Genomic DNA, 139997 nt, shown 5'->3' on the forward strand with positions numbered 1-139997 from the left:
ATTCATGCTCAGCTTCTCAGGATCTGGCACCCAAGTCAGGAAGCTATGGGCCTGTGGACAAAACCAACAGCTCCAAACCAGAAAGGAACCTCAGGAAATAAACTCAGAGAAAGCTGAGAGACACAGAGAGAGAGAAAGAGAGAGAGAGAGAGAGAAATGGAGCAGGGGCAGCTCCAGATTCTTGCTCACCCTGAAACGTTGTGGCAGCTTCTGGACATTGCCAAAAGGTAAACAAAACCCCAACAATCCCTTGTTCCCCACCCCCCAACAGTTTCTTCAACACTTAATGTCCAGCTTAAGTGAAATCAATAGATTTTAAAATCCACACAGGAGTCAAAAAGGAGAGCAACAGAAATTAGCTAGTTCCTGTTGTCACAAGGGAAAAAAAACCCCAGCTCCAGCCTCAGAGGCAGAGGGCTAAATGTCTCTTGCAGGGGCTGTGCTGCCCCTCTTCAGAGGTTCTAAGGGGCTCTTTGGGTCCCATTCCCAGCAGGGAACCCCCCCTCGGGGCCAAAGGTCTCTTGCTGTCTCTAGGCATCCTCTTGTCCCGACCCTGGCACCGGGGATGCTGCTGCCGGCAGCTGATGGAGGAGGAAGGCTCAGCCCTGGGCTCCCCAGCTCCTTCCTGCACAGCTCCAAAGCCAGGCAGGGGCTGAGCCCTGCACTGCCTTCCTCCTCCTCCTCCACTACATCCTACATGTGAAACAGGCAACCACAAACACCCCAGCCAGCTGTGTGAAAGAAGGTATATATTCAGCACGCACTCAGTACAGTATAGCAAAAAAAGCTATCATTTCCTTAGAAAAAACCAACCCAGCCTTCCAAAGAGCCAAAGCTTCCAGCACCACTCCCCCACCCTACAGCCTGGCCACCAGCAGCAAGTGACCCCAGCTCTGCGCCGTCCCCACCCAGCAAGGGACAGAGGGTGGCCCCAGCTCTCCAGAAGCGCTCGGTGCCACAGCACCCAGCTCCTCCCACGGAGCCCAGGGTGCTAAGGATGATGTCACCAGAGAGGAGCTTGGCCAGCAGTGCCACAGCACCCAGCTCCTCCCACGGAGCCCAGGATGAGCCCACTGGAGAAGCATTTGATGAGCAGATTGCTCTGGTGCCACCCCCTGCAGTTATTTTGGTGGGGCACACACCAGAGAAACCAGAAAGTAGGGCAGGCTCTGGCTGCCAGCCTGGGGGGAGCAGCCACTGCCTTGCCAGGGCTGGATGCAGCCCTAGGGATGCCAGGGAGGAGAGGGGATCCCATGGCTGATGCCGGGGTGTCCATGCTTGGGTCGCAGCCACGGCATCTCCACTGCTCTCTGCTGGAGGTCGGGGATGAAGCCGAGGAGGGGGGAGAGGAGTGGCATGGTGGTGGGGAGGGGGGGCTGGCAGGGCCCTTGCCGCTGCACACGGAGGGGAGGTAGATCAGCTTTAGAGACCTCTTGCCCAGGAGGATGTCTTCTCGCACACCAGCTTGGTTCCTGGAGGGGGGTGAGCCCACCGCAGGGCCTGAAGGCTCACCCTTGCCTTCTCCCAAGGGGAAGGTGTCTTGGAGCCTGCTCACAACACTGGAAAGCTCTTGAACTTGGCAGGGGAACAACTTTCCTCTAAACATGTTATAGCCCTGAAACTGCCTCCACAGCTGCTTGCAGGCAAACTCCTCGCAGCTGGGGACAAGCCTGGAGGTGATGGCAGCCACCCGCGGGGCAGGAGGGACCCCAGCTCCCTCTGCTCACCCACCTGGCCGGACCCCACCCCGAACCCCCAGCCCCTCTCCCTGCCCCACCGCAAGGGTCCCCTCGTCCCAGCCCCGTGGGGACAGCGCCGCGTGGTGCTCTCCATCCTCCCCCGTCCCCAGGTCCCCGTCCCCAGCGTCCCCCCTGCCGTTAGTCCTGCTGCTCGTTCATCTCCATGTCCGACACCAGGATGTTCTTCTCGGCGGACTCGCCGGGGCTGGAGGTGGTGCGGCTGTAGCGGGCGCTCTCGAAGGCTCCCCGCTCGGCGCCGCGCCGCCGCCGGTACAGGTAGATGGCGCCGGCCAGCATCGCGCACAGCGCCAGCGCCGCCAGCACCACCACCGCCACGGCCGTCGTGTTCTCCGGCAGCGCTGCGGGCGGGAGGAAACCCTGCTGAGAGGCAGCCCCCACCTCTGCCTCACCCTGCCACAGGGTAGGTTTCATACATTCAGAGACTGGTTACGGCTCACAGGACCCCAGGGGTTGGAAGGGACCTCCGGAGATCTTCCAGTCCAACCCCCCTGCCAGAGCAGGAGCACAGAATCCAGCACAGGTCGCACAGGAACACATCCAGATGGGGCTTGAACGTCTCCAGAGAAGGAGACTCCACAGCCTCTCTGGGCAGCCTGCTCCAGTGCTCTGTGACCCTCACAGTGAAGAAGTTCCTCCTCGTGTTGAGGTTGGAAGGGACCTTGAAGATCATCCAGTTCCAACCCCCCTGCCATAGGCAGGGACACCTCCCACTAGACCAGGTTGCTGCCCCCTCCCTGGAGGTAATTCAAGACCAGGTTATTTCCTCTTGCTTTCTTCCCTTTTGGGGGGGAAGACTCTGTATTTTGGGGTTTTAATTTTTAGAGGTCTTTAGGAGAATTTTGGCCAAGATCTGGAATAAATTAAAATGTCTGACTTGAAGTTTTAACTGAAAAACAAGAGACAAAGCTTGGATGGAAATAGAATTGCAGAATCACAGCATGGTAGGGACCTTAAAGATCACCCACTTCCAACTCCCTGACATGGGCAGGGACACCTCCCACCAGCCCAGGTTGCTTAAGACCTCATCCAGCCTAGCCTTCAACACCTCCACAGAGGAGGCATCCACAGCCTCCCTGGGCAGCTTGTTCCAGTGTCTCATCACCCTGACAGCAGGGGGTTGGCTGGACACACTCCACCATAAAGGGATGGCTCCTGCTGCTGGGGAGCTCTAACCCAGTGCCAAAGCCACCTGGCAATGGGATTTGGGATCCCCCAGCCCCCAGACACCATTTCTTTGGTTGCTAATTCAAGCTGGGCTGCATTAACACAAGTCCCCAGCACCAGTGCCTGGTCCCAGTGCTGTGCCCAGGCTGATGGTGGCACTCACCTGCCCTGGAAAAGCTGCTCTCCTCCACTGCAAGGGCAACACAGACAGGTGAGTGCATCGCCATGGCACCCTCCCCTCTCCCCAGTGCCAGCATCACCAACCCCGCACCCACCACTGCTCCCAGCACTGCACAGCTGCAGAGGTCCTCTGGTTCTGCTCCCCCACTGCTCCACCAGCCTCATCCTGCTCTGAGCTGCTGACCCAGCCACTGAGACGTGCACAGCCTACCACTGAGCCCAGCCCACCACCCGCAGATGCCAGCACCAGCCCCTACAACCCCCCTGGACTGGAAACACCCAGAAGATGTGGCAGGCATTGCCAGCAGGAGAGCCCTGCCCTGCAACACCCTGCCTGGACCCACAGCTCACCCCACATCAGCCCAGGGGCCTCAGGCAGCAGGAGGGGGGGGTCCTACCTCGGGGGATCTTGCAGATGACCCCCATGGTGACGTTGGTGCAGGAGCCCAGGCGCCAGACGCCGTTGCTGCTCTGGATCCAGTAGCAGCTGTTCTGGCTGAGCATGCTGGGCCCCGTGTCGTGCTGGCCCCAGTTGGAGTAGTTCACAGCAGTGTTGTCATGCCACACCAAGGTGCCACCTGGGAAGCAGAAGAATTCAGTCTCAGGAGGCTGAAAGGGACATCCCAGCTTTGCCCCAGTTCAAATACCAAGGGAGGTGTGATGGGGAGGGCTCCAGGGCACCTTCCTGAGCCTGCAGCCTCCAGTGCCTTGCAGGAAGCTCTGGGCTTTGAAGCTGCCCCTCCCCTCCCACCAAGGCAGAGATCATACATGGCACGTTCAAGGCATGGGCACTGATCACACCATACACTGAGCCCCCCCACACTAGTGCCACCACCAAGGGCTTCCTCTGCTCACTGCAGACCTGATGGGAATGTGCCTGTGGGAACATCCAACACCTCCCTCCTTCCTTTGTACCTTTGGGGTTGAAGGTCATGCCCAGCCAGGCACCCTTGGATGGCCCTTCATATGCCTGGAGATGCTCCCACACGAAGACATTCTCCATCTCATCCTGGATGGACAACACTGTGCCACCAACTGCAGAGGAAGGAGTGTCAGGGAAGAGCTCTGACCTCAGAGGGTGGAGCTCAGAGCAGCAGTGCCCAAGAAGACAAAGCTGAGGAACCATCATGAGCCACATGGCAGCTGGGGAACTCTTAACAAGTTACAGCAAGGAGGAGGAGGCAGATGATGGCTGGCAGTGGACACGAGTGCAGGGACAAGAGTCCCATTCAAGGGTGCTCTGCTACACCCACACACATCCTGGGGATACCACCCCCTCCGTTTTCAAGGGTGCATCACCCCCCTCCACCACCACAGCCCCCCCATACCTTTCTGACACCTCCTCATGGCATCCTTCTGCCCCAAGGTGACCTCCATGTGGAAGGTGTAGCAGTGGTCCCGGAAGGGGATCCAGGATGAGTCCTCCAGCGACTTGGGACAGCTGCCAGTGTAGCTCCACTTGTGCGCGCGGGGGGCATCTGGGGAGCACAGGCTGCGTTGGGGGTGGGTGCCAGGGTCCCACAGCACACTGGGGCACCAAACCCCACGAGGATGTGCATATACCTGCAGAAGGTCCCTAGCGAGATGCCACCTCCCACCCTTGGGTGCTCCCCCCCCGGTCCACCCCGCGTTAAGCCCCCACAGCAGCCCCCACGGCCAGCACCTGCTCGGAGCTGGCAGATGCCCCCCTGCAGCTTGGTGTCACAGGCAGCCGTGCGCCAGCTCCCATCCACGTCCACGTAGGAGCAGCCAGTGATCTGCTGGGGCTCTCCCTCCTGCCAGTTGGTGTAGAAGAGGCTCTCCTCTGTCAGCCACGAGTAGCTGCGGCTCCCCTGCAGAGCCAAAAGCAGGAGAAGCTGGGGGGCTGCCGTGATCCCCCCCCCGAGGACCTCCACCCCGGGTGCCCGCCCCTTCCCCTCACCTTGTCGTTGGCCAACCCAATCCAGAGCGGAGCCTGCAGGCTGCTGATGGCCTGGGTGAGGAAGGCCTGGCTGTAGGGGTCGGGGATGGTGGCCAGGGTGGCGTTGAGGGTCTCGCAGAGCAGCAGGGCCTCGTGCCACCGGAGGGGCTTCTGCAGGATGCGGTAAGTGCTGTTGTGGTAAAAGAGGATGCCGGTGGGCGGGGGCGGGTACGGCGTCCGCGCAGGGCTCAGGGACGGGTCTGGGGGAGCAAAGAGACACGGTCAGAGGGCATGGGGGACACGCCTGCATCCCATGGAGGACCACCCTCTTGTCCCTCCCCACTCCAAGCCAAGGTGTCCCTGGCAGGGGTATACATGGGGCACCTGGGCACATCCCGGGACAGCCATGGAGAGAACAGACACCACATGCCCAGGGGTGACAAGTACTGAGCCCCACCCTGGGGCCATCCCCACCCTGGGGCCATCCCCACCCTGGATGCACATCCCCACCCTGGATGCACATCCCCACCCTGGATGCACATCCCCATGGGACACACCAAGCCAGGCTGGCATGCACAGCTTTGGGGGTTGCCCCACAGACAGCTGGAACCAGGGGCAAGCCGTCTCCCTGAGTTCTACCAGCAACCCCCCCAAGCTAAGACCCTCACCGTGAGCTCCCCAGCCACAGCCCCCCCCCAGCACGGGGCTCTGGGGGGGCAGCAGCAGGTCCCCAGCAGGGGCTGTCCCCTCTGTCCCCGTCCTACCTGCACCCCTCTGGCAGATGTAGCCATGCTTCTCCTCCAGGCAGCCCCGGTCGTCCCAGCGCCCCGTGAAGTGTGGGGGAGAGCCGTGCCACACCACCACGCAGTTGGTCTGCACAGCCAAGCCACGAGGTCAGCGCTGCCCTCAGCGGTGCCATCCCACCCCACGGGCACCCCTATGCCAGGGACCTCCGCCCTGCAGGGCTGGATCCTGCTCTGCCCTTGGAGAGCCGGCCCAGCGCCCCAAAAACCTTCCATGCTCATGGTAGGATATGGGACTGGGGCCTTCCCAGGGGCTGGGGGCTGCTGCAGGGGGGTCCCACTCACCGGCTTGTCGCGGGGGCCGGAGGCACTGCAGCCGGAGGGCTCTCCAGGTGCCCAGCTGGCGTGCCGCAGCGGCTCACCCTCCACCCACTGGAACTCCCTCTGGGCATCATGGAGGCCAATCCAGAGGTCGAAGGAGATGTTGAGCAGCATGGACGTGATGAAAGCTGCAAGAGATGAGTGAGGTGCTGAGGACCACCCCTGGCAGGTCCCCAGCCAGGCGGGGAAGGTAAGGGCTGGGGGGGACCTACCCTGCTCCAGGGGACTGGCGATGGTGGCCAGCACAGCACCCTGGCTCTCGCAGGCCTGCTTCGCCTCTGGCCACTTCACCCTCTCGGCTTTGTCGTGCCCATTAAAGCTGAAACACTGCATGGGCAGGGGCATGGCATGGTCCAGGGGGGAAGCCACTGCCCCAGCTCTGAGCCCTGCACCCTCCTCAATCACCCACGCTCTTCAGCCCCATTCTGCCCCAAGTCCTTTTCCCTCCTGCACCCTCCTGCCTGCCAGCCCCTCCACCCTTCCTGTACCCTCACAATGCACACCCATCCCAGCACCCCTGGGCACACACCCTCACCACCCCCTCCTGCACCCACAGCCCACCTCTCCCAGCACCCCTGGGCACACACCCTCACCACCCCCTGCTGCACCTACAGCCCACCTCTCCTAGTACCCCTGGGCATGCATCCCTCAGTGTCCCTCAAAACACATGCACGTGTCCCTCTCCACCCTGCCACTTAGCCACCACCTCTCCACCCTGATGTGCTGGTGGAATGGGTGGCCCTCCCTTCTGTGTCCCACCTTGCTGAGGAAGGGAAGCCAGCCCTGGGGACAGCCCCCACTGACAGGAGCAGGCAGTGGTGGCAAGGAAGGCTTCACAGCTGTCCCATTGCTCCGCTTGCAGATGTAGGGCAGGTCTGTCATGCACTTCTGGTCCCCCCAGTCCTCTGTGGGGAGCGACAAGGCAGGCATGACCCCCCCCCACCACACTAGGGCAGGGGTGTCTCTGCTCATCCCCTCCAGAGCCCAGCAGGGCTGGATCCTGCCCCTCACCTCTGCTGGCTGTCATGTAGACACATTTCCTGTCCTTGGTGGTGGGCCGGGGCTTGCCTGGTGCCCAGGAGATGAAGTTGAGGACAGATCCATCAGACCACCTGGGAATGGCACCACTGGCAGCATGAGGCCAAGCAGTGACTTGACCCAGCTGCCTGCCCCCTCTCCCCCCATCTCCTGAGTGAGGAACCTTCATCCCAGCACCCCAGGATGAGACCCCTGAGATGCAGGAGCTGAGCCACGCTGCTCTGAGCGCTGAGGAGAGTGGCCTGGGGCTGTTTGGGCACAGGATGGGTCGGTCCCTGACTTACTTGAACCTCCCGTCGTGCTCATAGGTGTGCAGCCCGATCCACCAGTGCTGCTCCTGGCCCCTGGAGAACTGCACACCCAGAGGAGACATGTCAGTGCCTGGATGTCCTTGGGGACACCCACAGCCACCCTGGACACCAGGACCAGGCAGCCACCCTGCAGCATGGCAAAAAAGCATCACCCTGCTGAGCCCCAAGGACCTGCCAACCCCCACACAGGACCCCTTGTGACCCCAGCCCAGCTCTTGCCAGGTAACATTCCTCCAGCAAAGGACAAAAGAAGCCAGGGAGGGAGCAGACTGGGGAGGCAGCAGAGCCCACAAGCGCCTGAGGAGGTCCCCATCCCCCTGGTACCTTCTTGAGGTTCTGGCCGAGGAAGCGCAGCTCGGCCTCGCTGTGCACCGACGCCAGCTCTGCCTGGTTCCAGCTGCAGATGCGCTTAGCCTGCACCCACGTCGAGTGGTGCTCTGAGAACCTGTACTCAGCCTCCTGGTACCTCACCCACTCTTTGCTGCCTGCAGGCAAGGGCTGCTGTCATGCCATGGCTGTGCCACCCCCTGCCACCCTGTCCCTCAGTCCCCTGCAGGTTGGGCTGCTCTGCTTTTGTCCCCTCTCCCGCAGCTGAGGGATCTGCTGGGGTAGTTGCCCTCTACAAGCACCTCAGAGGAGGTTGGAGAGGTAGGGGTCAGTCTCTTCTCACATGCAACAAGTGACAGGATGAGAGGAAACAGCCTCAAGTTGTCCCAGGGGAGATTCAGGTTGGATAGTGGGAAACAAATTGTTCACAGAAAGCATTCTCAGGCACTGGAATGGGCTGCCCAGGGGGGTGGTGGAGTCACCACCCCTGGAGGTCTCTAGAAGAGGCATGGATGTGGTGCTCAGGGACTTGGCTTAGGAGCAGTGGGCTTGGCAGCAGTGGTGGCACTGTGAGCTCTGGGTGATGATCTCAAAAGTCACTTCCAGCCCCAACAGTTCTGTAGTTCTAAGATCCTGCCCAGGCCCTGGAGCAAGGGGCAGGAAGATCCTGGGGCTCCCCTATGACCCTACACAGGATCCACCTTTCCCAGGTAATGCTACAGGGATGCAGGGACTGTGCCTCGCTGGCAGATGCAGTGGGGTGGCAGACACCTCAGGAGGACAGTGTGCAGCAGACAGACACACAGCCATGGCCAACACACCTTGGGAGGTGAGCTCCGGCTCCTTCACATCAGCACCTGCAGAAAGGGCAAGGAGAGGCTGTCAGAAGGATCTGGGGCTGGACTGCTGATGCTGGGGCTTCCTGCAAACCACCTTCAGGCTCCAAGGGCTGTATGTTCTTCTGCATCCACCAGGAGGGACAACATCTCTCCCAGCCCCTGAATCAGGACTCACCCTCCCATCTCCCTCCCACCCTGCCTGTTTTCAGGCACTGGAACAGGCTGCCCAGGGAGGTGCTGGAGTCCCCATCCATGGAGGTGCTTAAAAGACAAGGGGATGGGGTGCTGAGGGACGTGGTTTAGTGGGATTGGGAGCTCTAGGGGAGTGATTGGACTTGATGGCCTCAAAAGTCTCTTCCAACCTCAACACTTCTATGCTTCTATGATAAAAGTGCAGCCTTCAGAAGGGAGGGGACAGAGTCCCCCTGCCTTCACTCCACCATCCCATCCCCTGCCAGGTTATTCAAAGCTGGAGGGTTTGGGGTGCTCTTTGGCAGGTACCTTTGGGCAGTTTGCAGATCCAGTCCAGCTGGGCTTCACACTGCATGGGCACCCACTGCAGGGAGGCCAGGTCCAGCACGGCGCAGGTCCGGATGTCATCGTCGTCGTAGTTACTGCGGTCAAAGTTGTGGTAGAAAAACTGGGGGTCGAGAGAGATGGGCAGTGTTGGGCACCTCCACCAGCACCAGACTGGCCTCCCTCTGCACCCTGAACACCAGCTGGAGTTATCTTGGTGAACCACACACCCCCCACAAGGACTCACCCCCAGCCCATCGCTCCACTTCCAGCTCCTGTCCCCGGCTGGGTCCCTCCGGTTCAAGCCGATCCAGAACCAGTGCTGCTCGTGGAGCTCCGGCTCTGACTCCCTGTGGGGACACAGAGGGAATGGTGAGAAGCAGAGAATTGTTTCAGCTAGATAAGACCTCCAAGATCACCGAGTCCAGCTGCTGACCCAGCACCATCATGGCCACTAAACCATGTGCCATGGCCACGTGTTTCTCAGACACCCCCAGGGATGGTGACTCTACCACCTCCCCGGGCAGCCTGCGCCAGTGCCTGACCTCTCCTGCAACACAGACATTCTTCCCAATATCCAACCTATACCTCCTCTGATGCAACTTGAGGCTGTTTCCTCTTGTTCTATCACCTGATACTAGGAAGAAGAAACCAAAGCTCACCTGGCTCCAGCCTCCTTTCAGGGAGTTGCAGAGAGCCAGGTCTGCCTTCAGCCTCCTCTTGTCCAGACTAAACACCCCCAATTCCCTCAGTTGCTCCTCACCATCCCTGCTCTCCAGACCCTTCACCAGCTTTGTTACCCTGCTCTGGACTTGCTCCAGGACCTCAATGACCTTCTTGGAGTGAGTGGCCCCAAACTGAACCCAGAATTCAAGGTTTGGCCTCACCAGTGCCAAGTACAGAGGCACAACCCCAGAACACCCCTGACCCAAACTGGACTCTTTTCTATTTATACACAGAGCTGTAATTCAAGCCTGGACTTTACTGTTTCTTCTCAAAGCCACTCTTTGGCAGGAGCTGGGATGAGACATCCCAGGGCTGAAGGTATTCTAAGTCCAAGCTCCATCCCCAGATGACACCCAATTCCCTGCACTTCTCCCACACCCCCTCTTTGGTGCAGCCACATCAACGATGCACCTTCTGCACGCAGGTTGATGCTCAGCCCCACCCCTGCCCTGTCCACCCGCCCAGAGGACAGGTGTGGGCTCTTGCCAAGCACACCTGGGCAGTGGGGCATGCACCAGCACAGCCTCTCACCCAAAAATCTTGTTGAGGGTGTTGGCAATGAAGTGCTCCTCCTCGTAGCTGGCCAGGCTGAGCAGCTGGGCCCCCAGCTCCCGGCAGAACTCCTGCGCCGCGATCCAGGTCTTCTTCTCTTGCAGCTTCTCAAAGCTGAACACCTGGGGAAGGAGGAACCAGCAGTGGTGGGAGCTCAGCACCAGAGATGAGCAGAGCACCATCCCCACCCTGCTGGCAACAGCATCCTGGGGCATGCTGCCACCACTCAGCCTGAGCTCAGGACCAGGGCAGTGATTGTCCCCCTGGGCACTGGTGAGGTCACAGCTTGAATCTCAGGCTCACTTCAGGGCCCCTCACTCCAAGAAGGACACTGAGGGGCTGGAGCGGGTCCTGAGAAGTGCAACAAAGCTGGGGAAGGGTCTGGAGTAGAGGGCTGGTGAGGAGAGGCTGAGAACTGGGGTTAATCAGTCTGGAGAAAGGGAGGCTGAGAGGAGACCTCATTGCTCTCTGGAACTCCCTGAAAGGAGTTTGGACCCAGGTGGGTGTTGGTCTCCCAAGGAACAAGCAACAGGACAAGAGGAACCAGGGGAAGTTTAGGTTGGGTATGAGGGAAAATTTCTTTCCTGACAAAGTTGTCAGGCACTGGAACAGGCTACCCAGGGAGGAGGTGGAGTCACCATCCCTGGAGGTGTTCAAAACATATGCGGCCATGGCACTTGGACATGGTTTAGAGGCCATGGTGGTGTTGGGCTGCCGGTTGGACTGGCTGATCTTAGCGAGCTTTTCCACCTTAGTGATTGCAATTCTATGAACCAGGTTGGTAGGCTCAGGGATGCCCTTTGCTCCTCCACCCCCCATGCACCAGTGGGGAGGCAAATGGCTTCCCAGCACCCCTCACCTTGTAGCAGTGACGGAGCTTGGAGTCGGAGCTCCATCCCAGCGGGCAGGCAGCGGTGAGGCTGGGCGTGGGGTAGGGACCAGGCAGCTCGGAGCTGCCCGGGGTGCCCAGGTTCTGCTGGCAGATGTACTTGGCCTTGAAGGTGCTGCAGTTCTTCACCTCCCACAGCCCCGTGGAGCTGCCAGTGGCCAGGGCCACGCAGCCACCCTTGTTGTAACCTGGAGTGCTCACGGGAGCCGGGGGGATGCAGCCTTAGGATCGGAGCGTGCCGGGCGGCAGAGCCAGCACCCATCCTGCACGGAGGGGACGTCCCCATCCCACCCACAGGCACCCCCTTACCGGGCTGGTTGCGGTTCCAGTGGGTGTACCTGGCCTCATCCCCGCCCAGCCAGCGGAAAGCCCCTGTCTGGTTGATGTCCTGCAGAGCTGTCCAGAAGAACTCTCCGTCCCAGCCGAAGATGAGGCTGCTGACGTACACCTGCTCGAACCTGGAAGGGCAGCAAGAGAGGCCATGCCACCAGCAAAGCCCAGCTGCCAGGTCACAGCCCACCTTGGGGTGCTTGCTTTGGGGCCAGCTCACTGTCATCAGCGTGGCACTGACCTGCTGGTGATGGTGACCAGCGTGGCGCCGTAGTCGGCGCAGGTCCTGCGGGCGTCGCTGTAGGGGACGCGGTCCTCACCCAGCCAGAAGCAGGAGGGGCTGTGCCACTTCCAGCCCTGGGGATGGAAATCACAGAATCATTAAGGCTGGAAAAGACCTTTGTGATCATCGAGTCCAACTGTAACCCAGCTCCCATGACCACTAAACTATATCCTGAAGCACCACATCTACAGCTCCTTGACCACCTCCAGGGGTGGTGACTCCACCACCTCTCTGGGCAGCCTGTTCCAATCCCTGACCACTCTTCTAGTAATATCCAACCTAAACCTCCCCTGGCACAACCTAAACCCATTTCCTCTCATGCTGTCACTGGTTACTTGGGAGAAGAGACCAACATTGGCCTCACTCCAACTTCCTTTCAGGGAGCTGCAGAGAGCAGTGAGGTCTCCCCCTCAGCCTTCTCTTCTCCAGACTAAACAACCCCAGTTCCCTCAGCTGCATCTTGCATGCCGTGCCCTCCAAACCCCTCACCAGCCTTGCTGCCCTTCTCACCCTCCAGCACCTCGATATCTTCCTCATACTGTGGCACCCAGAATTCAGCATCCACCAGGGCTCACCCCCAGCCCTCTCCAGAAGGACAGGGACACACGCGGGGGGTGAGAGAAGCATCCCGCGTCCCCTCCCACCACCTCTGCTTTCTCCTGGGAGGTCTCCTAGCCCCAGCTGCCCTGGCTTGACCCCGCTCAGCGCTGAGCTCTCCCAAGCCCCCAGCCCCAGAGGACAGGGCTGCAAGGCAAACAAACACCAGGCAGCTTCAAAGGCGGGAAGTGGCTCTGGCTGCCAGCGGCCAGCCCGGCCGGGCGCGGGGAGGGGAACACAATCCCCCTCTGTACGCCGCGGGGCCGAAGCCAGAGCCAGTCCCACCACCGCCAGCTTTCATCCCCAGCCTTGTTGATGTTGGAGCCTCTCCGGGGCCAGGGACACAATAGTGCCTGTTTTCTGCCAGAGCAGGCAGAGAGGTGGCCCTGGGGCCAGCAGTGGCGTGGGGAAGGACATGGGAGCTCATCTGTGAGAGGGGACACACACACACACGTGTACGTGTGTGTGATGAAGAGTCAGCCAGGGTGGGAAGAAAGGGTGAAGGGGCTCAGCTGGTGAGGCAGGAGCCCCCAGGCTCAGGGACCCTCTTGGTGTGGTCAGAAGTGTCACCAAGGCTTTGCTCCCTGTGTCTCCCAGGCATTGGAAGGATGGTGGAGGACATGCACCATCTGCAGCACCACCAGCATGGTGGGAAAGAAGTAGCTTTAGGAGACCAAGAGAAAAATTACCTCAAATCCCACTTTTCCCCCCAAGTTCCTGCTCCTGCAGCCTTTCCCCAGGTTAACAAACCCAGGTATGGTCTCAGCAGCTGCACACCACCAGGGCCAGCCCTCAGCAGCTGAGAAAGAGGCCCAGCATGGGACAGTGCAGGTGCCTGGTGGCCCCAGAGGGGTCCCCAGTCAGCCCTGGGATCACTAAAACCACACAGATGCTCTGCCACACACTGAGCACCACAGCAAGCCCCTGTGGTCCAAAAGCAGCCAGGATGAGAGCATCAATCCCAACTGCCTCCAGCTCCTGATCATGGAGTGCTCCCTCATCCCTCTCCAGCTCTGCCTTTCCCATTGCCCAAACCTCCATCTTCCACTGCTTCCTCAAAGGAAGTTCCAAAAGCAGAGAATTTGGAAAGCAGGAGAAGGAGCAGCAAAGTCACCAAGAGAAACCACCATGGTGGCCAGAGAAGACCAGGGCTGGTCCTCTGAGCAAGTTGCTGCCTCCTCTCCACCAGCCTCTGCTTCTGGGTGGCAAACAGCCTCGCTGAGGATGAGGAGAGGGAGGAAGGATGGGCAAAAGTCTTTCCTCAGTTCACTTACTGCTCCCAGTTTGTTCACCAGCAGGTGCATCCCTGCTGGGCACCCAGAACCGGGGTGAGACTGTGGCTGGAGAGTCAGGAGGGAGTTAAATCTGCATGGGGAGATCCTACGAGGGATAAGCAGCCAGGTGGTGGTGGCACATTGCCACCCATCGCCTCATCCCCGGCACTCACCGACACCAGGGCTCCTCCAGCTCTGGCTGGCAGCCTGCCAGTCTGCCAGGGTGCCAGAGCATCAGGGTAAAGACTGAAGACTGGTGGAGGAGCCCAGCAGCACCTCTGGGAGCTGTCCCCAAGGGCTGCTTGCTAGTCCGGGCGTGAGCCTGCGCTGGCTCCGAATCGCTGGGAGACGTTCAAGAGGCTGGCAGTGCCAGGCTCTGTGCTCCCAGACTTTGCAAAGAGGCACAAAAGCCACCTCCCAGCAAGCGTGGGAAAGGGGCAGCCTCAGCCCCACTTGACAGCTGGGGAAACTGAGGCAGAGCCTGCTCTGGGTGAGAAACCCCAGCCTGGCGGCCACGTCCCTCTGTTCTGCCTGGAGAAGGCAGCCTGCCACGGTGCCCTGGCACGGGGCTGGCAGCTGCCTCCATCCTGCCAGGCTCCCACGTGGAGCAGTTCTGCTGCTGGGTTTGGCATGGGGTGGAAAAAGAAAAAAGAACATCCCTGTTGGCAAAGAAGCCAGGCCAAGGGGGAACCTCGGCCCATGCAGGCACAGGTTCTGTCCCACTTTGCTCCCACGGCCTCATCAGGAAGTGAGAGGCTCCACAGCCCTGGGATGCTGCAGCTCCCAGGTACAGACCTGCAGCTCCAGGTGCTGCTCATTAGTGCTCCCTGAACTGGTTTTGGGGAGAGCTCCCCTGCAACCCCAAGCATCAGGCAGAGGTGGCTCTGGGTCCTGCTCACCTTTCTGCAGCCATGGTCATCCTCCTCCTTCTCCTGGCTCACCCGGCCAGGCTTCTTGCAGATGGAGGGCAGGGTCTGGTTGCATGGGCTGTCATTCCACCTCCCCTCCTGCACAGCGAGGAGAAGAGCAGCACTGAGCCCATCCAACAGCCTGAGGAGTTTCCCAGCCCATCCATCCCCACCTTAGGTCCACAAACTTTCCTTCCCTACATCGAATCCCCAAGGATGCTGTGCTGAGTCCCAACGAGCGGAATGAGCCAGGCTCAAACCCAGCTGGAGATGCTCCCTGAGGTATCCCTTCCCCCTCCATGAGGATGCTGCATGCCCTCTGTGGAGGTGCAGGATGCAGATGCCCCCTGCCCCAGGCTCTCACCGGTCCCCAGATGGTCACACAGTCTTCCAGGCTGTCACGGAAGTTGTTGGGCTCAAAGGGGTGCCAGTACGTGAACCTCACGGGTGTCCCATCCGACCACTCGAAGTTCATCTGCAGCTTGAGGTCATTTAGGCCAATCCAGAGCTCTTCCACATCTGCTGGGACAGAAGGGTGGAGGTGAAACTCCCTCTGCCTGGCTGAAACCTTGCAGAAACCCTTCCAGTGGCACAAGCCCCTGCGACGGGGCCACGTCTGCAGAGCACCTGCCCAAACCTCGGGACTCAGCCCCCAATCCCAGTGGTGCCAGCAGGCAGGAGAGAGCAGGGCAGGGCAAGGATGGACCCAGGAACACAGAGGCACATTTGCCAGCAAGTTTTAGTGGTGTTCTGGTACCAGCAGAACGGTGGAAGTCTGGACCTCTAGGCTCAAGTCCAGTAAGCCAATGCTTTTCAACCATTCCCTCCCATTCCATCCCATCTCTGCCTGGGAGTGCTGGCACATCCCCCTCCTTCCTCCCCTCTTTCAGCTCCTGAAGGGTATTAAGTCCCTTCAGCCCCCAGCTCCACTGCAGTCTGGGTCCCCAGATGTCCCCATGTGGGGTTTCACTGCCAGGTTCTGCCTCTGCAGAGCAGGATGGGCTGCAAGAGTGAATAATTTGGCTGCACTTGTATGGGAACAGTAAAACCCAAGCTGAGGTCACCCTAATGAGGGTGGCACAAGCAGGGTCTGGAAGATGGTGGCACAGATGGCCCCTGGACAGCCACAGGATTGTTCAGGCTGGGACTTTTCCCCAGTGCACCCCAGCTCCAACACATCCCAGCACAGGGGACTTCAACCCAGTGACACCCAGGACTGGAGAAAGGTTCCTGGGAGGCCACAGGCAGGTGTTGCCCCTTCACCTGACACTTGTGCCCAGGGCACATTCAGCAGTAGGAGCTGCAGCCTCCTCCAGCAAGGCCACCAGGACATTGTTTCCCATCTTTTCCTAGGTTAACCAACTGGGACCAGTGCCACTCCCAGCTGCTGCTGCCTGTTTTCTCCCTCAGCACTGCAGGCTGCCAGGAACAGCTTCTCCATGTGCTGGATGGAGGCTGCACCTGGGGCATGAGCTACTCCCAGCAGCACAGCACCTCCCAGCAGCACAGCACCCCCCAGCAGCACAGCACCCCCCAGCAGCACAGCACCTCCCAGCCTGGGGTCTCCTTTCCCTTCACAGCTCCAAACTCTGGAGATCATCTGACTTTGCAAACTCATCTGACTTTGCAGGCTCCATGCCACAGAAGTGACCCTCCTGTGGATGCTAACTTGGGACAGGAAGGGTGCAGGGGGCTCCCCCTTACCTTGCTTGATCTGCTTGGTGACAAACTCCAGCTCAGAGAGGGTGTGGATGCTGACCAGGTCCCCCCCACTCCGCAGGCAGGTCTTCTTTGCCTCCTGCCAGGTCTTCTTCTCTCCCACCAGCCGGTAGCAGTTGGACTGGAAGGGCTGCCAGCTGGGCTCACAGTCCACCTTCACCTCTGACCAGGAATCTGGCAAGGACATAAGGTAGCCTGAGGGCTCCTGTTCTGCTCTCCAACCCTCTATTTGTCAGGCAGTGGGCCATGGGAAGGTGACCACAGTCCCACAGGTTGCTTAGGATACCAAACCACAGCCACACAATGGCAAGGTGAGGGCAATGGGGGCTTTAGAGCTCCAGGGACAAACCCCAACCCCTTTTGCTTGCAGACGTGGCATGGAAGTGACACTGCCAGCCCCTGGGGATCATGGGGAACCTCCTGCTGCCTTGATTCCTCCCCTACTACCCAACCTGTAACTGCACCTTGCAAGAGCAGCCTGAGAGGAGATCTTATTGATGGTTACAAGTATCTGGTGGGTCAGTGTCCAGAATAAAGGACCAGTGGTGTTCTGTGACAGGATGGGGGCAATGGACATGGGCCAGAACTCAAGAAGCTCCACCTCAACATGAGGAGAAACTTCTTTGGTGTGAGGGTGCTGGAGCCCTGGAACAGGCTGCCCAGAGGGGTCGTGGAGTCTCCTTCTCCAGAGACTTCCAAGACCCATCTGGATGTGTTCCTGTGTGACGTGCCCTGGGTGATCCTGCATTGGCAGGGAGGTTGGACTGGATGATCTCCAGAGGTCCCTTCCATCCCCTACCATTCCATGATTCTCAGGTTATGCTCCTTGGAGAGGACTTTTCCCACATCCAAGCAGCTGTGGGGAACTCAACCACTGCTGCACCCCAGCAAGCTGGCGACACCATGGGCTGCCCCAGCACGCAGGCAGCATCTTCCAGCCACGCTGAGATGGGAGCACAGCCAGCTGGGACACGGGGGCTGCCCACTCCAGCTGCCATGCTGCCCTCACTCACCTGTCAGGAAGGGGTCTGCAGTGGCATTTGGCTTCTTCTTGCAGACGTAGGGCAGGGCGATGCCGCAGTCGCGGTTCTGCCACCTGCCCGACGACTCCGTGCGGATCACGCCGCAGTTCTCCTCGCTGGGGTTGTCAGGCTGGTCTGGAACGGGGGGAGGGAGGGTGGGACAGCTTCTGAGGAGCTGGGGACAGACCTACCAAGGCTGCCCACAAGGGCAAGCCACCAGCAAGGTGCACCTCTCCCAGCTCCAACAGCCGAGGGAGGCTATGAGGATGATGAAGGGACTGGAACGTGTCTGATGAGGAAAGGCTGAGAGCCCTGGGGCTGTTTAGCCTGGAGAGGAGCAGCTTGAGAGGGGACCTGGTCAGTGTTTATAAATATCTGAAGGGTGGGAGTCAAAGGGTCAAATTCTTTTCAGTGGTGCCCTGTGATGGGGTGAGGGGCAGTGGACATGGACCAGAACCCAGGAAGCTCCACCTCAACATGAGGAGAAACTTCTTTGGTGTGAGGCTGCTGGAGCCCTGTCCCAGGCTGCCCAGAGAGGTTGTGGAGTCTCCTCTGCAGTCATTCAAAACCTGTCTGGATGCATCCCTGTGTGACCTGCCCTCTGGCAGTGGGGCTGGACTGGATGAACTCCAGAGGTCCCTTCCATCCCCTACTACCATTCTGTGGTTCTACAAAAACCCTTCTGGTTTGCTGTTTTGCACAGGGATGTCACCCCACATGCCCAGGACTCTTTCTCTTGCCTGGATGCAGGACCTGGGGCATCACCATTTCACCTGCAAATGCTGGATGGCAGCCAGGGACACACGTGGCACCAGAGCTGAACTGCCCCTGGCTGTCCCCAAACCTCCTCCTAGGGGATCACTGTCCCTGTGACTGCCTCTGGCTGATGGCACTGGGCATGACCACAGAGGTGCTTGCAAGGGGTCCTTGTGCCTCTGAGCACCCCAGGGTTAGAGAAGGGTGACCACAGCTGGGGACCCCTCCTCAGCTGCACTCTGGCACCAAGCTGGGACACAACAACCTTCCAAACCAGGAACCCCCACCCACATTACCCACAGGGCTGCTGAGGCCTTGCAGAGGGACATTCCCTACTCCAGCTCCGTGGATGTCCCAGGCTGTTCCACAACCCCACAGGGTTCTCCATCCCTCAGCAGTGAGGGGACACCCCACAGCAGTCTAGGTCACTCCCCCTGCCACAGGGCCATCTCCAGTGGTCACAGGCTGTCCTCTGCCCCCCACCCCCATCACCACCAGTGCCCCCCTGTCTCACCACTCTCCCAGTTGAGGTACTTGAGGGGTGAGTTGTCTGACCACTGCCAGCCTCCGTTGATGTCCAGGTCGTTGAGCCCAATCCAGAGCGTGGAGCTGTACCCTGTCAGCAGCCCTGGGACCCACACAGCCAAAGGGGCAGGATCAGTCCCACCAGCCCCAGCTCAATCCCCAGTCCCTCACCGTTCCCAAAACTAACCACCCAGGGCGGGCAGAGAAACCTGGCAGCGTGGTGCCAGCAGCTCTGCCCCGGGGTGAGGAGGGCAGGGGCAGAGGCAGGCTGCCATCCCCTCACCATTGATGTAGGTCTGCTCATGGATCTCGGTGATGCTCAGCAGGTTTGCCCCTTGCTGCTCGCAGCTGTTCCAGGCCTCCCGCCACGACAGCGTCGACTGGAAGTTGAACTGGTAGCAGCTGTTGGTGAGGTGGTCCTTGTCCCAGAAGGTCTCACAGTCATTGCCTGTGGGCATGAGCAGGCTGAGCACCCAACACAGCCCCACCTGTGCCTCCAAGAGATCCCAGTAGCCCAGGAAAGCCACAGAGAAGCCAGTGGAGCTGATCTGGCAGAGAAGAGGCAGGAAAGCCCCCAGGAGGGATCACAGAATCATGGAATTGTTTTGGCTGTGAAAGACCTCAAAGGTCATTGAGCCCAACCATCCACCCAACCCCACCATGGCCACCAAACCATGTCCCCAGGTGCCATGGCCATGTGTCTCTTCAACACCTCCAGGCACAGTGACTCCATCAGCTCCCTGGGCAGCCTGTTCCAACCCCTGACCGCTCTTGCAGCAAGGAAATTCTTCCCAGTCTCCAACCTAACCCTGCCCTGGCACAATTCCAGGCCATTTCTTCTCATTCAATCACCAGATACTAAAGAGCCTGACCCCACCTCACTCCAACCTCCTTCCAGGGAGCTGTGGAGAGCAATGAGGTCTCCCCTCAGCCTCCTTTTCTCCAGACAAAACAACCCCCAGTTCCCTCAGCTGCTCCTCCCCAGCCCTGTTCTCCAGACCCTTCCCCAGCCCTGTTCTCCAGACCCTTCCCCAGCTTCACTGCCCTGCTCTGGTCCCTCTCCAGCCCTTCAATGTCCAAAACTGAACCCAGGATGGTCAGAGGGTTTCTCTTCTCCCGGTGGGAAGCATCCCCTCCACCTACTCTTTATGGGGCAGAAGCCCCAGCGCTCGTCCTTGCCGTAGTCCTGGGTGGTGGCACACCAGAGGTGGCCGTCCTCCCGCCCCGTGCTGGTGCACTCGTGGAACCATTGGTTGTCATACTTGAAGGGGATGGTGCAGGGCTTCCCGTGAGAGTTGCCCTGGATGGTGTAAATCTCTGCAGAGAAAGAGGAGTCCTCGTCTGAGGCTCTGCAAATAGGCAGCTGGAGGGAGGCTGGGGGTCAGTGGGGTGCCTGGGGGCTGCCCCGCTCCCCATCACCCCAGTCATGGAATCATACAATTGTCAGGGTTGGAAGGGACCTCAGGGATCATCCAGTTCCACACCCCCCCCGCCATGGGCAGGGATGCCTCACACTAGAGGAGGTTGCTCAGAGCCACAAACCAACCCTGCCTGGTTTGGCAGCCCCAGAGTGCTGGGACCGAGCTCCCCAGGCGGGCGGGCGGGCAGGACCCCGCAGCAGCCCGGCGTTGCGGGGATGGGTTTGGGGTGTCCCTAACGCCCAGGGAGGTGTTACCAGAGTAGGGCACGGAGCACAGATCCTCCTCGGTGCCGTAGGTCCTCCACTGGGAGCCTCGTGCCTGGTCCCCTCTGTCCAGGGAGGCGTTGGCGGGGCGGGCACCCAGGTGCTGTGCCAGCTGCTCGCCCAGGCCGCGGCAGCTCCAGCGCATGTTGACGGACTCGCGGTCGCACTCGTAGGTGGCCAAGGGGTGCAGCCCCGCCGTGGCGTTGGCCCCGTGCCACGACACCCCCAGGCACTGCATGGCCCCCACGTTGAAGAGGCGGTTCCGCGAGACCCATTTCCACTGCTGGGCCGGGGCGCTGGCGTTGCAGCCCTTGGTGAGCCTCACCAGGGAGTCCTTCGTCTCCAGGCAGCCCTGGGCGCCCGTGTTGTAGATGAGGAAGGCTTTGGAGTCTGGGTGGAACAAGAAAGGGGAAAGGGTTAAAGGGGTGCTGAGGATCCAGCAGGGTACCAAGCGTTGCCAGGGCGTCCTGGCTCCCTTTCTACACAGCTTAAGTTTTGGGGTGCATCCCTGTGCAGTAGATGAGGAAGGCTTTGGAGTCTGGGTGGAACAAGAAAAGGGAAAGGGTTAAAGGGGTGCTGAGGATCCAGCAGGGTACCAAGCGTTGCCAGGGCGTCCTGGCTCCCTTTCTACACAGCTTAAGTTTTGGGGTGCATCCCTGTGCAGTCAGGACCCAGGCTAAAGCTCCCCCTTCAAACTGTGACAAGTACCCAGCACACTGGGGACCACAGAGTCATAGGATCAACCAGGCTGGAAAAGACCTCAGAGATCAGCAAGTCCAACCTATTACCTACCAACTAACACCCCCTGACTAGCTAACCCATGGCTCCAAGTGCCACATCCAATCCCCTCTTGAACACCTCCAGCGACGGGGACTCCACCACCTGCCTGGGCAGCACATTCCAAAGGCTAACAACTCTCTCAGTGAAGAACTTTCTCCTCACCTCCAGCCTAAACTTCCCCTGGCACAGCTTGAGACTGTGTCCTCTTGTTCTGCCACTGGTTTCCCAGGAGAAGAGACCAACCCCTACGTGGATACAACCTCCTTTCAGGTAGTTGTAGAGAGCAATAACTGACCCCAGGGTTTGCCCCCTGCCTGTCCTTGGGCTGATGGGCTGCAGGCAGGGTGATGTGGATGTGTGTTTGCACCCAGAGCTGGCAGAAGCCTCATGGCATCCTCCCAAAGCATCAGCAAGTGGCCTTTGGGCATCACAGCTGGTGCAAAGAGCTCACCTGCTCTAACAGCACCATTTTTCATGCTGAAGGTGGTGAGACCCTGGACCAGGTTGCCCAGAGAGGTGGGAGATGCCCCAGGTCACAGAATCACAGTGGTTGGAAGGGACCTCTGGAGATCATCCAGTCCAACCCCCTGCCAAAGCAGGGTCACCTAGGGCAGGACACACAGGAATGCATCCAGATGGGGTTTGAAAGTCTCCAGAGAAAGACTCCACAACCTCTCTGGGCAGCCTGCTGCAGGGCTCTGTCACCACCCTCACCATAAAGAAGTGTCTCCTCCTGCTGAGGTAGAACCTGGAACCATTCCAGGTCAGGTTGTTTGGGGCTCAGAGCAACCTGCTCCAGTTGCAGATACCACTGCCAGCTGTGGAGGGCTTGGGCCAGATGAACCTTCCAAGCTCCCTTCCACTCCATGATTCCATGACCAGCAGAGCTGTTCAAAACTGAGCTCCCACAGGACACAGCGTTCTGAGGCATCCCAGCAAGCCCTGTGGCAGCACCAGAGGAGCCCATGCCAGTCTGCTCTGGATGGTGGAAAGCAGAGCAGAGGAACAGAGAGCGCCTCCCTCAGTCCTGGCAAACACCTGCAGGCAGCTGTGGCTCCTGCAGGCATGGCCCCAGCCCCAGCAAAGACAAAACCTCCTGTTGGGATCCTCCAAGACCCCAGCTGGAGCACCGGGAGGTGGGAGCAGAGCGAGGGAATCGCTGTCAGCAGAGCAGCTGTGGAGGGGAGAAGGGCTGACCTCAGCCCCAGCTTGATGCATGTCCCCTGGTCCTGACTGCTGCAATCAGAGAGCCAGGGAAGTGTTTCAGTTGGAAAAGACCTCCAAGACCATCCAGTTGAATCTTCAACCCAACACCTCCATGGCCATTGAACACTGTCCCCAGGTGCCATGGCCACACACTTCCTGAGCACCTCCAGGGCTGGGGACTCCACCACCTCCCTGGGCAGCCTGTGCCAAGCCCTGACCACCCTTGCAGCAAAGAAATTGTTCCTAATCTCCAACCTAAATCTCCCCTGGCACAATTTCAGGCCATAACCCATCTCTGCATCCCTACAGCAATTCCCTGACCCCCAGCATCACCAAGGACATGAATCATCTCTAAAGCTGCATAAACCACATCCTGGGCTGCACCAAAAGCAGTGTGACCAACAGGGTGAGTGATCCCCCCCCCCCGCCAAGTTCTGCCCTCACCAGGGTCCAGTTTTGGGGTCCCCAGCACAAGAAGGACACAGAACTGTTGGAGTGGGTCCAGAGGAGTCCACCAAGATGATCAGAGGGCTGAAGCACCTCCCCTGTGGGGAGAGACTGAAAGAGCTGGGGCTGTTCAGCCTGGAGAAGAGAAGGCTCCAGGCAGACCTTAGAGCAGCCTTCCAGTACCTGAAGGAGGCTGCAGGAGAGCTGGGGAAGGACTTTGGACAAGGTCTGGGAGTGCCAGGACAAGGGGCAATGGATTGAAGCTTGAGGAGGGGAGATTTAGATTGAAGATGAGGGAGAAATTCTTCAGAGTGAGGGTGGTGAGATGCTGGAACAGGTTGCCCAGAGTTTGCCACCTCCCTGGAGGTGTTCAGGGCCAGGCTGGATGAGGCCTTGAGCAACCTGGGCTGGTGGGAGGTGTCCCTGCCCATGGCAGGGGGGGTTGGAACTGGGTGAGCCTCCAACCCAAACCATTCTATCAGTGGATGAGTCCACCAGCAAACCCAAGCACATCACACTGGGCCAAGCTGCTCCAGCTGCCATGGCATTTTCAGGAGGTACTTTACTCCTCCTCCTCACCCCAACCCCCTATCCCCCCCCAGCCAACACACCACCACATCAACACCACAACTTTTGTGTTGCTTTGGGCTTTTTTTTCTCTTGTTTTTGTTTTAAAACCAACCCTTTTATTTTTCTCCTCCACCACAAGCATCCACCAGCAGTCAAAGGGAACTCAGGGGCCCTGCTATATTTGGCTTTGGTTTGCTTTGGCTTTTTGCCATTCCAGGCATTTTGGGGACTGAAAAGGTTTTCAGTTGCCATTGGCCCACACAACCTCACCCTGCCCCAGCCCTGTTGTTGCAGGCGGCTCCAGCACGTTCAAGCAGCAAACAGCTCAGCTCAGAGAGCTTCCTGACCTGTCCCTGGAAGGAAGAGACAAATGGCCATCCCCCATTCCACCTGAGAGCTGCAGCAACAAGCCAGCTCCACATGGGCACCATGGAAGGGACAAATGGACATCCCCCATTCCACCTGAGAGCTGCAGCAACAAGCCAGCTCCACATGGGCACCATGGAAGGGACAAATGGACATCCCCCATTCCACCTGAGAGCTGCAGCAGCAAGCCAGCTCCACATGGGCACCATGGAAGAGACAAATGGACATCCCCCATTCCACCTGAGAGCTGCAGCAGCAAGCCAGCTCCACATGGGCACCATGGAAGGGACAAATGGACATCCCCCATTCCACCTGAGAGCTGCAGCAGCAAGCCAGCTCCACATGGGCACCATGGAAGGGACAAATGGACATCCCCCATTCCACCTGAGAGCTGCAGCAACAAGCCAGCTCCACATGGGCACCATGGAAGAGACAAATGGACATCTCCCATTCCACCTGAGAGCTGCAGCAACAAGCCAGCTCCACATGGGCACCATGGAAGAGACAAATGGACATCCCCCATTCCACCTGAGAGCTGCAGCAGCAAGCCAGCTCCACATGGGCACCATGGAAGGGACAAATGGACATCCCCCATTCCACCTGAGAGCTGCAGCAGCAAGCCAGCTCCACATGGGCACCATGGAAGGGACAAATGGCCATCCCCCATTCCACCTGAGAGCTGCAGCAGCAAGCCAGCTCCACATGGGAACCATGGAAGGGACAAATGGACATCTCCCATTCCACCTGAGAGCTGTAGCAACAAGCCAGCTCCACATGGGCACCATGGAAGGGACAAATGGACATCCCCCATTCCACCTGAGAGCTGCAGCAGCAAGCCAGCTCCACATGGGCACCATGGAAGGGACAAATGGACATCCCCCATTCCACCCGAGAGCTGCAGCAGCAAGCCAGCTCCACATGGGAACCATGGAAGGGACAAATGGACATCCCCCATTCCACCTGAGAGCTGCAGCAGCAAGCCAGCTCCACATGGACACCATGGAAGAGACAAATGGACATCCCCCATTCCACCTGAGAGCTGCAGCAGCAAGCCAGCTCCACATGGGCACCATGGAAGGGACAAATGGACATCCCCCATTCCACCTGAGAGCTGCAGCAGCAAGCCAGCTCCACATGGGCACCATGGAAACACAGAAAGCATCAGGGTGGAAAGGACCCTCCAAGGTCATCTTGTCCAACACCCCTGCAGTCAGCAGGGACATCTCCAGCTACAGAAGGTTGCTCAGGGTCCCATCAAGCTTGACCTTGAATGTCTCCAGGGATGGGACCTCAACTACCTCCCTGAGCAGCCTGTCTCACCGCCCTCACTGTGCAGAACCTCCTCCTGATGTCCAACCTAACTCTGCCCTGCTCCAGTTTCAAACCACTGCCTCTCATCCTATCCCCACAGCCCCTTCTGAACAGTCCCTCCCCAGCCTGCCTGCAGCTCCCCTGCAGATATTGAAAGTTCTAAGGTCTCCCTGGAGCCTTCTTTTCCCCAGGCTGAACAGCCCCAAGTCTTGCAACCTGTCTCTGCAGGGGAGGTGCCCCAGCCCCTCTGGTTACCTTCATAGCCTCCTCTGGACTCCCCCCATCAGGTGCATGTCCTTCCTGTGGTGGGGGCTCCAGAGCTGGACACAGCACTGCAGGTGAGGTCTCCCCACAGCAGAGCAGAGGGGCAGGATCCCCTCTCTCCCTCTCTGGCCATGCTGCTTTGGATGCAGCCCAGCTTCTCCCCACCAGCTTCTCCCCACCAGCACCCCAAGACCTTTTGTGAAGGGCTGCTCTCAATCTCACCACCCCCAGCCTGGATTGGTACCAAGGACTGCCCTGACCCAGGTGCAGGACCTTGTGGCAGCTGGATGAGAAATGATGCAGGAGAGCCACTCCTCAGGCAAGGTGACATCAGCCATGGCCTCAGAAAGGCCAGAGCCAAGCCAGTCCCTCTGGATCCCTGGGGAGCAGACTCTGTGCAACACACAAAACCCAAGCAACAGCTGGGAGAAGACACTTTGAGTGTCTCAAGAGGTATTTTCCAGATCACAGCAAGAGGAAGAAAATCAACCACAATGCAGATGGGGCTGACTTTGGGTGGCTGAAGCTCACAGGTCCCTCAGGCTGAGGGCTGGGGGCATTGTCACAACTGGAACTGGCTTGATCCTGACCTGGACATCAAGAGAGCAGCTCATCCCCACCCAACACCCATCTCACTGTGCCAGCATCATTCCATGGCATCACTCTCCTCTTCCCATGCACAGCAAGGGCTGCTGCAACCCTGGCCTGCAGCAGGAAGAGTGTGGCCAGCAGGAGCAGGGAAGTCCTTGTGCCCTGTGCTCAGCACTGCTGAGGCCACACCTGGAGTCCTGTGTCCAGTTCTGGGCTCCTCAGGTTAGGAAAGATGTTGAGATGCTGGAAGGTGTCCAGAGAAGGGCAAGAAAGATGGGGAGGGGTCTGGAGCACAGCCCTGGGAGCAGAGGCTGAGGGAGCTGGGGTTGCTTAGCCTGCAGAAGAGGAGGCTCAGGGGAGACCTTCTTGCTCTCTGCAACTCCCTGCAGGGAGGTTGGAGCCAGGAGGGGGTTGGTCTCTTCTCCCAGGCAAGCAGCACCAGAACAAGAGGCCACAGTCTCAAGCTGTGCCAGGGGAGGTTTAGGCTGGAGGTGAGGAGAAAGTTCTTCACAGAAAGAGTAATTAGCCACTGGGATGTGCTGCCCAGGGAGGTGGTGGAGTCCCCATCCCTGGAGGTGTTCAAGAGGGGCTTGGATGTGGCACTTGGAGCCATGGTTTAGTTGTCAGGAGGTGTTGGGTGCCAGCTTGGACTTGCTGATCTCTGAGGTCTTTTCCAACCTCATTGATTGTATGATTCTATGACTGGGACATCCTTCACTCATCTGCTCACCTGGCATTGCCAGGAAAACTTCATGGATGCTGGAAAACCCCTGGAGCAGCCCCAGGAGAGGGATCAGGGTGCTCAGCACTGCCTCGGGGCTGTGCAGCACCGGGCAGGATTAATGCTTGATGGCAGCCAGGCAGCAGCTGGGTGCTCAGAGGAAGCTGGCCAGACTGGAGGGGGCAGCCCCGGGGCAGGAAGAGCACAAGTATCATTTGACTCTAAAAAGAGAAGAGCTGGAGGTAGGAAATTACAGGCTAAGGGTTTGGTCTGCCCCTCACACGCTGCAGGCAGCTCAGCCCACGGCCACTTTGCTTGAAGCAGGCAGCAGAGGCCACCCAATGTGTGTCCCCAGTCCCTGCTGAGAGCTGGAGGAACAGGAAAGCTTCAGCAGCAGCTCAGCCCTGTCACCTCCCCGGTGCTTCCATCTGCTCCCCTTTCAGAACTCCCCCTGCAGCGAGGGCAGGGAGCTGTGGCCCCAGTGGGGAGCATCAGCCTGAGCTCAGGGCAGGGCAGCACAGGCAGCTGCTGCTCTCCACCCCAAACACACTTTTCTGTCACTTATTGATCAGGAACTTGGGGCTGACTTGACCCCCACCAGTGCTCACGACACTGGCAGCAGCACTTGGTCCTTGGTGCACTGAAAGGAGGTTTCAGGCTCCTTGACCCCAGCACCCCCAGCATGGCTAAGCCTGACAGGCTTCAATGCCTACAAAGCAAACACCTCCCAAGACCACCAGCCCTGTTGTGCATGGTCCCAGCCCATCTCCCAGCCATTGCTTGCCTTCAAAACATGGCCACAGGCACTGTGCCACAGAGCCCTGGCCTGGATGGGGCTGGCTCCAGCTCCACTGTTGATGCTCAGCACCAGGACTGACCACCCAAGGGACCTCCCCCTGCTCCCACCCAGCATGATGAACAGGATGGATGCAGAGCTGGGCAGGACAGGACAAGGTTGTATCAATGAATCCCTTCTCCCAGGCTGGTATCCTGCAAAGCAAACCCAGCCCCTGCAGGATGCAGCTCCCAGAGGAGCATCCCAGGGGGGTTGGGAATGTCCCCATCTCTCCCAGGGCCCTCTCTCCTGCACTGCCCTCCACAGCCATGGCACAACGATGGGGGACCCCTTGCTGGGGTTTAGCCCCCACCTGCAGACCTGAAACCCCACTGGCAGAGCCCCCCAGCCACCCTCCAGCTATGGAAACCCCACAGTGGCAAACTCCAGCTGAGCTTTCCCACGAGGAGCTGCCTTGGAGCACTGACAGCTTTCCATGGAGGCAGCATCCAGGAGTCTGTGTGGCTGGGACAAGACAGCCTCCTTGCTGGGGTTTGGCTTTGCTGCTTTCACAGCTCCTCCACAGAGGAAGTGGAGCAGGAGCAGGGGCAGGACATGTTGGAGCAGAGCTGTACTGGGCTGACCCTGCTCAAAAGGTCTGGGCTTGCCCCATCCCTAGAGACATTCAAGACCAAACTTGATGGGACCCTGGGCAACCTGAGCTAGCTGGAGATGTCCCTGCTCCCTCAAAGGGGGTTGGACAAGATGACCTTTGAGGGTCTCTTCCAACATGGTGCATTCTATGACTCTGTGACCCTTTGGGGCAGCCCCCAAGAGAGTTTCCCCACCCTCAGCCCAGCTCTCTTTTTTCTCTTTCAATTGAAAAAGCACAACTTTTTAGACAGCAGAGAGTCTGAACTGAAGGGAACTCAGCTCAACCCTTCCCACAACAGCTTCACCACCCCACAGCAAATAAGGGAAAGCTTCAAACCCTGCAATTTTGGGGAGCGTGGGCAGCACTGGAGGAGAGAGGCAAAAGGGACAGGGAGGCTCCAGGGGACAGAGGTGGCAGATGGAGAAGCACTGCAGCATGGCACACAGAGGTGTCCTCAGCGTTGTTCTGTGCCCAGCAGGACCCCAGCCTGGCCATCCACACCAGGACACCCAGAGCAGCCCTGCTCCCTTGCCCTGGTCACCTTCCCAGGGTGCAAATCTAGGAGAGGACTGAAGCTGGGGTCTGGAGCAGAAGTCCTCTGAGGAGCAGCTGAAGGAACTGGGGTTGGGCAGCCTGGAGCAAAGGAGGCTGAGGGGAGACCTTCTGGCTCTACAACTCCCTGAAAAGAGGCTGGAGCCAGGTGGGGCTTGGTCCCCTCTCCCTAGTAACAAGTGATAGGACAAGAGGAAATGGGGAGGTTGCTCCAGGGGAGGTTTAGGTTGGACATGAGGAACAACTTCTTCCCAAAAGAGTTGTCAAGGCCTGGCCCAGGCTGCCCAGGGCAGTGGTGGAGTCCCCATGCCTGGAGCTGTGTAGCTATCGTGCTGAGGGCCATGGTTTAGTGGTGCCCTGGCAGTGCTGGGTCAGTGGCTGCACTCAATGATCTTAAAAGTCTCTTCCAACCAAAAGGAGTCTGTGATTCCATGGCTGCACCCCAGTGACCCCAGGCTGGAGCAGCTCCAGGGCTCTGGCTGGAATTTTTCCTGACTGCAGCCAAGAGCAAATGCTGGCCCCAGCATGGCAGTGCCCACATCCACCCCCTGCCACCCTCTGCCACCCCAGGGCTCCTCTCTCTGAGTCTCATTGTGACACCCACTCACTGGCAGAGCTCTTCATGCAGCCCTGGGGCTCAGCCCTCTCCTGCAGCCAGCCTGGTGAAGGTTCTTCTTGCCCAGCTGCCCTTTATTTGGGGTGTCCCACCAAATCCAGCTCGAGCCTGCTTGCACAGGAGGCTGAGCATGCACAGAACAATGGGACCCATCCTCTCCTCCAAGGTTTCTGCACCACAGACATGGCTGCAGATGTGGTTTGCTCCAAACCACCTGGCAAAGGCAGCAAATCCCCAAATCCCAGTGTGATGCCCCAGCCATGGCAGCAAACCGGGCTCCACTGGTGCTCCAAGACCCAGGGGCTGCAGACCCCCATGCAAGGAGAGCAGAACCTGCTGACAAAGACCTTTGTTTGCATTTGGGAGCCCAGGCTAAGGCTCCCCTCATAACACCCTTGACTGAACCCACCCTTCACTCACATGCTGCCCAAAGGAACCTCCTTCCAGCCTGAACCTCCTGGCTTCATGTGCTGCCACCCACCAGAAAGCAGAGCACAGCAGCCCCGAGCTACCTGATCCTTGCCAGCCCATTCCTGCTGCCCACAGGTGAGCAGCAGCTCCCAAACCACAAGGCTGGAGGAAAAGCTGTGGGAAGCAGCAGCCCTTTTCACTGTAAACAAGGTGAGGATGCACCAGGCTGGGGGGGGAGGGGGGGAAGAGCAGCAGCACAGAAGCAAAACCCCTGCAACAAAACTCAACAGAAAACAGACTCCTGAGAAGTGGTGGGTGGCAAACACAGGAAGGCTTCAGCAGGCAGAGAGAGCCTCCCATGGCTCAGCCTGCACAGCCCTGTGGGAGGGGAGGGAACCCCTGGGATGGGGACAAACTCAGCCCCCACATTCACCCTCCAGTGACATTTGGGAGTGCAGGGCCCCAGGGCTGTGCCCTCAGTGCTGTGCCTGGCCAGCTCCACTGGTGGATGCTGCAGGGGCTCAGTCAAGCCCCAGCTGCACCTCAGACTCCACATTAGCAGATCAAATACTCCTCTCTTCCTGGAAAGAAGTCCCCAGCAAAGGCCAGCGTTACCACCACTGGCATCCACACCCCCAGCAGTCAGTCCAGGGGTGGCTGATGCCATCCCCAAGGTCATGGCACGGAGAAGAGCAGAAGCATGGCCATGGCCACCAGGAGCAGCAACTTGTGGAGCCCTCCAAAGGCTGGGAAGGAGAAGTGGTGAAAGGAAAAGTGGCTGTGGTAGCCATGGGAGCTCTTAAGGGTCTTTTCCAACCAAAATGATTCTATGAGTCTGTGCCATGCCACCCACTATGGGGTAGGCACCAACTATGGCAGCAGCCTGGCCTGTGGGGAGGGCATTGCTGCTCCACCTCCCTCCTCAGCTGCTTTTGAGGATCAATGCCCTCTACACCACCCCTTAAAGAGGAACTTCAGGTCAAATAAAAGGGAAGGAAGCACAGAATTAGCAGCCCCAGGGCACGCTGTGAGCTTCTGCTCAGGAGGTGGCACAGCCACCACTCCTGTCTGCTTGAGAATCACAGAACCACTAAGGTAAGACAAGACCTCCAAGGTCATCAAGTCCAACCATCAACCCAAAACCACCCTGACCACTAAACCACGTCCCCAGGTGCCATGGCTCTTGACCATCTCCAGGGATGGTGACTCCAACACTTCCCTGGGCAGCCTGTCCCAATGCCTGCCAATAGGTCACTCCTGAACCCTCTGTTTGCTTGAGAGCCAATGGCAGACACCAATCCCCCACCTCCAATGCTCAGAGGTCTGCATCAAAACCATGCTGCTGCCTCACATCCCACAGGCTCACCCAGCACATCCCTGGGGCTCAGCTGGGACCACACTCGGCCAAAAGCAGCTCTGGGTGCTCCAAGCCAAGCTCCAGGATAAAAGAGGGGAGTTCTTGCTTTGGTTTGGGTTTTAAAACCTCAGGGACTAAGGACCAGATCTCTACAGGGGAGAGAGCAAAGCTCCTGGTGGCCTGGCTGGGGCTGTGAAGCACCAGGACCTGCACTTGGAGCAGAGAACTCTTCTTGGCTCGGCCAGCAGCACAGGGAGAAGCTGCTGTTTATATGGTGGGAGCCGTAGGAGACCAGCTCCTTACTTGGCTGTGACCACAACAGCTACCTACCAGCCCAAGAGCTCTGGGCTGCCTCCTAAAGACCTTGGACGAGGTCCACGCTCTGCCTTTCAGCCTCTCTGCAGACATTACACAGCCCTGAGACACAGACACCCCCTGGGCAGCTCAAGTGAACTCCCCACAGCTGTGGCAGCAACCCTAGGATCCACCCACCAGTAACCACCAAAGGGTGGAAGGAGATAAATTTCTCCCAGACCCTCTCCAGGCTCCAGCCCCAGAGTGGCTGCACACATCCAGCTGTCCCTGCTGACTGCAGGGTGCTGGACTAGATGACCTCTAAAGGTCCCTTCCAGCCTAAAGAATTCTGGGATTCAGAGCTGGAACTCCAGGTTTGCTTGCTCCCTGGGAAGGCAGGGAGAAGGCAGCAGCATCCATCCAATGGGCTCCAGCTGGGGTGGAGGAGTGTGATGGACCCACCAAGACCACAGTGGGGAGCACCAGAGGATCCCTCCCAGGGCTCCCCACACATGTCCTGCCCCACAAAGGTCTTCTCACCCAGCCACAACATCCTGGCAGTGGCAGCCTCAGCCACGTTCAGGGGGCACCAATCTGGCCCTGGCTCATCTGACCACCCCCAGTTTATTCACCCTGAAGCATCACTCTCCAGCACCACAGAGCCCCTCTTTGACCAGCAAGTTCATGCCCACAGCCAGGGGCGTGATGTGAGGTGTGGGACAGCCCTGACACATGCCCCCCCAGATGTGGCTCCAGCAGAGCTGGCCCCAAACTGCCAAGTTTTTCACCACCACTAAAGAGAACTCCCCCAAAAAGGACACCACAAAAAGATCCAGAGATTGGGTTTTCTTGCCCCCTCCCTTGTTTCCTCAGCACCATGCAGATACCAGCACCCCAGCTGGCACCAAGGGGTGGCTCAGGATCAGGGATCCTCCTTTTTCACCATCTGTGCAGCAAGGATCAGCCCCTGGTGACCCACAGCCCTCTTTGTCATTAATTAAAATGATGTTTACCAGGAAGCTTTCCTCCCTGGGTGCCCTTTGCTTGCCATGTTCAGCACTCAAGACTGGGGGCTCTGGAGGCTTTCACACCCCACCTGCAAGCACTCCTGTGTGGCCTGCCCTCCAGTCCCTTCATCATCCCTGTAGCCCTCCACTGGACTCTCTCGAGTAGATCCCTGTCCCTCCTGAACTGGGGAGCCTAGGATAGGATAGGATAGGATAGGATAGGATAGGATAGGATAGGATAGGATAGGATAGGATAGGATAGACCAGGTTGGAAAAGACCTTTGAGATCATCCAGTCCAACCTATCACCCAACACCATCTGATCAACTCAACCATGGCACCAAGGGCCTCATCCAGGCTCTTCCTACACACCTCCAGGGATGGGGACTCCACCACCTCCCTGGGCAGCACATCCAGTGGCCAATCTCTCTTGCTGGGAAGGACTTCTTCCTTACACCCAGCCTAAACCTCCCCTGGCACAGCTTGAGACTGTGTCCTCTTGTTCTGTTGGTGGTTGCCTGGGAGAAGAGACCAAGGTGATGCCCTGGGTGATGCTGCTTTGGTATCTCCAAAGGTCCCTTCCAACCCTTACCACTTGGTGATATCACAGTATCACCAAGGTTGGAAGAGACCTCGAGGATCATCAAGTCCAACCTGTCACCACAGACCTCATGACTAGACCATGGCTCCAAGTGCCACATCCAATCCCCTCTTGAACACCTCCAGGGATGGGGACTCCACCATCTCCCTGGGCAGCACATTCCAATGACGAACGACTCAGTGAAGAACTTTCTCCTCACCTCGAGTTTAAACTTCCCCTGGCACAGCTTGAGACTGTGTCCTCTTGTTCTGGTGCTGGTTGCCTGGGAGAAGAGACCAACCCCCTCCTGGCTACAACCACCTTTCAGGTAGTTGCAGAGGGCAATGAGGTCTCCCCTGAGCCTCCTCTTCTCCAGGCTAAGCAACCCCAGCTCCCTCAGCCTCTCCTCATGCTACGACTCTATGTAAAGGGGCTGCTCCCTGTAGCACCCCAGGTCATCATGTCTGCATTCAGGTGGAGGAAAGGGCTCAGCCTCCCCATTCCCAGGCTCAGCACCACTGTGTCACAGGGCACCCCCCATTTCTGCCCCTGCTGTGACAGCAGGGGGTGCAGCACAGGCCTGGGCTCTGGTGGGGACGGGGACAAAAGGTGCCTGAAAACCACCCTGTGCCCTCCGCGGGCAGCCACAGCTTCACTGCGGGGCTAAAGAGCAGCGCTCAGAATCCCCCGGGTCAAGCCCAGTCGTGGTTTTCTAATCCTTAATTAATTAAAGATGGGTCCTTTAAGAACCAGAGCATCTGTGTGGCTCTCTGCTGGGCTCGGAGCAATCTCAAGAATGAGAAAAATGTCGCTGCTGCGCCCCGGCCTCGGCGCAGCTCAAATTAATTAGAGCCCTGCTCCCTGGCCGCACGTGGGGAGCCACATCTGATCAACTGCTTTAAAACAAACAACCACCACCAAAAATCACCAAAAAGCCGGCTTGGAGGAAATGGCTGAGTCAGGGGGGAAGCTGGAGAGCGGCTGCTGCTCACGCTCCCGCTCCCACCCCGGGAACCGCTCACGCTGGATGGAGCTCAGCAGGGTGCGAGCAGCAGTGAGACCTCCGGAGCTGAGGGCAAGAGCTCTTTGCTGCCCTGCTCTGAGCACCCCCCCAGCTAGCAGAGCAGAGCCTCCCACCTGTGGATCGATCGGCTGGGAACAGGACTCAGCAGCCAGCAGCTCTACCCCCGCAGCAGCCATTTGCTTGGATCTTGGGGGGGAAAATGTTTCCCTGGAAAACGTTTCAGGAAGAGGGAAGCAGGAGCCTGCCTCAGCCCCGCAGGGGAAGGTGCAAAATCCAGCCTGAAGGGAGAAACCTGCAACGTGGCTTTCACCATCACCAGGACCTCACGCCTGGAAACACCTTCTCAGGTACCACGGAGGTGTCCTGGGCAGCACCTGCACACTGGAAACCTCCTGGGACCGCCACGGCGGTCTGGGTGGCTTTGGGGACAAGTTTAGCACCAAAAGGCTGCATCCCTTTTGCTTTTCGTTCTCGTCGCTCTTGTGCAAGCAGCCAGCCCAGTCCCACCGCCCCGGCCTGCCAGCCTGCCTGCCTGCCTGCCTGGCTGCTGGCGCTGGGAGCGTGCCGGGGGCGGAGAGGTCCCCGGCTGTGCCCTGCCACCGCCGGCCCCCTGCCACCGCCGGCCCCCTGCCGCCGCCGGCCAGCTCTCGGCAGCAAGCCAGCAGCACCTCTGCTCCCCTTCCCTGCTCCCAGATAATCTGAAGAAGATCGAGTTGGACCTTCTTGAAGCTGCATTTCCCGTGCAACAAACTCTTTCCATTGCAGAGGGCAATTGGGGCGGGGGGAGCTTCATGCAGAGGCTACTCTGTTCCTCCTACAGGCTCTAAATTCTTCTCTGGGGCTCTTTTGCCCCCTCCCCTCACCACAGCTCCTGCCCGCGGGTCCCACGCTGGGCACTGGGTGCGTGGAGAAGCTGAACCGGCAGTGCACTCCCGGCGGGGACCTCATCCTGCCTGCAGCTGTGGTGGGAAGGGAGCTGCTGCCTCAGTGCCACAGAATCATAGATCAGAGTCCAACTGTCAGCCTAAGACTACCATGGCCACTAAATCATGTCCCCAAGACAGGTGTGTGGGTGCTCAGGGGATGCTGCTGAGACGGGGCAGCCACTGCTGATATCCCACCAAGGAGCCACTGAAGCCCTGGCTCCGGCTTACCAACCGTGCCAGAGACAGGGATTTGGCAGGAGCCCCTCAAGGAAGCAAGAGCTCCCCAGGGACAGTGATGCTGGCTGCTGGGCCAGGCCCACCGAGAGCCTCCTTGCAAACTGGAACTCCTGGGACTCACCCACCCCCAGCCCAAAATCCCAAGAAGCTGAGCTGCAAACCCATCCTGGTGCTGGGGGCCTTGGATGTGGCACCTCCACTGCTGCCATCCCCTGCCCCCAGGGGTCCAAGCCGGCACTGCAGAGAGCAGTGGGAAGTTGGGGAGGGGGTGGGAGGGAGAACTGGGGGTCCTCACCCCACTCTCCAGTGGGATGCTCAGCGGCAGCAGCCTGGCACCGCAGCTGGAGGCAGCTGAAAGCTGCCTTGTTCCCGGCTCTGCGCGGGTGCAGGGTCGGCTGCCACCGCGCTCCCACCTCACCGGGACAGAGCTGCCTCTGTCCTCCCCAGACCTGCATCCCACCCGCATTTTCCAGGAGGAACCAGCCAGAATGGGGCCTTACAGGTAGCTAAGCCCTGCTGGAATCGAGCAGCCCCTCCAAACCCACAAGAGGAGGAATTCACAGCCCTCAAGGAAATCATGGGGAGGTTCAACAGGAATTCGGCTGCGGAATGTTGGGGCTCAGCTGAGATGTCTCTGACCAGCAGGAGACCTGGCACTGCTCTCCTGGACACCCCTGGGTGTCTCCTTCCCCATCATGGTTTTAATGGTCTTACATTGAAGGTTGGAGTTGATGACCTTGGAGATCTTTTCCAACTCAAACAGTTCTATGATTCTAGGATCACTTCTCCTCTCAGACAATTTCCTTCAGCCATGTGGCTCCAGCCCCAGGCTGAGCCCTCGGCCCCAGGCTGAGCCCTCGGCCCCAGGCTGAGCCCTCGGCCCCAGGCTGAGCCCTCGCCTGGCATGGGCTCATTGCTCAACAGCATCACACCATGAAGCAACAGCAGCCCCAGGTCTGCCCCTTGCAATCTGTCTGCTGGGAGAGTGGGGGGCAAGGGGGGAGGGGAGGGTCCAGCGCCCTCCCCTGTTCCTGCTTCTCCGGATTTGCCAAACCTACTCCTATAAAAGCGGCCAAGGGTTCAGAGTTGCTGCTGGTCAGGCAAAAGTTGCCAGTTTTGCTCATTTCTGTTGTCTGTTTGTTCCCTCCGCAAGCCCAAATCAACCCGAGGAGGCGACAGGAGCATCTCTGAGCCACTGCACTGGGGTAAAAAAAGTGTCTGAAATGGCAGTTCCTGGGGCTGTCCCAAGCAGCCTCTGGCACAGGGTGTCCCCAGAAGGCTTAAAAACTAAAGTGAAAATACAACCTGATGATTTTACTGCTTAAGCGAAATGAAGGCAACTTGCCAATACCCGCCCGGGCCCCCCATCCCACCGGGCACTTTCCTATGAGATTAACACACCGGGAGAGGGATGGAAACATCCAGCAAAACCCTTCGGTCCCTTCCCCACCTCCCCCTCCGCGAACTGCCCTCCCCGGCGAGACAAAAGGCCGGAGCGAGGTTGCGGGGTACCGCGACCCGGAGGCCGGCCCCGACTCTCCCCACCACCACCGGAGCAGCCCCGGTTCGTCCCCCGCCCGCCCGCGGAATGGTTTCCGCCGAGCTGGGCAGAAGCTGAGCGTCCGCAGGGCGCAGGGAGTTAAATTCGAGTCCCAAAAGCGAGCGAAAAGGCGGCGGGACGGGCGGAGAACAAGAGGCGGCGAAAACGGAGAAAACAAAACGCGGCGGAACGAACGGCGGCCGAGAGGAGATGAAGTAAAACACCCCGCGATAAGAGCAAACCAAACATTGCGGGAGGAAATCAACCTGAGCGCTGTGTCCCCCTCCCGCACCGCTCCGCACTCCCCGGGGTCCTGCTGCCGAACCCCTCCCCGGGCAGAGCCCCGCGAACCTCAGCCTGTTTGGGGAGGGGGAGCTCCTCCATGCCCCTCATTCTGCTCTCGTTCCTCGCTTCCTTCTCTCCCCCCGCCCCGAAAAAAATAATAACAATGAACTCGTACAAAGCGAGGGGTGTCGGGGGGAGGAGGAAGCGGGGTCCCGGCAGCAAGGGGGGGGCAGGAGAAAGAGGGAGTCGGAAGAGAAGAAGGAAGGTCGAAGAAAAGGGGTGTCCTGGTAATTGGGGGAGGGGGGTGTCAGAGAAAGGGAGGTCCTGATAATGAGAAGGGAGTCAGAGTAAGGGGGAGGGGGAAGTCGGAGAAAGAAGGGGTCGGAGGATGGGAGGGTCCCGGCAGCGGAGAGAGTCGGACGAAGGGGGGTCCTGGTACGGGGCGGAGGGGGGAACCAGAGGAGGGGCGGCTCAGTGGAAGGAGAGGGGATGGGGTGCCCGCAGTGCGAGGGGGTCGCGGCAGGGAGGGGGGAGGGGGTCGGAGGAAAAGGAGATCGGAGGGAAAAAGCGGGTTCCCGGCAGCGGATCCCACCTGGGTGCGCGGCGCCGAGCAGCAGCTGGAGGCCCAGGACGCAGCAGCCGAGGGGGGCGCGGAGAGGCCGCGGTGCCGCCGACCCCCTCCCCATGCCCGGCGCTGCCCCGCTCCGCTCCGCGCTGCTCCCTCGCCGGGGCCGGGGGACGGCGGAGGGGTGGGCGGGGAGGGACGGAGGGAGACGGCGACGCGGAGGAGGAGGAGGAGGAGGGACACCGAGAATAGGGAGGGCGGGGGGGGGGGGGGGTGGGTGGAAGTTAAAAAAATTCCTAAACTAAGGAAAAGCAGCAGCCCAAAGCGTGAGCGCCGGCCCCAGACACTGCGTCAGCCGCAGCCCGGCTGCCCTCCCGGTGGGCCCAGCCCAAAACAGCGGGCGGGGGGAGCGGGGAGGCTGCGGCTGGGGCTCCGCCGAGGGGGCGGCAGCAGCGACCCGGGCTCGGGAAGGACCCCGCGGTTTGCTGCATGGCTGGGGGTGGGGGAGGCGGGGTGAAGGGAGGTTTGGGGGTGAAAGGGGGGTTAGAATGATGGGAGGGGTGGGGAGCGAAGGGAGGGTTTAGGGGTGAAGGAGGGGCTTGGGAGAGAAGAGGAGGTTTGGGAGTGAAGGGGGGGTGGGAATGAAGAAGGGGTTTGGAGGTGATAAGGGGGGGTTGGGGTAAAGCTGGGGGTGGCAGCCTGCGTGCACAGCCTGGCCAGGGCGTGCCTGGAGCTCCCCGGGCATGGCTGGCTCTGCACACACATCCCGGGCAACCCCAGTGCCCCCAGAGCAAGGCCCACGGTGCTGCCAGCCCCAGGGTGGGTCTCACCATCTCCACTGGCCAGATGAGCCATGGGCTGCTGCCAGCTGCTGCAATGTGGCTTTGGTTGCACTTTTGAGTGCTTGGAGGAGTTAGAATCATAGAGTCATTAGGTTGGAAAAGGCCTCTTAGATCATCAAGTCCAACCATCAGCCCAACACCACCATGGGCTCTAAACCATGTCCCTAAGTGCCATGGCCACACGTTTCTTAGAACACCTCCAGGGATGGGGACTCCACCACCTCCCTGGGCAGCTTGTCCCAGTTCCTGACCACTCTTCCAGCAGAGAAAGGTTTCCTAATATCCAACCCAAACTTCCCCTGGTGCAACTTGAGACTGTTTCCCAAGGTCCTTTTGCTAGCCTCTTGGGAGAAGAGACCAAACCTCACCTGGCTCCAAGCTCCCTTCAGGGAGTTGTAAGAGTTCCAGGTCTCCCCTCAGCCTCCTCTTCTCCAGACTTCTTCCATCCCAGGCACAGCACTGCTGAGCCAGCCCTGCAGAATCCTCCATCCATCCCTGCAGCACAGAGCTGTGCAGCTCCTGCCTCACCTGTGGGTGTGGGATGCTGAGGTTGGGCACAACTCATTGCACCATCCTGCCTGGAGAGCAGCCTCATCCTTCCAGCCACGGGGTGCTGCTGCAGTGCTCCAGCTCCCTGGGGCTCTCTGAGGAGCACAGGGTGAAGAGTGTCCCATCTAGATGTATCCCATATCCGGGGGCTGGATGTAAAAGGCTCTACAACTTCAAAATAACATTGTCACATTGTTTTTTCATACCTCCCCTCCCAGCAGAGCTGCCCAGACTCCCAAGGACCCCCCAGAGAAGGCAGCTTGTGTGGGAAGTGCTGGAAACTGGCATTTTCCTGGCTTTGTGCAGCTCTCTGCATGGGGAGGAGCCACCTGGGCACCACAGATTGCTGCTCCTGGAGTTTGCCTTCGGTGCTAAAACCTGTTCACACCTTAGAAACCACCAGCACCAAGCCAGTGCAGCTGCTCACACCTCCCTGGAGGTCTGGCTGGAGCTAATGGGTCACCCCCAGGCACCTGGAGGCGATTCAACATCACCACTTGCTTGAACTAAAGAGAAAACCCCAAATTCCCAAAGCCTGGAGGAGAAAATCCCCATGGAACAAAAGGAATCATTCAGGCTTTGGCTCAGCTGGGCATTGCCCTGCCCAGGTGCTGCAGAGATGGTTTCCCTCCGTTTCTGGGGCCATCAGGAAAGCTTTGAAGGGGGAGTTGGGAACATCTGGAGGTGTGGTGGGTCCCAGGTTATGCACATGGAGTGGTTTGGCTCAAAACTTCCCTGGGAAGCCCCAGGTGCAGGCTGCTGTCCACTATGTGCCTCTGTACATGAGGGTTATGCCCAGACCCATCTGAAAGGATTCAACTAGGTGGTTGTGCTCTGACCCATCTGAAAAGCAGCAAACATCCTTCCCCTGATGGCTGAAAAGGCCTTGGCATTGCCCAGGGTGTGGCAACATGGCATGGTGCAAAGATCTGGTTGCCCTGGCACAGAGAGAGAGGGATGCCCATTGTGCCCATCCCATGGGAGCATCCCTGAGGATGCAGGAGGCTCACTTCATCCTCGAGTTCTCCAGGGATTTGGGCAGCACAGGAGGAAGCTCATCAGAGCAGGCTAACTGTAGGTGGGATGATGGCTTGGATGAGGCCAAGAGGGCATTGGAACAGGCTGCCCAGGGCGGTGGCAGAGTCACCATGCCTGGAGGTGCTCAAGGAATGAATCGATGTGGCACTTCGGGGTATGGCCATGGAAGTGTTGGGCAGAAGGTTGGGCTGGGTGATCTTAGGGGTCTTTTCCAACCTTAATGATTCCATGGTTCTGTAAGAGGACAGCAGAGGTGCCTCAGGGGGGGAGCAGGAGCTGGCCCCCAGGCAGCGTGAGGCAGGGGACTCGTGTGAGCCAGCCACGGGGTGTGTGGCTGCTCCTGTGAAGATAAACGAATCCCTTGTTTCCCAGCAAGGCAGGAAGGACCTGCAGAGCGGTGCCAGGATGGGCTTTGGGGATGCAAACGCTCTGGGGGGGCCCAATTAAGTACATCAGCATCTGGGCTGTTTGCTTTTTTAAGCCAGGGATTACTTTTTAATTAGGGCAGCGCTGGGGGAAGAGCCTCACTCGCCCTCCTCGCCTGGGCGTGCAGCAGGAGCTGCCCACAGGGGTTTAACAGCCTGGAGAAGAGGAGGGAAGTGCCCAGATCGTTGGCCTTCATCCTTAAAACATGGAGACCACTCCTGAGGGCTGCCACCTATCGAGGTGCCAGCAGCTGGCCACGATGGAGCCGTGAAGTGCCACGAGTGGGACCCTCCATCCCGCCCCGGGAGGCAAATCCCATGCAAAGGGAGGGACACAGCAGAGCTGAAGGGCTTTGGATCCCGCAGAGCATTGCTGCCTCCTGGCTTGGTTCATCCCATGCCTTGGAGGCCCCTGCACGCTGTGTGATTAGAAGATAATTAGCACTTCCTACTAATTAATTCTTCCGACGTGGGCCAACAGCTCCTCACCTCCCCTCCTCCTAATCCGGTTTAGTACCAGTTGAGTTGCTACTCATCGGGGTGGATCAGGAGGAAATGCATTTTTCCCTTCTCCTGGGACCTTTCTAAGCTGTCTGACCTCCCTGGCCCTAACGAGCTGCTGCCAGACGAGGAGAGGCAGCCGCATGCAGGGCTGGCCCGCGGCACCGCGGCCGCGCTCTGGGGACAGCCCCTTGCAGCAGGCAGTGGATGGGAGCAAAGGGCTTGTCCTGGGCTTACCCAGTGCTGGGGACAGTCCGTGTTTGCAGCTGAGCCCTGCAGCTGGAGCAGATCTGTCTGTCCCCTAGTTGGGAAAACCGTAGAATCACAGAACTATTTCAGCTGGAAAAGACCTAAAAGATCATCCAGTCCAACCAGCTGCTGGGGTTTGGCCAAAGCAATGTAGCACATGGGGAGTGGTCACCACGGTGGGGCTGGGAGGGGGTGAAACAGCTTTGGCTCAAGTTTAAGTCACCCCACAGAAGGACTTGGAGAACATTTCCAGAGATGGATCCACACCCCTTGTCCACCTTTGGCTGGAGCTGGTCCCTGTTCAGGAGCAGTGGCAGAAAATGGCTTAGCCAGGATGCTCAACTGGAAAATGTAACTAAAGGAGCTGTGGGCTCCAGCTGCCAGGGGTGGGAGGGAAAACTCCCAGTTGGAAGCTGGGGTGCTCAATGGCAGCAAGACTAGACTAGACTAGACTAGACTAGACTAGAATAGACCAGGTTGGAAGAGACCTTTGAGATCATCCAGTCCAACCTATCACCCAACACCATCTGATCAACTAAACCCTGGCACCAAGCACCCCATCCAGTCTCTTCCTAAACGCCTCCAGGGATGGGGACTCCACCACCTCCCTGGGCAGCACATCCCAGTGGCCAGTCTCTCTTTCTAGGAAGAACTTCTTCCTAACATCCAGCCTAAACCTCTCCTGGCACAGCTTGAGACTGTGTCCTCTTGTTCTGGTGCTGCTTGCCTGGCAGAAGAGACCAACCCCCACCTGGCTACAACCTCCCTTCAGGGAGTTGGAGAGAGCAAGAAGGTCTCCCCTGAGCCTCCTCTTCTGCAGGCTAAGCAACCCCAGCTCCCTCAGCCTCTCCTCCCAGGGCTGTGCTCCAGACCCCTCCCCAGCTTTCTTGCCCTTCTCTGGACACCTTCCAGCAGCTCAACCTCTTTCCTAACCTGAGGAGCCCAGAACTGGACACAGGACTCAATGTGTGGCCTAACCAGTGCACTGTACAGGGGGATAATGACTTCCCTGTTCCTGCTGGCCACACTCTTCCTGATGCAGGCCAGGATACCACTGGCCTTCTTGGCCCCCTGGGCACACTGCTGGCTCATGTTCAGCCTACTATCAACCAGTACCCCTGTGAGTTACTGAGCCTGGGACTGATACATGTTTGGTGTTTGCTTGTGTCAGAGACTTTAGAGGGCAGGAGCTGGGGACCACAAGAGCAGTGTCTGTAGCACCAGGCTTGAAGGCAGATGCTCTGAAGGAAGACTCTGCACCAAGCCATCAGCCACCTCTGAGTGCTGGCAGGCCCAAAGAGTTTGGGGGTTTTATTTTTAGGTTGGATATTAGGAAAGATGTCTTTACTGGAAGAGTGGTCAGGGATTGGCACAGGCTGCCCAGAGAGGTGGTGGAGTCCCCAGCCCTGGAGGTGTTCCAGAAGCACGTGGCCATGGCACTTTGGAACGTGGTTTAGTGGCTGTGGTAGCTGGGCTACCGTTGGGCTTGGTGATTTTAAAGGCCTTTTCCAATCCTAATGATTCCATGACTTTAGAGCCTGGTGGAGGTGTGTGCCATGAACAGGAAGGCTCCATGCCCTGCTCAGTCATGCTCTTCCAAGGGTGTCCCCCTCATCCTTTCCAGGAGAAGACTTGCTGGGGTGCTTGGTGCCATGGGTTAGTTGTTTAGGTGGTGCTGGATTGGTTGATGGGTTGGACGCGATGATCTTGAAGGTCTCTTCCAACCTGGTTTATTCTCTGTGTTCTGTGTATCCCATGGCTCTCCATGGGACTGGGGACTCCAGGAGAGCAGCAGTGGCCCCAGAGCCCTGCCTGCAGGCAGTGGCTGTGGAGGGGCTTTAACTCCCCGTGGCGGTCACAGCCGGGGACCAGCACCACCTGCCAGGTCCCGCCGCGAGCTCAGCCTCCATCCGCAGAGCCTCGGCCTCATCCTGGCCCCCAGCGAGTCCATCGGGGCCAAGATCAACACCCACCTGGCAGCAGCTGCCGCGCTGAGGTCACTGCTGAGGGAAGAGGCAGTCCTGGCGCCTGCTGGCTCCTCTCTCCCCCGCGCCGGCAGCAGGGGAAGGCCACGTCGCGCTCCCTCCATCACCAGAGACAGGCTGGGGACAGCCCCAGTCCAAAAGCCCAATCCAAAGCCCGCTGCTGGGCCCTGCGCCGCAGGCAGTGAGGGGTGGTCAGCAGCCGCCTTGCCGGGATGTGGGGCTTGAGACGTCCCCCCCAGCACAGCGGGGAAGCTGCACGGGGGTGCAGCAGGAGACCTGTCCCCAAAGCTCCAGTTTGCATTTGCACCTTTCCCTCCAGGGATGAGCCCAGGGGACACTGTGTGGGGGCTCAGCAGCTCCATGGCCCTGGCCCTGCTGCTGGCCACCAGGCACCCAGGCAAAGCCTCCCAAGAGTTTGGTTTTCCTGAGCACCGATGGGAGCAGGGGCTGGGTGCTCGTGGCCAGGGCTCTGCCAAGCTGGGGGTGTCAGGGAGCTCCCCTCTCCTGCTCTGCAGTTTGCTCCCCACGCTCCTTGGTGGGGTGCAGAGACAATGCTTGAGATCAGCCTGGGCTTTGCTCAACACTCAGCTGCAGGGAGAAGAATCCTGGCCAAAAAGAAGGGCCACTTCCCTGCCTCCAAACAGCCTATCCCCTTGGCTCTTGCAAGGAGCAGATGGGGTTTTGCCAGCTGCCAGGGGCTCTCCAGGAGCTGAGTCAGCCCTAGACCCCCTCCCCAACTCCCAGCACCGCTAAAGGGGTCCTGTTTTGAGAGCACTGTGCCTTTTGGGCTCTCTGCTGCTCTCTGCTCTGCAGCCCTTCAAAGTCAGGCAAGTTCAAGCTGCAAATAATTTATGAAAACCAGATGTGCTCGCTCAGAGCTGCCACGAGGAATTTCAAGGCGCTCCAGCCCTGGGAGGGCCGGCACCAAGATCCTGCCCTTCCGCCGCGGGGGCGAGAGGAGGCCAGGGGCTGCCCTCTGAGCCTTCCCAGCCTCCCCAGGGCTCCTGGAAGGGCACCGGGAGGAACTCCAGCCCCTTGCAAGAAATCTGCCTTTTAGCAAAACCCTTTCTCTGCATGACTCAAGAGCAAAGGAGCAGAGCAGGGCTGCGGAGCGGGGAGGGAAGGCGGCTGGAGAGCAGCGGGGGACAGCACATCCTGAACAGCATCTTCCTCCTCTGGAAGCGGGGACGGGACTGGGAAGCGGAGATCCCACCCTGTCCCGCGGCCCTTTCCAGCCGGAGCAGCATGGTCCAGCGGCCACGCTGTCAGTCCCAGATGCTTTGTTTCCACCTCTGCCGCTGCCGTACCTCATAGGCACGGCCGTGTCCCGTTGCACCTCCATCGCCCACCAGTCCCTTTAGCCTGCAGGGGCTTTGGCCCCGGCCCCAGCCGGTCCCCCGAGCCTGGGTGCGAGCGGGTGGAGCGAGCAGAAGCTGGGATGAGCCAATGCTGAACAAAGCAGGTTTTGAGCCCTGATCTCGTTGCAGGGCTGAGCCAGGCCAAAAGCGAGGAGGTTGCCGGCACAGCAGCCTATGTCCCGTGGCCCCCGGCCAGGGCGTGCTCGTGGCTCCCGCACAGCCGGCAGCTTCGGTCAGGAGAGGACAGGACTGAGCAGAGCTCTGGGTTTTTTCCTTCCCATCAACACAAACCAGAGCCAAGCACCTTCTAAACCCACTGCCTGTGCTCCCTGTGGCTGCTCAGCTGGGGATGGGAGAGCTGGCCTGCACGTGAAGCTGAGCCTCCCCTTCCTCCCCCTGCTGCTCCCCACTGCATCCCTGCACTTTTAGCTCCATCCAATGGGGGTTTAGCTCCAGCCGGACCACTGACCCCTCTCCTCTACCCTGCCCCTACAGCCCAGCTAATAGCAGATGGGAGAACGGCTCCAGGCCAGGGCTGCCTGCAGGCTGGTAAAGCTTGTCCCACGGTGGTGGGGCAGATAGTGGCTGATCATTTTCAGGCTTTACTGGATCAGCTTGAAGCACTGAGTCTCCCCTGCACCAACACAACAGCTGCCTGGCGTGTGGAGATAAAGAGCAACAGAAAGCCACATCCACACAAGGAAAATAGTCCTCACTTTGAGGGTGCTGGAACCCTGGAGCAGGCTGCCCAGAGGGGTTGTGGAGTCTCCATCCCTGGAGGCATTCAGAACCTTCCTGGACATGTTCCTGGGTGATTTACTCCTGCTCCATCGGGGGGTTGGAGTGGATGATCCTCAGAGGTCCTTCCAGCTCCTACCCTTCTGTGCAGTCCAGCAAAAGTCCACTGTGAGAACAAAGTTCTGCAGCTGCAGGATGGAGGGAAAAGAGGCTGCAGCAACCCAGCCCAGGGCAAGATGCAGGGCTGGGAGCAGAGGCGAGCAGGCAGCGCTGGTGTGCAGCTCCCTGGCGGGCAGCACGTGCCAGTGGCTGTCCCATCCTCCGTGCCTCCACGCAGGGAATGTGTGAAACCAGAGCCCCGGCGCCCGCTCCCGGCACGCACAATGGGGTCCTTGTGGCCAACACGCCTGCTCCTGGCTGTGAACGTGGCAAGGGGAGGCCAAACAGCTCCACGTTTGCTTGGCCTCTCACCCCCACCCAGGGCGATGGCTGTGGGGCACCGGGACTCCCCCAGGAGCTGTGCTGGGGCCAGGGGGAAGAGGAGACCACGGGCAGGGCAGTGTGGGGTGGTGGAAATTCAGAGGCTTGCTGCAAAAGCTCAGCAGTGCTTGGTAGAAAAGCCACTTTGGGGCTGGGTCTTGCAAGTCTCCTCTCCCTCTCTGTGCTGGGAGAGGAAACGTTTAAGCCTTGGCTGCTTGAGCACCCAGAAAACAACCTCCCCTAGCAGCAAGCCCCAGGGAGACACTGGCGGCAGTAGCAAAGCTTGTGTGGAGGGTTTGCCAGGTCACAAAATAAACTGGGACTGGCCCATTTGGCAGAGGGAAGCCCATTTCATAGCGTGACTGCTAACTGCTAATGCAGGAGGCGAAGCATCCAGCCAGCAGCCCCTCGCACCCTGCCGGCGTCAAGCCGAGCGCCTAACCCCGCGCCCATCCCTGCTCCCGAGCACTCCGGCCGGGTACCTGCCCCGGAGGCTCTTACCACAGGACGCTTCTGCCTTCGCTGCCAAAACGCTGCCGCCACCTCCCCCTGCCCAAATCTGCGTCCCATCATCGGAACTGGCACAGGGGGCTGAAAACTAATCAGTTGCAGCAGCGGGGAGGGAGCCGAGCGGCTCTCGGTGTTGGGTTTCACTCAGCCGAAGCTGACTCGCAGTCAAGGCGCAGGGAGGGTGACGTCAGGTTTGCAGCAGAATCCCCAGCCCCAGCCACGCTGCCCCCAGAGGAACCAGGATCTGGCAGACGGGGACCGTCCTGCTTCGCGGTGGGGATGCCCTGCGCAGAGGCCGGGAGATGCCTGCCGAGGAGCTGGGTGTGAACCGGCCCTCCCCAGCTTATTAGCCCAGAGGAAAGCAGACTCGACCTCTGCAGCTGCCAAGGGCCTTCTGCACTTTCTGCTGTGTGCTTTTTAAAGCTGACAGGACTCAGCCGTGAGAAAGTAAAGATGAGGCTCTGGTCACTGCTCGGTGTGGTTATTCTCGGTGATCCTGACCAGAGCCTTGGCCACCCACGGGCTGGGGAGCAGCCAGGAGGTTGTGGCCCACCCAGCCAGGGCAGAGAGTTCAACAGCAATTTGTATCAGCAGACACCAAACCAAAGGAGGTGAGCTTTGTGCTCTGAACACACGTGGCTTACCTAGGCAGCTGCTGCTCCACTGGGAAGGAGGCACAAACCCACCTCAGGCGTCTTGTCTCGATGCTCCACAAGACCAAGGCCAGTAATTGAATGAGACTTGGTAATCTGCAGCCATTCCAACGCACAAACCTCACCCCTCACAGCATCACAGTACAGCAGAGCTTGGAAGGGACCTCCAGAGCTCATCCAGTCCAACCCCCTGCCAAAGCAGGAGCACTTAGGGTAGGCCACAAAACAACGCACCCAGGTGGGTTTTGAAAGCCTCTAGAGAAGGAGACTTCACAATCTCCCTGGGCAGCCTGCTCCAGGGCTCCATCCCATTCACTGTGAAGAAGTTTCTCCTCCTGTTGAGCTGTTGAGTGCAGCCTTCCTCCAGCCTTCCTCCTCTCGTCCCGCGGCGGCTCGGCGCAGGCAGGCAGTGCGGGAGGGCCGGTGCCAGCGCCACGGAGAGCACAACAGCAAGAGCCAGGCAAATCAGTTTCTTAAAACTTAGTTTAATATCCATGTCTCATCTGTTGGGCAGAGCCAAAACAGTCTGGCCTGGTTTAAGTTACAAATTCTTCATACACTTCTCTTTAAGTAAATGAACAGTGTGGCAATAGGGGGCTGTTACTGGAAGTGAAACCCATATTACCAGGGGGAAGGTGTCGCAGCCAGGATTCTGCCAGGGTTCTTCCCTGCTGTCAGCCCCGGGAAGGCCAACGCTGCCCCCAGGCCCCTTGGATGGGTGTTGCACAGCAGGAATAAATGCATCTGACACAAAACTAATCACACCCACAGAGATAGCACACACTGGATGGCCGAGAAACAAGGGGGCCGGGACAGGAAAGACCCTTCTAGAATTCCCCTGACGTGGACAGACACCAAGTCAGCAAACGGGGTGAAGCATCAGCCCTGATTTCACCTGGCAGAGGCTGAAGAGATGTCCAAGTGCTGCTTGCTGAATAGTTAACTTCTAGAATAGAGCAGCAGGGTTGGGAAATGGTGGCTGAGGATTTAAAGATGCAGTATTTCTTGTCTTGGTCTAAACCACTCCAGTTCAGGGACCAGCTTAGCCCAGGTGCAAGTGACCACATCCAATGAAAAGCCCAAGAGTCACTACAAAGCCAGCAACAAAAAAGCAAAGCAGCAGAGTTCTCCACTTCCCAGCTCTGCTGCTTCATTTTCACAGCTTCCTCCCTTTTTCAGGTAACTCAAAGCTCCTGATCAGGTTTAAGTGTAGTATTTGCAGAGGGTGGCTGACATAAGGCAGACAAGTGGTGGTGCTCTCCAGGAGTGCATGGTGGAGAACACCACCTGCCATGAGACCACCCTTTGGGTACCAAGTGCCCCCAACAGCCCACACGCTGCTGGTGCTGTGGGTACAGTCCTGGAGGTGCCACAGAGGTCTGGCTCATGGGCTGGGAGGTGTGCACAGGGCAGTTTGGTTTTAACCCCCACCCCACATCACAGCAGTGCCCCCCTCAGCCCCTTTCTGAGGCAAACCCTGCTCTTGAACACTGCATCTTTAAATATTTCTGGCTATGAGCTCCTGCCACGTTAGGAGAGCTCCAACCTGGCTGCCACATGTTCAAGTGCTGTGCTTTTTGTGTTTTCAGTTTTCCTTCAGAGTGGGGAAAGCAGGGGGCAGAGTGGGGACGAGAGGGTTGTGTTTCACAGCAGGCAGGCTCCAGCTGAAGGTGCAAGACCCTTCCAGGCAGACTGCAGAAGGGAGGCAATAAGTAAGGTGGCTGCTCCCCTTCTGCCCATTATCTCACTCCCTCTCATCTGCAACTGGATGCAGAGATGGCAGCAAGTTAGGAAAGTCAGCAAGTTTTAGCAGTGTTAAGGGAGAGAGGAAGCTTTGCTGCCAAGTCCCCCAGCTGAGAGGAGCAGACCGACCTTCAGCTTTGGGTTTCTGTAACAGGAGCAAGAGCTGTGCAGGACAGGGTGAGCACAGAGCACACCTGTGAGCCCCTGAGCTGTGCTCCCATTCCTCCCCTTTGGCTGCCTGCTTTTCCCCAGCCACCAGGCTCAGGAGAGCAGAGAGCAGGGCACGCCAGGGAGGCGTTTCCAAAAAGAACAGCACTTCACAAAGCAATTCCAGAGGTGCAGCCGTTGGGAGGGCTGGGAAGCAGCAGCTGAAAGCCACCTGCTGGTGTGAGCTGTGAGCCACTGCCACCACAGGAGATCCACACAGGCCTCTCCTCCTGTGGGTTTCACCACCCTCCCGAGGCGAGCCCTTCCCTCAGAAGCCACCCCCCAAGGGAAGCAGAGAGCTGCACCACCCCCACAACAGCCACTGCCAGCAACCTGCTAATAAGGGTTTCACTTTTGAGAGCAGAAAACTGTTGTCTTCCAAAACAACAACAACAACCAAAAAAAAAACCCCCCACAAACCCCCAAACCAAAAGGTCATTTTTTTTTGGCTTTCCTTTGAAGAAAAAAAACCAAAAGAACCAAAACCCAAACCAAAACCAAACCCTGAACTTGAGGAGGGGGTAAAGCACTCAGCCTAGAGTGCCAGGAGCAGGCAGGAGCAACTTTGTTGTGTGTTTTGGTTTGGGTTTTTTTTTTTGCCTTCCCCCCCCCCCCCCCCCCCCCCCCCCCCCAACTCCTCCAAAGGGCAAAGAAGCCATAACACCATCCCCCACCCCCAGCTGAACCTCGGTGCTTCCAGCTGTTTGTGCAGGAGATGTTACCTAAACTTTTTATTCAAAGGAAAAGAAACCAACAACGAAAAAAAAGGGGGGGGGGGGGGGGGGGGGGGGGGGAAGAGGGTAAGGGGGGAGGGGGGCAGAAAATCAACAACAACCAACAAAAAAAAAAAAAAATGAGAGAGAGAGAACAATGTTTAAATATCAACACTGGACTAGCCCAGTCTTTTGTCTTTTGTTTGTTTGTTTTGTTATCCAAAGTCCACATTCTTCATCTGAAGCACACACACACGCACACACATGGCCTCCTGGAGTCCCCAAGGCTGCCCGTGGCCAGCAGTTCACAGTACATGGAACCATGTGTTTTGTCTTTAGGGGTGGCTTGGGTTTTTTTTTTTGTGTCTTTCTCTTTCCTCTTTGCTCGGGTTTGTCTTTTTTTTTTTTTTTTTTGTGTGGTTTTTTTCAACTGAGTTTTTTCCTCCTTCTTTTTTTGTTTGTTTGTTTTTTTTTTCCTCCTCTTTCTTTTTTTTTTCCTCCTGGTGGTTTTTTTTCTTTTGTTTGTTTGTTTTTTGTTTGTAGTTTTTTTTTTTTTAACCCCCTCCCCCTTTTCCTTTTTCCCACCCCTCCCTCCCTCCCCTCCCCCCCACCCCCCCCCCCCACCTCCACTTCTCTCCACCACAAGAGCAGCCACCCCGTGGGTTTGGTGGTTGGTTGGTTGGTTTCCTGCGTGGTCGCCGACTGGGATCAACCTCCCAAGCCCCCAATCTCTTCTCCACGTGGCTCGGCCCTAGAGGCTGAAGGGTTGGTGGTGGTGGGGGGAGGGGGGGGTTGGTGGGCTTGTTTTTTGTTTCTTGATGGGTTGATGTTGCCATGCTCTATGGATGGAAACAAAAGCAAGAGAAAACAACAACAAAAGAAAGAAACAAACAAAGCAGCACCTGGTGCAGGTTTCTTGAGACCCTCCGTTCCAAAGCTGGTTTTTCCCCCAAGTCTTTCTGCCGGGTTTCCTCGAGCAGTTTGGTTGGGTGGGTGGGGTGGGTGGGTTGTTTGTTTTGTTTGTGGGGGGTGGTTTTTTTTTTTGGCCTATTTTCTCTGTCTCAGTTTGAAGAGCTGTTATTGGATGATCCAGAGGTGGATGCGACGGCAGCTCCAGCTGGGCTGCTCGTGGAGACAGACTTGCGGATGTGAGGCAGCAGGTAGGGGTCACAGGCCAGCTGCTGGACGTCTATCCGATCCTCCTTCCGGTAGGCCAAGCAGCGTCTGATGAACGCCTGCAGGGACCCCAAAAGCAGCCATCAGCAGAGGGGCCACAAACAGGCAGCCTCCCTGCACAGAGAGCTCCCTGGGAGCGGGGCCAAAGTGACGAGCCCAGCGCCAGAACTGCTTCCCCAGTGGCCGCAGGGACACGGAGAATCATCGAACCAGCAAGGTTGGAAGAGACCTCAAGGATCACCAAGTCCAAGCTGTCACCCAACACCCCCTGACTGCTAAACCATGGCTCCAAGGGCCACATCCAAGCCCCTCTTGAACACCTCCAGGGATGGGGACTCCACCACCTCCCTGGGTAGCACATCCCAGTGGCCAACAACTCTCTCAGGGAAGAACTTTCTCCTCACCTCCAGCCTAAACTTCCCCTGGCACAGCTTGAGACTGTGTCCTCTTGTTCTGGTGCTGATTGTCTGGGAGAAGAGACCAACCCCCTCCTGGCTACAACCTCCCTTCAGGGAGTTGCAGAGAGCAAGAAGGTCACCCTTGAACCTCCTCCAGGCTAAGCAACCCCAGCTCCCTCAGCCTCTCCTCCCAGGGCTGTGCTCCAGACCCCTCCCCAGCTTTGTTGCCCTTCTCTGGACACCTTCAAATCTCTCAATGTCCTTCTTAAACTGAGGAGCCCAGGATTGGACACAGGACTCAAGGTGTGGCCTAAGCAGTGCTGAGCACAGGGCACAAGGACTTCCCTGCTCCTGCTGGCCACACTCTTCCTGATGCAGGCCAGGATGCCCTTGGCCTTCTTGGCCACCTGGGCACACTGCTGGCTCATGTTCAGCTGCTGTCCACCAGTACCCCCAAGTCCCTTTCTGCCTGGCTGCTCTCAGCCACTCTGCCCCCAGCCTGTAGCACTGCCTGGGGTTGCTGTGGCCAAAGTGCAGCACCCAACACTTGGACTTGTTGAGTGCCATCCTGTTGGACTCTGCCCATCAAGTCCAACCTGTCACCCAAGACCTCATGACTAAACCATGGCACCAAGTGCCACGTCCAATCCCCTCCTGAACACCTCCAGGCATGGGGACCCCTCCACCTCCCTGGGCAGTTCACAGCCCAGCTCCTGCACCTGAAGGTCATCTCTCCTCAGGAGGAAGCACAGGGGCAGAGGCACTCACAGCACTGCTACCATGGAATCAGGGTGTTGGAAGGGACCCAAAGAGATCATCGAGTCCAACCCCCCTGCCAGAGCAGGACCATACAATCTAGCTCAGGTCACACAGGAACACATCCAGATGGGCCTTGAAAGTCTCCAGAGAAGGAGACTCCACAACCTCTCTGGGGAGCCTGTGCCAGCGCATGTGAAGAAGTTCCCCCTGGTGTTGAGGTGGAACCTCCTGTGCTGCAGCTTCCATCCATTGCTCTGTGTCCTATCCCAGGGAGCAAGTGAGCAGAGCCTGTCCCCTCCCTCCTGACCCCCAGCCCTCAGATATTTATAGACATGTATTAAATCCCCTCTCAATCTTCTCTTTTCCAGGCTGGAAGAGACCTTTAAAGGTCTATCCCAACCCCCCTGCAGTCAGCAGGGATATCTCCCAAGTAACTAGTGACAGGAAGAGAGGAAATGGCCTTAAGTTGTGCAAGGGGAGGTTCAGGTTGGAGATTAGGAAAAATTTCTTCACTGCAAGAGTGGTCAGGGGTTGGAACAGGCTGCCCAGGGAGGGGGTGGTGCTGTCCCCATCCCTGGAGGGATTCAAGTGTGCAGATGTGGTGCTTCAGGTTCAGTGGTCATGGCAGCTGGGTTATGGTTGGACTCAGTCTTTTCTAGCCTTAATGATTCTGTGACCAGGTTGTTCAGCATGATGGAGCAGGAATTTCTTCAGGTTACTGCTTTTGCCTTCCTGCCATCCACACAACCAGCTGCCAGCACATTTCAAGGGCCAGCAGCAGGCAACAAATCCAGTGCAGCCCCCACCAGGCCACTCATCCTCAGCCTGACAACACCACACAGCCACTGCCTGCTCTCTGCAGCACAGCACGTTAGGGGTTGGAAGGGACCTCCAGAGATCATCCAGTCCAACCCCCCTGCCAGAGCAGGACCATGGAATCCAGCACAGGTCACACAGGAACACATCCAGATGGGGCTTGAAAGTCTCTAGTGAAGGAGACTCCACAACCTCCCTGGGCAGCCTGTTCCAGTGCTCTGTGACCCTCACAGTGCAGAAGTTCCTCCTCATGGTGAGGTGGAGCCTCCTGTGCTGGAGTTTATATCCACTGCCCCATGTCCTATCCCAGGTGTCCTCTCCCTTTTGAGGAGGACCACTGCTGCTGGTTTTGGGGAGAGCAAGAGGACAGAAGCACCAGTGCCTATCACTGACTGACAGCCACTCAGGGCAAGATGATTTGTTTACCTTTGCTTCTGGTGTGACTACTGGCTTTGGAGGGAACTGCACCTCGGTAGCTTTCAGAATGGTGTTCTCCTGCAGAATGTCTTGCTGGGACTGGTTGTGACCAAAGGGCTACCAGAAATAAAGCCAGGGAAGAGAGCTGTTAAAGGCTGTTGACAGGCCTTAAAAAAAAAATCCAACCCCACAACACTACTGTGTATCATCACTTGAGATCAGCAGTTCTCTGGGCAGGAAGCCCATGAATGTTGTGAAGGTGCTAGAGATCCCAGCCAGCTGAACAGGACACGCTGCTCCTGCACTTCAGCTGAGCAGAAGGGACCGAGCTGGAATGTGTCTGGGGTGCTTCCGGCCCAGACAGGAGGCATCTCCACTTGCTTCCAGACCCTTTGTAGGTCAGCTTCAGCACATGCAAGAGGGCCTTCATCTCAGCTGACAGGAGATTCACCCACTTCAATCTCTGCTGGGCTGGTTCCACCCTTTCTCTGACAGATCACACTAAGCACCAGCCTGCTTGTCAGCACAGCACTCTGTTACCAAGGAGTCGTGAGAACAAGAGGCGGTGGAATCCTCCTCCTGCTCCAACCTGCTGCTTCTCTTGGTTCCAAAAGAATTACCTTGCCTCAGGACAAATCAGCTTTTCCTGACTCTTTCCTCCCCCCCAAAGCCATCCCAAGAATTTCTAGAGTGGCTCTTTGCACTTGCAGCCATCAGGCAGTATCAGGCTCAGCAAGGACTTGGCACGCTGAAAGCATCACAAAACAAGACCAGACCAAGAGCCTCAGGTGTACCCCAGAAGGTTCACTTGTCCTGCCTGCCCATAATGGCCTCAGTGGGAACACTCCTAGAGGAAAGAGATGCTCTGCAGAACCCCGAGGGCAGCCATCTAGAGCAAACCAAACCAACCTAGTAAATTCTCTCCCCTTCATTAGTATGGACTCTGCTGTGGAGCTGAGGGCAGGGCGACAAGACAGAAGCACCTCCTAGGCCTAGGGAGGAGGAGGAGGAAGCAGAAACCCAGGGCTGCCTCTCAGAAGGTTTGGGAATCACCAGTGGGAAAGGAATGAAAAGCCTTCTTACCTTTCTGCCATAGAGACACTGATAGAAGATGACTCCCACTGACCAGACATCAACTTTATTTGAAATCTTTGGAGGTTCCTTCCCAACCACAAAACATTCTGGTGGCAAATACCTGAAGAGGAGGCAGGGACAAGAGGTTATGGGCAGCACCTCTACATGTTTTCAGTCATTTTCTTTGGAAAGGAAGGAAACAAGCTTCTGTGATCAGATAGTGGCTTGTGACTCTCCCTGCTGACTGCAGGGGGGTTGGACTAGATGACCTTTGGAGGTCCCTTCCAACCTATAGCACTCTATGATTCTGTGACTTGAGGGACCCTGTTTCATTCCTGTGCATCTCTGGGCCAAGATCACCAACACACATCCCCTCTGGGCACACATTCCTCCTGGGAACAGCCATCCCAAGGACTCTCCAGACACTTGTGGTCTGAGCTAGTCAGCACAGTCAGTCTCTTTTCACCAGAGCACACAAAATAACCCAGTCCTCCTGTATCTTCAGAGCTGGCATTAGCTGTTAAAAGGCCTTGGCCAACATTTCCTCCATGGAAACACACAGCCAAAAGCCACACTTGCAGAAACACAGCCCCCAGTCCACATCCTAGTGAGAGGCACTCAGCCTCACTCAAACTGCAGCTAGCTTCACTTTTAGGAGCAGAACAAAACCATACACTCCAGAGAGCCCTGACAAATGGTGCTGTTCAGCTGCTGCCCACTGTGGCACTCTGCATCTGGACAGTGGCTAAGGGGCACGTTCAGTGGTGTGCACCACAGGCCTTGCTCTCAGCCACAGAGTGACAACACTTGGCACAGAGGATAAAGCATTGTTGAGGTGGTCCTCCACACAACACAGAAAAGCAAAGCTCTGGCTCCAGACAGCACTCTGACATCTGTATCTCCTCTAAGAGCCAACTATGGAATTTCACCTCCTCATTTCAGTGGAACACCCTTCCCATCTCCTTGCTGTATCCCAATTTCCACGGCCTTCTCCTCCTTCCTTGCTTAAACTGTTAGGCAGTGCCATTATGGAGTGTGAAATAGCAGCCAAGCTCCACTCCAGAGCTCAGCAGCACACAGCATATGCAGGTTTTCACCAGGCCCTTCGGGGAAGAGACTGTTTGCAAACGTACCAACACTAACCCGCTGAAAAGCAAGAGGCTGCCAGCCTCCAAAGGAGCAGTGTGACAGCAAGAGCACTTCCCAGGGTCTCAAACCTCAGCCTCTCAAGCTGTCACAGACAATGGCAGCACACACAGAGCTGACACAGATCCAAGGCTGTTTATAAACTCCTCTTGCTCTGGAAGTTGCAAGTGCCCCAGGCGACTCTTACCAGTAAGTCCCAGCCCCCTGCGATGTCAGCTCCATGCCGTCCACAGAGTTGTAGCTGTCATCATCCATGATTTTGGAGAGGCCAAAATCTGTGATTTTGATCTCTCCACATGCAGTACCATTGACTAGAAGAATGTTACCTAGACAGAGGAAGGAAACAGCCCCTTAGGATGCACACAGCCAGCAGGAAAAAGAACCCCAACACGAGCAAGGAATAAAACTGAACTCCGGCACTCCGCACCAGAGCACAAAGAGCCTACAGTGAGCTGCTGCAGCCTGGGGTACAGCTTTTAACACTCTGAGCTCCTACCACGTGCTGCATCTCATCTGCCCATCCTTCCATGAGCCAGTGGCTCAACACTGCTTGGAGCCTCCAGATTCTGAGCCCTGTTGGCCACAGGAGCTGGATGCTGCTGTTTCGATCCCTCCCAAAGGTCCCGTTGGAAGGGCAGGTCAAAAAGGAGGATTAAGGAGAGCAGTACACACACACTCATGACTCATTCTGCCCAGAAGTCCTGACTTGCCCCAGCCTCTCAACAAACCAGAAACTCTCTCTCTCCTTCCTGGCAGTGCTCCCCAGTGCTTTCTAAGCTCCAAAAAAAAAAAAGAGGACAATTACTGCTTAGGCAAGAGACTTTTACAAATCCATCGAGGCAGCTCTCCCTGTTTGTCTCAAAGCCTACAGCAAAGCAGAACTGTGCATGATGGCAGTGGATGAATCACAGCTTTAGACAACTGTAGGCAGAGCTCTGCAGTGTGCTCAGACAGCATGAGGACAGCTGGGGGGAAGAAAACAGGGTCACTAGAACTAGAGCAACAGCACCACCTCCAGTACAGATTCCTCCTGCTGATGCAATGAACCACATCACACAGCAGTTACACAATGCTGATGAAGTGCCACCAGTACAGGAAGACAAGCCAGGGCTGACTGCCCAAAGAGGTGGAGGATTTTTACTGGGCTAGGGAAACAACAAAGTGTGCATCACCCCAAAAGAGAGCACTGCCATTTCCCACCTCACAACTCTGCCCAATGGTGAAGGGCAATCTGCAGCCACACTCGGAGAGGACCTTCTCCAGGGCAGATGTCACCCAGTTCAAAGGCAGCTGGACTGCACGCCCTCAGCTTTGTGAGCTGCCACACCACATGAACAAACAAACACTTCCCAGTCAGCTTCTGCCACCACATCTTCAGGCAGATGATTACAGAAAGAATAAGCCAGAAGAATGGGAGCATGAACCACAGTGGTAATTATGGGAACCCTGATGAAGCAATAACAGAAGCTCTCCACAGCAGAGTACAAGCAGGACGTTAAGAAACCGAAGACAGACACTGGGTGGTTGGAGGGCTAGCTCTGAACAAGGAGGCTGCTTTTTCTGGAATGCTGCTGCTTCCTTGGTTTATGTTGCAATTCTGGGAGACAAAACCCTTCTCACAGCATGTTCCATGCATTTGAGTTCTGATTCTTGTTGCAAGTTAACTTTTCCCACACAGCCCCCCCCACCCCCGCCGTCTCCTTTTCGCTGTCTGCCCAAAGTCAGCTCCCCCCGCAGTGTACTCAGCACCCATTGCCTGAAACCCAGCACCCATCCTTAAGCACCTCAGCTGGCAGCAGAGCATACCTGGTTTAAGGTCATAGTGTATGATGGGAGGTTTGATTTCATTTAGGTATTTTAAAGCATTCACAATCTGCATGATAATGGATCGTGCCTCTTTCTCCGACATTAACTTGTGCTGCTTCAGGTAGAAATCCAGATCATTCCCCTCACAGTATTCTAACACTGTACAAAACCTGGAAGCAAAAGAGGAATTCTTGTCAGTTCAGGCACCTGATGGAAACCAGAACACTTTCTTGTTGCTTGACTCCCCTACACATCCAAGTGCCAGGTTCCACCCGTTGGCCACAGCAACCCCAGGCAGTGCTACAGGCTGGGGGCAGAGTGGCTGAGAGCAGCCAGGCAGAGAGGGACCTGGGGGTACTGGTTGACAGTAGGCTGAACATGAGCCAGCAGTGTGCCCATGGGGCCAAGAAGGCCAAGGGCATCCTGGCCTGCATCAGGAAGAGTGTGGCCAGCAGGAGCAGGGAGGTCATTCTCCCCCTGTACACCATACTGGTTAGGCCACACCTTGAGTCCTGTGTCCAGTTCTGGGCTCCTCAGTTCAGGAAAGAGGTTGAGCTGCTGGAAGGTGTCCAGAGAAGGGCAAGAAAGCTGGGGAGGGGTCTGGAGCACAGCCCTGGGAGGAGAGGCTGAGGGAGCTGGGGTTGCTTAGCCTGCAGAAGAGGAGGCTCAGGGGAGACCTTCTTGCTCTCTCCAACTGCCTGAAGGGAGGTTGGAGCCAGGTGGGGGTTGGTCTCTTCTGCCAGGCAAGCAGCACCAGAACAAGAGGACACAGTCTCAAGCTGTGCCAAGGGAGGTTTAGGCTGGATGTTAGGAAGAAATTCTTCATAGAGCAAGTGATTGCCCATTGGAATGTGCTGCCTGGGGAGGTGGTGGAGTCATCATCCCTTGAGGTGTTTAGGAGACTTGATAGGGTGCTTGGTGCCATGGTTTAGTTGATTAGATGGTGTTGGGTGATAGGTTGGACTTCATGAGCTCAAAGTTCTCTTCCAACCTGGTCTATTCTATTCTAAATTCAGACTCCCCCAGCCTATTCACCCCACTCTAAAAGTAAGCTGCCAGAGTCCTCAATACTCAGCAGTGCAAAGGTCAGAGGTGCCTCACAGTTAAGTGTGGGGAGGCTGCCCAGGGGGTTGTGGAGTCTCCCCCTCTGGAGATATTCAAAACCCACCTAGATGTGTTCCTGTGTGTAGGTGATCCTGCTCTGGCATTGGGGTTGGACTGGATGAGCTTCTGAGGTCCCTTCCAACCCATTCTGTGATTCTGTGAACTGTGACACCCAGCACTGGCAATCTCTGTCAGCTGGGATATTTGCCCAGGCCAGCAAAGAGGAGGATTTAAGGAGAAACTTCTTTGGTGTGAGGGTGCTGGATCCCTGAAGCAGGTTGTGGAGTCTCATGCCCTGGAGAGTTTCCAAACCCACCTGGACAATGTGATCCTGAGCAACCTGCTGTGGGTGACCCTGTTTTAGCAGGGGGGATGGACTGGGTGATCTCTAGAGGTCCCTTCCAACCCCCACCATGCTGGGATTTACTACTGCAGCACCACATCCAACAGGAATGCAGCAGCCTGGTTTGTGAGCTGCCATCTCTAGAAAACCACTGATGTTCAAACTGCCTCAGACATCTCTGCAGCACAGCCTGCAACACTGCTGGGGAGGTTTAAGATGGAAAAGGGGAGATACAGACTAAAGATCAGGAAGAAATTCTTTAGAGGGAGGATGGTGAGACACTGGAACAGGCTGCCCAGGGAGGCTGTGGATGCTTCCTCCCTGGAGGTATTATAGTATCATAGAATCAGTCAGGGTTGGAAGGGACCACAAGGATCATCTAGTTCCAACCCCCTGCCATGGGCAGGGACACCTCACACTAGATCAGGCTGGCCAGAGCCTCATCCAGCCTGGCCTTAAACACCTCCAGGGCTGGGGCCTCAACCACCTCCCTGGACAACCCATTCCAGGGCTTCACCACTCTCATGGGGAAGAACTTCCTCCTCACATCCAGCCTGAATCTCCAGCTCCAGCTTCATTCCATTCCCCCTACTCCTATCACTACCTGAGAGCCTGAGAAGTCCCTCCCCAGCCTTCTTGGAGCCCCCTTCAGATCCTGGAAGGCCACAATGAGGTCACCTGGGAGCCTTCTCTTCTCCAGACTGAACAGCCCCAACTCCTTCAGTCTGTCCTCATAGGAGAGGTGCTCCAGCCCTCTGCTCCTCCTCGTGGCCCTTCTCTGGACACCTTCCAGCACATCCAATGAACATTCAAGGCCAGGCTGGATGAGGCCTTGAGCAACTTAGGGCTGGTTGGAGGTGTCCGTGCCCATGGCAGGGGGGTTGGAACTGGATTATCTTTGGAGTCCCTTCCAAGCAACTGGATTATCTTTGGAGTCCCTTCCAAACTAAACCATTCTAGGACTCTCTGGTCTCTCCTGGGAGGTTTCAAGAGACCAAATGCTTTGTCTGGAGTGAAGGGGCCAAGGCAAGTGAAAGGCCACAGCAGCACAACACTTACGAGTCAGTATCCAGCGAGAAGTAGTCGTAAAGCTTCACTATTCGAGGGTGATCCAGTTCTTTGTGAATTCTGTACTCTCTACATGCATGTCTGAAAAGAGGCAAGTCTGAGCATTAGCCATACAGGGGACTCAGCTCTAAGCTCTGCAGCAGGGACACCCAGCACACCACACAGCAGGCCGGCTCCACTCAAACCCAGGCGCGCCGCGCGGGCAGCTGAAGAAAAGGCAAAGCCAAAGGAGGAGCTGTGCAGGACAGCTCTGGAGAGCCACAGCCTCTGAGGGCATCTCAGACACTGGCAGTGCTACAAAATAACTGCTCTGGATTAATGGTGCTGCCTGCCAAAGCAGAGTAACCTCTTCATAAACCCTTAAGGGATCCAAGAGAGCTGAAGGCAGACACCAGCACGCTCCAGGAAACCACCGCAGCGCTCAGCAGCCCAAGGGCCAGGCTTCACACCCAGCTCCGCTGGTCCCAGGGACTTGGTGGGGAACTAAGATCACAGCCTCCCCTTTCAACCTCTGTTGAGAAGGTCTGGCTGCCATTCTGCACAGCTGATGGCACTAGGGAACAGGAGCTCCCAAACCTGTACCTCCCCTCAAAGCCATGACCTACCTACAGGCCTATTGTGAAGGGATTCTAGGGAGCAAGGGGAAGGGGATGGCTCTGGGGGGAGCACAGTGCAGGTGTGCACCTGGGAGCTGGCCATGAACAGCTGTTTCCTACAGGAGCATTTCAGAGGGGCAGAAGTCACTTCAATGCTTCTGGTACTGGTGTTTTAAAAGCTTGTGTCATGGTGTTTAATCAAATCTCTGTGTGTCATGCTTGGAAGCTTTCTGATCTGACCAGAACTTCTGCAAGGAGCTACTGGGGCAGAGAGTGGCTTTTAGCATGTGGCAAAAGGAGGGAGAGGGGCAGGAAAAAGGCAGCAGAGGGGAGGGGGGGGCAGGAAAAAAGGCAGCAGAGGGGAGGGGGTCCAGGAAAAAGGCAGCAGAGGGGAGGGGGGGCAGGGAAAAAGGCAGCAGAGGGGAGGGGGGGCAGGAAAAAAGGCAGCAGAGGGGAGGAAAAAATGTCAACAGAGGGGAAAATGTTGGCAAAGCAGGAGAAAAAGGCAGCCTGTTCACAGGCACTGGATACCCAAACACAGGCTGAATCTGGAAACATGGCTGGCTGCTGTTCCAGCCTTACTTACTTGTGATAGTTTTCTTTCTTCTCATCTCTCCAGTTTTTGTTTAACTGGTGGATTTTCACAGCTACATATCTCTGTTCTGTTAAATCAAATGCCTGCAGAGAGAAGAGCTGAAGATGAGTAGGAAGCACGACTGCAACACCACCAAAGCAGACAAGCTCCAACAGGGCACTGTCCCCACCCAGGAAATCAGCATCAGGACATCACTGAGTGAAGAGCAAACCCACATTTTGATGCAATTAGCTTCAGCCATCAAACCAAGCAGCTCTGAAAACAATTGACTGTGCTTTGATCTGGCCTCCCCCATGGGCTCTAACTGATGCTGCCTTTAGCCTGACATCTTAGCACCAGAGCAGAAAGACCAGAAAGGCCAAGTTCCCAGTTCATCACACTGCCATTATTCCCCCAAGCCACCTAACTCATTTTCTCCACTCAGTTAGAAGGGTACACAGGGGGTTTTCAATGTGTTGTTTCACACTGGCAGCTCAGCTCTCCATCTTGGAGCATAAAGTTTGAGCTCCTCTAGAAGCTGGAGAAGTCAATGGCAGAAGTGTGCCAATCTCGTGCTGTAGCTCTCCCTCCAGGTCCTTGCTGTTCAGGCAGTCTTTAAAAGACCAGAGCCCTGCAGCTGTGCTCTTGGAGGAACACAAATCTTTTCCCTTGTGTGAAAGCAGCAACAGCTGATGTACAGGACAGGGCAAAATCCCACTATAAGCAGACAAGGATAAGCTTTGTCCATCTAAAATGACTCCTAATGCTTTAGAGACTGGCCCAAACCCTGGAGAAGAAGGGCTAAGGGTGTCTTGTTTCACTGACAGAACTACAACTCTCAAGCCCAGTCAGGTAGGAAGCATTCACAGCCTTTTGCTTTCACCTGTGGAGCCAAAGCTTTCTACTTCATAGAATCACAGAATGGTTTAGGCTGGAGGGAAACTTGAAGACCATCCAGTTCCACCCTCCCTGCCAAAGGCAGGGACACCTCCCACTAGACCAAGTTGCTCTAGGCCTCATCCAACCTGGCCTTGAACACCTCCAGGAAACAGGGCATCCACAACCCCCCCTGGGCAACCTGTCCCAGTGCCTCCCCACCCTCACTGTGAGGAATTTCTCCCTAATTTCCAGCTGGAATCTGCCCTCTTTCAGCCCAAAGCCAACTGCTCCTCGCTCTATCACTACAAGCCCTTGTAGAAAGTCCCTCCCCAGCTTTCTTGCAGGCTCCCTTCCAACCCTGGAAGGCCACTAGAAGCTCTCCCCAGAGCCTTCCCTTCTCCAGGCTGAATATGGATTTCTGCTTTACACAAGTACTTGGTCAGCAGAGCTCCCAGGAGCAATTCAGAGTGCTCAGATGCACAGCCCCCTCTTTATTTTCACTACCTGAGCAGCCCAGCCCCCTTGGCTTAGATATCTACTGTTGTCCTGCATCAAAACAACAACTGACTGAAGTTTGCAGGATTTGCCTTGGCACAGTTACTGTCACTCTAGCCAAATTCACCATGAATGAGGAACTGCTGGGTGCAGACAAGGAATATTTACAAGTGGAAAGGTTTTAAGCATAAGTCAAAGAGCAAGCACCAAATTATCCCAGCTCTTGGCCCTGCAAGAATGCTGACACACAACTAATCCCCAGCTGCAGGGGAAGTCCCCAGACTGCACACACTCCCCCAAGCCTGCTACTTCACAGTGTAAAATGAGGACACAAGGGAAAAAAAACCAGCCTGCTACCCCCAGAAAATGAAGGCTCTTGTTATTTATAAGAGCTATTTGCCCTTAGTATTGCAGCTATTTTCTCTTCTTCACAGTGAGGTTAGACTAGACTAGAGTAGACTAGACTAGACTAGACTAGACTAGAGTAGAATAAACCAGGTTGGAAGAGACCTTTGAGATCATCCAGTCCAACCTATCACCCAACACCATCTAATCAACTAAACCATGGCACCAAGCACCCCATCCAGTCTCTTCCTAAACACCCCCAGGGATGGGGACTCTACCACCTCCCTGGGCAGCACATTGCAAGGGCCAATCTCTCTTTCTGTGAAGAACTTTCTCCTCACCTCCAGCCTACACCTCCCCTGGCACAGCTTGAGACTGTGTCCTCTTGTTCTGGTGCTGCTTGCCTGGGAGAAGAGACCAACCCCCACCTGGCTACAATCTCCCCTCAGGTAGTTGTAGAGAGCAGTAAGGTCTAAGATTCAGACTTGCTAAGCCATACCCAACACAACTTCACTACTGCAGGTGTGTGCAGCCCTTGAAGGAACAGGTGGTTTGCTTCCCTGTCCTGACAAAACTTGCAGATTTGCTGCAGCCTTGTCTTGAAGCAACATACCTGGCAAGAGATCTGACCTCTGAGGACAAGGGCAGAAGCTCACAATCTGAAGCCCCCGAACGCAGGCCAGATGCGCCACGTGCTTTGCCCTCCCCTCCTTCCCTCCACAACCACACACAGAGCCCAGGGAGCAAACCAGGCTGAAAAAACCCAATCCTGCTGCCTGCAGATCCCACCACAGACTGCCACTTCCACTTTACCTTATATACTTCACTGAAGCCACCTCTACCCAGGAGATGTAGCAACAAGTATCTATCGTTTAGCGTGGGATGGTCTTTGAATCTGGGGAGAAAGGCAGAGGTTGAGAACACCACCAGAAAGAATGCAGCAAGTGCACAGATGAATTACAGCCACCACACAGCTCAGCAACACCACAAAACACCAAAATGGTGCCACTGGCTAGCAGGTTTGATACTATTTGATCAGTTTGCACTGGTAAGAGACTATGGAGTGGTAGCTTGATGCACTGGGAAGGCTTTGCCGTACGTGAAGCCGTAACCCTGTGCCCACCCCCCAAGTGACAAATGAAGTTAGAACATCAGTTTAAAAGGGATTCTATGTGTTTGCTCTCATGATGGGGGACAAATAAAGTAACTGTTACACATTCCTGGCCCTGAATGCCATGTGCTTACTGTGAATTATCTTCATTGTGTATCCTTTTCAATTCCCTGATATGTAGATTTCTAACCCTCTCTAGCCGTTCCAACTCCGCCTGGATCTCTGCTTCTTCCTGCACAAGGGAAAGACAGAAACAAAGCACAGCACTGAAGTGAAGCACTTGCCATTGCCACCTGGGTTACAGAAACTCATGGAGTCACAGAAGAGTTTGAGTTGGGTTGCAAGGGACCTTAAAGCTCATCCAGTTCCAACCCCTGCTGCCACGGGCAGGGACACCTCCCACCAGCCCAGCTTGCTCAAGGCCTCATCCAGCCTGGCCTTGAACACCTTCAGGAACAGGGCATTCACTACCTCCCTGGGCAACCTGTTCCAGTGTCTCCCCACCCTCACTGCAAAGAATTTCTTCCTCATCTCCAGTCTTAATCTTCCCTCTTCCAGCTTCACTGCCCCTCGTGCCTGTCCCTACAGGAGAGGTTCTCCAGCTCCTCGCCTCCTCTGGGCCCTCTCCAACAGCTGCAGGTCCTTCTTGTGCTGAGGGATGCAGTGCTGCAGGTGGGGTCTCAGCAGAGCAGAGGGGCAGAATCCCATCCCTGTCCTGCTGCTCTCACTGCTTTTGATGCAGCCCAGCACACAGCTGCCTTCTGGGGGACAAGTGCAGGTGGAGTTCCACTTGTGAAGAAGTGACTGGTAAATAACTTGTGTGGGAGATGAGAGAGAAGGTCACAGCCAGCCAAGAGCCAGGTGGAAGGTGAGAGGAATGAAAACTGACTGGGCAATTTTGTTTACATCCCCACACAGACAGGAGCAGGCAGATCTTGACACTTCCCTTGTTTTTAACATATGGACTTGATCTTAGAGATCCTTCATGATTCTATGATCTTCAGTAACTAGGAAGCATTGTTACTCTGGCCCTGCTCCAGCCCTGCTCCAGCCCCAAGTGCTGTGGGGCTGGTTTTGTAGGATCTCTCTGCCTCTGCTGGGACAAGAGAAAGAAGACAGCTCTTGGAAGTAAGGATCAGGGATGTCAAGATGATAAATGGGAATGGGGCAGCATCTAGAGGGGATGGACACTGATGACCTCACTGCTCTCTACAACTCCCTGCAAGGAGGTTGGAGTGAAGTGGGAGTTGGGTCTCTTCTCCCTAGCATCAGGTGATAGAAGGAGAGGAGATGGCCTGAAATTGTGCCAGGAGAGGGTTAGGTTGGAGATTAGGAAAAATTTCTCTCCTGCAAGAGTGGTCAGGGATTGGAACAGGCTGCCCAGGGAGGTGGTGGAGTCCCCAGCCCTGGAAGCGTTCCAGAAGTGTGTGGCCATGACAGTGTTAGGTTATGGTTGGACTCAAAAGATCTTAGAGGTCTCATCCAACCAAAACAGTTCTATGATTTGGTGACAACCTTGAAGGACAACATTGGGTCCTATCAGCAGTAAGTGGTCAGAGTGTAACTTAGTGCCCTGTGGAAGTTTTGGCAGACTGGAGGGCTGGAAGTCCTAGTTCTCAAACACAACACTGTGCACAGGGTTACAACCCATGGAAGCATGTGCCTTGAGCAGCATTATTTGGTAGCTGTGACCCAAGGGACACAGCTACCCACTTGTCCTGTGACTCTGTTCCTTCCCTTCCCAACTTGTTCTATTTTTAAGCCTAAAGAATGAACCAGTTTCCCAAAGTGGAGAAGGGTAAGGACAGCTTCAGACAATGCCCCAAACCCTGAACATGACTTCACTCTCCAGTAAGGTCCACTTCCAAATGGATTCCTCTGTTCCAGGCTGGCACACGAGATGCCGGCATGGATGGACCTGCAGTGAACCCATTCCAGCCATGTGGAAGCTGCACAGCAAGCATGCCTCTGGCATACCCCTGCCTGTATCCCTCTCTCTGCTCACAGGGCAGTAAAACAGGCAGGGTGCCAGCAGATTCCACGTGGGCATTAACATTCCCTTGCCACTGAAAATAACAAGGAGCTCAGCAGCATTAATGAGGCCTTGCATTCAACTTGGGTGTCAAGGTTACAGGAGGAAAACCTAAGTGTGGAGCTCAGGCACCACCTGGGAAAAGAAGGTCTCCAGCAATGCATTTCCAGGTGCCCTCTTTGCTTCATGCAGGAGAGAAAACTCCTTGGCCTGAGCAGAGATCCCAGCTAAGCAGTACATGGCAGAAGAGATCTATTCCTTTGCAGTACTTCATCCCAGAGCATTTATTGGTAGCTTACTGCAACTGAAAGGTAACCAACAGCCTCTCTGAATACAGCCTCCCTGAGAGGTGCAGTTGCTGCTGAAGCCAATGTATGTGGAAACAGAAAGGCAAGGCAACCACCCCAGCAGGGCTACCTTCCAAAAGCCCCAGAGATCTGATGGGGCTGCAGCAAAGAAAGAAATTCTTTACAGTGAGGGTGTCCAGGGAGGCTGGGGCTGTCTCCTCCCTGCAGGTGTTCAAGGCCAGCTTGGGTGAGGCCTTGAGCAACCTGTCCTAGTGGGAGGTGTCCCTGCCCATGGCAGGGGGGTGGGAACTGGATGATCTTGAAGGTCCCTTCCAATCCAAACCATTCTATGAGAAGCCAATGATGGCTGCAGTCTTTGGTGTGTTCTTATTTTAGTCCCTTGGTCCATTCCTTCCTGTTCCCCCATATCAGACACGAGCAGAGCCCAGGACTAGGCAGATCACAGTGGCAGAGTAAGATGCTCCAAAACAGTGGAACTCCCTGCAGGAAGTCCTAACTGCAAGGACACAGATATCTATTTACTGAAGCTAAAAACATCCTTCCTCAATGCCACTGCCTTGGGGGGAAAAAAAAAATCAATTACAAACTCCTGGGCATGGCTTTCAAGGCCCAAGGATCTCTCAGTTACCAAACAAACAGTAGTGACCTCGACAGAGAGATTTTGTAGACTGCTTTGTCTTGGAAGGGACCTTAAAGATCATCCAGTTCTAACCCCCTGCTATGGGCAGAGACACTTCCTACCAGACCAAGTCACTCAAGGCCTCATCCAATGTGGCCTTGAACACCTCTAGGGTTGGAGTCTCCTCAGCTTCTCTGGACAACCTGTTCCAGTGCCTCACCATCCTCCTGGGGAAGAATTGCTTCCTAATGTCTAATCTAAATCCAGCTTCTTCCAGTTTGAAGCCATTACCCTTCATCACTCCATACCTTTGAAAAAAGGCTCCCTTCTGCAGCCCCCTTCAAACCCTGGAAGGTTGCTCTAAGGTCTTCCCAGGGCCTTCTCTTCTGAACAGCCTCAACTGGAACGTGTCCAGAGAAGGGCCAGGAGGATGAGCAGAGGGCTGGAGCACCTCTCCTGTGAGGACAGACTGAGGGAGTTGGGGCTGTTCAGTCTGGAGAAGAGAAGGCTCCCAGGTGACCTCATTGTGGCCTTCCAGTATCTGAAGGGGGCTCCAGGAAGGCTGGGGAGGGACTGCTCAGGATCTCAGGTAGTGCTAGGACTGGGGGGAATGGAATGAAGCTGGAGGTGGAGAGATTCAGGCTGGAGGTGAGGAGGAAGTTCTTCCCCATGAGAGTGGTGAAGCCCTGGAATGGGTTGTCCAGGGAGGTGGTTGGGGCCCCATCCCTGGAGGTGTTTAAGCTCAGGCTGGACGAGGCTCTGGCCAGCCTGATCTAGTGTGGGGTGTCCCTGCCCATGGCAGGGGGGTTGGAACTAGATGATCCTTGTGGTCCCTTCCAACCCTGACTGATACTATGAACTCTCAGTCTGTTTGCAGCAGAGGTGCTACAGCCCTTGAGACATCTCCACGGCCTTCTTTGGACCCACCACTCCTTGCCCTTCTTGTGTTGGGGGGCTCCAGAACTGCACACAGCATTCCAGGTGGGTTCTCACCAGGGCATTCATAGAACACTCCATCAATCAGCTTCCCACAGGCCTTTGGTGCAGGGGCTTCTCACCTTTTTAAGATGACCTAGCCGGAGTTTGAAGATTTCTTCCTGTTCGTGGTACTCCGCTAACGTTAACCTGCACAGGAGACACAGAGCCCGAGGCATCAGGCATCAGCATGGCACAAAGGCAACAAGCTGTTAGGTAAACTCTGCAGCTGCTTGTACTTTCCCCCCCCAACAAGCAATATAAATGAGAATGAAAAGCCTAAACCCTGATCATACAATCAATAAGGTTGGAAAAGACCTCAGAGATCATCAAGTCCAAGCTGTCACCCAACACCTCCTGACCACTAAACCATGGCTCCAAGTGCCACATCCAATCCCCTCTTGAACACCTCCAGGGATGGGGACTCCACCACCTCCCTGGGCAGCACATTCCAATGGCTAACAACTCTCTCTGGGAAGAACTTTATCCTCACCTCCAGCCTAAACTTTCCCTGCTGCAGTCTGAGACTGTGTCCTCTTGTTCTGGTGCCGATTGCCTGGGAGAAGAGACCAACTTCTTTAATCTTCCTGAATGAAAACCTCTCTCATTCAGGGGCTAGGACCTAGTTTCAGGGGAGCATGTTTCAAGTTGCATTGTGGGACCTTCCTCTCCTTGTTAAGACACAGTAACTACCATGGAGCAAAGAAGAGAACTCAAAAGGAGTTTGGCTGCTTGCTTCTCATTCAGCTTTCAGAAACTAGGGAAGCAATCATGCCCCTGTACATGGCACTGGTGAGAGGCTGAATCCCGAGTTCAGTTTTGGGCCCCTCACTACAAGAGGGACATTGAGATGGTGGAGCAGGACCAGAGAAGGACAATGAAGCTGGGGAAGGGTCTGGAAAACAGGGCTGGTGAGGAGCAGCTGAGGGAACTGGGGGTGTTTAGTCTGGAGAAGAGGAGGCTGAGGGGAGACCTCACTGCTCTCTACAACTGCCTTGAAAGGAGGTTGGAGCCAGGCTGGGGGTCAGTCCCTTCTCTCAAGAACAATTGATAGCTGTTAGCCATTGGAATGTGCTGCCCAGGGAGGTGGTGGAGTCCCCATCCCTGGAGGTGTTCGAGAGGGGATTGGATGTGGCACTTGGTGCCATGGTGTAGTAGTCATGAGGTCTGGAGTGACAGGCTGCACTTGATGACCTTTGAGGTCTTTTCCAACCTTACTGATTCTATGATAGGATGAAATGAAGTGATTTAAATGGAATATTAAGAGCAGTTTCTTCACTGCAAAGAGTGCTCAGACATTAGAACAGACTGCTCAGGGCAGTGCTGCAACCACTGTCTCCAGGAGTGTTTAGAAACCATGCAGATGTGGCACTCAGGGAGATGGTGGACTTGGCAGTGCTGGGTAAATGGTCTTTTCCAACCTCCCAGGATTTATTTTCAACCTGCCTCAAAGGCAGCCTCTGTAAGGGATTTCAGAAGAAATAAATCTTCCTCCATTTTGTACCTGATCCACATCAGTCCAACAAAAGCATTTACAGCCCAACTAATGATTAAGCAAACAGTCAGCACAGTTGCTTCAGCTTACTTCCAAACCCACTGTTTTCACAAGCTAAATCACTCCACACAAACCACATCCATCCACTGGCAAACAGTCTGCATCAAGGACACCACCAGAAGCTCTTCTAAACCACAAGGATAATGCCCTGAAATCTATCAGGGGAGAATGATAAAACCAGCAAGAAGCAGAGAGGAAGAGAGCTGGAAGCACAAAAAGACTTAGCAGCAAACCCAGGTGAAGCTGGATTACACCAAGGCAGGCTCACACCAGAGGCAGAAGCTCTCTGGGTAGCAGACACCACCATGATTTCCAGGCACATCAAGAGCTGTGCTGCCACCTCTACAGAACAAGCCACACCACAGCTGCATTAGGTAGGGCTGCTGGGGAAAAATATCCCTGTGGAAATGGGGAAAGTCTTCTCCTGTCCCTTAGAACTGAAAGGTCACCATAATGAAGAGTCAAGACATCCATGCCCAGACATTCCATTTACTTCTTTGACAGCTATGAAACTTGCTTTAGTGCTTCCTAAGCTGCTGTGGCCACAAGAAGGGGTAAATGTCCTCTAGTCAAGCTAGTGATGGGCAGAAAGCACACAGTGACCTCCAAGCCAACAGTGCAGGCATCAGCATCCTGTGTGGGGCACCCCTGAGGTTGCAGAGCACCCTGGATATCCTGATTCACCCAGTCATGTGCCAGCCCTGCTGTGACTGCAAAAGGCAGTGGCAGCCTTTGCTTCACAGGCACTTTCAAAGGTCAAGACCAAGAGTTCAAAGGGCTGCAGGAGCTCTGACGTCAGGTCATGCCCAGGAGATTTAAGAGTGCAAAAAGCAAAGTGCCACTGAGAGGTTATGCTATTGGTCCATGGCAAGAAAAAGAAGACTGTGGGACCAAGAGGGCAAAAATGGTGTCCTGGAGTGTTAAGTGTGTCCAGCAAGTTCTCCTCCCACTCTGCTCTGCCCTGCTGAGACCACACCTGGAATACTGCATCCAGTTTGGGGCTTCCCAGTTGAAGAGAGACAGGGATCTGCTGGAGAGAGTCCAACAGAGGCTATGAGGATGATGAAAGACTGAGAGACCTGGGGGTGTTAAGCCTGAAGAGGAGACTTATCAATGCCTATAATATATCTAAGGGGTGGGTGTCAGGATGAAGAGGCCAGGCTCTTTGTGGTGGTGCTCAGTAATAGGCCAAGGAACAACAGGTACAAGCTGAAACAGAGGAAGTTCCACTTCAACACGAAGGGAAACATCTTCACTGTGAGGGTGCTGGAGCCCTGGAGCAGGCTGCCCAGAGAGGTTGTGGAGTCTCCTTCTCTGGAGACTTTGAAGATCCATCTGGATGTGTTCCTCTGTGACCTGCACTAGGTGACCCTGCTTTGGCTGTGGGGTTGGACTGGATGCTCTCTAGAGGCCCCTTCCAACCCCTAGCAGTTTGTGATTGTACGAGAGTCTCCGAGCTAACATCTTTTCCACTCACAAAAATCTCACTGCAAGTAATGTCCCAAACCTCTTGTGAGACACAACTTTCCTGGCTAAGGAACTCTCAGAGCACCAGTGACTTCAAAAGAGGTAAGAAACAAAAAGGAAGATCTTCTGTAAGAAGAAAGAGCAGCACTTCAACTCCTTCCCATTTCCCTGACTCAGAGACCTGTGAAGGGCTGCTTTGGAGATACAGGTCAGTGCTTAAGGCACTGTCTTTAGAGAGAGAGAGCATCTTCCTTTCTGCAGCACACCAAATGAATGTTTGAAAAGCCTCACCAGAAGGTTCAGGGGAACCAAGGCTCCTAAATGCCTGCCATTTGGGGTACTTTTTTCCCTTTAAGAAAGCACCACAGATCACAGTGATGCTGAAATCACCCCTGAGGTTGCAACACTTCAGCCAGACAGGGCTTTGCAAACTTGATGCAGCAGGAACACTGAAAGTTACTGTATTCAAAACCCAAGAAGTTAAGCTCAGGCAAAGTCTGGACTCAGCAAAGATTCTTGTTTTACTCCAAAGAAAACTATTTAGAACTGCAGCCAGATGTTGCTGAATGCCAGGCTAATTCCACAAGATTCATTTGTGCATGGAGTGAAGCCTAGAGGCAAGATTCCATTTGAACATCTCTCCTATGAAGAGCCCTGGGGCTGTTTAGTCTGGAGAAGAGAAGGCTGAGAGGGGATCTTATCATTACCTATAAGTATCTGAGGGGTGGGTGTCAGGATGAAGATGCCAGGCTCCTTTTGGGGGTGCCCAGTGACAGGACAAGGAACAGTGGGTACCAGCTGGAACCCAGGAAGTTCCACCTGGGCATGAGGAGAAAATTCTATACTGTGATGGTAATGGAGCTCTGGAACAGGCTTCCCACAGTGGGTGTGGAGTCTCCTTCCTGTGTGACCTACTCTAGGTGATCCTGCTCTGGCAGGAGGGGTGCACTGGATGACCTTTTGAGGTCACTTCCAACCCCTAACATTCTGTAATTCTCTGGGGACCTTCAAAACCCTTCTGAATGTGTTCCTGTGCAACCTGCCCTAGATGATCCTAGTTTAGGCTCCAGGTGAGGAGGAAGTTCTTCACAAAAAGAGTTATTGGCCATTGGAATGTGCTGCCCAGGGAGTCCCCATCCCTGGAGGTGTTCAAAAAGGGACTGGATGTGGCACTTGGAGCCATGGTTGAGTTAGTCACAGTATCACCAAGGTTGGAAGAGACCTCAAAGATCATCAAGTCCAACCTGTCACCTCATGACTAGACTATGGCACCAAGTGCCACATCCAATCCCCTCTCGAACACCTCCAGGGACAGTGACTCCACCACCTTCCTGGGCAGCACATCCCAATGATAAATGACTCTCAGTGAAGAACTTTCTCCTCACCTCGAACCTAAACTTCCCCTGGCACAGCTTGAGACTGTGTCCTCTTGTTCTGGTGCTGGTTGCTAGAGAGAAGAGACCAACCCCTTCCTGGCTACAACCACCTTTCAGGTAGTTGTAGAGGGCAATGAGGTCACCCCTGAGCCTCCTCTTCTCCAGGCTAAACAACCCCAGCTCCCTCAGCCTCTCCTCACAGGGCTGTGCTCAAGGCCTCTCCCCAGCCTTGTTGCCCTTCTCTGGACACCTTCAAGTGTCTCAATGTCCTTCTTAAACTGAGGGGCCCAGAACTGGACACAGGACTCAAGGTGTGGCCTAAGCAGTGCTGAGCACAGGGCACAACAACCTCCCTGCTCCTGCTGGCCACACTATTCCTAATGCAGGCCAGGATGCCCTTGGCCTTCTTGGCCACCTGGGCACACTGCTGGCTCATGTTTAGGCAGCTCTCAATCAGCACCCCCAGGTCCCTCTCTGTTTGGCAGCTCTCAGCCCCTCTGCCCCCAGCCTGTAGCTCTGCCTGGGGGTGTTGGGCGACAGGTTGGACTTGACGATCTCCGAGGTCTTTCCCAACCCCACTGATTCTACGCTCTCACAGCGGGGTTGGACTCAATGATCACTGGAGGTCCTTTCCAACCTCTCCCATTCCTGCATTCCCCTCTGAGGAGAGCACTCAGCCTCCCCACGGCCCGGGAGGGGCAGGTGACCTACGTCTCGTTCTCCGCTCCGTTGGTCTTGTTCTTGCGCTGCTTCTGCTCGGCGCTGGCCGGCGGGGTCTGGCCCATCGCAGGGGGCTTCCGCTTTGCTAACATTTTCCTTTGCCTTTCTATTTCTTCCCGCTGGGAATTTATCCTCTCCTGTTGCCTGGAAAGACAAAAAACAAGAGCAGAGAAAGCCATGAAGCAGGGTAGCTGACGGTATGGACCCGGCTGCTTTCGGCTCTCGCCGGCTCGGAGCAGCGAGTTTCGGCTCGGCTGGTAGCAGCATTTCTGGGCAGAAAAGGAGGGGAGGGGGGGGATGTGCCAAACATCATGACTCAGAGCCTTTACAAGGTATTTTTGCATAAAAGGGGATTCTTTTCCTGGCCCACAGAAACCTTTTAGCAAGTGAAAGGTTTTATTCATGCAGAGGATATCCAATACCAAGGAGCTGCTAACCTCACGGAAAAGCCAGAGGTCCAGGGTAAGTCAACTCACTTTCCAGACACTCTTTCCTAGAAGGCTCTCTTTCAAATCTCAGACTTGCCTGTGAAAACTATTCCTGAAGCCTGGCACTGTCTGAAAAAAGTATCCTTGCACTTCAGGGGTCCAGTCAAAGTTCCCCTTAGTTTTCTGCAACATCACTAACACCATTCCCAATTGCACTAAGGAAAGCCTCTCCTCCAAGATAAAAAAGATTTGATCTTAAAACACTTTGCAGTGATAAAAGAGACCTGGGGGTGCTGATTGACAGCTGGCTGAACATGAGCCAGCAGTGTGCCCAGGCAGCCAGGAAGGCCAATGGCATCCTGGCCTGCATCAAGAATAGTGCGGCCAGCAGGAGCAGGGAAGTCATTGTGCCCCTGTACTCAGCACTGGTTAGGCCACACCTTGAGTCCTGTGTCCAGTTCTGGGCCCCTCAATTTAAGAAGGACATTGAGACACTTGAATGTGTCCAGAGAAGGGCAACGAGGCTGGGGAGAGGCCTTGAGCACAGCCCTGTGAGGAGAGGCTGAGGGAGCTAGGGTTGTTTAGCCTGCAGAAGAGGAAGCTCAGGGGAGACCTTCTTGCTCTCTACAACTCCCTGAAGGGAAGTTGTAGCCAGGAGGGGGTTGGTCTCTTCTCCCAGGCAACCAGCACCAGAACAAGAGGACACAGTCTCAAGCTGTGCCAGGGGAAGTTCAGGCTGGAGGTGAGGAGAAAGCTCTTCACTGAGAGAGCTGTTGGCCATTTGAATGTGCTGCCCAGGGAGGTGGTGGAGTCCCCATCCCTGGAGGTGTTCAAGAGGGGATTGGATGTGGCACTTGGAGCCAGGGTTTAGCAGTCAGGAGGTGTTGGGTGACAGGTTGGACTTGATGATCTCTGAGGTCTCTTCCAACCTTACTGATTCCATGATTCTCTGTGGTCACAGGGGAAGCAGTTCTGGTGCTGGGCTTGTCACTTCGGCCCTGCTCCCTAAGAGTTCTCTGTGCAAGGAAGCTTCCTGTTTCTGCCCATCTGCTGATGGCTGCTTTTGGGGTCTATGATAAGAGCACTCTTGAAATTTCAGGTCTAAATGACTTGAGCATTTCCATGCTTAATTCACTTTCAAAAAGAGGCTGAGACTGCAAGTAAATATCCCTGAAGTATTCCAGGTCTTAGAGCACAAAACTGAGGAAGAATTCTGAAGTCCTTCAGCTGTGCCTAACAAGAGCTGCACCTCCCTAGCAGGCTACAGAGAAGTGCTATGAATTTAAAGATCACACAGAGAGAGCTCTCTCCAGTGCAATTAATTTGCCAAGTCCTACTTCAAGGCCTAGGCCAGGTGGGAATTTACTGGCTATTTCCATTAACATCCTGCATAAAAGGTCTCTGATCTTCGTTTCCAGGTTTCTGCAGCCCCTTTGATCACTGTTACCAGGAGGCAGAAGAAGTTAAACAGTATGGATTTTCTCTTCTAAGCTTCTCTACTTTCTACTTAAAAAAAAAACCCAAACATTAAAAAGCAGCTAATTAGCCTGCCTTGACTAATGTATGCAAGTATGCAAAGCAAATTGATTGACTCAGGACACATGCAACAATTTGGTCTGCCCTCTACCCTAAACACTGCACAGCCAGGTAGGTGCACTTGAGAACAGAATCATAGAATGCTTTGGGGTGGAAGGGACCTCCAAAGGTCATCCAGACCAATCCCCCTGCAGTCAGCAGGGACATCCTCCACTAGATCAGGTTGCCCAGAGCCTTGTTGAGCCTGACCTTGAATATCTCCAGGAATGGGGCCTCAACCCCCTCTCTGGGCAACCTGCTCCGATGTTCCACCACCCTCATGGTGCAAAACTTGTTCCTGACATCCAGTCTAAATCTCCTCTGTTTTCAAACCATTGCACCTCATCCTATCACTACAGGCCTCTGTAAACAGTCCCTCTGCAGCCTTCTTGTAGGTACTGGCAGGTTGCTACTAGGTCTCCCTGGAGCCTTCTCTTCTCCAGGCGGAACACCCCCAGCTCCCCCAGCCTGTCCTTGTAGCAGAGGTGCTCCAGTCCCCTGATCATTTCCACGGCCCTCCTCTGGACCCACTCCATCAGGTCCATGTCCTTCCCATGCTGAGGGCTCCAGAGCTGGATGCAGCACTCCAGGTGTGGTCTTAGTGCACAGCTTACTGCTTCCCAACCCAGAGGCCAATTCAAACAATTCCATTCCAGTTCAGTTCTCTGGAGGTTTAAGTGGAAACACATTTCTCACTTCAACACAAACATGTTCCCCAGCAGCAGCAGCAGCAGCTCAGCTCCTCTCCCATCCTGCCATGCATCAGCCACACCATTCCCACAGTCTGACATGCATGGCATCACACACAACTGCAGATCTTTTCCATCTCTGAAGTTAAAGGGTGTTTGTCCTCACTTGATGAGGTTCTGGAAGGCGTAGCCATCCGTCCACTGCTCAGTGAAGGAGGCGCCGTGCCGCACGGTGGTGAAGTGCCCCAGCCTCAAGCGGTCCTGCATGCTCTTATCTCGGCATGCCATCTTCTCCTGCTTTGACTGAAAACAAAACACAGGCAAAAAAGAGAAGCCATAAATTAGCAGCTAAGAGCTCTGCTGCCTTTTAAAGCTCTACCAATTCTTATTACTTGCCATTGTTTCAGCTCTGCTTATCTGAAACCCAGGTGAAAATCATTGATCAAGCTGTTGCTGGTGCTTCACCCTGCTCTGACAGCTCTTTGTTTGCCTCCTTTCTGACATTTTAGCCTCACCTTGCCTTCCCCATTACTGTCTGAGCAGTTCTCCCACTCTATCATCAGCCTAGAGAAGGATTAAAACTATCCCTTTTGTATGAATAGCTTAGCTAGACTCCAGAGTGGCTCTGATCAGCCCCTTATTCACTCCAACAGCAGATGAAGGAAGAAAACACAACTTGAATCACTGTCAAGACTAAGCTACAATGATCAGCCAGCTCAGTCCTACACTTGCACCACTCCCAGAAGTGACACAATCTCAGTTAGGTCACCAACAAGCAGTGTGGTGTCACTCACAGAGCATTTGTGTTAAGTGAGAGGAAATTTCCAAGGCTCCAGATGAGAGCAGCGAAGTTTCGGTCAGTCGAGAGTAAAGATGAAGCAGCAAAGCTCCTCCCTGGAGCTGCACAGCACCCATCTGGACGCCAGGTCTAACCAACACCTAGCCCAGTTACAAGTCCTCCCAGAAAGGGGAGTCCCATGCAGCCAAGAACAATCAGCTCTGTGACAAAATCACCTCAAACAGACTGGATGTACTGGCCAGCACCCTGCTGCTTTTGCCCACCCAGTGCCCACAAACAATAGATGTGATTGGCCAGCAGGTGAAGGAGCAATCAAAGCCTTGCATTGTTTAACCATCAGGAAGCCTGGAAAACTTTCAACACTGAAGCAGGCTGGACACTGGCAAACAGCAGCCTGGCACTTTCCCCAGTGTCTTTAATGTGTTGTTTTGGGTGGTACACAAAAAACCCCCACCATCTCCAGCTTTGCTCTGTGAAAGAAGGAAAGGTCTAAATCACTTGCCCAGGTCCCAGAGTGTATCTGGCAATTTCACTGCACAATGGGACACTGCTCTTCCACTGCCAGAGCTGGGCTGTGTTGCCTTTTGGATCTAAGAGTTTCCAAATCAAGCTATGCCTGATGCATTTTTTTGCTCAGACTTGAAGGGTGATCTCCCCTCCCTTGCCTGAGACTGTGAAAAACAACCAAGTCAAACCATTCTGAACCATATCAGAGAACCTCTCCTGTGAAGCCAGGCTGAAAGAATTGGAGCTGCTCAGCCTGGAGAGGAGAAGGCTCCAAGGAGACCTTCACTATCTGAAGGGGACCTACAGGAAGGCTGGGGAGGGATTGTTTAGAAGGGTTTGGTAGTGATAGGACAAGGGGCAATGGTTTGAAACTGGAGCAGGGGAGGCTGGACATCAGGAGGAAGTTCTTTACAAAGAGGATGGTGAGACACTGGAACAGGCTGCCCAGAAATGCAATTGAGGCCCAGTCCCTGAAGACACTCAAGATCAGACCTGATGTGGCCCTGGGCAGCCTGATCTAGTTGGAGGTGTTCCTGCTGACTGCAGTGGGGTTGGATAAGATGCCCTTTGAGGGTCCCTTCCAACTCAATGCAATCTATGACCTTCAGCCTTAGGATTCCCTTCCCGCTTGCAGAGAAATCATTCAAGACAGAATTCCGGTTGCTTTTCGTCACTAGAACCATAGGAGCAGGTTTTCACTGCTTAGAAAGAAGCCTGAGGAGTTTTCAAGGCCATGAACCAGGACTGCAAGTGCTCACCTTCTCTATGAGAAGCTTCTTGCTCATTGTTACACATCTATTCAACCGCTCCTTGTACTTCTCCAGCATCTTCTGCTGCTCATCTATCTGCCGCCTCAAATCGCAGTTGGCCTAAAAGCAAACAGAGAAGAAAAGCTTTTGACTTTAAGCCACTCCAAGAGGCAAACTTAAGCATCACCTAGGAAGAAGTTTCTCCAGCATTAAAGAAAGCAAGCCAGCAGGATCAAAAGAAACAAAAGAAGAGAGACCAGGTTCCTCTCAAAACATCTAAGCCAAGCTCTTCACTTTACAACCCACTCAAATCTTAGTACCTCTCCGGGACAGGGAAGTGCCTCCATCCTGCTTTACATCTAAGGAACTGAACATAGGCACAGGGAATTTAGTTAATTTTTTTTGGGTTGGTTTTTCAAGCATTTAAGACCTTGCCACGTTATTACATCTCAAAATAGCTTTGTCACCCCTGGACTATCCTCCCTCCGCAGCCACAATACTGGCAGAGGAAAAGGATGGGGAACTCCCTTTGCACTTTCAATTAGATTCTTGTTCCAGTTACTATCCAGCAGCCCCACCACACAGACTGCTCCCAGCAGCAGCTGCTGCTTTTACCACCACCACCACAGAGTACAGCAGGATTTGATGTGCCACCGTTTGCACTGATGACAAGTTCATTCAGCCACCTCCCTTCCAACCAGCAGCCTGCTTTCTGATCAAACAGCAAATGGTAAAAGGAAGAAAGACATCTATTTCCTGCTTCACAGATTGTTTCCTGCAAGCCCACATCTCTGTGTCTCTCTGCAAGCTTGTCTTAGCTCTTTTAGGTGCTGAGACCAGACACAAACACAGAGAGCTTTCCCTCTTCTCCCTTTAATGTTTTCTAATCCTTTCCAGCACAAGAGGTACCTCTCCAGCTGATGAAAGCTTCATCACTCACAACTCCTCCATTAAGGCATCTTTGATTTAAAGTTATTTATCTTCTACTGAAGAACATCAGTGGGTGAAGAGAAGCTTTATTCTTTAGGTTTGACCTAAAGACATTCTCCTCACCTCTAGACACGTCACAGAATTGTCAGGGTTGGAAGGGACCTCAAAGATCATCCGGTTGCAACATCCCCTGTGCCATGGGCAGGGACACCTCACACTACATCAGGTTGCCCAGAGCCACATCCAGCCTGGCCTTAAAACATTCATTCCAGGGATGGGGGCTTCCACCACCTCCCTGGGCAACCTGTTCCAGCGTCTCACCATGACTCATGAATGAACATTTTGCAACACACCCTCCCAGGCCACTGAGAGGCTACTGAGCATGTCAGTGACAGAGCAGAGTCAGCTCCTCACTACTCAGAGGGACTCATTCTCAAGAGAAACACATTAGGTTAGCTAGCAAAATAAAGTGTGCACCAAAAAGAGTGTGCAAACAAAAAGTGTGCAACAGATCAAAGAAAGGCCAAGAACAGTGCTGAGGACACAAACCCTGAGCTACCACAACTCTGCACTGCACAGCCACACAGTCAGTGCCACGCTGCCTGTGGAGCCAAGCAGGCCCAGAGTACCTGCAAGCCAGGCAATTACCTTTCAGGGGTGAGTGGATTTGTTTTACCTTGCAAGTGTTGGCTCTACAAATGGCACACAAGATCCTGCTCTGCAGCCTAGCTGGCACACATGTTTCAGGTGTCTTTAAATAGCAGCTTTTAGCAGACTTGTCCCACTTTTAATACTTACTCTTAATAAGTCATCTATCCTCCCCTCCTTCTTCTCCAAGTCAGAGTTCTTGCTGTTTTCTAGTGCAGATATTTTTTCCATTGTGAGGTCAGACTGCAGGGGGAAAATCACAACAAATGGCATGTAAGAAAACCAGCTGGTTATTTCACAGTCAGCACAGTGTAAGCCCCTCTGACCTAACAGCTGGTCTAAGAAGGAACTGACCCCCTGAATCCTACCAGTCAGGGGAAGAACTTCCTCCATTCTTCACTTTCTCACTCCACAGTGAGCTCCTCCAGCACAGCAAGCACAAAGCTGCTCTGGAGAACACAGACTTGTCACAAGCAAAGGGCTACAATGTCCTCTGCGTCCTGCAAATGTAGGTTCTATAGCTGAGCTCTGCCCACTCCTTGGTGGCCTCTGACATTCACTGTCCTGCAGTGTGACATAGCCCACACAGGAGAAAAAGGCTTAAGAATAATGCAGCAAATTCCAAGCCTCAGCTGGAATCTCAAATTTATGAGAGCTTTCATGGCTGCAGACAACCACCTGCTAGATAAAAGACAATACCTGTAGGTTCTAAGGTGGTCTTGACAGAAAACACAGGTCTTCATTCCAAAGTATTATAAGAGACTGACAGCAGGAATATCAAGTATCAGGCACAAGCCATGGTTCATGACAAACTGATGCATTAGTACCTGCTAAGCTTTATAGTTCCTGAGTGAATCCTATTTAGAAAGTTTTATGAGGTGCAGCACATCTCAAATACCTTCAGCAGTAAAGTGAGAGCTATGCCCAGGAACAGAAGACAAAGGACAGGTACTCTATTCTCTAGCAGGAGGAGTAATTCCAGCTCAGCATTCTCATTAACAGAGAGGAAGAAAAGGGGAAGAAGTCAGTGTCTACATGAAGGCAGCACCTAGAGCAGCCAGTGGAAATCTCTCTCCATAGAGAGAAGTCAGGTATCTGGCTGGCAAGTGGCTATCCTGGTTCTGAAAAGAGTTGGCAGAGACTTACCTGTGGAGTTTTTAGCATAACCATTCCCCAGGCTTGCCTGGAAGCCAGCAGCATGCAGTAAGAGAGAAACCTGGCTGACAGTTGCTTCTCTACCTGTGTGCAGTATGGGAATGATCACAAAGAGCACCTGCCAGCTCTGCACACCAAGCAAGGTGAGCCTAAAGCCCAAAAGACAAAGGGGAGGGCTGGGCAGGTCACCTCACTGCTGCATGAGAAACAAGTTTCTGTCACTGAAGGCAACGTGAAGGCTGCAGCTGCTCAGCCAAGCAGCAGGAAGGTTCTCCAGTGACTGTTACATCCTTTTGCCAAGTGCACTGACATGCTTGCACTGCCAGATGAAGTCACAGTTCAGGATGCATGCTCCTGACTTCATGACAACTCAGAGCCTTGCCTCAGAGCACCTGGAGGGCCCCAGCACTGACTGCAAACACTGAGAAAAATCCTGCTGACACTTGACTTGCTTCTGGCACTGCCAGAAGTGATTCAAACTGGAAACCACTGAAAGATTTGGTCTGTCTTCTTGTTGTGGTGGGTTTTTGGTTGGTTTCCTGGTGGTGGTGGGTGGGTTTTGTTTGTTTCATATTGTTTTCTTTTAACCTTATCAACCCCAAACAGGTTTGAAAGGGAAAAACCAAGAATACATAAGTGTCCTCATCACACTAGTCAAGCATCTTCCTGGATTCTTTGCCTTAAGCCTGGGCTCCATCTAGACCTCTGGAGACCACCATGAAGCTGAACGCTGGCAGAAAATGTGTTACACTTTAAGATGCACCCCGTGGGCATGCAAAGCACAGGAGAGAACAAAACCATCTTGCTCACTCCAGGAAGGACCACTATTCTCAGCACTGGTGCTGGGAGAGCAAGGACTGCAATGTGGAAGTTCTCTCTGGCAGGTTATGGCATCACTCCTGCCCAAGAATTCTCCATGCACTAGCAAGAAATCTTCACAGACCGGTATTTGAACAACACAGACAACAGATGTGACCCTCCTGACAGCAGAGCTCAGAGATTTAAGTATCCCCAGAGGTAGAATTGCTGTTCTTCATGCACAAAGAATTTGTACCACCTGCTGGGGAAATGGAGAATGAACTTCCCCCAGCAATAAAATCATCTCTGACACAGACTGATGGGAGAAAATGATTGACACAAAACTGATCGTTTCAAAACCACTCAAGGGAAGAGTCAGTCACAGAGAAATCAGAGAGGAAAAGACAACTAAAAGCAGGCATGGAGAAGAAACAAGCATTGCAGATAAAGCTGAACATCCTTGTAAGCAACAGAAGAAGATGACACAGCTAAAAGTAAATCTTGCCATAAAAGCCACAGAAGAACCTGAACTGAGAAGGCACTGAAAAGACAGCAGCAGAGTCAGAAGAGCTATTCCTCTTCTGGAGTCCAGGTCAGTGAAGAGGAACACATCACACTCCACCTTGACAGGACAAACTATTCCATGGGTGCAGAGGTGAAAGCACTTGCAGCTGGACTGTAGGTATTTGTGCTGTTAGCAGTGTGGATGCAGCAGGGCTGGAGCAGAGGCATTCACAGCTGTCACTCAGCGCTGCTTCACATCTTCAAGATGAAGAACTGAGGACACACCAGAACTGCAGCAGACAGCTAAGGTGTTCCTCTCCTCAGCACATTCACATGGCTGTATTGACACAGAAAAGCCTCAGGACTGGGCAGCAACTGCAAGCATCCTTTACAGGCTAAGGGCTGTTCAGAGCCATCCACTTCCATCCACACCGAGTTGGGACTACTCGATCTGCTCACTGGAAGCATTTTGTCTACTACCCTGGCATGGAAGACAAGCTGCATCAAGCTTCAATCTCATACCCAAGACATGGATCATCAAGTTATACCTGGGACTGTTTGTGCTGGATGGAAATCTGTTTTTGGGAAGTGCAGGAATGCTCAGTGTTCCCTGATCCAGTAGAAGATGGGCTGCCTTGCTGGGCCTGGAAAAGAAAGTCAGTGCATGGTTATATTCCACTTGTGCCTGTGCAGATAACGCTGATCTTCACAGCCAGGGGCAGCCTGGCCTGGGCACCAAACTTTCCTGTTCAGGTTTAAGAATTCTCTAGAGATTTAGTGCAGTAAAACAAGAGAGTCAGTTTCTTTCAGGAAGCCTGGCCCAACCTGCTGAAAGACAAAAGCTTTTAAAAGCCTAACATAACTCATGTCAGCTGAGAGCAAGCCAGGCCAAAACAAACACTTCTCACAGCAAGACCAGACTTCATTCTTTTGTCCTTCCCCCCCCACCCCCCCATCTATCAGATTAGCCTCTCAGATGCTGTTATTTTGATCTTCAGAAGGTTCTGAGCCATTAATAAGACAACATGAGTTTTAAGCTAACATGCAAAGCCCAGGATTTAGAACTCTTCACAAGGAAGATCCATAGACTCATACAATGGTTTGGGTTGGACCAGGGAAGCTCCAACTTCCCTGCCATGGGCAGGGACACTTCCCACCAGCCCAGGTTGCTCAAGACCTCATCTAACCTAGCCCTGAATACCTCCAGGGAGAGGGAATCCACAACCTCCCTGGGCAACCTGTTCCACTGTCTCACCACCCCCACTGTAAAGAGATTCTTCCTAATCTCCGGTCTCAGTCTCCCCTCCTCAAGCTTCAATCCATTCCCTCTCATCCTATCACTACAAGCCCTTGTCCAAAGTCCCTTCCCAGCTCTCCTGCAGCCCCCTTCAAGCACTGGAAGGCTGCTCAAAGGTATCTCTGAAGCCTTCTCTTCTCTAGGCTGAACAGCCTCAACTCCCTCAGCCCGCACCCACAGGGAAGGTTCTCCAGCCCTCTGATCATCTTTGTGGCCTCCTCTGGAACCCACTTCCAGCAGCTCCACATCCTCATGAACTTACCAGAAGCCGTCAGAGCGGGTCACCACCGAAGCAGGCCGCGCCCCACCTGCCGACCGGCTTCCAAATCCCCCAGCCCTCAACTAGCCAACATCCCTCCGGGCCGCAAGCTTCCTGCGAGCTGCTCACCGAGACAAAAGTAAAGCAGAGGCCACCTCCCCTCTGGGCCAGCTGCTCATTCTCTAGCCGCTGCTTCGCCAGCATCACCGACATCAGGGTTGGCAGAGCAGAGTGTTCCTCCTGCGCCTCCTTGGCTGTGCTGCCGTCTACCCCATAGAGCGGCTGCTCCACTCGCCGCTGTAACACAGGCAGAAAAACACACAGTCAACCTTCTTTATTTCCCCCTCATATATATATATATAAAAAAATGAAATAGGAAAAAAGAATAAAATAACAGGATTCTCTGACTCTGCCAAAACTGTTGTCAGTGAAGCAGCAGCTCAGGAATGGGCCGGCGGCAAACGGCGAGGGATCCGATAACTCAACAAGAGGTGGCCAAGAAGGCCGAGGGCATCCTGGCATGCATCAAGAATAGTGTGGCCAGCAGGAGCAGGGAAGCCATTGTGCCCCTGTACTCTGCACTGCTGAGGCCACACCTTGAGTCCTGTGTCCAGTTCTGGGCTCCTCAGTTTAAGAAGGACATTGAGACACTTGAATGTGTTCAGAGAAGGGCAACGAGGCTGGGGAGGGGTCTGGAGCACAGCCCTGGGAGGAGAGGCTGAGGGAGCTGAGGTTGTTTCAGCCTGGAGAAGAGGAGGCTCAGGAGAGACCTTCTTGCTCTCTCCAACTCCCTGCAGGGTGGTTGTAGCCAGAAGGGGGTTGGTCTCTTCTCTCTAGCAACCAGCACCAGAACAAGAGGACACAGTCTCAAGCTGTGCCACAGGAAGTACAGGCTGGAAGTGAGGAGAAAGTTGTTCCCAGAGAGAGTTGTTGGCTATTGGAATGCCCTGCCCAGGGAGGTGGTGGAGTCCCCATCCCTGGAGGTGTTCAAGAGGGGATTGGATGTGGCACTTGGTGCCATGGTTTAGTCATGAGGTCTGTGGTGCCAGGTTGGACTTGGTGATCTCTGAGGTCTCTTCCAACCTTGGTGATTCTGTGATTCCCGGAGTGATTGTTTTGATGGCAGACGGCAAAAAATGCATGGAATTAATGATTAAAAATGACAAGCAACCACCAAAATACCAAATGAACACACAGAGGACAGAATTTCCTGTCAGTTAGCACCCCCCTGCCTTGGCAAACCCATGGATTTCGTTGGGGCAAAACAGGCTGGAGAGCCAAACAAAAAAATGAGCTTGGAGCATTGTGGTTTTGGTCAATGCCTTTAAAATGATCCTGCTTATAGAATCATGGAATTGTTTGTGTTGGAAAAGAGCTCTGAGGTCATCCAGTCCAACCATCAACCCAGCACAGCCACTAAGCCATGTCCCCCAGGTGCCATGGCCACAGGTTTCTTGAGCACCTCCAGGGATGGGGACTCCAGCACCTCCCTTGGGGTTTGTGCAGGTTTCATTTTCAAACAGCTCATGTCACGATCAGCTGGCGACAGAAACTGACTCACAACTGCTAAATGTCAACAACTTAACCATGTCTAGGACCCAGCATGTCATGGTAAGCTCATTCCTGTCAGGATTTGGATCACAGGGTGTTAGGGGTTGGAAGGCGCCTCTGGAGATCTTCCAGTCCAACCCTGCTGCTAGAGCAGGGCCACAGAATCCAGTGTGGGTCACACAGGAACACATCCAGATGGGGCTTGAAAGGCTCCAGAGAAGGAAACTCCACAACCTCTCTGGGCAGCCTGCTCCAGGGCTCTGGGACCCTTGCAGTAAAGAAGTTCTTCCTCATGTTGAGGTGGAACCTCCTGTGCTGGAGTTTCCATCCACTGCCCCTTGTCCTACCACAGGGCACAAGTGAGCAGAGGCTGTCCCTGCTCCTTCCTCCCTGACCCCCAGCCCTCATATATTGATTGACATTGATCAGATCCCCTCTCAGTCTTCTCTCCAGACTAAACAGCCCCAGGGCTCTCAGCCTTCCCTCATAAGGCAGTGCTCCAGTCCCTTAACCATCCTTGTAGCCTCTGTTGGACTCTCTCAAGTAGATCTCTGTCCATCTTGAACTGGGGAGCCCAGAGCTGGATGCATTATTCCAAGTGAGGTCCAATTGGGACCAATATCCTGCAAGGCAAGCAGAGTGCTAACACATTTCCACCATCTGTCAAAGATGCAGGACACCTCTGAAGGGCCATCTCCCTTCATTCTCTAGCTGTAATACAGGAACTGGGCTCAGTCAGAACAAGAATCAGCTGAGCTACATTGATTACAGCACTCAGAACCTCATTGCCTCACTTCAAAAGCCAGCCCATCATTGCTAAAACTTGGCAGTATTGGGTAATAACCATCCAAGTCCTTCCCAGCTGTTAAGTCCAGGCCAGGCACATGCCACATGGAAAGCAAACAGTCAGGTCAGGCTTCAGTTTGTCTTAAAAACCTACACTGCAACCTGAAGCAATTTTCTGGCTAACAGTGCAAATGCCAAGAGTGTAACTTTCTGCCCCAAAAGAATGAGAGCAAACTTGCAAGAGTCTGAGGAGCTGCAGACCATTCTTCTGCTCACAGGAGCAGGCAGGCAATTGAAAGCAGTCAGGAGATTTGGAGACAAGCAGCAACATCCTGCAGCCATTACAGTTCCTCCCCAAGTTCTGATTGCAGAGAATTATCCAGCACAGATTAACTCACAGGTTTGGAGGAGGTCTGTCTCACTGTGAAAGACATTTTAACACTCTGCTCTCTTCCTAAACCACAGTGACATCTGTAATGGGGAAGATACTCAATCTTCTCCAATTTTCACTCCTCCTCCTGTTTTTTTTTTCCCCCCTAAGCTTAGCTCAAACTGTTGATATTCAGTTTGGAAGAAGAGAACAGATCTTGCAAGTGCAGACAATGTTTTGCTATGAATAATCAAACATTACAGGCTGAGCTGCAAGAGTAAGGAACAGAAGATAAGAAGCACAAAGAGCAGCTGTGGAAGGAGAAAGACAAACTGGCCAAGCTGAAACTACCTGGACCATCAATATTAGCCACATGAGGAATACTCTGCTCAGACTTCTGCCTACTCAAGGCATACAAGTGGAGAAGAAAACCAAAAGAAGAATCCACTTGCCCCCTTCTCAACACCTGGAGGGCATCTCAGCTGTTGAAGTAAAGAACTGGCCCTAACACTTCACACATCTGCAGTGCAACATCTGAAGGGGACCTACAGAAAACTGGGGAGGGACTGTTTAGGAGGGTTGGTGGTGACAGGACAAGGGGCAATGGTTTGAAACTGGAGCAGGGGAGATTCAGGTTGGACATCAGTAGGAAGTTCTGCACAAGGAGGGCAGTGAAATACTGGAACAGGCTGCCCAGGGATGAGGTTGAGGCCCAGTCCCTGGAGACATTCAAGGTCAGACTTGGTGTGGCCCTAGGCAGCCTGATCTGGTTGGAGATGTCCCTGCTGACAGCAGGGGCGTTGGTCAGATGCCCTTTGAGGCTCCCCCTTCCAACCCCATGCATTCTGTGATTCTGTGGCCTGCATCACTCAGAGCTACTATTTGCTCTATTAAGTCCTCTTTACAGAGATGTATCAGTGAATTAATGTGAGCCAGGAGAGGGCCATTCAATTAACACTAAGTGTATCTAAAAGCAGGCCTGAAGCTCTCCCCTGAAGCAGCATTACAAACCTTCTGAAATCCACCACCACCTCCTGAGCTCTGAGCAGTGCACTTGGGGTGGGGATTTAGCTCAGTACACATTCATGGACTGTGCAAAGGTCTCTGCACAATCATGTAATCAGTAAAGGCTTTGCATTTGGAATGCTAACCTCTCCCACCATGCTCTCTACCTCTGTGACATTCAACAAAGGCTGAAATTTTGTCAAGAGAGGCCCAGGCAACAGGCAGAACCAGAGATCAGCTTCTAGAGCCCCTGAATATTGCTTTGCTGGTTGAAGGAAAAGGCTTTAGCTGCTCTGTGCTAAAATAGCTTAAACACCCTGGTTATTTCTTCACATTCAGATCTTGCAGAAGGTGCTGCCACAGCAAAATGGAATTATGTAACAAAGAAGAGCAACAGATGTGCAGGATACACACAGCTCTGCAAGCTTTGCTAAGGCTCCTGACCAGTCACATGTGAGCAGAAGGAAAAGGCCTTCCCAACATAATGAGGGCACAGAGGTGTTTCAGCAGAGCCAGGGTCCACTCAAGATCACAGAATGGCTCAGGTTGGAAGGGACCTCAGAGATCATCCACTCCAACCTCCCCACCATGGGCAGGAACACCTCACAACCAGACTCAGCTGCTCAAGGCCTTGAACACCCCCACACAGCCTCCCTGGGCAGCCTACTCCAGAGTCTCACCACCCTCATAGTGAAGAGCTTTCTTCTAAGATCCAGTCTAACCCTGCTCTGCCTCAGCTTCAAACCATTCCCCCCTTGTCCTGTCACTTCATGAAAAGTTCCTCTGCATCTTTCCTGTAGGATCCCTTCAGGTATCAGAAAGCAGCTCTAAGGTCCCCACAGAATCTTCTCTTGTCCAGGCTGAACACCCCCAGCTCCCTCAGCCTGTCCTCACAGCAGAGGTGCTCCAGCCCTTGGATCATCTTTGTGGCTCTCCTCTGAACTCACACCAACAGCTCTGTGTCCTCCTTATACTGGGGACACCACAACTGGACACAGTATTTGAGGTGGGGTCTCACAAGAGCAGAGTAAAGGGGAAGAATCCCTCTCCTGCCCTGCTGGCCATGCTCTTGAAACAGCCTAGGATGGGAATCTCCTTGTAGCAGTGCTAAGCAAGCACACAACATGCTCCTAATTCAGAGAAGATCACAAGCTACACTGGAACACAAGATAACTAAGATGTCAGTTCCACAGGTACCTTGCTAAAATATCCATCCTGCATGCTTTAAGGTTCCTGTTAGCTCCAACTGGACCAGCCACTGTAACAGGGTCCTAGACATCTGCTCTGCTGCAGAGCCCAGTTTCAGATTGTCAACAACCAGAGCTGAGTAGAGAAGCAGCCAATTGGCTCACCAAGAATCACAGAATGGAAGGGATTGGAAGGGACCTCCAGAGGTCATCAAGTCCAACTCTCCTGCCAGAGCAGGATCACCCAGGGCAGGTCACACAGGAACACACCAGGTAGGAGAAGGAGATTCCACAACCTCTCTGAGCAGCCTGCTCCAGGGCTCCAGCACCCTCACAGCATGAAGTTTCTCCTCATGCCAAGATGCAACTTCCTGTGCTGCAGCTTGTGTCCATTGTCTCTTGACCTATCACTGGGCACCAGTGAGAAGAGCCTGGCCCCTTGGTCCCCAACTCCTCAGGTATTTGTAACCATTACAGAGATCCCCTCACAGGCTGCTCTTCTCCAGGCTAAATGAAAGGAGACAAGTTCAGAGCTTTTCACAACCCCATGGATCCCATGCCACCATCTGTGGCCCCAGGGGGGGAGACTTACCGGCAAGGGGTTGGATAGAGAGTGCTGCGGCGAGGACCTGGCGACGGGCGGCACGCTCCTGCCAGGGCTGGTTCCTGGGCCGCTCCCCCCAGCAAACTGGCCAAGGGAACACATTGGATCATCAGCAATTGCACAAGTGGGGAGGGGGGGGTGTGAAGCAAATTTAACAAGAGACAGGAGAGACATGATCATCTTAAAAATGAAGCCTGACAGAATCAAAGAGGTTAGGAAAGCCCTCCCGAGCCCGAGCCCAACCACTGCCCCAAGGCCGCCAGGTCCACCTCTGAGCCGTGCCCTAAGTGCCACACCTACACAGTTTTTGGAACCCTTTCAGGGATGGCAATTCCATCACTGCCCTGGGCAGCCTGCTCCAGGCTTAACCACACCTTTCAATGAAGAAATTGTTCCTCATTTCCAACCTAAACCTCCCCTGGAACAACTTGAGGCCATCTCCTCTTGCTCTATCACTTGCTCCTTGGGAGAAGAGACCAACCCCCACCTCACTCCAACTTACTTTCAGGGAGTTGTAGAGAGCCAGAAGGTCTCTCCTCAGCCTCCTTCTCTTTAGGCTGAACACCCCCAGTTCCTTCAGCTGCTCCTCACCAGCCCTATTCTCCAGACCCTGCACCAGCTTTATTGCCCTTCTCTGGACCTGCTCCAGCCCCTCAATGTCCTTCTTGGAGAGAGGAGCCCAAAACTGTACCCAGCATTCAAGATGTAGCCTCAGCAATGCCATGTACAGGGGCACAATCACTGCCCTTGTCTTGCAGGAGCCCAAAACTGTACCCAGCATTCAAGATGTAGCCTCAGCAATGCCATCTACAGGGGCACAATCACTGCCCTTGTCTTGCAGGCTACACTGTTGCTGGTCCAGGCCAGGATGCTGTTGGCCTTCTTGGCCACAAGGATTCACTTAACCAAACTGAACATAAACTAAGTTGAAAAACCTTTACAATTCATGCTCTGTTTCCAGCAGACATTCACATGTACACTGAGTGCATTTTCCTTTGCAACACAAAAGGATATTAACTTGCACACTTGGATGTAGATCAGCTCTTTACTGGAGAATGAGGAAGCTCACTCCCCACCAGGAGAACAATCTAACTGTGCACCACAGGGGTGCTGAGAAATGTACACCTTCACTTAAGGGTCTCTGCAGTCACTGTGACAGACAAGGCAGGCAGGAGTTCCGAGGTTCCTGCCCACCCAGTGGGCAGCACTGATAAAACACAGTAGCCAGGAAAGAAGTAAGCACTAATAAGCTCTTAATTCCTGACTCCAAGTTACTCAGTCAAACAAGGAACATACTCAAGAGGAAAGCCAGGAGCTCTGGATTGTGCAGACCTAGGGAACTCATTTGCAGACTGTCCATCGCTGCTCTGGGGAGGGGTCTCTGTCTTTCATGTGGTGCCAGACTCCCATAACAAGCTTTTCTGAAGAGGGAACCTTATAAACAACTTCTTACTCCCATCAGCCAGGCTCTTCAGCCAGGCTCTTTGGCAGCACCGGGCCCTTATCAAAATATCAGCGATAACCTCGTGTGACATCCAGGTCCCGCAGGAAAAATCACCCTCAAACCTCTACTTCTGTGGCTGCTCACTTTAAAAGTTGCTTCAGCAACTGTTCAAGGAAGTGTTAATGTTAAAATCACCTCCCAAAGCCTATCCTCTACCTAATCTGATTTGAGCCTATCAGGTTAACGTCGTCAATCAGTGACTCCAATGATGGCTCAGCAACTGCTGTCACAGGCTCCCATCTCCAGATTTGCCATCGTGTCAGCTCAAGCAGATGCTTCGAACAATGTAAAGATACTCACCTCGAAATAATCACTAATTTTATGTCCTCTAGGAGTGCCTTTTCCTAAGAAGGAAAACACAGGATGAAGAAGATAAGAGGACAGAAGTTCTGATGCCGCTCTAAAGAGCTTCTCCTGTATTCTGACGGCTCCTTTCCCCCGTAGAAAGGTGCAACACCTATCACAACAAAAGCTTCTGCATAACAAAAGACTGCCCCAGGGTTACAACTCCGCTGCTGCCGCTGGGAGGGTTTGCAGTTGACAATTCAATTAACTCTCAGCTCCAAACACTGTCAAATCCAATCAAACACCATTTGCACTTGCTAAAGTACTCGGAAAACACTAAACCCTGCTGAATGGGGCACAGCTTCTCCACCTTTTCCTTTCGGGTAAGGACAGAGCAAAGGGTACTTTGAATCCTCTGCCTTCAGGTGAATGGCTGGGTATTAGATCTCTCACAGGCACTTCTGTAAGAGTTAGAGAGATAATTAGTGGTGGATTAATATCAGCTCGTTAAAACTTAGCCCTTTTGTCTCATTAAGTATTATCAAAGCACTTTTGTCAACACAACCCTGGTTACTCTCTCGCTAAGAACAAAAGCAAGCTGCCCCTCTCCCCATTTGCCAGAGAATCTGAGCTTGGCCATGCTGGGTTCTCCTTAGCGCTCTAAGTCTCTGCACTACACTGGAGCACATCTTGTTCTTCCTCTGTTATGGTGAGAACTTACTCAACCAAGCCAGGCATACATCTCAAACAGCAAGGAAGAGAGTACAGCCTGTATTTTGAAGGCTGGCTGCTGGATGTGCAGTGAGGTGGGACCACACCACCACTTCCCAGAAGCCATCTCAAGCCTCTGGACAGCCTGTCCCATAAAAACACAATCATTTGTGTGGAATCAGCTTGAAGAAGAGCATTTTCCTGCCAATGAGGATAACAAGGCTCCCAGAAGAGAACTACAGCATCATGGAGGAGTTCATAACAAGCTGCCTGACACACCCTTGAGGAGAGCCATTAGTTTCCTAGGACACTGCCTGTGCTACCAAGCGTTCAGCAATGCTGCAGCAGGGTCAGGAGGAGGAATTACCTTGGCTGGTCTCATAAGCTTCTGCTTTCCTTTTCCTATTCCGCTGGTCATTCTGTTTTTTCTCAGGAGTCTGTTAAACAATACTTCAAAATTAACATTTCTGCAGTTATTCCAAGACTTAAAGAAAACACCAAAGCAGAACAAATCTTGCTCCATATCCCCCAGTGGCCATTTCACTGCCCTGGTGCCGGGTTTGTGTTCTACCGCTGGTACTTAAAGAAACAACTGCTCTCAAATAGCTGCTACCTCCTGATGGATGTGCTGCAGAAGGGAGAGAACAGCCCGAGGAAGGAGGGTAATCCTTCTCCAGCTGCAGCAGGCCAGCTTCTACTGCACAGCTGCCTCACATGCTTAGCAGAACAAGCTCAAACACTGATAAAAACCCTGAGTGAAGTGTTTCACAGTGCTTGCAGTACTGGGACAAGGGGAGTCGTGGCAAGAGGTTTGAACCCAGCCACCCAAATTTGCAGCCCAGTGGCTACTCACAGTCTGCCAGGACAATTCCTCTTTCCTGCAGTGAGTGCTTCTTCCCAAAGCCCTTTGCAGATGGCTACAGGAACCATCCTGCCCACTGGTGCACAGCTGCAGCCTTACTCAGGCAAGGCAGAAGTCCCCAAGATGGCAGGCAGGAGAAAGCTGCCACAGAGGCAGTAAATCATCTGGATGCAGCTCTCATTAAAGCCACAGGTCAGCTGCATCTGTCATTTCTGTGAGCAATCAGAGACCTGAGGGCAGCTCATCAGTGGACAGCAATATATTTATGCACAGACACACTAAAGGGCACAGGGGGAAGGCTTGAAGCCTCCACAAGTGGCTGTGTACAAGGCTAGCAAACCTAGATGGGCAAGGGTGGAGAAGAGCCTGGCCTGATGGTTTCCCTGTCACCAGGGTCACTCATGTGGGCAAACCTGCTGGGAACATCAGGAAGCACTGCACTAGAAGCAGCTTACTGTGGCTGCTGGCAAGAAACACATCTTGTAATTTGCATCACCAACGTCAGTTTAAAAACATCTCTTATCCCAAAGGGTCCCAAATAATTTCTGAGCTATAGGCTTTACAATCACTGCAGCCACCACTAAACTGTAGCCTGGGGACAGGAAGAAAACCACAGCATGCAAAAGACAACTCTGGGGGAGGGAAGGCCATGGCCAGAAAGCCTGTGGTAAACCCAAGTTTCATGCTCTCTGGAAATCAAAGTCCAAAGTACCCAGTTTGAACAGCTCTGCCAAAAGAACTTGCAGAGAGTGAGCAGTGAAATCAACCTCTCCTTTATGTCCTGTTAAAGGAGGTAAAGCTGACACAGCCAGAATCCAACCCTGGCTGTCTCCCTAGCGGATGCTGGACATCTACAGCCCCACGTTACCAGCTAAGCAATCCCCAACGTGTTATTGTTTGGTAAGAGGATGGAGAGGATGTTAAGACAAAGGTTGCTATTGTGTCCAGAAAGCATTTTGTTTGGGGGGTGAAGAATGAGGGGACTGAAAGCTCCATAGAGACTAGCAGCTCCTGCATGTGTGGAAGTCACTGGCACGGCCTCCTCGCCGCACGGGGAAGAGCAAGTCATGAAGAGCGCTGGCGTGGCTGCAACACCACAGGCTCCATTACAGCCTCCATGGAACTGTAAGGGTGTTAATGAGATCCAGTTCAAGTTGGTTTTCCATTCAGGCCCTTACATAACCAAAATTACACACAACATTAGCTGTGAGGCCTGAAAAAGCAGCAAGGAATGGTCGGCTGGGTGACGTCAGCTGGGTTAATTTAAATCACTCCACACAAGCTCACAAATAAATGCATGGAGGAGAAGAAGAATGAAGGCTCAGGTTCCCATTATTAACTATATTTGTGTGGAGCTGAAGGTGTTTCATTCTCAAAAGACAGCTTCCTATCAGTGCTGCCAGGGGAGAGAGGGAAAGATGATCCCAAACTTACCTGGGAAGTGTGTGGGAAGTTCTCTAAGTGCCTAAAAAGGCATTTAAATGGGAGGTTTTAACTTAATGAGTGTGGAATTGATGTAAAAATGCAACTCCAAAAGTTCCTCTCAGCTGCTTTAAAAAGTGTTTTGCAATGGTTAATCCCACAGCATCAATTCTCACCTCCCCACACCATTCATAAAGTGCTCTCTAAAGGCTTGTGCAGATTTCTCCTCTCTGCTGGGTAAGACACTTTGCCACCAATGATTTCTGGCCTTCTGCTTGGCCCAAATTGTATCCAAACCCAGCAAACCAATCACAATGCAGCTAAAACCAACTTCCTAAACTGAGCTTTTATGGATGCTGTGATTTTGGGGTTGGGGAGAACTTCCCTGTCAGGGGCGTGAAGAGCCAAGGAGCTTCACAGCATGGCCCAAAGAGTGCAGGGTTAAGCTCAGAACACTTCCCCTAGCCCCTTTCACACCCCAAAGCACACTGTCACCCACTCACACAGCTCCTCCTGTGCTCTGAGTTCCACCATGTCTACCTTAAATCCCATCACCCCAAGGATTTGTGCCTGCTTACCTCCAATTCTTTATCACTCAGAGAACCCACGCTGCACAAGCTCTGGTTGGAAGACTCACTATTTAGTGGACCCTAGTGAAAAACAAGCAAAGGCTGTTAGAGACAACTTCCATCCACAGCAGAGAGGTCCTAGCAAACATTGCATCTCAGGGCTAGCTACCCTGCTCTAAGTCATGTGGATGCAAGCAGCACCCAGGGGGTCAAGCCCTCAGACACCTGGTGGGGCACTAAAAGCCTGCAGGAGTTGCTTGGAGCAGGGCAGAAGGGTGGCCTGCCAGTTGGACAGGCTTTCCTCAGCAAACTGAGCCAGCCTCTGCAGTGGTATTTCTGTAACAATTCATCTCCTGCCTGCTGTATTTAACCACAGCCACACAACAGCTCCAGCAGCATGCAGAAAAATCCCAAACAACTGGGTCTGAGAAACAAACCTTCTGATTTGATGAGCAGCAAATACTTCCAAGCTCAGCTCTTCAGGCAAGCATCTGCTTGACCCTGGGGGCTAAGAATTCAGAGGCATTTTCCATCTGGCAAGACAGCTATTACTGTTATCAGATGCTGGCAGCACCACTGATTTTTCTATGAATGTGTGGTTTTTTTAATGCTTTTTTTAACACTAAGACTGTGAACAAGTCAAAGCTGTGTTACCAGCAGTGCTCCAGGATGTTTTATGCACCCATGGCTGACCTTGCAAGGCAGCAGTTGCTCCTACCAAGCTCAAGCACAAATTCCAGGAGGCTGGAAGAGACTGCCCAGAACGGTGTCCAGGTACCTACAACACTCTGCCTGCATCTCTGCAGGCTCTGCTGGTTCCACATCTGCCTTCTGATGCATCCAAGCAGTTTCAAACCCCCAAATGGTGTTTTTAAACCTACCTCAAAACTGGTTTTAAAAGGAAAGAAAAGTGAATCATGCAAAGTTGCTGTGTTGTAGCCTAGTGCTCTGACACAAAAGTATCCTCCTCCAGATCTAACTTAAGAAATCTAGACAAATTTGACACAGATAGGGGGGAAAAAAAACAAGCTTCACAATCACTGATGGAATGGATTAACAGGAAGGATGACATGATAAAGCCACCTCTCCATTAATAACCTGTGAGCATCTTTTCCCAAAGATCCCTTCTATTTTAGCACTCTGAGGGTTTTTTTTTGCACCCACCAATCAGCCTTTCCTCATTCCTCACTTTATGCTTGAGCAGAAGACTTAGGGGAGAAGCCTTAATACCACAGAGAAATCCCACAGGAGATGGTTTTTGAGGGGAGCAGTTCTCTCTTCCCCATTCATGAGACAAATCCTGGCAGCAGATGAAACCTGTGACACAACCTGCCTATTACTAAGCCCAATTTGCAAGCAGGCAGCCACACAACGGAGAAGTTCTGTTCACCTTCTGCATTCCACTGGGAATGTTAACTATCAAGTTTGTTTCTCCTGAAAGGCCAGGCTTAGCTGCTGCAACAGAAAGCAGAGCAGCACCTGAACAGCTCAGGAAGCTACATGGTCAGCATCCCCTTTTAAAAGCAAATTACTTGCAGAAATATACAGATGATACTCTTTTAAGTCACAGCATTGCCCCTTCAACTCATCACACAAGTAGCTCCAGGCCAGAAAGATATTTCACCTCAACAACAGCTGCTTTTTGAAGCAACAAGCTCCTCACCCCCTAAGGTGATGGCTCACAAATCCTACAGATCCAACTTACAGGGGCTGGCAGTGATAGGATGAGAGGGAACGGACTGAAGCTTGAGGAGGGGAGAGTCAGACTGGAGATCAGAAAGAGATTCTTTACAGTGAGGGTGGTGAGACTCTGGAATAGGCTGCCCAGAGAGGTTGTGGGTGCCCCCTCCCTGCAGGTGTTCAAGGCCAGGCTGGATGAGGCCTTGAGCAAGCTGGGCTGGTGGGAGGTGCCCCTGCCCATGGCAAGGGGAGTTGGAACTGGATGATCTTTAAGGTCTCTTCCAACCCAAACCACTCTATGAATCTATGAACTCTGGGTCATTCAGTCCTTGGCCAAGAGGACTTGAGAGAAGTGCCAAAACCAACCTTAGCTCCACCCACATGGAAGCCTTATTGATTAAAAAAGATCAAGCAGTATCTTATGGCAAGTGGCAACAGACTGTTAAATCTTTCCACCCATGTAAAAAGCTTGTTTATAAACTGCACAAATACTGTCCCTCTACCATCCTCCACTTCCTCCTCTCCTGAACTCAGCTCCCAGCAGCACATCCAAGACATCAACCTTCTGTGTGAGTGTGAAAGCTTCAGGGAGTGCAGGGGCATCTCCACAAATCAGCACATGCTGCTCTCAGATGGACAGGCTGGGGGGCGGGGGGGTGGTTCTCAGCTGAAGGAGATGGAAGTGGGAATTGTTTCCACATTTGCTTAACTCCTGCTTTCTCCATTTTGCACATGGATAGCCAGTGACAGGAACAGCTGCTCCCACAACACCACACTGGAGCTTTTCAGGAACACTGTGGTTGAACAGGCATGTCAGTGGCTTAGGATGGGTCAATGCTTCAGCTATGGACCTGTATTCAAGGGTCACCTGCAGGAATAAACTGAAGAGGCCTCCTGTAGTTAGACAGGATCCTAAAAGGTCTCTGTTTTTTTTTGCAGGAACACAAGTTCATCCTTATAAGCTTATAGTGACAGGATGAGAGGGCATGGATTTAAGCTGCAAGAGGGGAGAATCAAATTGCAGATTAGGAAGAAATTCTTTAGAGTGAGGGTGGTGAGACCCTGGAACAGGTTGCCCAGGGAGGTAGTAGATGCCCCCTCCCTGGAAGCATCCAAGGCCAGGATGGATAAGGCCTTGAGCAGCCTGGTCCTGGGAAAGGTCTCCCTGCCCACAGCAGGGAGGTTGGAACTGGATCATCTTAAAGGTCCCTTCCAACCCCTACCACTCTGATTCTATGATTCTCTCCAGTACATAAAAAAAATCCTCTGTTTGCATCTGAATGTAAAGTGATGGAATGAAAGCAGCTGGAGAGAAGCTTCACACAAAATCCACTGCATTTTCTTACTCCAGTACCACAACTACCAGCACTGACAACTCTGTGTGGGACATTTACAGCTCCAGCAGTTGGAATCAAATCCATCTTTTGTGTCAACAAAAGAGCAGTTGAGATCTGATCACAGGTTCTTCAAGAGCATAAAAACTCTTTTCCCTTCACTTTAGAAGTTCCTCTAAGGAAGTACACTGACAAAATTGTAAAACTGAAGTCAACACAGCAGCAGAAAGGGTGAAAAGGAACTCCCCAGTTATGGGAGCAGGGAAGAACAGCTTGTCAGATCACACGATGGTGGGGGCTGTTGGAAGGGACCTCTGAAGATCATTGAGTCCAACCCTCCAGCCAGAGCAGGACCACCTAAAGCAGATCACACAAGAACATGACCAGACAGGCCTTGAATGTCTCCACCACCTCCCTGGGCAGCCTGTTCCAGTGCTCTGTCATCCTCAAAGTTCCTTCTCATGTTCAGATGGAACTTCTGATGTTTAGGTTTAAGCCATTACTTCTTGTCCTGTCACTGGGGGCCACTGAGAAGAGTCTGGCCCCATCTTCCTGACACCCACACCCTTAGATATTTGTAAGCTTAAGATCCCTCCTCAACCTCTTCTCTCCAGGCTAACCAGCTCCAGCTCTCTCAGCATCTCCCCATATGTTAGATGTACCAATCCCAAATCATCTCAGTGGCCCTGTGCTGGACTCTCTCCAGCAGCTCTTTGTCCTCCCAGAGCTGCAGAGCCCAGAACAGGATGCAGTACTCCAGGTAAGGCCTCACCAGTGCAGAGTAGAGGAGGAGGACCTTGACCTGCTGGACACAATCCTCTTAATGCAGCCCAGGATGCCATTAGCCTTCTTGGCCTAGAAGAATCCAGCAAGTTCACTGCTGTGTGCACTGATGCTGGGAGCAAATGCACAAGTAATTCTTTCTAGGCAAATTCTGAGCCATTCCCTCTCCCCTGATCAACTTCTAGAGGGCCTTTCACTGGCACTTCTCTTACAGCAATGGATTAGGCCTCTCTTACAGGCAAGGAGCTGAAGCATTTGGTTCATGTCAGGGTTAGGCAGAAAAAGTCACGTTTTGAGGTGTTCCAGCTCTGGAAACACAAACTGCTCCTTAGAACTTGCTGTGCTGGAAGCAACAAAGATGCAAGACCTAGGATGGTTAAGGAACAGGGCCCAGTCCTCAGCTGTACCTCTTCTCATGTAGTTGTGCAACAGAAAAAGCAAGTTTTCCTGATCACCCTGCTAGATATCTAGTTTCACATACAACCTCAAGTGAGCAACAGGTTTAGACAATGGATATGAGTCTAGATCTGAGCCTAGATCTGAGCATCCCCCCCTGGATTAACACTCAGGGTGTGTATAAAAAAAAACCCCAAACCCTTCAAATTTATGTTTTATCATTCCTGACTGTTTATATTTAACTCAGCAACTGACACTGGATAAACATTCAGCCCTTAATTTAGCACACCATTAAGAAGTGGTCATGACCCAAAAGGAATTAAAGGAACAAACCTGAATTTGGGGGGGAGGGGGGGGGGGGTAGGGAAAAAAACCCAAACAAACCCAGAAGTGATGGCAAAGAATAACAGGACTGAAACACTGCTGGGGAACTAGCAGGAGGGAATAATAAACATGCAATGGTTTACACAGGAAAGGCTTATACATTTTGTTCCTGAAGAAGTCATGTGGCTTTTCTAGCATAGACTACTTTGGGATAATGCTGCACTTCTCTGCTATCACTTCCAGCCCACTCATCCACTGTACCCTGTCAAGAGACTTGGTGATGGGGCTCAGCACAAATCCAAACGACGTGGGTCATCTGAAAGCAGCTAATAGTCTCTACAGTGTTTACCCAAATGACAAGCACCAGAACAGCACACACTTCCTCCTCCACAAGGAATTTCTCTCCCAGATAAGCTGGCATGCTCTTTTCCCTTGTGATTCACCTATCAACTGCTGCTTCTCAGTCCGTGACCTACCTATGCACAACAAAAGCTCCATCTTGAGGAGTGGATGCAACAGTAGCAGACGCTTGCAAGACACCTACTCAGAGGCAGGAATTTACAGCCTGTCCACTCACACGCCTTGGTTAGTCACTTCTCCCTCTGCAAGAGCCTTGGGAAGGCCACAAAGGAAGCAGAGTGGTTGAAGTTCTAACAGAAGCAACTTAGCCTGGTAATAGCTCCCATTAGATTGCCTGTAACAAAGCCAGCCTGACTCAGACCGTCCCTACCATCTCCTCCTCAAGCCTACCTACTTGCCTCACACAATCTATGCATTTCCTCAGCCTCTCCAAGCTCCCAAAAATGGTCCCTCAGGCCTGTCCACAGCTCTTGCATGGGGCAGTCTCCATTTTGTGCTCTCCAGCTCCTCGTAGCAGAAGGGAGCTCTAGGAACCCCAGCTGCCCAGCCAGAGCCTCCAACAGGGCCTTACAGCAACACGCATTGCAAAACTCCCTTGCTAATTAAGTGGCAGGCATGCTTCATTACCTCAAGTCTAGGTAGCCAGAGTTGTGCTGAATTCTGCAGCAAATCAAGATTTCAAAGGGGGGGGAAAAAAAGTCAGTCCTCAGCTCCACTAAAGAGTTAGTGCTGACTCCACACAGGCTGACACCCAAGCGAAATGGTTGAATGGTTTACAAGTTACTCTGGTCTAGTGCTGCTGTCTAAGACAGGTTAATTAACATATTCTTATTTCAAGTACCACATAAGTATGAGAATTACAGCCTGCTTCTTAATTGGGCTCTCAGCAAAGCTTGGTATTACAGGCAATAATGAAATTCCCCAATCACTCAGGTCTTTTTGCCACGAGAAGTTAATCTACTATCAGCTGTTCACAGGTAACCTCCCCTGTATCAGATGGATAAGCAGATTTGCAACAGGATTTGCCTTGCTTCCATTATGCCTCAAGAGTTCTCTCAGCTTAGAAAAAAACCCACCAAACCAAACATGGTGGGTTTATTTTATTCATGACAAGCTGGACAGAAGGGTCACACAGCTCACCCCAGGGGCAGACACAGTCCCGAGGTCTGACAACTACTTCTGGGCTCCAGCAGCCAGCTAACACGTTTGGAGTAAGCAAAGTTGCACCCAGAAGCACCCAAAGCAATTTCCAAGTATCTGGCACAAAATCCTGGCTCAATTGTCTGGCAGCTGATGAAAATTCAACTCTTAAGTTTCACAACCCTTAGCTAATTCTGGTGGCACCTGCTAGGGACCACCCCTGTGCAGCACCACTTCCCTCCAAGGAAGAGACACTTCTCTCAAACATGAATTCTCACCTTAGCAGCATTTTTAGCAGCAAAGTCACCCAGTAGACCACACAACCAGCAGCTACTGAACTGATCCCACACAACCAGCAGCTACTGAACTTAGCAAGACTGCTGGAGTGACAGGGAAAGGGTAAAAGCCCAAATAATACAAGCAAATGGTGTTCTTTTTCAAGAGCCATTCTCTTGTTGGAGGCAGATGTTCTGCAGCCTAAATGACACTCTTCAGGTTATTTTCATTTCCTCCTTTATGATACCTTGAAGTAGAGGAAAAGGCAGCACCCAGCCACCCCCAAGACCCCAATACTTCCTCAGTTCTAGAACAATCATCTGGATCTACAAGATTCCTACAGCGTGACAAAGAGGGCTACTCTCTCTAGAAATACTTCAGCTTTTTGAGACTGGCTGCAGTAAGGTGGCACACACAAACTCAGTTTGAAGATCTTTTAAAGACCAGACCTGTAGAAGAGTGTGCTGCTGTGATGAGCCAGCCTGGTTAAGCCTGAGAGAAGCTGTGTGCAAACACAGATCACCCACCACAATTAGCCATTCCAACTCTTATCTAGGAAAAGCCTGTGGAAACGACACAAATCCACTGGAGTTAACCCAGCTGATATCTTAAAGGCAGCACCCAAACAAGGGGAAGGCAAGCAGAGGATGAGAAGAGATGAAATTCAACAATGTTATCTAGAGAAGCAAGCTCCATTTCATCTTCTGCACCTACTGACCCACGGCAGCTGTCTGAGCTGACTCGTCAGAATAATGCCTCAAGTGAACAGGCTTAGATTTCCCCCTGGTAAGTAAACACAAACAGGAGCTAAACAAGCAGGAATACTGGGAGGTGTCAGATAGTCATGTGCTAGTTCAAGGCCTCACTCTGTGAATTTGGGGAAGAAATGGCACTTTACCATATGGCAAGAACAGCCATCTAAAGCATCACTGGCTTTTTGAAGCTATCTAGTGACCTGGATGAACCACATGAGTATAACAGTTGCCTAGAAACATTCCTTGCTCATAAATTTGATTCCATGTATTAACTCCAAGCTTCTAGAGAAACATATTCACCAGCCACTGAGCAAGGTAATTCATCACAGGCATGCAAGAGAATTGGGAGACATTTGGGACTGCAAATGACCTCGGTCATTGGGTTGTGCCTTCAGCTACCACAGGTGGTGACAGCACACAGCTGTTCCCAAAACAGTTTAGGATTTCTGTCCTCTACTACTGTTACTGGAAAGCTCTTCCAGAATCTCATGACTCTAGTGGCTAGAAGCCTTTTTCTAGCTTCCAGCCTGAAAATGTATTCTAGATCAGCTCAGCCTCCTTCCTTTCTCAGAAGCAAGTGGAGCTGTTCTCCACCAGCAGGCTTCAGAGCTGCAGGTGCCCTGAGGATGTGAACTAGTGCGTTAGTCTCACGCAGGTCCAAAACACCCCCTCTGCATTTTTAAACAGTAAAGAATCCTAACTAAACACACACACACAGTGCTACACCCAGCCAGGGGAAGGCAGGAAGCTCAGCTACAACTGCCTGCTGCTTCCACCCAATAGGAGAGCCTCTAAGATGACATTTCTTCCTTTTATGCAATAAACAGCAACAGAATACCTTCTATCCCAGGAGGATGTGCCAGTCCCAGTCCCACTAGATGGCACTAACTTACTCTACGCAGCTTCCCTTCAAACATTTCATTGGAGAGAGAGAGCTAAAAAAAAATCTTAGTTGAATCATTCCAAGAAAAAAAAAGAAAAAAAGATATATATTGTATCACACCTTTCCCAATAGATTCCCCTGAAGACAGTGACCTACCAATGCCAGGGCGGAGCATGACGGACGGAGACTTGGGGGGGTAGGGAGGGAATTTGAAGCACCAACCTGGGAGGGAACGCACAGTAGGCCGAGATTAATATTGCAACCAAGATCTGCTGCAACAGAGTCATGCTAATTCATATCAATGGCTGGCTGAGCTAGTGCAAATTAGCAAGTAGGCAAGTCAATAAATACACAGCTCTGAAATAAGTGTAATGCACTTGTTAACAGTTCATTGACCAGTTCAAAGCAAAAACGCTACCGCTGCATAACGACAGGTAAAGAGAGAAGAAATCAAACTCAGTAACACCACAGCTTTGCTCAGCCTCCCTTGGTAACTTGGACATGCTTTAGCAACAAAAATGAGCTTCCAGTATTCACCTGCAGAGAGAAAGGGCATACACCACCTGCTCCCAACATGATGAAAACCAAAATGAAGGCTCGCTCTCCTGTCTCTTTTAAAGGTTGTTCCTTTAAAAGGAGTAGCTCCCAACATTCTTTGTGCCTTTGAAAGGAGCAGTTCCCAACATTCTTTGTGCCTTTAAAAGGAGCAGTTCCAAACATTCTTTGTGAGCACTGGGCCACTGTTTTAAACCAAGGATGGCAGCTATGCTTCTAAAGTCTTAGCTCTCCTAGAAAGTGGTTTGGCTTTATCTGTGCTGGTACAGCTAAGGATGTTAGAGACACAGATGGGGAAGAGGCAAGAGACAGATGAAAAAAGTACATCAAGAGTTGCAATGTTGTGCAAAACAAGTCTTTCAGGATTGTAAATACACTTAGCTGTTACACTTCTCTATCAACTCCTGTGCTTAAGATTAAAAAACTCTTTTAAGAGTGAGGGAAAAGATCAAAAACCTCCCACACTCCTACTTCAGCACCCCAAACTGTGACTCCCTACCAGCTTCCAGTGTTAAATCTTCCTTTCTACACTATTTTGCTTCCTTCCAAGACTTAACTTCGAGTCCTGACTGAAGTATGGATCAGAAAGAAAAGCATCAACTCAACTGAAAGCCTTGCTCAAGTTCTCATTTGCAGCACCTACAAAAGTTTCTCCTCAAATTAATTCTAAGAGGTTTCTGAAGTGAAGCTAGCAGTGAGACTTTGTTTTAGCATCCTCCTTGATGCTGCCCCAAAACTCATCCTCCTCCTCCAAAAGTGAGCTCCTTACCACTGCCCTAGTTTAAGATGAGTTCTGCCACCGTTTCATTGCTCAGACTAGCAACCAATGCTACCCAACAGCACCTGGGGAGCTAACACTTAATGCTAGTACGTGAAACAACCACACCATGTGTTACTCCAGTGCTCTGCTCAGGAAAGGCAGCTACTGAACTGTTATGAAGCTGCAGGTGAGGACAAAGATGGGATTTTACTAGCAGGTTGTGGGGCACTGAAAAAGTTGGCCCTCAATCACTTTCTCTGTGTGTGTGTTCAATGTAACCAAGTACAGAGTTTCAGCAGCAGAGCTGAACCAACTCCTGAGTACAACATGGTTACATGTTGGGTCAAACACTGCAAACTTGAAACTGTATCTAACATGTGGCCAAACTGGGTTCTCAGATGTGTTCCTGGAGGAAGTGAAGAGATGAGAATCCCACTTCCAAAGACAAAGCTGTCACGGGGTTTTTTGGGGGGGTGTGCAAGCTGCCTTAAGGTAGAGCAACTCCTAAGAACTTCATCAGAACCCCAAAAATCTTCTGCATGGCAAAACAGCTGCTCATAGAGATCCCATTTTCATTCCTCTTCAACACACTTCAAGCAAATTAAGAGGTCAGAACACAACTACTGATTCAAAAGTGCTAGCAAAGCAAAAGTATCCATGTAGACATTAAACCCCAAGTGCAGCACAGGGTGGATAAGCAGTCAGGTCTGCTACCACAGGCACCCAACTCACCTTAGCAACCCCCACTCCAGTGAACCTGGCCTCCAGGAGCTCCTGCCTTCGTGGGTCCAGGCTATGCAATTCTTCCATCATTTCTGCTGCTACAGGAGAACAACACTCAGATTATGCAATGCAAGGGAAGGAGAGAGAGGTTTAATATTCTGTGCCACTGACAAGGCTCCAAAGTGCCTGTTCTGCAGCACAACCGTGCAGAAAGCATTTCCCTGCAAGAGAAATGCAACATTGCCATGCAATAACAACACGACTTTGCCACCATATTACTGTACTGAAAGCATAACCCTGCTGGAGAGTTTCCTTTTCTATCTCTTGTACCAGCCATTTTCAACATCTCTAAATCCAAGAAACCAATTATGTCACTTTCTCCCACTGGCTGCTTTATTAAAAGGAAAACATGGGACCAGAGTGTTATGACTAAAAGATTCAGAGCTTTTCATCCCTGCTGCATGACTAGGAGGGGGGGGAAGCAGGAAAAAAAAGGGGGGGAAAAAAAGGCAATATTCTTTGATTCTTCACCCCCTAATTTATTTTTGGCCAATCCTGGAAATTCTAGGTCTCCCCCCCCCCCCCCCCAATTTCACTGACAACAGCTTTTTGGTTCCTCCAGGCACAGGGAGAATTAAATAATGCACATTTAAACCTCTCACTCTACAGAGTAAAGCATCAGCTACCTCCACTGCAATAGCTGCTCCTAGATACTGGACATACCTGAGGTGCCCCTTGGCAATCCAAGGTGACAGATGCCATTATTTGAAGGGTTAAAAAGCAAAACCCAAAGCCCCAACAAATGAACCAACCAAACCAGCCCAGTTGTGGAAACAGGTTAAAAAAAAAAAAGACTAAAAGAAGGAGAAACAAAAAAAAACCCAACCCAACACCCAAACCCCAAATAAATCAGGAAACACACAATTCAAACAGAGAGCTGTGGCAAAAATGGGACAAATTTCCACGTTCATTATAACTGTGAATCACATCTTCCCAACTGCACCAATCAAGTTCATTTCCAGAAATGTCTGTTCTAGTTTCATTTCTGGACTAAGGTAAGGGAGAGGGGAGGGGAAAAAAAAATAATAAATAAAAGGGAGCTAGAAGATAAAGATTTGCTGTATAAAGAGCATATGCCATGAGGAAAGTTCTTGAAGGGCAGCAAGTGCCCTCTAGAACAGGCAGTATACAATTGTTCCTTTTATGAACTGTCCATTTTGTCCCTGCCATTTCCTCCAAACGCTGCAGATCTAAGTTACAGGGGGGCAAAGTGAATCCATCCGGGGGGGGGGGGGGGGGTCATGTACAACCGCCCTCCCAAATCAGGGACGAGCTTCTCCAAAAAGCACGAATGGGAGGCTAAACGCTGCTACCAGAAAGCCCTGCTATGGGGGCTTTAAAACCCCCCAACAAAGCTATCAGCCCAGTTCTCAAAACAGGAAATTTGTGCACCGAGGAAAATGACAGGCAAGCCATGAACGCCAAGATGTGAAAGTCCTCCCAGGTCTCTCCCCCACCACAGAGTTCAGGGTGACCACTCGGGATGGAATCGCATCCCCACGCCAGGACGGGGCAAGGACTGTCGCAAGTTCCCCAGCCTCTCCCCCCACCGCAGGGCCCAGCTCCCTCCCGGGGCCTGGGGACTGCCCCGGACCCCCTCCATCCCTCCCAGCAGGACATGGCATTCCCTCGCTGCCCTCCCCGACTCCTTCGCGGGGTGGTTTTCAGCACCCCTCTCTCCCCACTCGGGAAACAGAGGCAGGCGTCTGAAAATCAGCCGGTGAGTGAGCAGCCTTGCCCCGCTGCCAGCTGCTGCACCGCCTCGGCCTGCCTCCTCCTCCCCAGCACCTCAGGCAGCACCGTCTCAACTCCCAGGCCGGGGATTCACAGGCCGTGCCCACCCCTTCACCTCCCCCGCCGGGCCGAGGCCTCCGTGCTGCCCCGGGCCGGGCCGGGCCGATCCCCCCCGCCCCGTTCTTACCCCCCGCCCGCCGGGCCGGGCCTCGCTACGAGCCCGCGGGGCCTGCGCTGCGCCGTGCCCCGCCGAGGCGGGCACCTACGGCCCAGGCCTCGCTCCTGCCGCCTCGGGGCACAGGCCTCGGGCCCTTCCGTCGTGACCCCGGCCCGGCCCCGCCGCAGCCAGCGGCGGGGAGCGTTCGACAGCCTCCGCCCCCCGCCTCCACCGCGGCCCGGGGTCGCTGCCCGCCTTCCCCCTGCCACCACCTCCAGCCCCGCCGCCCCCAGGGCGGCCTCGGGCCCAGCACCGGGGAGGGAGACGAGGGGGGGGTCTTCTCGAGCTTCCCCCACCGCCCCCGGGCTCTCTCACCTGGCGCTACCGCCGCTGCTGCTCCTGCCGCCGCCCCGCCGCTCCTCTCCCCTCCTGCCCGGGCCGAGCGCTCCCCGGGCACCGCTCGGATCCCGCCGCCGCCGGGGGCAGGAGCAGGAGGAGGAGGAGGAGGAGGGAGGGAGGGAACCTGCTGCGGCGGCGGCAGCGGCGGCACGGGCGGGAGGGGGAGGCCAGGGGCGGCTCCGCGGCCTCTCGTGAGCCAGGCGCCGCCGCCGCTCTGGGCACACGGGCTCCACGCGGGGGATGAAGGGCGGATGGGAGGTGGGGGCGGCGGCAGCGAGGGGTGTGGGGGGGAGAAGGTGGGGGCTAGCCCCTCGCCGGCTCCGGGGCGGGGAGGGAGACGGGGCGGGTGTGGGGGAGCGAGAAGGGATGGTTAGGCCGCGGATCCCCGGCCTCGCGTAAGAAACCTGGCGCGGCCTGGGTTCGCGCAGGCCGGCGGCAGCTGCAAGGCCTCGCGGCAGGACAAAGGCCCGAGGGAGGGCTCGGCGGGGCGGCGGCAGAGCCCGGGCAGGTGGGGAGGGAGGGCGAGTGGAAGGGCGGGGTGGGGGTGGGGGGGGCACAGGGCTACGGGGACCCCTCAGCTTCCCGGGGCGTGGGGGGGGGGGGGGGGGGCGCTAGGGCGCGGCGGGGCGCGGGCAGGTGGCGGGGCCGGTGCTCGCCCCCTCCCCGCGGCGCTGGGCCCGGCCCGGCCCGGTTCGATTGGTGCACACACACCGGGAGCGCGCGCCCGGCCTCGCGAGACTTGCGCGGGGGCGGGGGAGGGGCGGGGAGGGCAGGGTCAGCGCGGGGGGGCCGGGGGGGAGGGCAGGTCAGTGGGGGCGGGGCCTAGAGGGGGCGGGGCCTGGAGGGTGGAGTGCCGGGGGGGGGGGGGGACACGGCAGGTACGGGGCGGGGGGGGTGTTGGGGGTCGAGAGGTGCTGGGGGTCAGGGCAAGCCTGGGGGCAGCAGGGGGGCAGCAGAGGGGCAGGGTAGACGAGGGGGGGACGGAGGGGGGCAGCAGAGGGGCAGGAGGCATGGGGAGGGTCACATAGGCCGGGGGGGGCAACAGAGGGGCGGGATGGACTGGGAGAGCCAGGGGGCAGCAGAGGGCCAGAATGGACCGCCGGGTCAGGATGCCTGGGGGGTCTGAGGGGGCAGAAGGCACAGAGTGAGGTCAGATTGTGTGCGGACAGCCCCGGGGGTCAGGGGGCTGCAAGCACAGAGAAGTGTCAGGGCAAGTTTGGGGACAATTACCCACTTAGGGGAGCAGAGGTTGACCTGCGCCCCCCCCCCGGGGTGTCCCCAGAAAAGCGCTGTAAGGGGGGGGGGGGGGGGGTGTCCATGCATACCACCCCCTACTCCCACCCCCCAAAGTTCTGCATCCCATCTTCAGTCTCCATCTTCCACAAACAGGCGCAACCTCACCCCCTAAACCATCCCCATCTCCCTGGGGGAGGGTGCAAAGGCACCCCAGCACACACACACACACACACACACCCCGATTTTGAGGACCCTCACAACTCCCTTCCCGGACCTGACCTGGCCCCCAGCCCCACTCGGGGGGCCGCCCAGATCTGGCTATCGCGTGTGAAACGCAAGCCGGCAGCTCCCGTTAACCGTTGTCCGCCCTCGCCCCTCGGAGGCCGGGGCTGCCGGGATGCTCGAGTGTAAAAAAAAAACAAAAAACAAAAAAAAGAGAGGAGAAAAAAATAAAAGAGAGGAAAAAAAAAAAAAAAGGAAGAAAAAAAAAGGAAGAAGAAAAAGCCCCAAAAATAGTTAAAATGGTACAAAACGAAGGGCAGGAGCGAGCTGCCAACGAGCCATTACCCGGCGCGTTATTGGCCCCGCTGCCAGCGGCGGGGGCAGAACGCGAAGCGCCGCTGCCGGGCGTTGCAAACCCGCTGCGCTCTAAGGCTGAATCAGCTTTCGGAAAAGCAAACAAGCAGTGGAAGAAGGGGGGGGGGGGAGGGGGGGGGGGGGGGGGGGGAGGAGGGGGGGAAAAGGGAGAAGAAAAAAAAAAAGGGGAAAAAAAAAAAAAGAAGAAAAAGAGGTTTGTTGGGAAAGGAAGTGGCCAGGCCTGTCCAAGGGGAGGCAGGCGCGGATTAGCGATGGGAGCCGAGATTCCCGCAGCTCAGTTAAGGCTTCGCCTTCCAGAAGGTTGGGAGCAAAGGGAAAAGCCCAGGGCCGTCCATCAAGCTCCGTTTTACTGCACGTCCGACAGCACGAAGCGATTCATGACCCAACTGGAACCTACCAGTTTGGCAGAAGCGATGCTGCGGGGAAGAGCTGGTTGGAGCATCGCGGCAGGGCGACGGTGGAGAGCGGAGAGAGGGGGGGGGGGGGGGGGGGGGGGGGGGGGGGGGTGGAGGGCGGCGGGGGGAAGTTGTATCGTTTAAGAATTATTCATTTCTCATAGCGGGAGCCCGGCGCTGTTTTGAGAACTTGGGTGTTGCAAATGGCTTTCGAGGCGCCTGCCTCTTCTCACAAGCTGGGTTTCCTGTGCTTTAATCTCTTTTATTCCAGCCCCACCACCACCACCTTTTTTTTCGTGTGTGTGTGTGTGTGTGTGAGAAGAACCATTTCACTTTCAAGCTCCTGCTCCTGAGAGTCACATTTTCAGCGGCAGGAATTTGTTAAATAAATAAATAAACAAACCAATAAATGGACATGCAAATAAATAAACACTGCTTTGCCAGTGTTGTTGGGGGGTGGTTTTGTTTGGGTGGTTTTTTTTTTTAATGAAGAAAACCAACATATGCAGTGCTACAGGCTGGGGGCAGAGTGGCTGGAGAGCGGCCAGGCAGAGAGGGACCTAGGGGTGCTGGCTGATGGTAGGCTGAACATGAGCCTGCAGTGTGCCCAGGCGGCCAAGAGGGCCAAGGGCATCCTGGCCTGCAGCAGGAAGAGTGTGGCCAGCAGGAGCAGGGAAGTCATTGTGCCCCTGTGCTCAGCACTGCTTAGGCCACACCTTGAGTCCTGTGTCCAGTTCTGGGCTCCTCAGTTTAAGAAGGACATTGAGAGACTTGAAGGTGTCCAGAGAAGGGCAAGAAAGCTGGGGAGGGGTCTGGAGCACAGCCCTGGGAGGAGAGGCTGAGGGAGCTGGGGTTGCTTAGCCTGCAGAAGAGGAGGCTCAGGGGTGACCTTATTGCTCTCTCCAACTCCCTGAAGGGAGGTTGTAGCCAGGTGGGGGTTGGTCTCTTCTCCTAGGCAACCAGCACCAGAACAAGAGGACATAGTCTCAAGCTGCGGCAGGGGAGGTTCAGGCTGGAGGTTAGGAAGAAGTTCTACACAGAGTGATTGCCCATTGGAATGTGCTGCCCAGGGAGGTGGTGGAGTCACCATCATTGGAGGTGTTTAGGAGGAGACTTGATAGGGTGCTTGGTTGCATGGTTTGGTTGATTAGGTGGTGTTGGATGATAGGTTGGACATGATGATCTTGAAGGTCTCTTCCAACCTGGTCTGGTCTGGTCTATTCTATTCTATTCTATTCTATTCTATTCTATTCTATTCTATTCTAAATAGTCCACTGTGTGGAGTACTAATCACAGCCATTTAAGGGACAGCTAATTAGTACCTTTTGTAATGAGCAACCTGCTTTAGTGGAAGGTGCCCCTGCCCATGCCAGAGGGGTTGGAACTGGATGATCTTTAAGGTCCCTTCCAACCCAAAGCATTCTACAATTCTTCTGGACTAATTATCCGCAGTATGGCACCAAACCATGGCCATGGTTTGATGGCCATGGTGGTGTCGAGCTGATGGTTGGACTGGATGACCTCTGAAGTCTTTTCCAACCAAAACAACTCCATGATTCTATGCATTGCTTGGATCATGTCACTGTCAATGTCCTCACACAGGCTACCAAGAGACCAGGGGGTTATAATTTCCTACCAGTGTTTTGCTCACCCTCATTTGCACCAAAGTCACACAGCTGAATGACCATGCTCTTCCCTCCTCTGGCAGCCCCAGGTGCCCAGGGAGGAGGCAGCAGCCTCCTGCAGAATTTACTGCAGACAAGAGTGCTCTCTAGAAGACAGCCCACAATGCACTGCTGAGTTACAGGCTTGACATGAGACCTGTGGCTGCAGTCCTGGGCTCTGCTGGGGTCAGGCTGGAGCAGTGGGTGCTGACTTCTGATAACAAACCTGATAAGCTAAGGTTGCAGCATTTTGCTCTTGTCACTGACCCTCTCCCTGCCCCATGTTCCACTATGCTCAGCAAAATGGGTTGGGTTCCTCTTCTCACTTGTGATTTCAGGGATGGAGCAAACCCCCTTCAAGCATGGCCCCATGGAGCTTTGGGAAGACAGCCCTTGGGACTTGCTGTCCAAGGGCTGTGTGGACTCAGCTCTGCTCCTGGGTTTCCAGTCAGCTGTGAGTGCTTGCAGAGCCTTTCCTCTGAGACCTGCTAGCCACAGTTACATCCTTCCCTACTCCTCTGCTGCAACCTCAACGACCATCCCTTCCACCCTCATCCTCCAAAGAGCAGCTCAGTGCTGAAGAGGCTGAGTGGAGACCTTATTGCCCTCTACAGCTCCCTGAAAGGAGGTTGAAGGTGGGGTTGGTCTCTTCTTCCTAGTCTCAGGTCATAGAACAAGAGAACGTGGCCTGAAATTGTGCCAGGGGAGGGTTAGGTGGAGATTAGGAAAAATTTCTTTGCTTTAAGAGTGGTCAGGGATTTGCACAGGCTGCCCAGGGAGGTGGTGGAGTCCCCATCCCTGGATGTGTTCAAGAAACCTGTGGCCCTGGCACTTGGGGCTATGGTTTAATAACCATGGTGGTGTTGGGTTGATGGTTGGACTGGATGATTCTAAAGGTCCTTTCCACTCCTCCCCCCCAAATAATCTCTGATCCTATGCACACTTTCAGCTACAGTTTCCTGCCCAAGATGCCAAAACAGCATCAGACAGGACAGGGCAGCTTGGCTTCCTGCAGCAGAGAGGGAAAAGGAATCAACAAGTTGCAACTGTCCTTCTGGCCACGAGCAGAAAGGTCAGAACTGGCTGAGCTTTAAGCTCCCCTTCCAACTCAACCCATTCCATAAACCTATGAATCTCCCACGGGAGCTAATCCCTCAGGTTTGGACCCAGCAGCAAGGAGGTGGCCTGGTGGCTGCTGCTGCTTTTTAGTCAACTATTTGTTTAACTCTGTTTTCTAAATAAGAAATGGCAACTGGCTGGAATGTGTTGCTGGCAAGCAGAGGTCAGCTTGGGAGTTTGTGTTTTTACAGGGAAAAGGCTTTCTAATTCCAAGTGTCTGGAATATGTAAGCATTTCATCATTTTGTGTAGGAAAATTCTGGAGTCAATTAAAAACCTCTCGTGTCAGCTTCTAAGGTACCACTTCTCCAAGCAGCAAAACTGAAACAAATAACTTGAGGTTAGGAACCCAAAATTTGGTCAGTCTCGACTCAAGTTTTTTCCCCACTGTGGACAGTTTCAGTGTGTTTGACTTCCTGGCCCAGCAAGAGAAGGGAGCATGTGGATTCCCAGGCAGGAAAGCTTCCTCCAGCCCACATCTGAGCGACACACAAACCCGATTCTGTTTTCTCCCTTGTCCACTAACTTCCTGACAGCCCCAGAGCTCTGGTGCTTTTAGAGGAGGTGGTTTGCTAGCTGGCAATGGGATGTTCTGAGCAACGAAGCACATCCATGGCTGACCAAACATTATCTCACTCATGGGGGCAAGCCAGCCCTCCTACACCATCATCTCTGCCAGCTTCCTCCCATACAGCATCCTGCTCTTCAGCTCTGCCATCACCCAGTGTTAATGCTTCTCATTACACCCCCCCTGGCAGCTCTCATCTTTTGGCCCTGGTCTCCTTGGATGGCAGCACTCCCCTTGGCACGGTGTGCTTGTGGCATGTTTCGAAGCGCCGCTCGGCTGCCGCAGCCATTTTCTCTGCCGCTGCGTCCAACTCCAGCCGGCTCCGAGAGCTCTCCTCCAGCCAGCACGGCAGAATCCTGCCTCTGCACCACAGCTTCCCTCTGAGCCCATGGGAGATCTGACCAAAACGTTGGGGAGGTTCTCCTAGATGTTTTCACGCAGCAGGTAACCAGGGCCACATGTCTTGAATTTGGAACAGATGAAGTGGAGCTCCTTGAGCTTTTTAATCGGGTTTTTGGGGAGACTCTGCCTCTGCTTTCCAGGCTTGTGAAATCCTCTCACTGCATTTCCCTCCCTCCCCCCCCAGCATTTCTGTGCTGTCAGGAGGTTTAGAAACCTACTGGCAGAATGCAACACATACACAAGGAAGAGAGCTGAGATTCCTCCAGGGATAGCAGGACACCAGGAGCTGGGGACTCGAGAAAAGCATTCAGATAAGTCTGAGCCTTTAAAAGATAAAAGCAGGGAGCTGAAAACTCTAAGCCCAACATTTTACAGCCACTGAATTAAGAAAACAACAAAAAGCCACAACCAAACCAAAACAACCACAAGAGAGGCTCAGCACTCAACAGGTTTCAGCACTGAGGGATGATCTCACCTCCAGGCATCACATCCAGAGGAGGCCAACCCCTGTCTGCAGAGCAGATTCTGTTGGACCTAACGAGGCAAGGAGATGCAAGTGAAGATGTTTCTAGGCTTGGGGCATTCAAACCATCTCACCCTTGTGTGGATTCTGGAGGGTCTAGAACTCCCAGCACAGCCTTTCCCTCACTAGGAGCATGAGCAGGCTCCCTCCTCTTCATTAGACAGGAGAAAGTCGGTATCTCAGCTCCTCACAGATAACAAGCCATCGCCTGACTTCTTCCCGAGGCCATTCCGAGAGCCTCCGCCCTCCCACACAAAGGAGTTTATCTGGGAGGTTGTTCCTGCCCCTCCCTCTGTCTACACCTTCAGGTATCCCATTAGGGAGGCTTTGATACCCAAACCCAGTAGGAAGGCATCCAGATGCCTCAACCTCCACACACGGAGCAAGCCAAATGCAACCTCAGAGCAGTGCCTTGATCCAAGGGAGGAGCGGGAGGCAGCCTGTGGTGTAAGGGCACCTGGAGCTGTGCAACCATCATGGCCTGGCCAAGGGGAACCACAACTCACAGGGAGGAAAGCAACACCTCTGTGAGTGCATCTGCTCCCCCCAAAGCAGGTGGTACTGGCAAAATCATGGAATGCTTTAGGCAGGAAGAGACCTTTAGAGCTCATCTGGTCCACTCCCACCCCGTGCAGCCACCAGGGACATCTTCAACTACAGCACCTCGCTCAGAGCCCCAAACAATCTGATCTGCAGTGGTTCCAGGGATGAGGCTTCTACCACCTCTCTGGGCAGCCTGGGCCAGTATCTCACCACCCTCAGGATAAAAAAATTCCTTGCATGGAGTCTAAATCTCCCCTCTTTTAGTTTCGAGCCATTACCCCTTGTCCTGTCATAACAGGCCCAGCTAAGAAGTCTCTCCCCAGCTTTCTGATCAACCCCTTTGAAACACTGAAGGGTGCAAAAAAAAGGTAAAAATCCCTTTTTTCCCCCCACTTCTGCACACACCTGAAATGATGGGACTCTCCTTTATGTGCCAGCAAGCCCTTCCCTGTCCTCACTCACTACCAGCTTCCTAGAATACGAGGGTATTATCCTCGGCGGGATTTGCCCTCCTGCTTCTCTTCCTCCTGCACAAATGGCCATAATGACAGCCTACCTTACAGGGCTTTCTGAAAGCCTCAATTAAACAAACTGCTCTGAGATTTGTGCAAGAGGAAAATTAAATCAACATCCCATTGTAAAGCTCGAGTTACTGCATGCACATTACTCTGAGTCTAACTCAGCCTCCGTGTGACTGGCTGTAAATACACCCCAGCCTCCAGAGCAAGGCTCTTCCCAGCAGGGAAGTCACTTCAAGTGGAGGAAAAGCCAGATTTAGTTTTTCCCCATGCAACCCTGAGCGACCTCTTTGCATCCACTCCTGGCACTGAAGGTGGAAAGAAAGCCAACTTGTGGCTGTAATGAAGGAGTGGAGCACAATGTGCCTGCCGAGGTGTGCGCTCCAGAGGAGAGGGACTGAGCGCTACGCCTCCTGCTCGGGCCCACGGATGAAGAAGCGCTCTTGAGGGGAGACCAGCCAAGTTTCTCTCTAAATGAGGAAAGGCCACATCCAGTGTCCCCAGGGAAGGGTGGCAGGGTAGCTCCCCACCTACTGCTACACAGCATAGAACTGCAGAATGTCAGGGGCTGGAAGGAACCTCTAGAGATCACCCAGGCCAGAGCAGGGTCACCCAGGGCAGGTCACCCAGGAACACATCCAGACAGGTTTTGAAAGACTCCAGAGAAGGAGATCCCAAGGAGAAGATCCAGAATAGATGCCCTGGTGTTCCCCACACACACCACAGAGATGTCAGCCCAGCCTCTGTGACCTGGAACTGCCAGAGGCATCTTTCCACTTCACGCAGGCCAAAAGAAAGTTCCATAGGCCCAAGGGTTGGCTGCAATGCCCCAGAACTCCCCAGCCCCCCCCCATACCATGAGAAACCAGAGCCACAAGGGTCCTCTGCACCAGGAAACATGAACACATCCTGAATTCAGCAGTCACACTTGCACTCCACCCCAAAACCAAGCTGCTCTTCTCACAGTGTTGGTGCTTGCAGTGAAGACGCTTTGGGGTTCTTCAAGACCAGAGAGCAGAGTTTAGAGCAGCAGGGTCCAAACCTCACCAGGATGATGTTCTTCCCTGGAAACAACCATGGACCAACAGGCTGGGAGCTCCAGGCAGGTGCTAACCTGTTGGACTTGCTAGTGATCTTTGCCATCAAATGCTTTCTAACCACAGCCAGTTCCCACTTCACCCAACTGTGGGTCAAAGATTGCCTCTTCATGAAGGAAAGCCTTGACACCTCCTGTAACATCAGCCAGCCCTTGGGCAGGAGGCAAAAGCAGAGGCACACATGGCTGAGATCCTCTTGCCTCTCCCAGCCTGTGTTCCAGCCAAGCGGCCAGACCTGGCTTGCACTCCCCATAACAAAGGTAGCTGTATCCAGTTGAGCTCAGATTAGCACTGGCTGGTGCCTACATGGGTAATTTCCTGCACTGTGTCCCACTTTCTCAGCAATCCAAGCTCCCATTCAGCAAGGCACTTAACACACAGGAGCTGATTGCCTTCAGCAAGAGCTAAGCACAAACTCCAGAGCTTTGCTGATCAAGCAGAGAGCTGACAATTCCTTTCCCTCTAGAGCACCTTGCTTTGCAGGAGAGTCCTCAAAAAAAATTCCTCCCTCCTCCTCACTTTCCCAGCCATTTCTGCCTCACCCTGAACACATCTGTGGCAGCACTGTTACAATTCTGAGGGCACTGTGCAGAAAGATGTGTGCCAAGCACATAGCACAGTCAAGGGCAATGACCAGCTACAATAGCCAAAGTGATCCTGAGCAGGTCTTCTCTTCAGCCTGGAGAAGAGAAGGCTCCAGGGAGACCTTAGAGCAGCCTTCCAGGACCTGAAGAGACTACAGGAGAGCTGGGGAGGGACTTTTGACAAAGGTTTGGAGTGACAGGAAGAGGGACAACGACTTTGAGATGGAAGAGGGGAGATTTAGACTCAAGATTAGGAAGAAAATCATTGCAGTGAGGGTAGTGAGACACTGGACCAGGTTGCCCAGGGATGGTCCTTCCCTGGAGGTGTTCAAGGCCAGGCTGGATGAGGCCTCAAGCAAACTGGGCTGGTGGGAGGTGTCCCTGCCCATGGCAGGGGGGTTGGAACTGGATGATCTTGAAGGTCCCTTCCAACCCAAAGCATTCTACAATTCTTCTGGACTAATTATCCCCAGTATGGCACCAAACCAAAAGTGGTGGCACTGCTCCAATTGACAAATCAGATCCAGCTGACTGCTCAGGAGAACAAAGACAATGGCATGACTCAGTTTCTCTCCATCTGTCTTTACAGAGGTGAAAGGATGCTTCCCAAATCCCTTAATAACTTGATGCCTGTGGCTTTATCCTCATCCATGCCCTCACTTCTAGGCACTGAAGCCTGTGCATTACTCACTTGTGCTCAGGAAAGAATGGTGTAAGCTCACTTTGAGTTTGTGATTCCTGTAGCAAATCCAAGTGGGGAGCTGTTGGGGCTCATCCCAGTGCCCATGACAAGAGGCAGCTCTTCCAGCTTTGCTTATGATGCAGTGCCAAAAGCTGCTGGCACGTGTGCATGGAGGCTCCTCCTGCTCACACCTCTGCCTTGGTGGAAATAATCAGGGCTTCTTTATCCTGGAGCTCTACAACTATCTACAGGATTAGAAATGGTGGTGATATATCCTGAGAAGGTGGAGCTGAAGTATTTAGGAGAGAAGAGAGTTGTGGCTGCTCCCAACCTGCTTCTGGTCTGAAGCATTTCATGTTACTGTTGTAACATCACAAAGGATGACTGCTGCTTCCCACTTCCCTGTGCTGTCAGGAAGATCCTGACAAGGCTCCCATTTTCAGTATCAAACCCACTTCCAGGTTCTTGTTCTCTTCATCTCCCCTGGGCCCTTCCTGCCTCCCAGTTTCTCTTCACCCTGTGAAATCAGGGTGCCACGAGAGGAACACTGTACCTGGGGAGCTAAAGGCTTCTCTGCCACTCACTGGAGCCCTCAGCTTCATGGCTGGATCAAAAGCCTTTCTGAAGGACTAGTTCTGGCTCAGTCCAAGTCACAGGCTTGATGCCATAATCCCTACATGAAAGGGTTATGCAAAGGGTCAGAATAGGTGATGATAAAGTTCCCTTCCAGCCAAAACAATCTACAAACCTCCAAGGAAATCCACCATCCTCTGGCAAGAGCCAGGACCAGACTTTCTGAAGTGTAACAATGTCTGGCTCCAGAATGGTAGGGGCAGTGCCTCTGAAGAGCTATGAAATCATCTCTACTGCTTGGGAGGTTCAACAAGCTATGTTGGCATTGCCTGCAAGCCACAGACCACAAGGCTGGAAAACTGAGACCAAAACCAGTGCAGATACATTCAGAATGGCTTTAAAGCTAATGTTACACTGCTAAAAAGGCAGAGGGGAGAAGGGGATAAAACCAAGGCCCTAAACTTGACTTTTCAAGTGGAGAAGTCAACCTGAGGATTCCCTTTGAACATGCAAGGAAGCTGTTGTGCAACCCAGCCTGCTCAGCAGGCCCAAGGTGGGAATGGCAGAAGCTGCTGCAAGTCAGGACCAAGGTACCAGAGCAGAGCTGTGTGGGAGGCAAGGCCTGGAGTGGCAGGAGAGCAGCAGCTTCAGAGAGAACAGGAGCTGGTGGAGATTAATGAAGGAAGCTCAGACAGTATCTGTCTGGAGGAGGCCTGGCTCAACTCAAGGCCATTAACTTGTTGCTTTCTGAGCACCACCAACAGGACTGGAAACAAAAGCATGTCTGCCCAGCATGGGTCACGCTCAGTGATTGCTTAAATACTCCAGCAGAATGAAAAGCCTTGAGAGAGGCAGAGAGATACTTCAATGGCTGCAGGCTTCCAGGGCTGCAAGTTTTTGCATGAAGCCCAAGTCAAAACCAGGCAGGCAGCTGAGAGGTAGCCTTGAAAGTAGAACCAAATAAATCACCACCCTTCATTTTCTCCCATCCAGGAGGTTAAATGTAAAGGGGAGTCCACAACTCTAAATAAATTATGTTTCATAATTAAACCCATATTTTCCTGTGCTGCTTACAAGCCTTTGGATGATTAATAAGGCATTTCTCAAATTACTTTCATTCACACTAATTATGCTGCTTGTTTACTCCAGTCAATGATTTTTCTTCCAGGGAGATAAAGCTATCCCAGGAGGAGGACTCCCTCCAGGGACCATGAGGGAAAGGACCCCAGAGAGCTGCCTAAGGCACCAGGGACCATGGGAGGTCTTTCTCTGAAAGCAACAGAGCTGGTTCCATGACTCACATCACGTCCAACACTCACAAGCCTTATGCTGCTAAGCCTGGCTCTGGATAAGATGAAGAGGCATGAACTTGCTCAGCGCCCAGGGGCCTTGAGCTGTGTTTTCCCTAGGCCTTGCCTGAGGTACCAAACCTGCCAGGGAATCAGTTTGTATGGTTAGCATGAAAACACAGCAGTGACAGCACAGCTTCTGCACTGGGGCAGAAGGCAAATGCCCTTAGAAAGAAAGGGCTTTATCTTCTTGGGGCAGAGTGGCTGGAAAGCTGCCTGGCTGTTGAGCAACAGTGGCTGAACATGAATGGGCCAACATGTGGCTAAGAAGGCCAACAGCATCCTGCCCTGGATCAGCAGTAGGACCAAGGCAGGGATGGTGCTTCTGTATGCAGCACTGGTGAGGCCACACCTTGAGTACTGGCTTCAGCTTTAGGGTCCTCACCACAAGAAAGACATTGAGGGGCTGGAGTGGGTCCAGTCCAGAGAAGGGCAATGATGCTGGGGAAGGGTCTGGAGCAGAAGAATTGTGGGGAGCAGCTGAAGGAAGTGGGAGGAGAGGAGGCTGAGGGGAGACCTCCTTACTCTCATCCTGCAAGGAGGATGCAGCCAGGAGGGGGTTGATCTCTTCTCCCACGTAATAAGATGAGAGACAATTACCTCCAGTTGCAGCAGGGGAGGTTTAGGTTGGACAGTAGAAGAAAACTCTTCACTGCAAGGGTTCTCAAACCCTAGAACAGGCTGCCCAGGGAGGTGGTTGAATCCCCATCCCTGGAGGTGTTGAAAAGTGGCAGAGAGATGGTGCTGAGGGTCATGGTTTAGCACCAGCCTTGGCAGAGGTAGAGAATGGTTGGACTCAATGATCCTAAAGGGCTTTTCCACCCAAAATGACTCTCTGATTCTATTCTACCATTCAAGCTCCTCCTGTTTCATTTGCAGACCCTGGGAAGTCTCTTTGCCCTTTCTAAAGTACAGTGCAACAAATCACACAGGAATTCTCTTCCTGTCCTTTTGATTCCCTTTCCACATTATTTAGGAGCTAGATATATGAAAAAACAAAAGGCCCATTCCCATTCCTGCCCCAGCACTGCAGCCTGGAGGTGGGAATGGATTTCCTGAGCCCCCTTTCCCTGGGAAGGACCGAGATGTCCAGAAGCCTTTGGCCAGCTAACACCTGCAGGGCAACATAGCAATGTGGAAGTTAAGATGAGGAGAAACTTCTTTACAGTGAGGGTCCCAGAGCCCTGGAGCAGGCTGCCCAGAGAGGTTGTGGAGTCTCCTTCTCTGGAGACTTTCAAAACCCACCTGGATTCATTCCTGTGTGAACTACCCTAAGTGATCCTGCTTTGGCAGGAGAGTTGGACTGGATGATCTCTTGAGGTCCCATCCAACCTCTAATCTACTGTGATACTGTGAAGTGCTGCTGCTGCCACAGCCCCTTCCAATGCCTTACAAATGAAGGTGCTCCTGCTTTGACCCTCCAGGACTCCTGCAGACTCTCCAAAGCCAGCAATGGCACTTCCTCATCTCTCTACCCTTTCTCCTGTTTCAAGGCAGCAGTTAGTTCATAACCTATGTGCCTCTACAGCTGGCAGACTTGAGCAACTGTAAGCTCCAGATGCAAGAATCTAGCCAACAAAAGACACATGCTTTGTGTAGCATGAGCTGCTCTCCAGCCAGGGCTGCACACACACCACACACCTTGGTGCTCCATGAACTAAGAGGTGGTAGGAGACAGCAGCCAAGGCTTGAGAGATGAGAGCAGGCACTAATGAGCCTCCTCATAACAAGAAGAGGGGAAAAAGCTGCAGTTAGCTAATGGTGGCCCAAATCCTTCAGGCCAGGCATGCAGAAGCATGTGGGTTCCTGTGGAAGCCTGGTTGACAATAATCAAACCAGCACTGAAAAAGCATTGCCACAGAATTTATTCTAATACCTGTGTTGTACCACACCCTAAGAGTAAGAAAAGAAAACCAGTGGAGATAAAAGCTCTTTGCTGTCAAAGGAGGGGAAATACCTTCAGCAAGCCACAAAGTTGGCTCCCTCTGAGAAATGAAACAAGAGAGGTAGACATCCTTCTGATTTCTTACCAAAGACAAGGGTCTTGTCTGCTTGGCTTTAGCACAGCACCAGGACAGGCCAGTGCAGCTTGTGAGCTAGGGGCTGCAGCCAGCAAGAAGAGTTTCTCACTGTTCAAGCAGCAAAAGCAGGCTGATCTCTGAGGTCTCCTCCAACCAGATTTGTTCTGTTCTGTGATTCTGCACAGTCCTGGTCTCCTGTGACACTCTGCACTCTGGAGGTGCCCCCACACCTGACTGCTGCCTGACATGAATTTATAGCTCCTGAGCTACAGTGTGCCAGCTCCCTAGGTGAACACCCTTGTGGACATGAGGACAAGGCAGCACAGTCTGCTTTCTCCACAGGTTACCTGCACACCATGGGGAAGCTGACACTGGGAAAGCAGTGTGCTCTTGGCTCCTGCCTTCAGGCCATGTACTTGAACTTGTGGGTTTGCACAAAGCTGAATGGCTAGAGGGGAGCAGTATGGGCTAAGCTGGTTATGGGATCCATATGAGGCCTAGTGACCAGCTGCAGAGAAGAGATTTACCCTTTGCATGGCTTTTGTTGCCAAGACAAGAGCACACAACACAGAGGTAAGGTCAAAGCTTTCCTGTTTCAGGTGGAAATCCAGAGTAAGAGTGACTTGGTACTCAGCTTGCTCAGCTGCTGTAAGACAGCATGACCATTTCTTAAGCTGTTAAAAACATGATTAAAAAACCCTCAGAGCAGCAGCAAGACATCTGAACCACTGCTTGGTCTCCCCTTAGAGCGTCCACCCTTAGCACAACTCACTTGAAGTGATGCTAGGCAGTGTCAAAGGCACTGGGGTCCCGTGTGGGCTGAGCTCCATCAAACCACAGCTCACCAGGAGGAGACACTCACTGCAGATGGTGCTGAAGAGGCCCCAGCCTGAGAAGCAGGCCCTGTGCCCTCACAGCTGGGGGGCAGCAGGCCTGCAGTACTTGCACTGGATCCAGACTCGATACATCGTCATTTGCTTCCCGCGGTTCACCTGCAGCCTCCGGTCCACCAGATTCTGGACTTTCTCCAGCCCAGCCGTGGTGAAGAGGTCATCTAACTCATCTGGAAGCAAAGAGAAGGAGATGGAGGATGCCATGCTTTCATTTCACTGATACCTGCTCACACTGAGGGCTGAGCTGTGCTGAAAGACGGGCCAGAGGAAGCTCACGGTCTCGCTCTGGCAGGGTAAAGAGCAGGCAGGGGAGGTTCAGGCTGGATATCAGGCAATATTTCTTCACTGAAAGGGCTCTCAAACACTGGAACAGGCTGCCCAGAGCAGGGCTGGAGTCACCATCCCTGGAGGTGCTTAAGCAGTGTGTGGACCTGGCACTTAGGGACATGGTTTACTGCTGACCTTTCAGCGCTGGGTCAGGGGTGGGACTGGATGAGCTTGGAGGTCTCTTCCAACCAGATGCATTCTGTGTTCTGTGACTCAACTACTACTGCATTAAGGAAGGGATTAAGATCCCAGTTTCTCCAGTTTCCCTTGAGTTTATCTGCTGCTAAGGAAGTAAATAATCACTGGGAGGACAACTAGGATTACAGACTTGTCAAAACAGCAGCAGTTTCAGACAAGGGCACTGTCTCTAGTGACCCATTAAGGGAGCACCTCCTGGTGAGCAGGGACAGATCCATTCCCTCCCCTTTCCCCCCCTCTCTCCAGAGGAATTTCAGTGTCTGCAGGAGCCAAGAACAGGATCAGACCTACACTTTGAAAAGGTGGCAGTAAGATCTGTGCTGTGTTGGCTGGAGGGGAAAGGGATTCATTAAGGTTAAGTTTGGGGGAAGGAAAAAAAAAATCCTTTAAAAACCACACCCTGTTGGGGCCAAATCAAAGCACCAAGAGCCCTGGAGGCTGCACCACTTACACTGGCAGGGATTCCTGACCAAGCAAATCAGCATCCTGGTGCCCCAGTCACTGGCCCTGGGCAAAGAAAGCCCAGGTCCTGCTGAGCAGCAGCGAGCTTGCTCAGCTGCAGCCTGGGAGCACGTGATGTGTGTGGAGTTTCTGCAGAAAAGAGCTAACAGGTCCCAGCTTGTGCTCATTTATCAGATGCTTGCCATGGGGAAACCTTTGCCAGACACGCTTGGAGCACGACTTCTGTTGTGACAAACAAGTGCCCTGGCCAGGGGGGCAGGGGATGGCTCAGGCCAGCTGTGCCGCTGCTCTGAAACCCACCACGCAGAGGGGCCCACGGAGGAAGGGACTGGAGGTGCCCTTGGTGACAAGCAGGGAGAATGCAACCCCTCCTGACCACCAAGCAGCAGCAGCAGAACTGGAGAGGCTGCCTTGGCTCTAGGCTGAACCACACCCTTCTTATTTCCTTGTAGCAGAGCAGTAGAGTTAAGAGAAGTTCCTTCAAGTGGTGTCCATCTCGCTCCACCCTCTGCAGGCAACAACATTCAAGGAGAGCTCCTCCAATTCCAGCCCTCCCTGTGTAGCAAACACACTGGTCCTCCTTTAAAAGGAATTTTCACCATGAAGCCCACTCTGGGTGACTCTGCTAAAGCAGGGAGGCTGGACTAGATGAGCACAGAATCACCAAGGTTGGAAGAGACCTCAGAGATCATCAAGTCCAACCCATCACCACAGACCTCATGACTAAACCATGGCACCAAGTGCCACATCCAATCCCCTCTTGAACACCTCCAGGGATGGGGACTCCACCACCTTCCTGGGCAGCCCGTTCCAATGATGTCCAGAGGTCCCTTCCAACCCCCACCATTGTGTGATATTTGCATCAGCAAGTGGCAAATCCAGGTCCCTGTGCACATAACATCTTGTCTGGAAAGAGCCAGTGGCCAGACTTGAGGGCACAGGGATAAAAAGAGCTGAGGAGAGACAGAGGGATGCTTTCTAGCCTCCTACCTTGTGTGAAGAAGTAGACTCTGGTGCCATCACCTCTCACATAGAAGTTATCAGACAGACACTGACCTAAGGGCAAGAGAGATTTAAACAGTTACCAGCTATCATTTCAGAATCAACATCTGCCATCCAACAAGTACACACTGTGCTTAAGCTGCCTCAGGATAGACACTACTCCAGGGAAGCACCATCTATTAGCTGTCACAGAGCCACAAAATGAGAGGAGCTGGAGTGGACCTCTGGTGATCACTGAATCCAACCCCTGTAGCAAAGCAGGAATGCATCCAGGTGGGTTTTCAATATCTCCAGAGATGGACACTCCACCACCCCTCTAGGCAGCTTGTTCCAGGACTCCATCACCCTTAAATTAAAGAAGTTCCTCCTCATGTTCAAGTGAACCTTCTTATGTTCAAGTGTGTGCCCATTACCTGTCCCTGGGCACCACTGAACAAAGCCTGGCCCCATCCTCCTGCCATCCACCCTTGAAGAATTGATCAACATTGATGAGTTTCCCCCCTCAGGCTGCTCTTTTCCAGACTAAACAGCTCCAATACTCTGTCTTTCCCTCATCACAGAGATGTTCCAGTCCCCTCAGCATCTTTGTAGCCCTTTGCTGTACCCTCTCCAGCAAGTCCTTGCCGTTTTTTAACAGGGGGGGCCCAGAACTGGACCCAGCACTCCAGCTGTGGCCTCACCAGGGCAGAGCAGAGGGGCAGGAGAACCTCCCTCGACCCGCTGGCCACGCTCATCTTGATGCACCCCCTTGGCCTTCTTGGTCACAAGGGCACATTGCTGGCTCATGGTCATTGTGCTGTCCAGCAGGACTCCCAGATCCTTTTCCCCACCCTGGTGAGAGTCCCCCAGGGGGTGGGAGGGAGGCAGAAAGGGAGGGAGGATACCTTTCTTAAAGCGAAGCTGGGCCAGATCGTAGCGGCCGTAGTCTCGTAACAAAATCATCCCTCCTGGCTTCAGAAGGCGACTCAGCCTGGTGACAATGCCCTGCATCCTGAGGAGAGGGCAGAACCATTCAACACTCTGCAAACTGGGGCTTGCTTCTTTAGCCCCCTTTCCCCAAACAATCATAGAATCACACAGCTGTCAGGGTTGGAAAGGACCTCAAAGCTCAGCCAGTTCCAACCCCCCTGCCATGGGCAGGGACACCTCACACCGCAGCAGGTTGCTCAGGGTTAGGAGAAACTTTATTCTTCAGGTTTGCTCTAAAGACATTCTCCTCATCTCTAGACATGTCACAGAATCACAGAACTGTCAGGGTTGGAAGGGACCTCAAGGCTCAGCCAGTTCCAGCCCACCTGCCATGGCCAGGGACACCTCACACTACAGCAGGTTGCTCACAGCCACCTCCAGCCTGGCTGCAAACACCTCCAGGGATAAGGCTTCCACCACCTCCCTGGGCAACCTGTGCCAGGCTCTCACCACCCTCATGGGAAATAACTTCTTCCTAATAGCCAATCTGAATCTACCAAGATATCAAGTTTCACACATTTCAGCTTCCTAGAGGAGCTCCCCAAACCCAGCACATCTCTGAGCAACTTCAGGCTGAGGTGGGCTGAGTTTATTTGGCTGCCTTATTTCTGACACTCCCTGATTCTGCTGCCCAGTTTTTCCTACAGCAATGACTGAGGCTGCCACAGCAGGGATTAGCTGCTCTCTCTTGCTAATTACAGAATGATTTCCACTGGCTCCTGTCAAACAAGTAAGAAGTGAACTTGAAGAAAAATGCTGTGAAGTAAAACCAAAGGGAACAAAACCAGACAGAGGCAGTGTGGTTGTCACTGTCACACTAAGATCACAGTGCTTGCTTTAACTGTTTTCTGACCCTTTTGGTCACCTCCCATAGGAGAAATTAAATCTAGCCCCAGAGCCTTAAATTCTAGCAGCAATCCTGTCCACAAATGGGTGCTGAGCTGCTTCAGACCAACACCTGTGACCTCAGCAAGCTCACAGAATCATAGAATGGTTTGGGTTGGAAGGGACCTCTAAAGGTCATCTAGTCCAAGCCAGTCTACAGCCACTTAGCACCTCAAGGTGACACCTATCCTGGGCCAGAATTTGTTACAACCAAGGAGCTGCAAATTCCCTTTTCAGAGGCTTCATGGAAAACTGGAGCAGACACACAGCAAACTTCCCTTTGCCTTGATGCCAGAGGCCAAAAGCAGCACAGCTGCTAATAAAGAGCTGCAGCTCTGCATGGATTATCTCCTGCAACCAGAAGGAATTGTTAGACAACTTACTTCTCTGGGAGAATGGCTGAGAGGACAAAGATAAGAATAACAACATCAAGGCTCTCATCTGGCATGGGGAAAGGACTTTGGTCGTTGCACAGGTCGTGGACAAAGGCAAAGCAGCGAGAGGAGTCATAGTCTGCATTGTTCTGTGTTTAAGAGGAGAGAAAGCAGAGCATGAGCAGCAGACCTTGATCTCAAGATTATCTGGACATGGAAGCACTTTAACTTTTATTACACACAGAATGACCATGGTTGGAAAAGACCTCAGAGACCATCAAGTCCAATCATCATCTAACTCTCCCACCATTATGTAACTCCTCCAGAGCCACCACTGCTACACCATAACCTTGAGCTAGATAGCTTTGTATACATCCAGGGATGGGGAGGCAAACACTTCCCTGGGCAGCCTGCTCCAGGCTTTGAGAACCCTTTCAATGAAGACTTTTTTCCTTATGTCCACCCTAATCCTCCCCTGGTGTAACTTGATGCCTTTTCCTCTTGTCCTATCAGCTGTGACTTGTGGGAAGAGGCCAACCCCCACCTCTCTGCAACCTCCTTTTAGGCAGTTGTAGAGAGTGAGCAGCTTTCCCCTCAGCTTCCTTTCCTTAATGCCTTTTTTCATTATGTGAGACATGATTATTATGGTGTGTGTCCAGAGATCTCTTTCAGCCTCACTGGACTAAGGCAGATGGGGTCAGATAGGTTCTGTGGCCAGACAAGGAGCAGAGGTGAAACATGAAGAATAAGCACCCTGAGGAGATTTACAAAGAGCTTTGGACTAGCTACATGCAGACAATCAGCACTGACAAAACTTCAACACTGGACTGAGGGATTACTGCAATTTTAAGGTTAGCTTTTCCCCTAGCAGTGGTCAGAAGGGAGGGATTGACACTGTTAGGCTGGAAATCTTTACAACAGGGAGTGTCAGGTCACCTTCCTGCAGCACTGAAATCAATATTCATTTCAGGTACAAGCAGACTTCTCCTTATATGCCACAAATCAGAGCTGGCTGCCTAGGGTTATGCTCATAAAAATGATATTTAGACTTCTAAAAGCAGCTCTCTATTTTTCTAAGGCTGCTGCCATGACTTGCAACAGCCTCTCTAAACACTGCTTGTGTCACCTTAAGAGGATGAAATGGCATCCTGCCTCTGCTGCTGTGCTCCCTCATCAAGTGACTGATTGCATTTGATACTTCATACATTCTCACTTCTGTCCTGACCTGAAAATTGTTAGCAGTGTTTGTCCTTTGACTACATTCCAGCCTCCTGCTCCACAGACAGCAGTGCCCCTCCTCAGCTGTCTGTGCAGAAGCAACTAGACCACGTTCCCAGGAACTGCTCTCACAGTTATGCACACACAAACCAAACCCAGCTTCAGTTCCTGTTGAGAAAAAAAGACATAGCTTGGCTGTTCCCAAGGTTCAGCAGTTACTCAGCTAAAAGAGCCCTGGATTTAGAAAGAGAGCTGCCAACCACAGGGCAAAGAAAATTTGGCTGACTTATCTGCTGCCAATGTGACATTTTGAGAGCTCCAACTTCCCCCATTTCCCCAGTCTTTGATGGCTTGTTTCCCTGGTTTGTCAGTACAAGGGTCAGCAGAAGGGCTGGCTGAGAAGAAACAGCCAGCTGGTGGCTGCTGGGATGGATTTGGGTTAATGTGCAGTTGGCACCACGTACCCTCCTACCTTCCTGCATCACCACTGAGCTTACCTGGACCAGATCCACAGCTGCTGTAGAAAAATCACAGCAATAAACAAAAAGGCCTGGATCACTGCAAGAAAGAAAAGACACCAGCATGAAGTAAGCACTGAAACTATCACCATTTATACAGAAGTGGGCCACAGGAATGCCAGGGGTGGCTCAAACACACAGAGCACAGACTTGGGAGCCAGGGGTAGGGTAGGGTAGGGTAGGGTAGGGTAGGGTAGGGTAGGGTAGGTAGGGTAGGGTAGGGTAGGGTAGGGTAGGGTAGGGTAGGGTAGGGTAGGGTAGGGTAGGGTAGGGTAGGGTAGGGTAGGGTAGGGTAGGGTAGGGTAGGGTAGGGTAGGGTAGGGTAGGGTAGGGTAGGGTAGAACAGAACAGGACAGGACAGAACAGAATAGAATAGAACAGAATAGAACAGGACAGGATGGAATAGAATAGGATAGGATAGGGTAGGGTAGGGTAGGGTAGGATAGGATAGGATAGGATAGGATAGGATAGGATAGGATAGGATAGGATAGGATAGGATAGGATAGGATAGGATAGGATAGGATAGGATAGGATAGGATAGGATAGGATAGGATAGGATAGGATAGGATAGACCAGACCAGGTTGGAAGAGACCTTTGAGATCACCAAGTCCAACCTATCACCCAACACCATCTGATCAACTAAACCATGGCACCAAGCCCCCCATCCAGTCTCTTCCTAAACGCCTCTAGTGATCCTCTGGGCTTTGGTCTGTCTCCTTCAAGACTCCCCAGATCTGGTGGCTGCCATTGCTCCTTCAGGCCTCAATCATTCTCATCTGGAACTGGCTCCTTTTCCCTCCTGACAAAGGAGAGGCACTAAGGCCTGGGTGGAAATGCTTTGGGAATGAGCCACAGAACGTTGCATCACGTTTTGCTGGTTGCAATTCTAAGACCAAAGATTCCTCAGCTCCAAACACAATCATATGAAGCTGCAGATGGTTAAAAGTCCCACTTGCCTCTGGCTGTTCTCCCAGATTGTCTAAGCACACATGCAATGCTCTGCCAGTTGTTTTTTCAGAGGCTGGTAAATCATGCAGGTGAAAGAAAAAGCACAAACCTGCTGAGAGCTCTACTTACTTATTGGTTTGTAATATGGGGAAGACTGTATTTCCAGCACCACAGCCAACCTGCACAAACACAGCAGATGTACACACAGTGAAAATCATTTCCTCAGCCTGCCCCATGCAGCTCATTTCACATCACCTCTCCACAGCCATGGAGCAAAGGCTCCGGAGAGACCTTGCAGCAGCGTTTCAGTATCTGAAGGGGACCTACAGGAAGGCTGGGGAGGGACTGTTCAGAAGGGCCTGTGATGATGAGGGGCAATGGTTTGAAAGTGGAGCAGGGCAGATCTTGGTTGGGCATTAGGAGGAAGTTTTTGACAATGAGAGTGGTAAAATCCTGGCACAGTTTGTCCAGGGATGTGATTGAGGCCCCAGCTTGGAGACATTCAAGATCAGCCTCAATGTGGCCCTGGGCAGCCACAGGTGTCCCTGCTGTCTGCAGGGGATTTGGACAAGATCACAGTACCACAGTATCACCAAGGTTGGAAGAGACCTCAAAGATCATCAAGTCCAACCTGTCACCACAGACCTCATGCCCTTTGAGGGTCCCTTCCAAGCCAATGCCATCTGTGAATCTGTAACACCTGAGCACTGCAGTGACCATCCCACATCTTCCTGCAAGTTGTGAAGATGTTCAGCTCTGAGGAGCAGGCTCAGCTACAAACATCTGTGGGCAACCACTAAGCCAATCCTTGCAGAGCTGTGTATTGTTAGTCATTTGAAAACTGTTATTGCTGGAATCCCAAGCATAACAACCAGGATGAGTCACTGAAGCACTGGCCAGGATTAGTTGCCTTCACTTCCAGAGCAATGGAGAAAGAAGTTTGCTTTACTCTAATGACATCCTGCTGTTTCAGAGTTTCCTTCACTAGATGGCTCTTCCTCAAGCTCCAACTAGGCCTGCAATGATCCTGCCTTATTATTCCTTCTGCTTGCTCCCATGTGAAGATGGCTCACACCACTGGGCTGGGGCAGTTTGCCTCTGAATGTGGAAGGAAGCAGGAAAACTGAAGACAGCAGTGATGGCTTGCAGCAGCAGGGATTGCTGACAGTGCTCAGGTGAGACAGGAAAGCCACAAGAACATCAGAGCCTGAGGAAGCCTCAAAGCCTCAGATTAAATGAAAGCATTGAAAGGGCAGTTCAGAAGTTGACCCTCCCTGGAAGTGCAGAACTTCCCTAAAACAGGAAGCATTCAAAATGAGTTTTACTGACAGCCACCAAAGCTGAGAGGGCAGAGCCAAAGGACCTTACCAGCTGCCAGGAGTCCAACATTTATTAATCCTACAGACTTTTCAAGGACAAATCCTGCATTAGGCTGAGATTCCCCAGGGAACAAACCAAGCAGCATCTTTACATTCTTGGTTTCACTGCTTGTTTCACAGCTCTCAAGACAAAAGAGTCAGCAGAGACATGCAGAACATAAATGACAGGAGAAAACTTTTACACAGCCATGTAAAAGCAGCAGCTTCTTCAAAAGATGGCTTTAAAAGGTTTGCTTTAACACCTGAGAGGAACAGTTTGTCTTTTAAACTTGGAAGCTTCTTATGATCCTTGTGCTCTGCTAGACCAAAAGCATCCCAACAGGTTTAGAGAGTCATAGAATGGTTTGGGCTGGAAGGGACCTCCAAGGTCATCAAGTCCAAACCTCTCCACAGTAAGCAGGGCTGCAGTCAGCAGGGACATCCTCCATGAGATCAGATTGCTCAGAGCCTTGTTGAGCCTCACCTTGAACACCTCCAGGGATGGGGCCTCAACCATCACTCTGGGCAACCTGTTGCAGTATTCCACCACCCTCATGATGCAGAACTTGCTCCTAGCATCCAACCTAAATCTACTTTTCTGTAGTTTGAAGCCATTGCCCTTCATCTTATCACTGCAGACTTTTGTAAACACTCTCTCTCCATCCTTCTTGTAGGCCCCCTTCAGCTACTGGAAGGCTGCTCTAAGGTCTCCCCAGGGCCTTCTCTTCTGCAGGCTGAGCAACCCCAGCTCCCTCAGCCTATCCTCATAGGACAGGTTCAGTTCCAAGCTGCCCTCTGTTTTGTATTGGTGGGTTTTTTTGCATTTTACTGACTTAAGGCAATCATTTCACTCACTTCCTTTTTGCCAACATCTATTCTATGTCCCAGTCACTCTACCTCTGAGAGAAGGGACTGCTGGGGGTGTGCCTCTCCGCTTCCCAGCTGTTACCTCTAGGATGCGGTAAGATGCGGATGACCCTGGGTAGTCTCCACCACTCTGACTCAGCTCAGTGGCCTTCTGGGCAGTCCCTTCTTCTGTGCAGATCTCAGGTGTGCCCTTGAGCAGGTTTAACTGATTCTCTGCCCTGGCTCCCAATGAGCAATGTCCATTTTCACAGCATCCCAGCCCTTCCTTGTTGGGTTCCTCTTTGTTGCCACGGCCGGGCGCTGAATCCCCGCTCTGCCCTGGGTTCCTGTTAGGTGCCAGCTCAGGGAATTCAGTGAACAGCCAATGCCTGTCCTTGAAGAAACCATTTTCATGGATTTTATAGAAGTCATCCCAGTACCTCTTAGCATTCACCTCATATTCCTCTGTGAACACAAACAAAAACAGCAGCAGCAGTCAAATCCAAAGGTCTCCGAGTGTAACCAGTTCAGACAGTAAGAGATCACTGCAGGCATCTGCTCCCAAATCTGCTTCAGTAAGTCAGCTTCCCGACTGAGCATCACCTCTAGCTCACTTGTGCCACCCCACACCCTCAGCCTGCTTCCTCACAATCACTTCCTCAGGACTGAAAAGGGGTAAGAGATAGAAGAGGTAAGTGCCTGTCTCCCGGTAGGATTTAAAGGCAGCTGGCATCAGAAAAGGCCTCTCTGCAGGAGACTGGAATGAGGAAATCCAGGGTTTAGCCCCATGTCTAACACCAACTTTTGCAGCTCACCAGTGCTTCTCAGTACTTAAAGGGTGGGTGTCAGGAGGATATGGCCAAATCCTTTTTCACTGGTGCCCAGGGACAGGAAAAACTTGAACACAGGAAGTGCCACCTAAACATCAGGAGGAACTTCTGTCCTTCTGTGACGAAGCTCCAGAGCAGGCTGCCCAGAGAGGTTGTGGAGTCTCCATCTCTGGAGTCATTCAGAACCCTTCTGGACACCATCCTGTGCAACCTGCTCTAGCAGGGGGCTGGGACTAGATGATCTCAGAGGTCCCTTCCAACCTCTAACATTCTGTGATTCTCTGAATCCACAGGGAGCCCTGTGACACCAAATGTCAACCACTGACAGCTTCTAAGGAATTCTGTGACAGCTGCCTGGAGCTGAAGAGCTCCTGCCCAACAGCCACCTCTCCTTTCAGAAGGAGAAACAGCAAAATCAGTCAACTCCAAGCCAATTCAGTCAATTTGAGCCTGGCAGAAAGCTCAGGTAGCATTTGTGCACCACTCCAAGCTTGCAGGGCAGCAGGTTGTACACAGGGATTGCTGGGGCCCAGTCTACAGCACGTTGTTTGCCACAGCTCTGTGCAGGTTAAGAGCATCCTGCATTCAGGAAAGGAAAGCAAGAAGGAAATCAACAGGAGTGACCACTGCCATGAAAGTAACAGTGGAGAGCTACAGTGGACAGCCTAAAGATGGTAAGAATTAAGTTCAGCAGCCAGCATTACCATTTTCACACCCAGTGGATCCACTCCAGCACCACAGACAGCTGGAAGAACTCTCACAAAGCCCTGATCTAAGGAGATGGGAGTCACCCACAGAATTATTTGCACTCAGCTTCCCAGACTCCAGATCAAGTACAGCTCTAGGGGAACTATTCTTTTTTTTAACCATGGGGAAGATACAAATGGAACTGGCTTCCTGGATTCCCACTGATGTGATGAGTTCTCTGTCCTGGGAAATGAGAGCCAATTACAGCAGCCTGTGCTTGGAATTACCTGGAGGCATCAACACCCAGGGCCAGAGATCCCACTGCAGCTCCTCAGGCAGCTTTGCACAGCAGTAGGTGCATCACTGAATGCCAATGATTCTCCCCCCAGTTCAAGAGTGGATGTGAGAATGGATAACTTCTCTCCAACAGGTACTCAAGAGTAGGGTTAAACACCAGAGCAGATCTCTTTAAACTGGAGATCACTACTGGGATCTGCACTGCAAGCTGTCAGCCTTGCTTGAAAGGGGCCAAGTGTTTAGAAGATGTCTGAGGGGAAACAGCAAAATGAACCAAGAGCACCTGGCAAAACACACAGCCCCAGCCAAAGAGAGACAAAAATGGCTGCAACAAAGCACCAGAAGGCAGTCCTATGGATATTTTTAGTAGGATCTATTCCCTGAAGCACAAAGAGCTATATATAAAAATAATCTCTTTACCTCAACTACAAGGATTTTCTCCTTTGAAGAAGCCTTGTCCTTAAACCTCAAGCTGAAAGAAATTCTACTGTCAGCTACCAGACTAGAGCAGTAAGTCTGTGCCATGATCTGACTGCAGCTCAAAGGGAGCAGGGTCAAGTCAGTTTGCTGTTTGCATAGGAGGACTCAGTGACTGCTCCTGATTCATACCCAGCTCTGTACTCCTTCCTGACCTGTCACCTCTTCCATGAGCTAGCAGGGACATGCCAGGCTGCTGGGGCTGGAAATGCTCCTTCACCTGACAAAAACATAGCTCCTGGTGATCCCTGATTCCTTCTCCTAACAATCCCATGCCAGCCTGACTGCAATGGGATGCTTACCTGAGCTGCTAGGGGCAAAATTCCAGCCCACTCAGTTTGGATTAGCTGCAGGGTGTTTTTTTTGCCCCAGCAGAACACTGAGCAAGACACTGTGCTCCTCCTGTGTTAAATCATGGGGAAATGCTGTTGGATGCTATCAAACAGCTGTTACACTCCACTCCACAGGTGTGGAAGCTGTAAAGCTCATGTGTCTCATAGCCTGGTGCTACTAAAGCCCTGGAGGGAAGGATCAGTGAAACCACAAATGCAAGAAACCAAGGGCCAGCTGACAAAGCTCATGCAAGAGATAGATTCAAAGCACTGAAAAAAACAAGGAGAGAGTTAAAAAGGACCACATCCATTTTTCACCTTATGCCAGGAGAGTTCACCTAATCCTGCCTCAAGATCCTGTTTGTGGCATGAGCTCATGGGGACATCGGTGTGCAAGCCACACTCCCCCCAGGACCCTCTTGCTAAGGACTCCTGCTCACCTCTGTAAGGACACCCCAAAAGCCAAGCCCATACTCACCCTTTCACACTGCAGAAGGAGGACAAACAAAAGTAACTGTTCACAAAAGACAGGAAGAGAACCCAGGACCCCCCGAATTGCAAGAGGGGGCTAATTATGAAGCCTCAAAAGGAAACAACAACCAAAAAAAAAAGCCCCCAACAACCAGCTCTTCCACTTCTTTCTTTGTTCCCAGCCAGGAGACAGATCTTCCAACATACCCCACAGAAACTTCTCTCCTTCTTCAGAACAAATTCTGACAGCCCCCAGAAGTCCTCAGAATAATGCAGCCATAATGACCAATAGCTTGTCTTTGTTCTCCTGCTTGGACATCGCTGCTTCTCAAAATACTCGACCCTCCAGGCACATTTGGCTGGGCTGCCTTCCCCCACGTCTCAGCCATCCCATTGTCTCCACAAGCTTCCTGCTGAATAGCAACCATCCAAATTTGACTGGCCTCCATTGTTCACTCTGGGAAATACATCAGGGAGACCTGACAAACTGCTCTAACCAGCAAATTGCTCCACCATTGCAAGCCTCCTCTATAGGTTCTCAAAGCATGACAGACAGCGTCCTTTAATGTTAACCAGATTCTAGAATGAACTCGACACAATGGGCACCACAATGGAAACTGCTGGATGCTTCTGGGAATGCAAGAAATTAGGGAGGCTTGATCTTTGGGATAATCAAATTAGCTATTGTGAGCACAACTGGAAGCTATATGGGAAGTGTCTCAATAGCTCCAGTAGTGTTCAGCAGGGCTTTACAGATGACACCCTCAATTGAATTCAAACAAACTGATCCACCCTAGGGCTCAGCAGGGCGTAGCACCGCCATCATCATCATCAAACAGGTCTCTTATCATCTGCCCTGCTCTTGTGAGACCCCCACCTGGAGCACTGTGTCCAGTTCTGGTCACCCCAGCATAAGAACAGGGAAATGTTGGAGCAGGTCCAGAGGAGGCCAGGAAGATGATCAGAGGTGTGGAGAACCTCCGCTGTGGGGACAGGATGGGGGAGTTGAGGCTGTTCAGCCTGGAGAAGATAAGACTCCAGGGAGACCTTAGAGCAGCCTTCCAGTACCTGAAGGGGGCTGCAGGAGAGCTGGGGAGGGACTTTTTACAAGGGCTTGTAGTGATAGGACAAGGGGCAATGGCTTTGAGCTGGAAGAGAGAAGATTTAGCTCAGAGATCAGGAAGAAATTCTTGACAGTGAGGGTGGTGAGACCCTGGAAGAGGTTGCCCAGGGAGGTTGTGGATGCTCCCTCCCTGCAGTTGTTCAAAGCCAGCTTGGAGCCAGGAGCAACCTGGGCTGGTGGGAGGTGTCCCTGCCCATGGCAGAGGGGTTGGAACTAGATGACATTTAAGGTCCCTTCCAACCCAAACCATTCTTCTCCATCTCTGAATCATACAGGAATCCATCTCAGCATCATTTAAATGGCTAGGTGAGATCACAAGTGTACAGGAAAGATGCATTATCAACCAGCTCAGAAGAGCTCAGCTGTGTTACCTGACTGTAGACTGTGCACCTGTAGCTCAATTCAGGGCCAGGTTAGCTTTGCCTTTCAGATAACCTTTAAGCCAACTTTGGGGAGAACAAACTTCTGGAATCCCTTTTCTGCCTCTCCAATGATAAACACTTTGATCAGGGAAACATTATTTTACTTCACTGCTGATTGAAACACTATCAAGCTGTTTGTTAACTTGGTAGAGACACTACTTGGTATGGATACTTTCTTGGACTCCCTTAAGAGAAAAACCAGGCTTGAGTTAGGGACAGCTCCAGAGCATACAACCCACCACAAGACTGACTGTTAGAAGTTAGGCTTTAGAGAGCAAAAGCAAGCAGAAGCAGTAACACTACAAAGAAGAATGTTTGTTAGACAATGAACACTAAAAAGTATCTAAAGATGCACAGCACAATCACAGACACTCAGCCCAAGAGGACTCCTCCCAACAAAGACCATTTCTGCTCCAGCAGGAGGAGTGCCTGGAGAAGGTGGAAAAGCCACAGAGAGGTAAATTATGAACAGAAAGATTCCTCCTTTGCCTTTTTTTCAACATCAACAACAACTAGGGAATGCATTCTGGATGATTCAGGAGAAGGGGGAAAAGGAGGAATAAATGATGTTTAGGCAGCTCTGGTTGGACTGTGCCACCCTTGTATGGCCAAGTCAAGACTCAGCATTAGCAGACCATCCAAATGTACCTTGTTTGTCTTGTGGCAAGAGCTGAGAGCTGTTCTCTTGGACTTTACTCCTGGCACTGGCTTCCTGCTCTTCTGACCATTCCACATTATCCCTGTTGTGAAAAATAACACAAACTACTCAGCAGAGAATGGCAGGCTGAAGAGAAAGGAAAGAGAAAGCTTGGTCTACACAGCCCTCCAGACCCACAGCTTTTCCACCAGCTCTTAACTCTGGCTCAGCAGCAGCACAGCAGCAATCAGCACAGATGCCCCTCAGTTCTGCATGAACTGCACTTACAGCACTCCCAAAGATGTCACTGCAGGAGACCCTTGAGAGATACCAGACCTTCCCCTGATCCTTTTCCTTATTTGATCCTCAAGTTTAGAGCAAACAGAATCACAGAATTGTTAGGGTGGGAAGGGACCTCAAGGATCATGCAGTTCCAACCCCCTGCCATGGGCAGGGACACCTCACACCACAGCAGGTTGCTCACAGCCACATCCAGCCTGGCTGCAAACACCTCCAGGCAGGAGGCTTCCACCACCTCCCTGGGCAGCCTGTGCCAGGCTCTCACCACCCTCATGGGGAAGAACTTCTTTCTGACATCCAACCTGAATCTACCCATTTCTACTTTTGCTCCATTCCCCCCAGTCCTATCGTTACCTGACACCCTAAAAAGTCATATAAACCATGAGGACACCCAACAGGCACAGGCCTCCTTGGAGAGGAAGTGCCTTTGTCACAAGGTGAAAGAGCCTTCTTCCTAGGGAGGTGCTGGCATTAATCAACAAAGGTCATCAGATTTAGCTCTCCCCAAGACACTACACTTTCTTTCTCAGGTTGAAACAACAAGGGCAGGAAGGCTGTTTGGAAGGCAAAGAATTAAATGAAACACAATTCTAGGAAAATATGCAGGAAGCTACACAGCATTAAGAAGTATTAATAACTGAAATGTGCACACACAGAGCTGTGGAGCCATTAAAGTGATTCACTTGACCTTTTCCCCCCCCCCTCATTAAAACAAGTGACTGAAAAGCAGCAGACAAAGGCCAACAAGCATTATTCTGGCCTCAGGAGAATTCAATCTTTTAACTCACAAACTAAACTTTTAAGTGTCAAAGTCTAAATAAGAAATAAACTAGAGCAGCAGGAGTTTCTTCAGGTAAATCATGTTGAGGATATGCTTTTGCAACATACCTTTGGTGTAGCCCAGGCCCCAAATGAGTGACAAGCTGATACATGCACACATTGCTTTATTGCAAATGAAACCTTCCCAATTCTTAATAGGTTATAGCAGCCACAGGCTGAAAGTGGACACATCAGTTCCACACCAAACCCAAGAAGCTGGGTGCTTTATGCATCTCTAAACCAGCTTTCCCCATCAAACACCTCCTGTTGCAAGCTGACACCTAGCAGCACCTCCCAGTTACAGCATCCCGTGGCAGCAGATGCGTGAAAGGATCTTTGTTCAGTGTACAGACCAGTAACTAATGCATCTACAGGTGGAGAAGGGATAAAGAGCTCTGAGGGTAGCTTACTGAACTTTATTAACTACTTTCATTGCTTTATTAACTACGGCAATTAAAAGACTGCTACGATGGAAAATGCGTTCTTCTCAAATATCAAAGGAGCTTCGGGAATCCCAACCGCTTTGGGAGGAGCCGAGGCACAATCAGGACCCCCCGATCACTGACCGCACAGGGCAGGGCCCTCTCGCACCTTCAAGCCCTTCCTGCACCGTCTGCCACGCCGGCAGGACCCCAGACGGCTGGTGCCAGGCCCCCAACTCCGGGTCTCCCTCGCTGCTTGGGCCTTCAGCCCCATATTCACAGCTCCCCCAGCCCGCTCTGCACCCCTGTGGGCGCTTCAGAGGCGAGCACGGGCGATGGGCCAGTGCGCTGCGAGAGAAGCACGGATAATGCCTGCGGCCGAGCCCCCGTGAAGCAGAGCAGGGCAGCTCAGGGCTAACCAGCCGCGGCCGCCGAGAGCCCCATTACACCACGGCTCGTCCCAGGCTACCGACACGACGGGACGGAGAAGAGGAGCGCACCTCCGGCCACCCCCTCCCAGCCCCCAGAGACCGACCGCGGAGATGCACCACAGGGCAGCAGCGCCCCGAAGCGCCCCGGTCAGCTCCCCGGGCCTCTCCGCAGTGGGCAGCAAAGCGCCGGAGACCCGGAGCGGGCACCGATGGGGCGAGGAGGCGGCGGCCACCCTCACCAGGCGTTGTGCTGAAAGAGGCGGGCGGGGTCGGTGAGGAAGCGCCTCCCGAAAGGCCGCCGCTCCGGCGTCTCCCTGGGCGCCGCCATGATGGCCAGAGAGCCACCGGAACCGGAAGCAGCGCCGCGCGAGCTGACCCGAGAGAGGACTGGCCGGGCGGGACGGTCACGTGAGGGACGCCTCTGTCACGTGCGGGTGGTGGCGGGAAGCGGCGAGCCCGGGGAGGGCGGCAGCGGCCGCGGTCCCCTCGGCACCCAGCCCCCTCGGCACCCAGCCTGCTTCTGCTGCTCTCTGTGGCGCCTTTCGTGCACCTCGGGGAGCGCAGATCTGGCCGCGGTCCCCTCGGCACCCAGCCTGCTTCTGCTGCTCTCTGTGGCGCCTTTCGTGCACCTCGGGGAGCGCAGATCTGGCCGCGGTCCCCTCGGCACCCAGCCTGCTTCTGCTGCTCTCTGTGGCGCCTTTCGTGCACCGCGGGGAGCGCAGGAGCGGCCGCGGTCCCCTCGGCACCCAGCCTGCTTCTGCTGCTCTCTGTGGCGCCTTTCGTGCACCTCGGGGAGCGCAGATCTGGCCGCGGTCCCCTCGGCACCCAGCCTGCTTCTGCTGCTCTCTGTGGCGCCTTTCGTGCACCGCGGGGAGCGCAGGAGCGGCCGCGGTCCCTTCGGCACCCAGCCTGCTTCTGCTGCTCTCTGTGGCTCCTCTCGTGCACCTCGGGGAGCGCAGATCCGGCCGCGGTCCCCTCGGCACCCAGCCTGCTTCTGCTGCTCTCTGTGGCGCCTTTCGTGCACCGCGGGGAGCGCAGCAGCGGCCGCGGTCCCCTCGGCACCCAGCCTGCTTCTGCTGCTCTCTGTGGCTCCTTTCGTGCACCGCGGGGAGCGCAGATCCGGCCGCTGTCCCCTCGGCACCCAGCCTGCTTCTGCTGCTCTCTGTGGCTCCTTTCGTGCACCGCGGGGAGCGCAGATCCGGCCGCGGTCCCCTCGGCACCCAGCCTGCTTCTGCTGCTCTCTCTGGCGCCTTTCGTGCACCGCGGGGAGCGCAGGAGCGGCCGCGGTCCCCTCGGCACCCAGCCTGCTTCTGCTGCTCTCTGTGGCTCCTTTCGTGCACCGCGGGGAGCGCAGGAGCGGCCGCGGTCCCCTCGGCACCCAGCCTGCTTCTGCTGCTCTCTGTGGCTCCTTTCGTGCACCTCGGGGAGCGCAGATCCGGCCGCGGTCCCCTCGGCACCCAGCCTGCTTCTGCTGCTCTCTGTGGCGCCTTTCGTGCACCGCGGGGAGCGCAGCAGCGGCCGCGGTCCCCTCGGCACCCAGCCTGCTTCTGCTGCTCTCTGTGGCTCCTTTCGTGCACCTCGGGGAGCGCAGATCCGGCGGCGGTCCCCTCGGCACCCAGCCTGCTTCTGCTGCTCTCTGTGGCGCCTTTCGTGCACCGCGGGGAGCGCAGCAGCGGCCGCGGTCCCCTCGGCACCCAGCCTGCTTCTGCTGCTCTCTCTGGCGCCTTTCGTGCACCGCGGGGAGCGCAGGAGCGGCCGCGGTCCCCTCGGCACCCAGCCTGCTTCTGCTGCTCTCTCTGGCGCCTTTCGTGCACCGCGGGGAGCGCAGGAGCGGCTGCAGTCCCCTTGGTACCCAGCCTGCTTCTGCTGCTCTCTGTGGCGTGTTTTGTGCACCGCGGGGAGGGCAGATCCGGCCGCGGTCCCCTGGGCACCCAGCCTGCTTCTGCTGCTCTCTGTGACGCCTTTCGTGCACCACGGGGACCGCACGCCCGGCCGCCGCTGTCCAGCGTTCACAGGTCCCCGGTGGTATCACTCCCAGGGACCTCTAGGGATCGCCCAGTCCAAACTCCTGCTCCAGCAGCGCACCCACAGCAGCTTGCCCAGGAACACAATGGCCAGGGCGGGTTGGAAGCTCTCCAGAGAAAGAAACTCCACAACCTCTCTGGGCAGCCTGCTCAGGGCTCCAGCACCCTCACAATAAAGATTTTTCTGTTCCTGTTCTGATGGAACCCTCTGGGTCCCAGCTTGTGCCCGTTGCCCCTTGTCCTGTCAGCACTGCTTGCATGTCCCCATCCTCTTGCTCCCAGCCCTGTAGATGCTGATGAGCATTGAGAAGTTCCTAAGGCCATCCCCAGGCATGGCCTTCACCTGGCACCCATGGCTGTTCCCTGTCTCATGGCCTTTGCTGGCAGCAGAGCTGGTGTCCCAGCCTGCAGAGGTCAGTGGCTGGCCAGATCCTGGCAGGATGTGGTGTAGATGTGCTTGCTTCTCATTGCTGTCTACAACTCCCTGAAGGGAGGTTGTAGCCAGGTGGGGGTTGGTCTCTTCTCCCAGGCAAGCAGCACCAGAACAAGAGGACACACTCTCAAGCTGTGCCAGGGGAGGTGTAGGCTGGAGGTGAGGAGAAAGTTCTTCCCAGCAAGAGAGATTGGCCATTGGGATGTGCTGCCCAGGGAGGTGGTGGAGTCACCATCACTGGAGATGTTTAGGAAGAG

At 53.8% G+C, this 139997-nt stretch overlaps 3 protein-coding genes across 11 annotated transcripts; all 3 read right to left on the reverse strand.

The window, feature by feature from the left end:
• Nucleotides 1-268: 268 nt before the first annotated feature.
• Nucleotides 269-37700, reverse strand: MRC2 (mannose receptor C type 2). Its single transcript, XM_054176836.1, has 30 exons — nt 37531-37700; nt 20416-20814; nt 19884-20057; nt 19024-19188; nt 18730-18843; nt 17451-17594; nt 16423-16611; nt 15083-15237; nt 14710-14817; nt 11898-12013; nt 11636-11784; nt 11297-11514; nt 10417-10559; nt 9407-9509; nt 9145-9283; nt 8626-8661; nt 7802-7962; nt 7451-7518; nt 7140-7240; nt 6888-7033; nt 6341-6455; nt 6093-6256; nt 5769-5877; nt 5026-5264; nt 4768-4936; nt 4433-4582; nt 4020-4139; nt 3503-3682; nt 3088-3114; nt 269-2098 (listed from the first exon to the last, which is right to left on the reverse strand). The coding sequence occupies exons 1-30, from the start codon at nt 37622-37624 to the stop codon at nt 1878-1880; spliced, it is 4416 nt and encodes a 1471-aa protein (XP_054032811.1). The 5' UTR covers nt 37625-37700; the 3' UTR covers nt 269-1877.
• A 12835-nt stretch (nt 37701-50535) lies between these two features.
• TLK2 (tousled like kinase 2) lies at nt 50536-108458 on the reverse strand. Of its 9 annotated transcripts, none has more exons than XM_054176645.1 (23): nt 108397-108458; nt 103826-103914; nt 101935-102000; nt 93857-93928; nt 91362-91431; nt 90299-90342; nt 88483-88578; nt 83121-83288; nt 81984-82079; nt 79129-79221; nt 77410-77520; nt 75512-75648; nt 72645-72797; nt 67619-67685; nt 63736-63833; nt 63304-63385; nt 60784-60875; nt 59593-59682; nt 57087-57256; nt 55468-55606; nt 54144-54255; nt 53070-53177; nt 50536-50729 (listed from the first exon to the last, which is right to left on the reverse strand). In XM_054176645.1, the coding sequence occupies exons 2-23, from the start codon at nt 103904-103906 to the stop codon at nt 50556-50558; spliced, it is 2319 nt and encodes a 772-aa protein (XP_054032620.1). In that variant the 5' UTR covers nt 103907-103914; nt 108397-108458; the 3' UTR covers nt 50536-50555. The 9 variants fall into 9 exon arrangements, with proteins under 9 accessions (XP_054032620.1, XP_054032619.1, XP_054032617.1 ...); XM_054176644.1 differs by lacking the exon at nt 108397-108458 and adding an exon at nt 106143-106812 and having other exon boundaries at nt 103826-103911; XM_054176642.1 differs by lacking the exon at nt 108397-108458 and adding an exon at nt 106143-106812.
• An 11286-nt stretch (nt 108459-119744) lies between these two features.
• On the reverse strand, nt 119745-137623 carry METTL2A (methyltransferase 2A, methylcytidine). Its single transcript, XM_054176973.1, has 9 exons — nt 137523-137623; nt 135323-135414; nt 130139-130500; nt 127961-128010; nt 126862-126922; nt 125156-125295; nt 123803-123909; nt 122907-122972; nt 119745-121099 (listed from the first exon to the last, which is right to left on the reverse strand). Exons 1-9 carry the CDS (start codon nt 137609-137611, stop codon nt 120948-120950), a joined length of 1119 nt encoding a protein of 372 aa, XP_054032948.1. The 5' UTR covers nt 137612-137623; the 3' UTR covers nt 119745-120947.
• Nucleotides 137624-139997: the final 2374 nt, after the last annotated feature.

The sequence above is a fragment of the Dryobates pubescens genome, chromosome 36 (assembly GCF_014839835.1).
Source record: "Dryobates pubescens isolate bDryPub1 chromosome 36, bDryPub1.pri, whole genome shotgun sequence".
Lineage (NCBI taxonomy): Eukaryota > Metazoa > Chordata > Aves > Piciformes > Picidae > Dryobates > Dryobates pubescens.

Coding starts and splice junctions, on each gene's coding strand:
- TLK2 (XM_054176645.1), bottom strand. CDS start 103,906: ATGATGGAAGAATTGCATAGCCTGGACCCACGAAGGCAGGAGCTCCTG. Junction 91,432..93,856: donor TGAGTGATAAAGAATTGGAG/GTAAGCAGGCAC, acceptor ATTGTTTAACAG/ACTCCTGAGAAAAAACAGAA. Junction 79,222..81,983: donor TCCAGCACAAACAGTCCCAG/GTATAACTTGAT, acceptor TTCCCCCTGCAG/TCTGACCTCACAATGGAAAA.
- METTL2A (XM_054176973.1), bottom strand. CDS start 137,611: ATGGCGGCGCCCAGGGAGACGCCGGAGCGGCGGCCTTTCGGGAGGCGC. Junction 130,501..135,322: donor CTTGCCACAAGACAAACAAG/GTACATTTGGAT, acceptor TTGTGTTCACAG/AGGAATATGAGGTGAATGCT. Junction 125,296..126,861: donor CAGCTGTGGATCTGGTCCAG/GTAAGCTCAGTG, acceptor TCTTAAACACAG/AACAATGCAGACTATGACTC.
- MRC2 (XM_054176836.1), bottom strand. CDS start 37,624: ATGGGGAGGGGGTCGGCGGCACCGCGGCCTCTCCGCGCCCCCCTCGGC. Junction 6,456..6,887: donor GGCTTCCCTTCCTCAGCAAG/GTGGGACACAGA, acceptor CTGCCCATGCAG/TGTTTCAGCTTTAATGGGCA. Junction 6,257..6,340: donor CGCCAGTCCCCTGGAGCAGG/GTAGGTCCCCCC, acceptor CATCTCTTGCAG/CTTTCATCACGTCCATGCTG.